The sequence below is a fragment of the Strix uralensis genome, chromosome 15 (assembly GCF_047716275.1).
Source record: "Strix uralensis isolate ZFMK-TIS-50842 chromosome 15, bStrUra1, whole genome shotgun sequence".
In the NCBI taxonomy this organism is placed as follows: Eukaryota; Metazoa; Chordata; class Aves; order Strigiformes; family Strigidae; genus Strix; species Strix uralensis.
The window spans coordinates 6630130-6774308 of NC_133986.1; the positions used below are offsets into that span (position 1 = coordinate 6630130).

At 41.0% G+C, this 144179-nt stretch overlaps 2 protein-coding genes across 5 annotated transcripts; both read right to left on the reverse strand.

The window, feature by feature from the left end:
- Positions 1 to 56261: 56261 nt before the first annotated feature.
- Positions 56262 to 105778, reverse strand: BBOX1 (gamma-butyrobetaine hydroxylase 1). 3 transcript variants are annotated; one of them, XM_074884727.1, is made up of 9 exons: positions 105485 to 105778; positions 105175 to 105243; positions 92397 to 92830; positions 90622 to 90736; positions 71345 to 71543; positions 63180 to 63285; positions 60620 to 60816; positions 59841 to 60007; positions 56262 to 58260 (listed from the first exon to the last, which is right to left on the reverse strand). In XM_074884727.1, the coding sequence occupies exons 3-9, from the start codon at positions 92778 to 92780 to the stop codon at positions 58100 to 58102; spliced, it is 1329 nt and encodes a 442-aa protein (XP_074740828.1). In that variant the 5' UTR covers positions 92781 to 92830; positions 105175 to 105243; positions 105485 to 105778; the 3' UTR covers positions 56262 to 58099. The 3 variants fall into 3 exon arrangements, with proteins under 3 accessions (XP_074740828.1, XP_074740827.1, XP_074740830.1); XM_074884726.1 differs by lacking the exons at positions 105175 to 105243; positions 105485 to 105778 and adding an exon at positions 99075 to 99270; XM_074884729.1 differs by lacking the exons at positions 105175 to 105243; positions 105485 to 105778 and adding an exon at positions 99071 to 99090.
- A 334-nt stretch (positions 105779 to 106112) lies between these two features.
- On the reverse strand, positions 106113 to 109524 carry FIBIN (fin bud initiation factor homolog). 2 transcript variants are annotated; one of them, XM_074884731.1, is made up of 2 exons: positions 109324 to 109524; positions 106113 to 109236 (listed from the first exon to the last, which is right to left on the reverse strand). In XM_074884731.1, exons 1-2 carry the CDS (start codon positions 109495 to 109497, stop codon positions 108871 to 108873), a joined length of 540 nt encoding a protein of 179 aa, XP_074740832.1. In that variant the 5' UTR covers positions 109498 to 109524; the 3' UTR covers positions 106113 to 108870. The 2 variants fall into 2 exon arrangements, with proteins under 2 accessions (XP_074740832.1, XP_074740831.1); XM_074884730.1 differs by having other exon boundaries at positions 106113 to 109524.
- Between the last annotated feature and the right edge of the window lie 34655 nt (positions 109525 to 144179).

The following is a 144179-nucleotide window of genomic DNA, read 5'->3' on the forward strand; positions in this document are numbered from 1 at the left end:
AAGCAAAGCTGCTCTCTCCAGCCATTCTGTTCTTCTGCATATGCTTAGTCTGTGGACATTTTTCCCTCCAAATTTCCAACTCCTTTTGTGGTAAGGAAAAATGTTTGAGTTCTTAAATGCCGACAGGTTAGGAAAACTGTTTCCCTTGCTGCTCCCCCAGTAACTGTGCGGCCCTTGTTCGAGGGCTGATAGTGCCGGGACCGCAGCCAGGGCCCAGCGATTCGGGGGGGCTCTGGCCCGCAGCAGCGCTGACAAAGGAGCTGCTCTGAGATGCCTTTGTTTTACTGTCATCAATGTCCCATTGTTTGCCAGGATAATTGCCCAGTTAATCCTAACTGGTAGGATAATTATATAAAGCTCATGTCCAGTGTAAACAGGAAACAATATACTTCCCTTATCTTTGCTAGGCATGAAGTTCCCTTGGCTCCTATCAGCCTTCCAGGACTGGCACTTAATTGTTTACTGCCAGGCAATATGGGGTGACAAATTAATATCAGGGACATGGGATCAAAGCCTAATCTCCCTTATTATTCAGGTGAAGTCCCTGGTTTTAGGGCTTAATTTTACTGGATCTAAGGATTACTACTAGTTAGATTGTATACTATATCTATAGCCATCTATCTGGTTTTTCTAACTTTGAAACAAATAGTTCCAAAAGTTCATGCTTTAATGAGCCTTTTCTCAGTTTTGATAGTAGTTCTGCTAGTGCGAAAAGGTAAAGTGTAATTTTTTTATACCCACAGTAAAGAGGACAGTTACTGAGTCGTAATACAGTTCACTGTATAAAAATCTTACTATGGCAAATTCTGGAACACTTAGTTTAATAATGATTTTAAAACCAATCACTTAACTGATTACGAGAACTAGTTCTAAAAGTGTCTCATAGTAACTGAAAAATCATGTTTAGGTTTTCTTCTATTTTAACAGTTGAGATTTAGGAACAGGTTTTGCTTTTCATTCTCACATTGAATATTGGTGCCTTACAGCATGAGTGGGGGCTGTTCGCTTCAGTGGGACTGTTTGCACTGGTGAGCATATCAGCATTTGGCTCATAATAACTGTTTCAACAGTTACTGTGTGCAAACTGGTAAAATATTGGTGAAAAATTGGACTGGGAAGACAAAAAAGTCTCACTTCTGATCTCAAAGTCATGAGTAGCACAGAACCCTGTGCATACATATTGTATGGTCAGGTATTGGCCTAAATCTTAGGAGCAAAGGGGATGTGGTGAATGCTGCCTGTGTACCTTTCCTGCTGCCAGTTGCTTTGCTCAATAAAATCTCTTGTATTTCCTAGGCTTGCTAACCTCCAGGGAACCATGCTGGAAGTACTAGTGATAAATCAGGCTCTGAATAACATTTCACCACTGGGCTCTCTAGCCGTGAGCAGCAGACCCTTGCACATTCTGGTTTAGATGTTTGTAGTGTGCACAAAGTCACTGATACTTTCTTCACTCCAGGTGTCCCACTACAGGTTTTGTGGTGGGTGGAGTTGAGCCAATGGTGGAAGTGACAGGAACATTGCCTATGATAGCTCGAGGGGACTATTTTCACTTGCCTGCATTTCCCACTTACGCTAATGGAAAAGGCATGTCAAAAATTGCTGAAGAAAAGGCATTTTAAAGGGTTATGTAAAACTTCCTAAATGACCTGGTGTGTTAGGAAAGACTTTTTCAAGTATCCTTTTGTCCTCAAACACCCTTTCCTTTCCCTTCCAGACAGCATCTTGTAGGGCCACAGAGAGTACTCCCCTATTTTAACATTTAGTAGTTTTGATTTCTGTTAACTATGTTATCCCCTGTTCCATCTGAATTTCTAGCTGGAAGCTCTGTATGATGCTTCATACAGTGCAGCTTGTTTGTCCCTGTAAACCTTTCTGCCACCTTTTAATCATCAAAATTTTGATTTCTCAAGTCACTTTGCAAAATTCCGGAAGTGCATCCAGGAGAATCAGTGAATACACGTTCCTCTCATCCATCTTTTTGAGGATTTTGCTTCACATGACAAACAGCTTTTGAAATCTGTAGTACTGGGCAGATCAACAAATCAGATCAACACCTGTTGTCATTCGGCTCATTCCCAATCACTGTTGAGAAAATGAGTGTGGACTGCTACCTGTTTGGTAACTTTCTGGAATAAGATGGATTTTGGAAGAAATGAAGGGTTTTTTTAACCAGCAGCACAACTCCAGTGAAACACCACCTGTCAAGCAGGTTTCTAATGGACTCTGGCCTCACTCTCTATCTGGCCAGCTTCTCCATCACCAGGACACTCTGAGCGGTGACCTTCCCCAAGCTGTTAGAAGATGCATCTCCAGGGATTTCCAGGAGACAAGGAGCTTAAAAGCCCATGGCCTGTGCTGGGGCAAGGGTCCCAGCTGAAGCAGTAAGGGAATGGGGGGGTCCAGAAACCTCTAACAGCCACTGAACAGCTCTGAAATGCCATTTTGTTAAAGCATCTGGGTTCCTAGGCCAGCAGACAACAAAGCTGCATGTGTAGTAACAATTTTGTTTCCGAAAAAAAAATGGTATTTCACCATATGTATGTACTTTATCAGGTTTCTGGAAAATTTTAAAAAAAGTGTTGTAAATTGAAAGTCTTGAATTTCAGAGACAGGCAGTAATAACTAAGTGGTGAAAAATAGTACAAGTTGCAGTTTAACTTAAATTTCTGAAGCAGAATTTGCTATGCTAGTTTACGGTTAATACTAGGATTTGTTGTATTAGTCAGCCCACATTTTTGTATTCAAACCTGTGAATAAATGAAATTAAATGTTTCACTACCATAATGTCTGAGAAGCATACACAGTAAATTAAGGCTATCAATATCACAATATCTGCTGCTATCACTTTCCTTGCTTTTCCCTTTCTGCTCTTTGTCTTTTCTGTTACTGTGCTTGTTCTGTGAACTGGCAACCTGCTCTGTACAAGCTCAACGTCACTCAAAAGACATTAGCTCTGACAATGTTATATCTGCAAACCTTCCCCCAGATGAATGCAACTGTCGTGGTGCTCTGGAGAAGAACAAGTAATTTCTGAAGACCTTATTTAGGGCTCCTCAAGGAAAACAAAGATACTACAGCGAACAGGCAACCAGTAGAGATATTGAACATTAGCCTGAACTATGTCCAGCTCTTCCTGCCAGTAGGGATAGGTCTGAATTTGCATCCCTTGGCACTGTGGTCACGCCTACACAGCACAATGATACAGCAGGAAAACAAGCTTTTTTTGCCTCATGGCTTTCAAACTTGGCTCAGAAAGTTGCCTCCTAGAACATGCAGTGTGGAGCCTTATAAATAGAGTTAGGCTGCGTCTGAATGCAGTCACTGGTGGAACAACTGCTCTCTCCTGATCTGCAGGCGTAGTCGGAATTTTCGACTGCTGATTGCTGATGGAGTTGCTTTATCAATGTGACTGTTGAAGGCTTGTTTTCCATCCTGATGGTCTTGGGTTCAAGCCTTCAGCTAGAAGTCAAACAACAAATGTTTGAGAGGAAGGAAGGACCTGTTGTGCTAGTGCTGTAATTGCATGCAGAAGATGTAGGTTCAAATTCTGGCTTTGCTACAGATTTCCTATGTGACCCTGCACAAACATCCCGGCGCATCTGTTGCCATAGCAAAACAGAGATATCGTTTCCTTCCTTCCACTGCCTGTCTCCCATAGAAGCTTTTGAGGACAAACATTTTTACTTATGATTTTACAGAACAACACTCGATGCAGTGCAGCCCTGACTTTTGGCTGGAGCCACTAGCTGCCTCCATGTTACCAGTAATAAATAAAAACAAAGCAGCCTTGTTCTGCAACAATGACAGCCCTGGACTGCTGTCCAGGCAAGCCTGATCAGAAGCATGTGTACTGTCTAAAAAGTATTTTATCTTTTACTACCAATTCCCTGGTTCGTCTAGCCTTCCAGTTATTCTTGTGTAAAGAAACAGCCAGTGCCAAAAGTCAACGAGTGAAGTTGTAGATTCCTCCCTTCACTTCTTGAATGGGACATGGAGAAGTAGCAGCTGCTCCTCACATTCTGGCATCACATTAATGCCTAAGTCCCCCTGGTGAGAGCGGTCCCCAAGGGATGGAAGTGGGACCAGCAGCCAGATTAGTGTCTTCCTTCAGCATGTGCTAACAGACCTGACAGGAGGTTCATCCTGACCTGTGTCTTTGGTGGAGGATGCATGGAATCAGCCACGTGCTGGGCGGTCATCTGTGAGGCAGGGACTAGGAACGGGATCATCTCTTGTGGCGTTGCCCTGAATGCTGCTTTGGGGGTCAGCTGCGAGTGCGTTTCCCATGAGGTAGGTGTCAGACTCTGTAATGTTTTAAACTGCTACAGAAAAACAGCCTTAAAAATATGATCACACATTGATCCAGAAAAGAGCTTTAAAAAAAGGGTATTGGGTAAGTCTTTCCAGCCACCAGCCTCTAAGAGTGGAAAATGTCAACTGACTGCTTAGTCCACATAAGCAGCTCTGGCCTGTAGGTGGATGAAAGTGCCCTGCACTCTGAGGAACCTATGCAGGAAAAACCTGGCTTAAGGAACATGTTAGCTATACTGGGCAAGGGTGCTCTTGTTAAACTGCTCACTTCTATGGAAGATTGCAGGGGTCTCTGTGACTTTGGTGGTGCATAATGCAAAGCTGTGACAGATTTATAGTAGTTGGGGAGTAGAAAGGGAGTAGTTATGTTGGCGTGGTGATGCCTTAGCAAATATGCTTTGTTGTAAACAAGGCCTAGGACAGCTACCGCTAGTATCTGAGTGGTGTCTCCTAATGGCATGGTGGGATGCTAACAGAACAGTAATTCACAGGGAGGAGTGCCCTTTACAAAATTACAATGTCTCCCTTTCAAGCTCCTGGTATGTTGCTGGAGGTTTTCATCAGCCAAACACTGGCACAACATTGTTTATCCTAACTGAGGAGACCACAGCTTGAAGTGATTGTAGGCCATTAGAGTTATAGCAAAGGGGGAAATATTTTAGGCACATTTGGGGACTTTGAGATATTGACTAAGGAGACAACACTTTGTTCAGGTTCCAAGAAGAGCATATAAAAAAACCTTTTTGATTAAAATGAATTTCAATTCTGCAGTAAGGTGAGAGAGGGAGGGAAAAATGCTTGCTAAAGTAATTCCTGTCAAATACCTCTGCTTCCTTTCTGACCTGCCCATTTCCTTGTGTTTTCCAATGGGTAAAAGATCTCTTGTCCCTGCTGCCTGCCTGTGAACTCATCACACCAGTGACATTCCCTCTCAACCTTCATCCATTTTACTCCATTTTCAGTCCTTGTCCTCCTTTTTCTTTCTGGTTGCTCTGTTTCTTGTCCCTTCCTGCCTCACCCTCTGTATCTGTCATCACATTGTTTATTTTTAATTCTCCCTCCCCAAATGCAGGGGAAATCTTTCCACTTTGGTCATTTTGAATCTACCTATGAGTACTCTCACAAAAGAGTAGCATTTTGAAGTGTTTGGTGTGCTGTCACTGTTCCTGTTAATTAGAGTTTCTGTAAAGGTTGTTGAAGGATCAGTTCAGGTACTTGAACATTTGTGACTTAAGTACAAAAGGTTCTCAATTGGTCAAGCTCATATGACTCTAAAAATCATGTTGTTAAAGGTCTTTGTAGGATCTGTGTGGACTCCATGCCAAAGATACACTTGCCACAGTCAGATCCTTTAGCTCTTAGTGCTGTGGTTGTCAAAATTGTCAAAGAGCGAGTGCTCAAGGCCAGATTTCTCAAGGTCTATTTAGTTGACTAACTGTCTCTGAACTGTGAACTTGCCCTCGGTGCTTGATGAGTTTGGTTACTTGGTTTTTCCAAGCTCTATTGAGAATCTCTGCTTCTGTGTTTGTTGTGAAATCCAAGCTTCACTATGTATTAATGTGGAGGTCAGAAACTGTAGGAAAAACAGATAAGTATGTAGTCACATGATAGCAAAGAAGAAAGGCAGTATATGCAACTTGCTTCTTAGCTGATCTTGACAATCAGCCAAACACATAGGTTTTCTGTGGCTATTCCTTCATCTTTCATAAGCAGAAGCTAAGTTTGTGTTTAAATGTTGGATAAATACTTACAGGAGAGTATGTGTATCTGTCTGTGTTGACAAATATTAACCAGCTTCCTGGGGAAGAGTTCTTACTACCAAACACACACCAAGGACAACTTTCCTTATTCCCAAAAAGAGACATTTAACAATAAATTAATATTTACAAGATAGGAATCACTCTGAAGTGAGAAGAATTAAATTTGTTGCCCATCCATGGGAGGATATTTTTCAACTTCTATTGTGTTTTGCTATAAGATAAAATATATGACTTTTTTATAAGGAAAATTGTCGGTTAACAGTGGATCACTGGTAATTTTATTAGCCTCAGAACCATCCAGTGTTATTTGGAAGAATCTGCTTCGTTTTGTATCTGCACATCTGCGTAGCAGCTGCAGGCACATACTTCCCAGGGGCTCAGTCTAATTTGTAGAATTATAGGGGTTGTGCCTGGCTATAGAAAAGGTCTATTAGTGTTGCTCATGTTGAAAATTTAGGCTTGATGCCTTCCACATGTTTTTTTGTTTTGTTTTGTTAGTCTTTTTCCGTGTCTGTAATTAACCCTTTGGAGAAATTTGTCTTAAAGCAAGGTAACTATTGTGTTGTCTAATTCCTGATTAACTGTTTTCAGAAGGCCACAGTTTCATACCGCGTCCTCTCCAAGTTTCTAACAACAGTGTCAGATGAACCGTGAACTCAGTTGGATTCTTTTCTCTCTCCCTCTTTCTCTCTCTTTTAATTGCATACAGAAATCAATTTCTCCATTTCTGGAAAGCAGCCACTCTCACAGAAATAGCAGTTGACAGAAGTGTGTATGATGCACAGAGAGATGAATATATCAGCCAAATTAAACCCTGAAAATACTTTTGGATGGCAGAGTGACGTTGACCAGATTTAAATCTGGTCAAAACACCAAACACAAAGCTTCACTACAATATTTACCAGCCTCCAGCAGCAGCCTGCACCTCCTGCTGCAGCGAGGCACAAGGCTCTATTCTTTGACCACGGTAAATCAGTAGTGGCAGGGTCAGTCCTGCAGGCAGCTCCGTGCAGATGGACTCCTTGCCTCTCTATTTTAGTCCGACTGAAATCTACCATATGTTTATGTTCTGAAAGTGAAAAGCATCAGAAAAAAAAAAACCCAACATTTTTCCATTTCTGAACCTTTGGACAATATATCCGTTGTCTGGGGTCTGACTGACCAGGGCTTCTTGCCAAACTGGAACCTCATAGAGAAAAGTGCCACCTACTGAATAACCACTACCACATCCTGCCCTCTTCCCTTTCTGTCTGCTGTCTAAACACGGTGAAAGCTCGGCTCTTCCACTCCAACAAAAGCTGACAGCTTCATGTCAGACCCGTTCTGTGTTTGGAGGAGCCCTAAAGCTGAATTTTCAAGTGGGAAAAACATTGCCCTTTTGTGTGAGCTGGGGGGTATTGCTCTGTCATCTTGTGGAAAGTGAAATGAGGTGTTTTTAAAACTATTTGCTGAAGTTTTGGATTTGCTACTGGAAAAAAAATTGCAGCTGAGAAGAAAACACTTAATTTTTGTCAGGCTAGCTCTAAAAACATCAGTTCATAAACCTAAGCCAATTCTTTCTCTTTTAGATCTGCTTCTTATTAATCTGTGTTCATCTCTGTTGTTATGATACCTTCACAGTGCCTTATTTCACTCCTGCTGCAGGGCCTGGGTTCACTGGAAGAGCCACGTCTTTCATACCAGATTATGGCCACACAACACATTCTGCATTGCAGAAATCCTATCACAGTGGAAAGTGTAGTCAGCGGAGAAGTTTGGTACAAATGACAGAAATGGGATTCAGGTGGACTTCATGAGATGCTGAGAAAGCTCAACGGAAAATAGTCCAAAGAAGAGATTTTAACATTTCCCAGTATTCTGGGTGGTAAATGTCTTTGAGAGGAATAAACCTCAGTATTTTAATTGTTGCTCCTTTATTTGAAAAGTTAAAAGAATATACATTATTTATCCATGAGGTCAGATTTATAGCTTCTGAAGACCATCTTTATGGACAGGTTTTTGAATGGAGCCTTGTAAGGAGACTATTTAAAGAGAAAGTACATTGTCTGTAGGTGTTATGCTGTTGAAGGGAAAGGTGTTAAGATACTATCTGTAGGATCAGCAGCTATGCATCATTGAACTTCTTATTATATCCAGACCTTCTGTGACCATTCCCCGTATAGAATCACTTCCTGTGAGGAATATAGAGAATTTTGTATTTTGTAGTTAAAAGGGGCTTCATAATCTTTATACCTCTCTAACCTGACTATTGCACCATATTTTCGTAACCTCTGTATTACTTTCTGTTCCATTCTTGAACCATATATATAAAAGAATTAACATTTTTATTTTTATTTCATTGATATTGTGGTAACAATTTGAAGAGATAACCACTCAATCACAGCAACTGGTTTCTGGAATGGTCATCAAAACTTTTAATGAAAAAGGAGCAAATTATTTTATTTGTTTTCATCACAAAATTCATTATTATTCAGTTAGCTTTCTGCTCAGTGTGCTAGAGCTAGTGAATTGTTCAAGAGATTATTAAGAAGGTGTTTTACCTACTTTTTTATGGGAACAGGGTTTATAATTTGATAATCTAAGCAATTTGGTAATTAATTTCAAGTACAAAGGCAGTTTCAAGAAAATATTGTTCATTAACTGTATGTGGACTAATGATACCTGACATTCATCTGAAGTTTGTTGCACAAGATCCAAGTGCACTTTAGCTATGATTGCCATACTGATCCTGCTGAAATAATTGATTAAACTTCCATAATCTTCAGTGAAGCCAAGAATTCATCCTCACTTGAGGTCTTGAAGCCCTCTTGCTCTTTCTCTCCTTAACATCTGCCCTCTGCCTTTCTCTCTCTCACCCTAAATTCCCCAATCTATGTTTATGGGCTTACTACATCTATCATTAAAATGCAGCTATTCCTGTTCAGCAGCTTGCAGCAGTGTTACATAAACAAATGAAGAGAAACATAGGAATGGGGTATCAAATATCATAGATGGCCTTAAAACTTTGGTTTTAACATTTAAAATATTATTAAACTGTATTTTGACATTTAAAATTACACCACCTTGTCTTTGCATGCGCTCTTTCTTCAAACCCATAGTTTTATTTCTGACAAACTGAGCTAATTCTGTAAGAATTGCTCAAGTACTTGAAAGCACATGTTGGCAGGTGCAGCTAGAAGCTTGCCACAACATAAGCAGGCACATACAATGGATTCAAGACTCTTTCACCTACAGTTAAGGGTAGTTTTATCATTGATTTAGGTAACAAAAATATCAGGCCCAGTGAAATAAATTAAAGATGACTAATCACATTTTCCTCTTCATTGTTTACTTTTCATTCATCATCTGCTCTTTAACTATGAGCTCATTAATTTATATTCCTTCAGCTGAATTTGTGCAAAAGAAATACATTCTCACATGCTGTGTAACCATCTGTTTGCTCTGGCAACTTATATAGTTTTGCCTTTCAGGAGGCTGCCATGATATTATGCAAACATGTCTGTTCATTTGCTACACCGTCTTGGTTACCACTTCAGCCATGTTCTCTGTTCCAGCTTTCACATCTGTATTTCTAACTGTGTTATGTCCAGACTTAAGCCAACTCCATCGCTATTTGGAGAACTTCAAAAAGAAAGGAAAAGATTAATGGTCATTTAATAACCTGTGAGCAAAACTCTCTGCTTTGGTTGTCTTCATTGTTTAACATTAGTTGATGTATGTGCAAAAGAAAAAATGAAGTAATGGGAACAAACTCAACTAAGTCAGGAGATATTTGGAAGTCAGATGCATTTTTGGTTTAGTGAGAGCCTGAAAAAGTAGCAGATCTGTGGGAAACATGAAAATATGTGCATTAAAGCAAAGGGAGTCTCCATTGGTCAGCTTTACTAAAATACACTGGTAGATCGTGCAGTACTACTTTTGTGGTCTGAAAAACAAATAAACATTGGGTCACATTCTTAGTACATGTCTGTAAGTATAGGCCCTTGAAATCAGTGAGGTTACGCCAATAAATTTTAGCTAAAATCTGTCCCTGTATACAAATAAAAATGGTGATGATAGGCCATTTTTTATGACTGCATGGGTCAAATTCAGGTTTCTGAAAAGCTCTGCTGTCACTAGTAAATACCTACTGGCATTCAACAGAATGAATAAAGGCATACAGGTTCCATATATTACTATGCTATGGATCTTTTTTTCCTACCATCAGACTGATAGTAATATTGCTTGGCTTTTACTTTCCTTTTGTTCCCCCCCCCCCCCCTTTTTTTTTTTTTCTGCTAACAGTAAACTACATAAATGGATGGCTTCTGCTAAGCTCACACTCCTGCAAAACTCAGCTCCTGGAATGGACTACCCCGAACCCTGTGCTGAGTGTGAGAACTGTTTGGAAGCTCTCCAGTGATGGGTGCCTGTAAAATTGTTGGCTAGGAAAAGTGATACCGCTCTTAGGCACACAGCAGAAATAGAAGAAAAGTTTGCTGTTTGGCTTTGTGCCAAGCCAGCGCTAAGTACTGTAGTGCTTCAAGACATTTTTTAAGGAAGTACCTTTTTCTAGGTGATTTTGAAAATGGAAGACTTGAAGGAGCTTAAGGCTTGTTGGGGCACATTTTGATATTGGCCGCATGGTACAGTGTAAATCAGGAATAACTTGACTGAGGAAAATAAGGCTATAGTAGGAGGTACCTTGTGTTTTGTTTTTGCAGTATTGTATTTACTAGTATAAAACACATACTTAAAAATAAATTTTACAGTAGTTTTATTTCCATTAAGAAGTATTGGAACATGAATTTTCTGGGTTTTATTTTTTGGTTTTGGGTACTTCACCGTGGGACACTCCATAAAATTTCTCAAAGTGAAAAAGCACTCAGGGAATCCTAACAAGCCCCACTGGATAGTTACAGCAGTGTGCTGGGGAAGGGGTAAGAAGCATTTGCATTCAAGGTAAACATTTATGACATCAGGAAACATTAGTTGAAAATTTAGTCAAATATTTAAGCTACTAATATTTAATATACTAATATTTAATACTACTACAAGTAGTTCAAGAAATGAAAAGTTTAGGACTAAATAGGAGAATATTCTGGGGAAAATACTGATATGCATTTGGCTTGTTCTAATATTGGATCGAGAGATTCCCTTTTTTTCTTGTCACTGCTGAGTCCAGATCTGGAATGCTGTTGTCACATCAGTGGGCTTCAGAAAAATGCGAGTAATTTGAAGGAAATACAGGCAGAAGCAGTACATTTTATTTAGAGGCAGGGAAGGTCCTACTTTTTAAATGCAATAGAAAGTCTGGATTCATAATTTGGCTAAAACACAGTTAATACTTTCCAGGTATCTGTGCACACAAATATATTTCAAGGAGTGACTGTTTTGGTCTTGTAGGTAATTATTTCCCTTTATGCTCTCCCAGACAGAGGACAATTTTTGCAAACTCTCAAGAAATGAATATTAAAATTTCTTTCTTACCATGATCTTTCTCTCCAAGGAGTTAGCTGTGGTCAGCCTTGTGCTCCTTGCAGTTGTACTGAGACAGTTGTTAGGCAAGTGTTGCCCTCCACTGGGAGAGAGATACATGACTTCAGCAAAAGGCCCTGAAGTTCTCTGCTCCGCGTGTCCTAAAGCAGTTCCTCTCTTCCAAGGAATTTTTGGGAAGCAAATGGCTCTTTACACCCCTCAGAGGACATCTCCAAGTTGTCCCTGGGAGGTTTTGTCCTCATTAGGTACAAAAGGGACCATGGGTCTGCTCCTAAAAACAAAGCAGCCTCTCAATTGCTGCGTGCCACATGTTGGCAAATTGCTATGCCACCAGGACAAATTTGCTGGAATCAGCGTGCGAATGTCCATGGCAAATCTCCAGACTTACTGAAACTTTCCTTCTCATGTAATTCACAGCAATTCTTGAAAGCTTCCCAACTTTTTCCTATGTTACTATTTTTATTTTGAATGGGAAAGGGGGAAAGAGCATATGTACAGTACCAGATGTAGACACCTTTTATGTAAAATTATACCCTGCTCTTCTAATAGCAGCCAGAGATGAATTCATGATATGCGTTGGCACTGATCTATGGTCTTCATTCACAAGCACGTTGCGAAATTGATTCCAAACCAAACATTGGTATTTTATCTGGGAGAAAATGCCTTGGTTAGCTGCCTATGTACAGACTACACTTTTAGAATAATGATGGCAATGCCTTGCCTGCCATCTTCACTTCCAAAAACGAAGATCTTCACTTCCAATTTTTCCTAAGCCTATTTTGAGAAATAGCAGTTCTTGGCTCTACAAGAATTCGCGCTAGCAAGGAACTTAATTGGCTCATTAGAAAGACTAATTTGGCAAATCAAATCGTAATTTTTTTATCCAAGCTTTATAGTTTAATTTAATTTTGAGTAATTTTCAAGACATGTGGGAAGCCAGCTGCAATCAAGGATGTTGTGAACAGCAGCTCCAGATGAGCTGGGGAGCTGGCTGCGCCACAAGCAGGGGTTTAGGGATGGTACCTCCCCAACGGAACAGCAAGTGGGGTCCAGAGCATAATCCCCAGCCCTCTCCGGTGCTGCTGGATAAGTCCTTTTCTAGAGAAAGACCCCTAAATGGCAAAAAACATATGGCAACTCCTTTGTGATATCTGGATACAAGGGCTCTCCAAATAGAACAGTAACACTTGAAACGAAGGCAATTTCTTGATTGTTTGTCTGTTGACAACAAATGCTTTCCTTTCCCTTTGACAGCTTACTCTGAGTTGAGAGTGGGTGTTTTGTAATGCAAATTGCAGCTATTTATTGACCATAACCACACCATATTTTGAGAACTGTGCAGTGAACCCAATTGTTTCAGACATTTACAACTATCAGTTTCTAAATTGCTTAAAATCACTTGATTGGGACTTCAGCATTTTTAACAGAGAGTGGAGTTGAGTTTAATGAATATGTCTGTTTTGAGTGGTTTCCAAATATGCCGTTTAGCTTATATATCACTGTATTCATCACTTCTTACCACTTTCTTAGATTTTAACTACCTTTGCACCTGTTACATTTGCACACACACATATACACACTGGGTGAGCAATTCTCTGGAGGGGATATTTTTGCGTAAGTCAAGAGCTTGCATGTTTCTATCTGTTTGAGACTCTTATGAGTCTAAAGACCTTTTTAGTTAAAAGATAGATAGAAATTCTTGGCTCTCAGGAACTATGAGTCTTTCTCTCTCCCTGCATTTTCTAGGAGGGATATTTCTACATGACCTGCGGTGTTGGCCTGTGAGTGCTCCAATGATTTAAATGATCTGGAAAATCTGTTTCAAGGTAAATCCGTTATAGTTTAGTTAATATTGGAGTTTTAGTAACAGGCAAGCTAATGAAAGAATGGTAGTCACACAGAGCAAAAGAAGTAATGATTTTTTATTTTTTTTTTTTCCCTTGAGGAAGAAGTTCCTAAACCAAAGCTGGCAGCTTAAGAGCAGGGGTTGCAAAGCACACATACCAGCTCCAGAAGACTATGCTGTGAATACTTGTTTCCATCTGGGGATGATCGGAGGAGGAAGACACACTCCACGTCAGCTTTACAAGACACAGGAACACATGATGTAGGTGTGTGTCATTTTTCCATTCCCGATTTCTCACTTGATGGTGACAGTGCTATGCTACTATGGCCTCAAGACTTTTGCTGTATTTGCAAAGTGTGAGGAGTCATTTCCAAGACTAGACTGATATTTTAATTAGAAGAAATATGTCCACATACACATGGCTTTTCAGCTAATTCCTGCTCAGTCATGCAGTTCTTAAGAGCTTTTCTTCACTTACTATCTAATATCTCCTATGTGAGCAAGCTCAGTCAGGCATGGTACAACATGGTATCGCAGTGACCCTGTTATATTGTCAAAACCAAACATAGGCATTGGCAATTATATTGCCACTGAATGAACAAAGGAGCTAGGCATACACAAACACATCATTCAGCTTTATGAGGAGCAGAGTCAGACAAGGGGAACATAGCAGACTCCGTGTAGTACCTGGCCATTATAATGCATCTAGCTCCTGATTGCACAAACTGTACAACATGACTTATTTGCTCTTATCAGCATAGGATTTTGTGGGAGTATAGGTCTACATGCATTCAAGGCATTCAGCATTCTTCTGTAAGCCAGATAACATGGCTGATGGGAGGGCTGCAGCAATAAAAAGCTATTTGAGATGCAGGGTCACTCAGATGGAGTGAGATGGAGTGCAGGCACTACAGAGCTCTGGGCAAGTTTCATCAATCAGAAGAGTTTACATCAACACGCAGAAGGAGACATTCACTCCTGAAGATCTTCAGGCCATGCATTAGAAAGAACAACGTAGTAAGATCTAACTGAGGAAAATGGTGAGTGTTTTCCCTGAACATGGCAAGTTCATGGCCTGATACTGATTCCCGCCTAAGGTCAATATTTAATCAGATGAATGGAACATTTGTATAAAGGCAGCTTCTTGAGCATCCCAAATGCTACATCTATTTCTAAAGTACTGGCAAAAGGTATTTAAAGTACTTACAATTATTTAGTAATACAAGTCCCTGCAAATAAGTTATTTGCATCTACAATTACCATGTGGAGTTGAACCAAAGACTGAGCAAGGCTTTCCATGCCTGTAAAGGCTTATGATTGTACTTCTTTCTTATTTTAACAGAATTTTATATAGTAGATGATGTGTGCACTGTGTATTTTGGGAAATGAAAACAATTACTGCTTTAATAAACATTTAGCAGAATGTGATTACTTCAGCCCACCCGCAGGTGACTTTTTTAATCCATAATGCAAGCAGTTGCAAAGATACTCTAATCACCTGCAGGAAAAGCAAACCAAACAAAAACGCAGCAGGAAAAGCCTATTTCTGATTAAGCCCATGGAACTGAGACTAGCCAAAGCAAGCTGTGTGACATAACAGGAATGGAAAGACCCGATGCTAGGTTAGCCTCAGGAAAATTACTGAAGTTTGCAAGTTAATTTTGATCCAATATGCTCTTTGTTAACAACCCCTTTCAGGATTCTCAGAGCTAAGAAAAGTAACCTCCTAATTACAGATGGGATTAGATGCCATGCTATCTGTTTTATTAACCCTGACTTGAGTGGAGCCAGGATTTCATCCTTTTAACAACTTGCAGCTCCCAGAAGTTTAGCCATTTCGATCTCACTGGTTCTTGCCTTACCTTCATTTTTTCTTTTCATAGGATTGCAACTTTGAAACTTATGTGAGTCTCTAAAGTAATGGGTTGTGCAGCACCCTTTGAAATAGGTAACTGTATGGCCTCATACAAATTGAGAAACTTTGCGATTTAGCTGTTCTGTAGCATTTTCTGGGCTAAAGAAGGAACACCACAAATATTCTGTCTGGGAAGGTAGTCTGTATTGTTTTTGCTAGTCTACATGTTTCTTCAGAATTTACATTTGCATCTCACTACCTAGGTCTACAATGGTACCCACCATACTGCTAACGGTGGTATTTACATTTGGGACTATGTGATTAACTTGCGTCATAAAATAGTATTGCTAGGACAACCTGAGTCATACTTGTAGCTAACAAAAGCCTTATTTTACTCCTCCTTTGTGGTTTTGTTTCTTCTTTAAATCATATGTTGCAATTCCTGTATCTTTCATTGCGATGTCAAAGTTTAGAATAGGTATTTATGCACTGATTTAGTTTGTTCTCACAAAAGGTCTGCAATGTATTTTGATTCAGCATTTGTTAAATTTTATGCAGGCTATTGTCTAAACACCACTTAAAGTTTAAATAATTTTAAATTAAAAAAGAATTTTCCAGAACATGCTCAGTTTGTACAAAATAAGAGCTAGGTATGATTCACCTTTTCTTATTAAAAAAAAACCTAGTTTGAATATGATTTTAAGTCATAAAACAAAGTTTATTAATCACATTCTGAATGGTAGTTGCCTACCCAAACAGTGTCTGTGCTTGCTTGTAGTCAGTAGTCTCTCACCTGGAAACATAGGTTGCAGTCTCACTCACGATTATAGAGAGCAACTCCTCAAGCTTTATGACCTAACTAGCAGTGTTGCCATATTTTTCTTAGAGTGTTTGTGCTGTTTTGTTGTTCTGTTAAACATGTGGGAAGCTGTCATGCTTCTTCCTTTCCAGACTGCCCAGACATGCTGCGATGCAACCTTCCTTGCTGTAGCAGCAGCTCAGAGGTTCAGAAGACCTATGTATTTACATATTTCTACCCTGTTATTGTATATTAGGAACTACAATGTTCCTACATGGTTTTGAATGATTTTATGAGAAAAGATTGCAGCCCTTTTATCAGTGTTGTGAGGTGGGTTAATTCATGCTGCCTTTACTTCTCATATCTCTTGGAGACTAATTGAACTGGAAGCCACCTTTGTATATCTCCATGCAGGGAGAGAATCTTCCCTTCCTATGCAGGTAAAGCAGCCAGTGTTGGAGAGCAGTGCTGTTCAGGTGTTAAGGCAGGCACAGACCCAAACAGTCCTGAGTGACAGAAGGCCCAATGACAGGCTCAGATGTTGTCAGTCCAAAAACTTGGTTTTCCTGTTTTCTCTCACATTACTTGCAAAATCCACTGAGTCAGCATGTCCCATTCAAAAATCGAAGTGCCAAGCCGCTGCTCTCTAGAAGGCAATATCACTTAGCACCTCTGTTCTAGCCACAGGCACAAAATTAAGACCCCTGGTAGATCCCAGTACCTAATCACCTGAATCTGTGAGCTGCCAAACAATATGTAGCATCTGTGTAATTCATCAAACTTTTTTTCCATGTCTCTCAGTGCCTCACACACCACAGAAAATTCACTGATCACTTTATCCTTAAAGCAAGGGTTGTAGCAAAAGACAGGAAGCCATAACTCTAAAGTGTCACAAGAAGAGTGCAGGAGAGACTGAAAAGCATGTTTTTTCTGAAACCGAGAGCATCTTATTTGGGTATTTGTTTGGCAGGTCTGACAGTGGGAGTTGGAGCTTGCCTCATGCCCTCTCTGATATAGAGGAAAAATTTTACGTGAGCCCAGATTTGGTGCTCAGTAAAGCTTTGCACTGTTCAGTAAAACACACTAACCATTTAAGTGCTTCAGGACAATACTGGTTGTGTGTGTTTTAAGCAAAGAAAATTTACTGAGCTTAGTTAACAAGCAAGAAGGGGTTAAAACTTAGTAGCACACATTCTTTGGAAAAAGAAAAAAAATGTAGGGAGGAGGGTTGTGGTACCTGATTTGTTTATTTTTGCAGCTGAGGTTTTTTCCTCTTAGGACGCCAACTTGCCGGAGCAGTGCTCCGTATACAGAAGGTTCATTTACAGTGGCAGGCAGGCAGCTGTGCTCTGAGCTCTATTTAGTTTATGCTGTGATGGATGACTTGAGTGGGAGACGTGAAGAGTGAATTAACAGCTTTAGTAAAAACACATTGTTTGTCTTCCCATTGACTTCCCACCCTGTGTTACCTTGCTGTCTTACCTCCCTCGGGTCGCCATTCTTGTCTGTCTTGCTCTTTCCTTGTGTCTCCTGTCTTTCAGGACTGCTTTCCTGCCTTGTTTTTGTTGCTGGGTTTCTTTTTTTTTTTTTTTGTCCCTCAAGCTAGTTCTCTGAAGAAATTAGAAATTGTTTCTTCTGCTGCTTGTGGTCTGGGTGGAGGCCCGCTTCCCGGCCAGGACACTGTTCTCAGCGTGAAGACCTCAAGAATCCAGTAATGCCCCTGCTGGTGAAAAATTCCTGTCAGGAGGGAAAGGTGCCTTCAAACACCTTTTCCAGCTCTGTTTGTCCTAAAAGGTGACTGAAGGAGATTGCCAATACTTTCTGCATTCTTCCCCATGATAACTGGGTTAGCTCATGTCCCACAGAAATAGTTTAGGTTGCCTGTTAGCAAGCCCCACTCCGGCTTACAGCCAGCCACTGAAATATGCCGATGGAGTCAAAGCAAGCCAGACCTATCTCTGTAGAAGATAGTTCTGGAGGAGAATTGAGGTAGGGCATATTCGAAGGGTAGTCAAGCTGTTAGGATTTTCACTAGGAATTTGGGAGGCTGATGTGCAGACTTTTTATTCTTCTGTAGGCTTTTTGTGGTGCCTTACCACTGAAACAGAAAAATGTCACTGTTCTGCAGAGAAATGTCCTATTGGTTTTTGTTTCTTCTTTTTTATTTCCTTGTAGAACCCAGACATGCACTATACAAGATGACTAACTCTGAGTAATGAAAAAGTGAATTATGTCACCCCTAATTTGAGATCTACAAAACTGAAAGTTTTGAGGAGCTCTTGTCTTTATTTTTTTTTGTTTGTTTGTTTAAATGTTGAATGCCACAAAAACATTAGGGCTAAATGGGACCTTGACAGATCCTGTAATTTCTTCCCCAGCGTAAGGCCAGACAGCCCATATTTATGAGAGTCTTCACAGATGTTCTCCTGCTTATTAGACATCTGCAATGATGAACACACTGTAGTCTGATGCATTCTTGACTTCTACTATCCCAAATATGAGAATTTTTTTCTTAATTTTCATTATTTTTAAGTCTTCTGTGATGAAATGTAATCCCCATTACTTTCATTCATCACACATCTTGAAAATAGATTCTCTTTCCTTTCTGCAACATCCTTTTATTTAGTATTCTACCTACCTCCAGTACTCTCACCTCCAGGCTAAATAGTCCAAGTTACATCCTGGTTTTCATCCAACTTTCATTCAGTTCCAATAGCTCCTCTTCTTTCCTGAAATGCAGCACCCTGAAATTAGGCATTGAGCTCTGTCTAAGTAGGCTGGAAGTGACACTTCCCACCTGAGCCCAACAGATTGTATGCTGGCTATACATCCCAGTGTGACATCTGCCTATTCCAGGGGATGACCTGCTCACTCAGGCTGACAACATTACTGCATCCCTTTACCCAAAACTGCCATCCAGCCTGTAGTTCCCCGACTGGTATTCATAAGGCTGTTAATTCCTGTGTACTTGTAGCACCTTGCATTTGTCCTTACAGAACAGCATCCTCTTCTTTACAGGCCGTTACTCATATTTGTATGGAATCAAGTCTGGCCTCCAACTTCCTGGTTGTCCCCCTTATCTTCATGTCATTCATCGATTAATAACCTCATTCTTCCCCTCCTGACTACTGGCTATCTACTCCTGGTCATATAGTTGTAGTAAAAATCCTGTGGCAATCCATGGCAGAATCCTAGCTTCCATTTGCATTAAACATTGATAAGTAATCTCTTTTCCTACCAGTTTTGTACCTGACCTATTACATCTTAATCTAGGACATGGTTGGTGTGATTAAAAGAAAATAGGAAAAGCTTTTCTAGAGTAAAACTATGTGATATATTCGCTTCTGCATACCCATGAGACCTGATACCATATCATAGATGGAAACTAGAATAGTTTGACATTATTTGCCCTTAGCATAGGTTCACACTGACTGCCACTTATGGAACTCATTTCTTTTCAGTGCTTACAAATAGATTGTTTAATTATGTCTGCCAGTATTTTTTGATAAATGAAGTATGCTGTCAGGCCTGCAAATTCCCAGCTGTTGTGTTTTTTACTCCTTTGTAAGAATAATCACCATTTTCACTCTTCTGCAGTTTTCTGGTATGTTATTAATCCTCCATAGATTTCCACAGATAAGCAGTTGCCAGGAGGCTCTAAGATTTCACCAGTCTTCCTCGGGTTTTTGTATATCTTAGCCTGAATTGAAAGTATTTAACTTACCTAAGTACTCTCTATCCGTTCTTGCCTCTTGGTATTATCTAAGATTGCTACTTAATTGTGATTTACCTTCTGAATTTTAGCGTATAAAAAAGCTTTAAATACTTTGGTCTTTTCAACGCTATCTGTCAATGGATCCTTATTGGCTTAGTGGACAAGCCTTTTCCTTATAATTTCTCAGATTGCTACTGTACTTAATACAACATGAGATGTTGTTTTATAGGTACTCCTTTGCAACTTTTAGGGTGGGAAAAATATTATTTTTTCTTCATGAAAGCTGAACTAATAATGTATTTAGGAGCCAAGCCTTAAAATATCAAATGTATCAATATTCATGGAAAAAAAAAGAGAGAATTTGTAAAATTTTCTGTGTAATGTAGGAAAGTAGCTAAATACATGTAGACTAACTTAATATCTGGGAAACCATTGTGTAGCTGGCACCCTATTTGCTTACTGTTCTTCATCCAGTGATGGTGGATCACTGTGTCAAATCGCATTACTTAGAAAATCTGTCTGGTATGTCAATTTTGAGATCTGATGGGATTCAATTCCCCTAAGTCAGATTTACACTGAAGCAGAGGTGGGCTCTGATATTTTTAATTCATTGAGTAGACATCGACATGCAGTGCAGAATCCTAAAAGATGAGAATTGAAGTGAATCACATCCTTTGCTGCCAGGCATAAGGGTTTATCTGAGACTACAACAAATAAAACATTGATTAAATTTTACTGTTGCCTAGTGGGGCTTTGGTGTCAATTTAATAATGAATGACTAAACTAAATAGAAACTACTGGTAATATCTGTGAGGGCAAAGTAGTACAGCCATTGAATTTTTCCATTAGCAACATGACTTCTCTTCTGGTTTATTGAATCATTTTTCCTTCAGTTAGGGGGTGTGCTTCTACATGCACATGAAGTTAGGCTGGAAAGACAGCAAACACAGCATTAACAGACCTGAACAGAGAAGATAACTTCTGGCAGTAGCTTATGAAGTGACCAATTCTGATGACAGCATCACCTGCATATATAAGATGAGTCTAAATAGTAGTTGAAATATATCTGTATTAGGAATGAACTGTTTTTCTGTTCATTTTTTTTATGATAAATCTCATGTTATACAGCAGTCAACTGAATTCAGAGTTACAGTCCTACCATTTTCAAATTAAATGAGGTTAAGGCAGAAAGATATTCAAAGACAAACTTTTGGGTCTTGCCTTTTTTTAGTCTTTAAGAAACAGAATAGATAGTTTAGATTTATTTTTTGTTTTTCCTCTTACAGCACAGGAAAACCTGTGAAAATGAAGAAGTCCCTATCTGCAAAGCAGTAGTGATCTCTCTTTCCACTATCAGTGAAAGCTGTATGAATGGATTTTGTAAATATGACATTGAAAAATAAACAGATGCTCCTAACAGAGAGTCTAGTTCAGTTGAGAAATGGGTGAACTGGTCTTTTTTTGAAATTGAAGTTATAGTTTGGATAATATATATGTGGCATTAACCTGTGTGTTTTGAAATACAATGATGATAAAACTAGTTATAGTTACTAATTACTTTTTGTCTTTCAGGAAGAAATGGCTCTGATGGGCAAGGTGCTCTACAAACATGGCATTTGCACGGATATTATACAGAACCGCAGGCTGAATGGATTTTGAAAGATCAGAGTTTTTCATGCTGCCCCAAGGCAAGATTAACTATCCCTGTGTTATGCCTGAAAGATGTTTGTCTAACTTGTTCTTGAAGGCCTCCAAGGATGGACACTCCACAGCTTCCCAAGGGTGGAGTACTTTAGGGGGTGGAGTGCTTCACTACCCTTCCTGTTAGAGAACATCTTTCCATCGTGATTAACATAAATTTCTCTTATTGCAGTTTAAGGTCTTTATTTCTTTTCCGAGCCACCACAAATATTGGAAAAGAGATTATTTGCTCTGTCTTGCAGCAGCCTTGAACACTGTTATTTCAGCCCTCCCTTCTTCAGTCTCCTTTTTCTTTTTGGCTAGATGAGAGCAAATAGTTTAGGCTCTTCTTGTGTCTCAGCACTCTGGGCCTCTGGTCTCCCTCTCTTGTCTTTCTCAGAAGTCTGGCTAGTGGTTTGCCTTCCCTAAGGCACACTCAAAGCGGGATGCTGTTCTTCAGCTGGGGCACTACCAGCAGGTGAAGGCCTCCTGCATGACCCGTAGGCTCCTCTCCTGTTTGCATCCCAGTGAGGTGTTTGCTTTTTTCATAACAGATTACATGGTTGATTCGTGCTCAGCTGGTGATCCATTACAACCTCCAAGACCTGTTATGAAAAATAACAGGTCTAACCCTGGCTAATCACTCCCTATTTTGAATTTGTGTAGCTGATTAATCCTACCTAAGTGCAGTACTTTTGTTTTGCCAAGAGAGACTGAGGGTGCATTTTCCAGCTAGACAGAGGGTTGAGGTAGGGAAGAATAAACTCGCTTAGACAAGATCACACAGGGAGTTTGGGGAAGAGCCAGGAATCGTTTCTGACTGACCTCCGAAGCCCTCATCTACAGTCTCCTCCCTGCCTTTAGTGGAAAATCATTGAATTGAACACTGAAAATATGGCAAGCTCTAATACATTTTCAATCTGAGTAATTTTCACTCATTGCTGTTTTTATGGCCTTCACTAATGAGACCCAACAAGATGAGTCTTTGCCAGCTGTCTATCAGAATTTCCTGCATGTTTGCTCTACACATGGCATTATTTATAACTGCATACTAAAAGTAAAAATTGTTAACATTGCAACACATAAATGTTGTATGAATTAGTAGCTTTTGCAGGCAGACAGACCGCCAGCCTGGCGGACAGCAGCAACTTTGTATGTCATGTTCTCCTGAGATTAACAGCCGCGCGACTCTGTTTTTCGTAATGAGAAAAACAGATGGGCATGGTAGAGCCAGCCACTGGTACTCATCATGCTCCTCTCCAGCTATATACTGAAGAAAAGAGAAGAAGGGTGGGAATACCATGAAATTGCTAAACTGCCTCTTCTTTAAGAAGAAGGTTAGGTACAGAGTTGTCGGATTGAATTTCCCCAAATGATATTTCAGAGGGAGTTATTTGGTGTTAAACACTGCAGAGTAATTGGCTGTTTCACTGAGTTCTCTAACGGGAATAGAATCCTTTAGGAAATCTGAGCACTTATCTAAATATGAGTTGCTGAGTGATTTTAAAAATATAAAGTTTACAATAAAAGTTCCAAACAAGCTAAAGGGGCTGGTAACAAGTAAGAAAATTGGTGTGACAATGGATGAGGTGGGCATAAAGCAATAATACAGTCTGCTGGGTAGGACACATCAGCATGTGCAGTTTTATTGTCTTTGGTGGTGTGGTTTGAAATGTTTAGCTTGAATCTGATGCTGGTGATTAGAAACATGCTGTTTGTTATGAAAAGATCCAAATGTACTCTATTGTATTCTATTCTGGTTTTTAAACTGCACCCATCATTGTGGTCACCAGATTTTTAAACATTTAGATATTTTTTCCAGCACAATATTTTTCTAAGTATTTTCTAGCTTAATCTGAACAGTTACAAGTGGTTCAAGTTATACCTTCCGTCAAGTTGCTGCTGTCTTCTTCCAGAATACACGGATACTGGGTTTACAAGGTTTTATTTTGTTTCTGGTCTGGAAAAGAGCTTCCCTTGCAAGTAAACCGTTATTTTAAATGCTGTCAGGGTTGCGTATGGCCTTTGGGGTAGGTGTACTTGCTCAGTTCAGCTCCAGGCGAAGGTCTGTCTTGGAGTGCAAGTGGAAATTGCCACGCAGGCACTTTGTAGTTTCATTTCTTCTGTGTTTAGATGAGGCTTAGCCTTGGCTCTTGTTATGAATTCATGTTTGCGTTTGGGATGCTAAAAAAAGTCCCTGGTGTATTACATGCAGTTGGGTAAAGGAGAAGATCTGTCCCAGAATTAGAAGGATGAATCTTGATATTGTTTCATTCTTCCAATAAAAAAATAATATATGTTTGTGCTGTATTTATCCTCACTGACCATCAAAATTATTACTAGGCATTATTGCCTCCATACGTACTCAGATAGAAGCCTGGCCAGTGTAAATTTATCACTGATGTTTTAGCTGTAGCACTTCCATTACTATGGCTGTCCCAGCTACGGGTATTGCTTCTGTCCCCTTGGACTAGGCAGCTTCCACAGTGCTCTTTAAACAAGCAAAAGGAAGGAGTAAAGGGAAATCCATTTAAATGATTTGTGTGCTACTTAATGATGCTTGCAGTATTACTGCATTCTGCACTTGTGTATATTAATTAATACCCCAATGTGCTTATGTGATTTACCCTTGAAATCAATGAGAAAAATCCCCTCGATTTTAGCAATCTCAAAATATAGCTCACTGGGTAACAAAAGCAGTTCTTGATGTTCCTGATTCACAGTATGACTGTAAAACTTGCATAAAAAAGAACCAGAACCTCTAACCACAACATGCCCTTCTAATTAACTATTTTCAGATTCTATTTAATTCCTTCCCGGCTGAGCACTAGACAATAATCTCAGTACCAGAAAATAATTTTAGCACTATAAAATAATCTTTTTTTTTTCAATTAGAGGTCCCATTTAGGAAAAAAGAACTACCCTACAATTTTGTACTTGCAATCTGCTTGAGGGTGCAAATAAGAGAATTTAGATTTCTTTATACTTGACGATGCACTCATACTCTCCTTTTGATAACTCAAGATTTACTGCTAAAATAACTGTGAAGATAATGAGAGGCATGGTTTGGTGCCAGTTCTTTTGCCTGTTAATGAGGGGGGAATTAAGCTTTTTGTCAGTTTGCAATTTTCTAGTTTGTCTTTGGCCTTGGCAATTGGCATATGTGAAGCAGATAAACCCTCAGCATTCCCTGTGCTGCCGTGCCTCCAGGCTGGGCACACCATGCACCCTTGGAGCTCCTCGATCCCTCTTTTATCCTTGTGTGCTCCCTCCACAGTTCGCACATCTACCACAGTCCAGAGGACCGGCGTGACGTTTATTTTGTTCTCCCCTATTCTCTTTTTCTTCGTTCTCCCTTCTTTCTCCTCATGAATACCAAACCATGAACCTTCATTTTCCACCTCACCTTGACTTCACCTCCTCTTCTCCATATGAACCTCTGGCTGTTCTTCCTTTCCCACATTAGTGCCTGCTGTAGCCTTCTCTAAAAGGCATCTGTGTGAACCTACTCCTCCCTCCTTTGGTCACCTCAGTATTTCTTGCTCTCTGCAAAACATGTCACTCAGTGTGTCATCAGGTTACTCTTGTGTTATAAGGACAGGAAGAGCACACATGGTATATGAGTCTAAGGTGGAAGTCATCAGTGGCTGACAGTTTTTTGATCCACTGGACAGTTAATATAGAGCTAGTTGAAAGTATTGGAGGTATACTTGTTTGGATACACTGAGGTCATTTTCTCCTTAGTGTTTTCTGAATTTCCTCTGAACCCATACCTTCTTCCTGATTGTGAGCACATCCTGACGTTTTGACAGGGATTGTATGCCATGTTCAAAAACAAAGACCAGATTGCTGACTACGAGGCTATCTACATTGCTGTTTGTAGAGACTGGGCTGGTAGGTGCACAGTCATTAGCGGACTGCTGAACTGCTATGGAAATCTAGCTTTATAGTGTAATTTAACCCAAGTCAAGTCTTCTGTACATTTAGTCCTAGAACATTCCCTGTTTTTTTCAGTTTGGTATTTTTAAGAGAGACAATGAAAGAGAGAAATTTAAACTGTTGCCTTGCTTGACCAGTTTCTAAACTGTAGAGAAAACAAGCACCCGACTTTCAGAATAATAATTTTTTGAAAAAGAAAGTAAAAAAACCCCAATAAACCAAAACCCCGCAGTCTTTTCAATGCAAGATAATCCTATGTTCTCTATAGAAACACATATAAACTTCTGACCTCTCTAATCTTTTTTTTCCTCCACCACACACTCACTGTTTGCCAAGTTTCCAAATATGATCGAAACTTCTAAAGTAGTTTTGTTGCAAGAATACTCACACTTGGCTCTAAAAGAGTCAAAGCTTAAAATAAATGTTAAAGGTTGATCCGCTGGAAATCAGTAAAACCCTTACATGTGTTTGCACTTATGTGTTGAAGGCATTAGTGTGTGTCTTATTGATGGGTATATCTTTCGTCGTGCTGATAACAAAAGAAGGTATACAATATAGCAAGATGTCATTGTGCGAATAAGCACTTGAAAACAGCTTAACAGGGTTATGAGGTCTGTAAACAGGAAAGGGGTTGTCTAAATGAGCACTCTGCAGCTGACCTGGTCTCATGAGGAGGCCAGGATTTGACCCTCGAGGCTGCAGCAAGTGGTTTGCAAGACCCTGAGACTTTGGACCTCCTCCTGGTGCCCCCTCTTTCACAGGGAGCAGAAGCACAGCAGCTCTGCTGGGGAAAGCAAGCTGTGGTGCTCTCCGAGTCATGGAGAGAAGATGAGAGTTTCTAATTCCCTGCTACTTTACTCCTAAAGCTGAGAGACTCTCCAGGTAACCTTGCCCACTTTTGTGGGGGGAAAGGCAGAGGAGGTTAGAGGTGAGGCTGCTCAGATGGGATGGGGCACTGCTTAGTGCTGCAGATGCTTTATGTCCTGAGTGAGGGTACTGGAACTGACTGTTTCACTAGTGCTTGAGTGTCTTGCACACTTGGTATTACAGTCATACTGTAATGTCATCATGCTGCCCATTGAGTGTTTGTTTGTGTGTGTGTGTGTAAAGGGTAAAGAGAAAATTATTTAGAAACATGTTAGTGTTAGGGAGCTTCCCAGATTCAGATCTGAGCTGCTGCTGTCAGATTCTGCAGTTAGAAGTGTGGAAACTAACTAAATCTGCTAAAAATTCTGCTATCTTCACTACAAGTCCAGTGAGACCACCTAATCTTGAGAGCCTGCCATCACCCTGTGATTATATCTTACATACTTGGCTGCTCCCACATGGAAGAAATGCCTGCTCTTAGATTTGGGTTCGGTTCAGATGCCAGTTCTCACGAGGGCTAAATATACTTTCGGGTTTGAACATGCATGCAGTGGGACAGAAACCCCACCCATCCTTAATGCTTTTGCTCTACACGGTGTGACGAGGACAGGACTCTCTTTCCACTTCCTCCTGCTTTTAGTTCCCCGGCTGCTCACTCCTTTCTGTACAGGCATTTTGTGCATCCTTGGTTTTCACTGTGTGGCTTGCAGTCAGGTCTCATCCAGAATGACTGTACAGCTCGGCCAAGCTCTTTAAAGGCTGATAACAAAGCAGCCACAGAAATCAGCTGTAGTAATGCTATCGTGTTGTACATGCAGTTTTCCAACATGTAAGCACTACCAAATATTTCTGCCAGTGTTGTTCCTCAAGCAGCAACACAGAGAGCACTGATTCAAAAGTGGGCTACAAATCGCATATAGTAAGGGCTTTGAGATCCCTCACAGCCAGCAAGTAGAAAGGATAAAAGGATAGCAATAAGGAAAAAAATACTAATAAAAGAATAAAGCAAGCCCTTTCTGCCCTGGAATATAGTTGATTATAACGAAGACAAAGTGATACCGGTGAGAAGATCATTTGCACCTCCTGGTGGCAAAAAAAAAAAAAAAAAAAAAAAATCTTAACACATCCAGCTCAGACATTCATACATTTACTGTGTTATAATAAGTCTGGTCAGAATAACCTGTAATGAGATAGCAGCAAGTTCCTGAAATCTATGTCTCAGAGGAAAGAAAAATAGGTACAACAAAAGCAACATATTCAAGACTTAGAGCTCTGCATATCACTTCTGAATCAAAAATAGAGCCATAAGAAGTGGGATATTCTTTTTAAAAGCCAGATTTCCAATTAAGCTATCTGAATACTCATATTTTCAATGCATATATTGCAAAGGAACACACTGATCCAAAGCAAAACCAGGAAAGTGCCTGTATAAATGTGCAACACAATGGTCAGTATATATTGTCCACCATTTCACCCGTGCTGAGGCCGTATACCTGCACATATAGGACAGCAGGAAAATGCTGGTTGCACTAGGAAAGACTATTGCCCAGCAGCCTTGACAGCCAGACTCCAGGGATGGTGTTTTGCTCTCTGATTAGCTGCAGGCTTCCTATGTGTCTCTGGCTCCTGTGACTCAGTTTGTCATTTGTAATATTTTACCAGACCCTATTTGAAGCTGCAAGATGCCATTGTAATAAGTATCAAATAAGGTAATAAGTACCTGTGGAGGATGAATATCTCTAGGGACTCATAGGAGTGTTTATTCATAGCCCACTTGCTGTGGGTGGTCCGAATACTCACACGAAAGGACTTCTCTAATTTTGAAGTAATCAATCAGATAAAAATGAAGTACAGGACTTTCATTTTTTTCAGACTTTGCAATCATTTTAATAGCTGGACTTTTGAAACTCCCCCTGATGATGGTTCTACTGAAAAATGTTGTTTGTTTGTTTGTTTGTTTTAAAATCCCCTGCCAAATTGCTTTGATCTTAAACTTTTACAGGTCTCCAAGAAGTCAGAAGTGGCCGGCAACTGTGATTTGGAATGTGACTTGGAAAATGCTCAATGTTCAATCCTAATTGTATAAAGTTAGGGCAGAGTGGAAAGGAATAGACATTAGTTTTTCAATTGAATTGTAACTCATCAGTCAACTCAGTAGTGACCTTGCAAGCTTGGTAAGAAACTCTTTTAGGGGATGCAAGCCTTTGTTAATGTTTGTTAATGTAAATGAGGCGAATGACTGTGTAGATTTCTCTCTGGATTTCTCAGCTTGGGCTCACAATTGACCTGATCAACACTGAAATGTTATCTGAATTATGCTAGTCATGGGGTACGATTCTTGGGATGTTGTAACTATGCTTGTAAACATGGTTACATTGTTAAGAAAAAAAGGTTTTCTTATTATAAGTTTATTTTGGGTGCTGGTCTAAGCTCCATCTCATGTACAGTATTGTTTTATAGGTATATCTTTCAAGTAGAGACAAGGTCTTAAAGTCACTAACAATGAAACAGGGTGAGGTGGTTGACTCATGCAGGCAAAATCTTGCATCTTATCTAATCCTGCCTGGAGAGTGTTGCTAAGGACTCCAGCAGTGCCACACACATAATGCTGGGCAGGGGCCTGGGAGTGTCTCTAAGTGCTCGGTAAAAGCCTGCTTAACTTTTGAGTGTTGGAGGGACAACTGAGCTGAAATTGCAGTTTAGCGCAAGGTGGAATTTAATGAAAAGTAGTAGGTGAACAAATGCAGTGGCTCAGAACTGACTGGAGCATACGGTTTGTTTTAAGCTTGATAACAAGCCTTGGTTTGTGGAAGTTAAGTACAGCTTCTGCAACTGGACACTCAGATGCTCAGAGGATATTCTCATAGAGAGGGAACATGCACACGTTAGGAAAAAGAAAAGGTTCATGGTCCTCCACTCTGTTGCTTAAGTCTATCACAACAGCTAGGATGGCGACATCACTTGCTAGAATGACTTGCAGCAAGGCAATGGTTGACAGTATAAATTTCCACTCATCTATGTAGTTACTGAATGTTTCACAGGGTACTGAGTGGCACCATCCTTGCAGGGGTGTAGGATGGTTAGCATGAAGCCTGGTGCATGGAAAGAAGGGAGCTGTCTCTAGCAATCTGGGTTCAAAGCCTCTGTGCCTGGTCCCCCTGTCCCCAGTGCAGCTGCCCTGAGTGCTCACTGCAATGCCACAATGCCACCGTCCCCGGGGTCGTTGCACACCAAGCGCCACGTGTCCCGGCAGGCAGAGCTTCCAGGCAATGCAGGAAGGCTATGCTAGTCCAACTGCACCCCAGTTAGCACTATTCATCATGTTGATATTGGCAAACTTCAAATGCAAAATAGGAAGACCTGCAGCGAGGTTTTGGAGTCTCCCTGGACCTTTGCTTGGTGCTTTGTGTGCTCAGGACAACCCCTGCAGCAGGCAGCTGGTGTCTGTGGGGTCAGGCGTGTTTGGGCTCTGCTGGTTTCTCACGGGCAGTAGTACTGTGTGCCCTAACTCCCAGGGATGCTTAAGTCCAGCTTCTCTTGGTTTCCTGGTGACCTAGGTGTCAGAATGCTTTCAAAATGTCAGTCTGTGATCGTGTGGTAAATGCACACTGGGAATATCCACGAGGAAATTAATAATGTTATTCATGCATGATTTGTATTTTGTGCAGTATAAAAATTGAATGAAAAAAACCAGCTCCAGAAATGTCCACTGTGAAATGGACAGAGGTGTGCAGAAAAAATGAGTGATTACTTTTATTATGTGTGAGCACAAGGACACTTTCTCCCGTCTTCCCAGACAGACTTCTCACAGTTTATAGTTTCTGAGTGCCTGATTTTATAACATTTATATTGCTTTAGAGTAGGTTTTGGGAATGCACTGCATTTAGAAAGTAAAAAACTTTTACATGTCTATAGAGCTGTATACACGAGGAATATATACAGAAATTCAGATGTTATGTTCAGATAACTGAAACTGCTGAACATCTAATAGCGCCCATTGCCGTTGTAACAAGTTAGCCAGTTTTGAACCGGTCAGGATATTGATACTAACACACAACCTGCATGTCCCAGGTTCGCAGCCTTACGAAGGGCTGCACTCTCTGCACCCTGCTATTCACTGTAAATACAGGATTTGCTTGGATTGTACCAGCCACTGCAAGCACAATTACTGGTAATGTGAATGGCAGTCTTACACATAGCATATGCTGAAAACCTATCTCTTTGCAGAATATTTAGCAGGAGAATTTCATTGCAAGTTTTCTTCAGGTAAAAATCAGTTGCTGTGTTTACAGCTGATAATCAGATTTTCCAATTAAGAGCAATACTACTCATATAATTAATGTGTTTAACATCATGCTAATTTCTCAAATAGTTGACGTGATCTTCTCTGAAACCTTATAAACCAATCATGCTTGTAACAAACAACAGAGATTGGCTGATGTTTTATATAGTCTATTTCAGGTCATTGTTATGCTCTGATGGTTTGTTTTGTTTTTTAAAACAAATAACAGGGGCTGGAAGGAAACGTAGGGGCTCATTTCTAGAATTGCTGACCGTTCTGTTCAACAGCATCGCACTGGCAGATAAGCAAGCTCTATAGGAGCAAAATGTGCTTTAAATAATCAGTCAATTGGAAGTTGCTAATTGGTATCTGAAGTAAGAGAACCTGTCAAAGAAAAACTGCCTTTTGAGGTGGACAGCTGGGATAAGTGGGACATAAAAAGGAGGGAGGGAACTCAGTAAGCTGGGAAAGGTTTTCTTCTGGGAGTTGAATGAGTCAACAAAGTCATACTCTTATGAAAAAGATGGAGTGCAATGCTGAATACCAAAATGCATGAGGAAGGATGTAGCCTGCTTGATACATACAACAATCTTTCTGCTATTCTCAGCATTGGAAAAACCTCAGCTGAACTTCTCTAGTGTTGCAGTTCAAGAGGATGTGGACAAGTTGGAATGAGCCCAGAGAAGAGCATTGAGCGTAATTAGAGGTCTCGGACATGATCAAGGAGGTAAGAGCTAATCAAGTTACGTGGCTCAGCTTTCAGAAGAGAAGACTGGGCAATGCAGGGATAATCCTCAAGTATGCAGGAGGTAAAATCAAGCTGTAAAAAGGACAGAAATAGTCTTTCCTAAAAGTCCAGGTTTTATTTGATAGGAAGTTTTGACCTTATACTACAGGAAGCAAGATGTAGGTTAAACAATAGGGAAAAGCTCTCTAACAGTGAGGATAATAAAATATTGGAATTTCTGTCTTCAGAGGTCTTTAAAAACACATTAGACACACATCTGTCAAATGATATAGGTATAGATGATCCTGCCTGGGGCAGGGGAATAAACCAGATGACTTCATAAGGTATTTCTTTCCGTTTTTCTGTGATTCCATATTGAGGCTATGCTCATTATGCATGTTTGGATTTGATCCATTAGTCTAGTCTGAGTGTCACATTCCAAGATAGGATTTTAAAAAGAACTTTGAAAAAATTTAGTGTGATTTGGGTGCCTACCTCCCTTTTTATCCTTTTGAGAATCCTAGCCTGTAAAAGTATTCTTCATACAGATAAAGCCAGATAATTTTCTGTATGTTGATAATTAAATCTTCTGGCTAAATCTGTGTTTCCCTGAAATGTTTCTGCCTGCTCCAACATGCCCTTGTATGTTAAATTACTATTTTTCTGGATGAATCATGCTGAGAACATTCAACATATCAAGCTGGGTATAAAAATGTGCAGTCAGAATGTGAACTAATCAACAGCAGCTTTTGTATTTCTTCTTTACATGCAATATGGACCATTTCCAGATCTCTTTGCTGGCTCTGGGTAACGCAAATATCTGAGTGAACAATAAACTGACCCAACCAGCAGACAGCCCCATGGGAAGCAGAGGTTTGGCAAAGACTGACTGATCTAGCATGAAAACAGAACAGAACATATTTTAAATGAATAAACAACATTATGAAATTCTATTGACTCTTTCTTATAAGCTGTGCATACCATCTGCCCTTTTTACTTCATCCATGCTCTCTATCATCTACATCTTTGGACCTCCCTGTTGGCTACTGCAATTGTTTTCCTGGTGCCCTTTTATGTCCCATCATTACTTTTCTTGTGCCCTGATTTCTCCAAAGAGTCTTTTCCATCACCCTTCTTGTTTTACATCAAGAATGAGGAGCAAGTTATATTGGGGTTAAGAAGTCAAGAAACTACACTTGCATGTGAGCCAAAAAACTTCACAACCGAAATGTGCCTGTCCTCTGCATAACAACCAAGGAGTAGGGCATTAATCCAGGAGCCTGGTGTGTTACTTCTTAGACTAAGGGGCTTAAATTCACATTACTCAGAAGTGTACTTTCTACACAAGAAAAGAAAGAAAGAGGGAGTAAAGTTGTTCCTCAACCCTTCTCAAACTGGGTCACACTTTAGAGAGGACATGCCTAGAGCCAGAGAAGAAACAGGTACAAGCATGAGTCTGTTGCCCTGCGAGAAAAGGATGTTAAGGGAGGAGAGTGCCTGCTTGCAACTTGGCCATTGAAGTACTTGCCAGGGAGCAGGGTTGAACCACAGAGGACCCGTAACTTTGGTTTTCCACAACCTGAAGGAATATGAGAACCATCAGCCCATCATATGAACCACATTTTAAAAGACAAACAAAAATTAATCAGTCAACTACATGGGCATTTCAGTGCAGAAAGCCGCTCTGAGCTTGTGATGATCTGGGTCTCACACCTAGATGACTTACGGCTTTCAGTCTGGGAAAGATGATTTCAGAAACATTTTCCTCTTCTGCATTTCCTGCTTGCTAGTTTAGTGCCCTCCACATGCCTGTCTTGCCCTGTTTCAAGAGAATTTAATTGCAGTTATCTCTCTGCATTTACTGGATAAGGGAAATTTGGGGAATGCCTTAAGACCGTGTAGCCCTGGGAGTAGGTGTACTTTGTTAAGATCCATCCTGCAGAAGATCCTCTGCAAATTGGTGCTCAAACTGTCACTTTCAGTGCTCTGCGCTTCTATAAGGCTCATTTGCTTGCTTTTAACCTATGCTTTGCAGACGTCCCTGTGCTATAAATGCTTCCCTTTCCTCTTTTATCATGCTATACTGCTTGCTTGCAACAGCTTCCTGCTTCCTTATCAGTTGTTATTCTTTTTCCTGTTTGTTGCTTATATATTCCCCTGTGGGGTGTTCTGGCAAAAGATGTTTTGAAGCTCAGAGATGCACTTATCAGTGCCCATGTGGTGTTCAGGCACCCTGCACCTCCCTTAGCCTTCACATCTAGAGAGCATGGGGCAGTGCCTCTCTTGCTCTTTCAGGGCTTGGGACGAGTCATTCCTCCATCCCTTGCCCACCGCTTCCTCCAGACTGGCCAGCCTCGCACATGCATCCTTGCTTTTTGCCCACCTGTTTTTTTCTTAAGCCTCTGCACTCTCGGGGCCGTATGTCAGCGTTGTTGGTATCTGTGACTAAGCGTCAGGCCCCGTTTGATCACGGTGAGGCAAGCAGATATAACTAGCTGCCTAACCACAGCTGGTCTGCCCAAACACAAGGGCTGAGCTGGGAGCCTGGCCGGCTGCCCATGGATGACTGACCAGAACCCCACCAGCTGCTTGGGGCTGTTGGGTGGTGCTTTGAACCCTGACTGTGGAGGACTGCCCAGGCCCTGCTTCCTGATGGTTCTTGCTCCAGCTTGTCCTATGCATATAGCACAGGATCCCTGGCTTCAGACAGCACTCCTGTCTTCCATCAGCTTCCTGTCCTTCCTCCAGCCCTAGCCTGCTCTAACCTTAACATAGTTAGATTCTGGACACAGATGACACCCAACTACCTACAGCATGGTTAAGCTCTCTTGACGTTCAGCACAGAGACATCAGTTTAAAGAGTGAATGTTCTTGGCACTGTGACATGCCAGAAAACACTCTGGTGTGTGCTCCTCCTCTGCCAGCAATGCAGAAACAAAGCCCCTTGGGAGCTGTGACTGTCTTCATCTTTGCAGCACTCAGTATCGACATCAGCGGCATGACCTATGCTAAAGCTGGCATGAAAAATGTTTGTCTTTTCAAATTAAGTGGCTTTGGCCTGTTTTCCATTACAGCAGCAGTGTGTGGCATTGGCACAGACAATCCTGCTGCTCCCCTGTGGGAGTGGAGCCTTTGCCGGCACCCCAAAAGCAGCCACCACACTGCCAGTGCTCCCATCCATGTGGTCTCCAGAGCCCAACTGAGGGACCTCCAGGCTCTGCAAGGTTGTCTGCACTCCCCAGGACAGTCTTTTGGTAGCTGGTGTCTAGATGAGGGCACCTGTGACGGTAGCACCTCCACAAGGTGACATTTCCAAGCCTTGAAGCCAAGGTCACTGTTTGGTCCCTGGGTAGTACTGGACTGCTACACTTAAAGACAGATCCTGGAGACACCAATCTCATCCCTTAGCCTCAGGTGTCATGAATGAAACGTCTGTTTAACCTGCTACTAGATATTTCACTATCTTGTCAGTGTTATTTTTCCTCTTTAAATAACTCTCCATTTTTAAACTTAAATTCATTCAAAACTGCATTTTCAGAATGAAATGTCCTAATGTTTCAAGACAAAATGTTGTGACTTCCGTGGGGAAATTGTTTCTCAAAAATGGTGTATTCATGAAGGATTTTCCTCACTCAAAACTTGTTGTTAAATATCTTTCTTTCTGAACACTTCTCCCTCTATACTGCTGGGCACACAAACTAGACAAGGTCAGGCTTTAAGTCTGGGTGGATTCTGGTGTCTTCACTTTTGCGGATGTTTGCCTAAATCAGGCTGTAAGCAATTCAAGAAAAGCAGCTGTCTTTGTGAAGCACAGTGTGTCTTCATCTGTTTCTTGACCCACAGTCTTTCAGAATATAGCTCCTTTCTCATATTTCTTTGGGTGTCTTCCAGCCCTACTGTATTTTCCATTTCATCTCCTTCAGCAGTGTGACTAAGCACCTCTTGAGGGTTAGTCTATGACATGGTCAGTTCATTTGAGTTGATAATTTCTGGGAGTTATACAGCTGGACTCATGTTTTTAAGTTTCCCTTTACCCCATAATTTTTCCCTTGGAATGGCTCAAGGAAATGCACACAAACTAAAATCTGCATGTGGTTTTACTTGGAAGACTTAGCAAGAGATGTTGATCTATGTGTTTCTAGTCTGTTTCTACAAAAAGAAAAATATTCTGATTTCTGTACAGAACTTCCCTTACATATGCAAAAGTGAAGATATTAGGCAATTGCTATTTCAGCTAGAAGGGAGTATGATCTGAGCAGTTCTGAAACATCACATTTATGAACTTTCCTCTTTCTGCCATCCAGATTCTCTTTTAATGAAGGAATGACCTTGGTGGTCATCCTTCCCTAAGGTGCATTTTCTCCCGGAAGCTACCCCCGTATTCTGTTCCAGGCTTTCAAAGCACATTAAAAAACATCCATTGCTGCATAGGCTGATGCAGCTGTTATGATTTTTGCCATGATTAAACTTGTTAAGATTGACGTACTGGATTTAAGGGAAAGTGTCTGGGTTAAAGTCCAGGCCAGACTACTAGTAAAAAGAAAAAAAAGGAGTGAAGGCAGGTTGACTGCTGGACATTTAGTCCTCTGCTGCCTCAACTTGGGCTGGACAGTTCAGGCAAGTCTAACTTTGATCTTGGACTCTCATGGTTGCTAAGCTTTACTCACATACTGATGTCAATAGGATTATGTGTGAGGTTAAATTAGATTAGTAAGTGTTTGCTAAATTGTAGCTTTGGACTATACACACTGCTGGAGAGCACATGAACAACATTGTTGTGGGTAGCTGAAGTCACAACTCTGAGTCACACCACTCGATGAAATAGAAGGAGCATCTGTTAATAGAAGGTGCTCTAATGTGGAATAAAATAAACACAAAAGTCTAGTTTCTCATCTCTTCAGTGTATCCAGGCCCATTTGCTTCTAATTAAACCTATTTTTCTTCACACAGCTGCAATTTCCAATCACAGTTCCCTGGGGCACCTGGGTGCTAACACCCCTCATGTGTGCTGGCGTCTCCCTGACAAAGCTCAGGGCAGCGGTGTGGTTGTTTGCTAACTCTCAGTTCTGTGGCCAGGGAAATCACAGCCTTCCTTTCATCAGAAAGTAAGTGTACTTTCCTTATCTATAAATCTGAGAACTTTAAGTAGTGGCTCCATGTGTTTCTTAATTGATCAAGTTTGTGCTGTGCTGTGAATCTGAACAAAAATTTGCCAACTGCTTTTGTTTTTTGGTCTGCCAACAAAGACATTCAGAGAGCTTGGCTACTCCTGTCATAGTTAATGGAGAAAGATCCTGCCTATTTAAAGTCGGCATTAAATGCTTGTTGGCTTCAGTGAATCAAGCAAGTTTGTGTATTAAAGGATTTTCCAGGTTGTTCAGGGCCTCCAGAAGCTTTGGTTATAGTATGTAACAGAGTTGGCTTTTAATATAGGCTGCTGTGAGATGAAGGAGAAGATTGAGCAATGGGTGAAATGTGGTTTATTTGTTCTCCCAGAAAGGACTCAAAATAGTCATTTGTGGTTTGGATGTGAAGTGTGAAGAGGTTATCTGGCTGACCTGGGGTCACACGGGGTATCTGCAGTGGGACCAGGAAACAGTCCTCTATCTTCCAGTGCAATGCTGCCTCTAGTGATGCATGAAACAGCAATGAACCTTTAAGTGACCTTTATTACAAAACCAAATTCTTATGTACTTTTCTCCTTTTCCTGAGTTTTTGTAGTTTGTGTACTGTCACCATATTCAGGGGTTATTTACTGCCTCTTAAACTGTGATTTATTAAGGTGGTATTAAGTAATTCAAGAACTACAGAGAATTCTGCTCAAACTAGCAAATGCTTTTCTTTTGTTTTGAGTGCAAGTTAATGGAAGTTGTGAGAGACTATGGTAACAATCTGAGGGTCTATGGCTTAACCATGTAAGTGTTGTACTGTCTCCTCCTAGGTTTGGTCATTTCTTATTGCTTGAAGGACTGGTAGGAAGCTGAATTTCTAAAATGAATTGAAATGGTAGGATTGGATAATTGTTATGCACAGAGCTGAATGTGACCCATAGGCAATGTCATTTTGTAATGGATGAGAAGCAAAGCTGGTGGAAAGGAAACTGTAGGACAGGTGCGAGAAAGTGGATAATCTTCAGCTGAGCTGAAGAACTGTGTGTCTGTGATAGCAAGTCAAATTGCTTCCCTCTTTCAAGTGAACTTTTAGCATAACATGGTCTGAGAAACTTGGCTAAAGGTTCTGTAATGCACTGTATTGGTTGTCTTGCCTTTGTAGTGCTTTTTTTTTTTCAGCTGGGAGGTATAGCACCCTGAAATATGATCTCCACGTGGTAGGACAGAACTTAGTGGTAAAAAACAAGTTTTCAGGTGATTTGCACTGATTTTCTTTATAAGAGTTCATACACTCAAAATATGATGCATTTAATATTGAATGCTTATTAATGCAAAAAGCAGACTTTTGAATCTCTGGTATAAAAGGTATCAAAGTGAGTATATTCAACAAGATCTTTGCCACCTTTTTGCTCAGTATGCTTTCAAAATAGCCTAAAACCAAAAGAGAGGCCCCTGTAACTTCCCTACAGTAGTCTCATGAGGATGCAGCCACAGCAGGGACCGACTGAGGTGTGAGCCCTGAGATCATCTGTAATACAGTTATCAGGTTCTGTTTTTCTTCATTAACCTTTGACCTCCAAATACCTGGGTTGAAAGTCCCACTGAGACATGGCAACGTTGTTTGATAATGGAAGAAAGCACAAGGGAAGTTAAAACTGCACTCTCGGTTGTCACCACCTTGTTTGCCAAAGGTGTGTGGTGATGGTCAAGGGACAGGCGTTGAAAACACTGTAAGGATTTTTTCCAAGGAAAAGCTGAGCATGAGAATAAGGGGGATGTGTCTGAAGATCGATTTTGGTTTGCATATATTAACAGTGTTTTAGAGAGGATGGAAGTTGGAAATGAGACTCTTTGGCTGTCTAGATATCTGAGGAAATAGAAGATATACTATTTTTTTGACCTATGCTTTTGGTAAGGCGTTTTTGTGGGGGAAAATTCAGACCTTTTTTTGTTGTTAGTGAATGCAATGTTAAAATAAACACAAAACTGCTGTTATGATAAGCCAGCAAAATAGCAGTACCTCCATCAGGAATCTCAGTTCTTCAATAGTGGTATCGTTGTAGCTTTCTCTCTTCCCCCTCCACCTTCCCCCCTTCCCCTTTGTGTTTGGGGATGTGGTTACCCCTCACCTCTGCATTACCAGTTTTAGCCTGCTGCACTGGGGCAGCTGGATGGGGCAATTCAACTGACTTTACCAGCACAACTATCTCAGGTCAAGGGATCCCCAGGCAGGATGGAACTAACGTGGCAGCTCTGTGCTCTATGATCTTGGTCACTTATTTTGGACAATGGGGACATGTCCAGTGCTCCACTTATTTTGGATAATTGTAGAGTCCCCTTGGGCCCTATGACATGTGGTATAGAGTAGATTGATCTGTGGACTGGCCTTTTTCATGCTGGCTGCTGGATCCGTGCCTGAAAGCAACCAAGACTGGGAATCCTGGTTGAAATCCAATATTTGGGTCATTGGGCGATACTGTCTTCTGATTTTTATAAGCTTTGTTTAATAATTTGCATCCCTCCAATTTGAGTGAAGTGAGAACATGGATCTGGGTAATCTATTTCCCAGGATTTTTCTTAAGTAGTCAGAACTGAAGTAATACTCTCCAGAAAGCGTCAATACTCTGTAGTGGCTGTTTTGGAGAGGATGTGTCAAGCAGAAATCTTCAGAACTTCTTTCATGTTACTACTCTTTCATCAAACCTTCTCATTATCCTACTATTCAGATTAACATGCCATCGACCTAATTTTCTTCTGTCTTTTTAAATGCTGTTGCATTTTATCCTGGAATTAATGCACAGTGTCACCAAAACTCTTTTAATTTGTATTCTGTTTGACAGAGAAGCCCTGATTTTGGGTGAAGATGTTCTTGCAGTTATGTCAAGCTCTGTAAATAGTTCATAGCAATCACAAAAGCAGTGAGATGTGAGAGACCAGATTAAACCCCAGAAGCTGCAGTTAAAACTCATTGAAGTTAAGGGGAGGGTTGCTGGTAACCCATTAATCTCTGCATCTGCCCCAGAGTACGTGGGAGTTTGGGGTTTGCAGGATGGTGCGTGCACTATGTCAGGAATGAAGAGCATGCGGTCTTTACAATGCGTTTAACCTCCACATGCAGGAATGAGAGCCATAGTACCTTGTCCCCTATCTTATGTGTTTGTTCCTTACTTGTCACTGTGTCAATTGTCAGCACTGCTAGTCTGGCTCATGTTTTAGATGGCCTCTTGACCTTTGACTGTTTACTTGACATATCTGCAAATACGATGCTTTTGGTAGAGTTTCTCATACTTGGGATTTGAAACAGAAGGAAAACTTGGGGACTGAATGCAAGGCATTGAAATTAGTTTCAATTTTTTTCTTAAATGTTCTTTTTATAATATATGAAAATGAATAAAAATATATATTTAAGCTTTAGCTCTTGGACAAACCTGCCCAAGAAACGTGTAATAAAGATTCCATGAGAATAAGTTGATGAAATTGTGTTCTTTTGATCTTTCTTTAGGACTGAACTAATTTCTAGATTTTTGTTTGTCTGGGTGGGGATTGATAATTCCCTTTATTTAGAGGTGAGTGTGTAACATTGCCTTTCAAGTGTAACCACATCTGCAGCTCTGAGGTAGCATGTTCTCCTCCAAGTCACAAGGAATGAGTTGTTTAACAGCTGCTGGTTCTTCATTTACTAACTGGAATATCATAGATGAAGATCTTCAATATTTTGTCCTGGATTGCTTAGCCAAATTCTTGTACTTGGTCAAGTTCCTGTACTGAAGTGGACTGTGTTCCATTCAGCATGGCAGTTTCTAGGACAGTGTTAGAAAAGAAAAAACTTTAAAGATATTTCTAACTTTTTTGAGGCATACAACATTCAGGTCTGTTGAGGGTATTTTAGCATTGACAGTTGTCTTTCAGGGCTATAAAACATTTTAAAAGTTTTTATTTGGTACTATGTACAGTAACTGATGTGCATTTAGAAGGCAGGAGGAGGGAATAAGCTTGTTATGCTCTTATTGGGGACAGACAAAATACAAGCTTTTGCTCTTCCTTGGATGCACTGAAGCATTTGGGGTTAAAATGTTCTAGGCACCTGCTAGAGAAGCTTTCTTCACCATGGCCCACCACTCTATGTATATATGAGCCCAACTAAAAAGCTGGTTATTCATAATAGGCAGTCAGTCTCTTAAATATTTCCCTTTTAATCAAGATCAGAAAGTATTTATTATATTCACACATACCCAGGTCTCCTCACTGTTACATCTAACTCTTTGAAATGAAGGACCATTTATGCTATTGCATGGTGAGATGGGAAATAGTCATGTTTTGGAATGATACAGGCCAGATGGGACATCAGCAAGGTATATTTGATTTTAAAGGATGATTTAAAAAACAGTTTCTCAGTGATAGTTGTAGGGGATAACTTCCCCCTGGGCATGATGTAATCCAATGTGCCAAAGCTCTTCTGCTTTTCTTGTTTGAAAATGGACATTAAAAAGCATAGTATGGCTGAATTTCTCTTTGTACTGTGTTGTGAAACGTGGCAAGGATATTGATAACTAAGTTCAATTGTCTGAAAATGCATTTCACTTTTTTAAAAAAACCCCCAACGTTCTAACATTGAGAAAGAAAATAGCACAAGACATTTCAGACAGAAACCTGCATGCTAACTGCAGTTGAAAACTTCTGAGGACCTCCTTTGACACTGTTTCTCCTCTCTCCAAATACCAAGACATAGCAGTTCACGCTATCATTGTGCCAGACACGTGAAAAGTAACATCTGTGCCAGCAAAAGCCTTCAATGTATGTGATCTCATTTTGAAGGCAAAGCCCCATTAAATGTGGTTGTTTTGTTTAGTTTGTTTGTTTTTTATTATTGCATGATTTCACCTGTTAGAATTACCCATTTAGAGAAAAAAAAAAATCTCAGAAAATACAACTTAAAGCAACTCTTTAAATGAGCCAATTTCAGTGCTGAGAAAGAGACTCTTGAAATACTTAATCTTCTTGAAAATCAAGAAGAAAAAACCCTACATCCTTGAATCTAGAGACTGATACTATTTAAAAAAATTTTTTTTTTTTTCAAGCTAAAGCACTCCTTTCCTCCAGATACCCCAAAAATGCTTCATGGGAGAGCCAGTTAGTTATTAATGCGTCAGGGAACTTTAAGTAAAAACACTGAGGCTGTTTTAATGATCTTATTGCTGAAAATATGTGATTCTATTGTCTGTATTTTGCATACTAAGTCCCAAGGAAGTTTTTGACTTGTGAAGAACAAGGTTATTACAACTAACGTAATTGGAATTCTGCTTTATTATGGCAGTTGTTTGAAACTGTGTTTAGCCAACCAGGAACCATCATAAATTTTAATAAAGTTTAATTAAACTCAGTTCTGTTTGTTGCTTCTTGGTGTATTTAATTTTCCAACAGATAAGATAGATAAAGATATGTATGCTGTATCTATATATAGATATGAAGATATATCTTCACACATAATTTAAATTTACGGAAGACTTCTAATAAGTAATTAACACATGAAAGTTGCAGTATACAATTATTACCACCCAGGTAAAAACATGATAAATGTTACTGAAAGGTACTGGACAGGTCATTCTACACTGTAGTAACCTCCCAAGTACAGTTTTGTACTCTGATGACAGAGAGGTATCATATATGTAATACATATCTGTGCCCATACTGCTGACTACTATCTGTTTTTCTGATGATAAAATTACCTAAAGATAGCAATGGTTGCAGAGATCCAAATGGCACCTCTGGTTTAGGCTCCGAGTCATGTTTCTGGATGGACAATTTAGCTGCAGGTCTGTGGTGGGAATCAAGCAAATGGTATAACTGTATCTTCCTCTTCATAGTTTCTGCCTACAAACAAGATGGTAAGAGCTGAAGAAAATCTTTCTAGTGAATAAGTAACATGATTAACTTTTATACAATTCACAGTCAGTTTGCAGAGTGATCAAAGATGGGGAATGGGACCTAAAAGTAAGAGAAAGCATAAGCCACACTCTGCCGTCTGTTGAGCTTCTTGCCTTCCAGGTTAGCCCAGTGTTTTGCAAGCTGCAGCCCTTAGCTTTTCTGGTGACTAGAACTGAACTAATGTAACATCTGGAGCTCTACATTCCTGAGCCCTCCTCATCTACACCCAGAATTTGAGGATAACACAAATCGTTTGTCATCTCTCAGCCTGACTACTGATTAAAGGCTGTCTTCTACATTTTCTTGTGTTGCTCTGAAATGAAGGGAAAAAGAGTTTGCACTTGAGTTCAAGTACAGTTTTTTAAATTTATTTATCAGTTGAAAGAATGAATGATTATGGTTTGTGAACCTATTTAATCCTTGACTAGTTTAAAAAAAAAAAACCATTATGCAATATATCAAGCAGGTAAGTCCATTTCAAGAAAACACAATAATAAAAGAGCTTCCCAGGGGGATGAGGACTGTTATAGAGGGCTGTCATTCGATGCCAACCTGATTTTCCAGTGATCTTGAGTACAGGGAGTGAGGGAACATTGAGCAGTAGACTGTCTCAACAAGCACTCATGACATATGCTTTTTCCTCTCCTGCCCAGTCAAAAGCTCATACTATTCACACACCCTTAGGGCAATTGCTTGAAAAGATATTTAGCTCCCCACTTAATCCTCATCAGCGCATCTTTCTGTAGCTGAGGTGCTTGTGGGCAGGATGCAGCAAGGCTGAGAGTAAGTGAGTTTCTTAAAATTTCCCAGCCACTTAGGATGGGCAGAGCGATGGCAGAACAATGTACAGCAGTCGTACACAGCAGCCAATGTGACAAGAGGCACAGGCTGCTAATAGACATGAAACTCAGCGCAGTGATGTGGAGCTGTTCCGCTCATTTCACACGTCCTCGCTCTCACACCTAGCTGCAGAAAGTCCAGGCCTGCCTGAGGTGCCAACACACCAGTTTTATATCTTCAAATGATATGCAAGTGTCTTCCTTCTATATATACACGGGGTGAAACCAGCTAGGTTTATTTATAGTTGACTTCCTTCCTCCCCCTGCCCCCCCCAGCCCCCCTCCATTTTTATCCTTACCAAACTTTCACCTTTTCAAGACTTCCATGAATCTTGTGTGCAAACAAAAAACTGCTTAAGAAAGCAAAAGCTTTGCCCTGCAACTCATAGTGTTACTGTTAAGTGTACTTGGTTTGGCGAGATCCTTGGAGCAGGGACAGTCTCAATTCTTGACATTGCCACTAGTGTTTATATCATGCTAAATGTAATCCTGGTATATTAAAGGACCCGCTTCTCTGCTTTGAGCCTGAAAAAAATTTCTAATAATAAATAAGTCCTCAGAGAGGTGACACTGGCCTGAGTAACTCGTAGAGAAATCCAGTTTCTGCTGCTCCTTTAAATGTGGGAGCCCTGGTGTTCAGCCACCTTGGTGATGTGAGCTGTACAGAGGCTTATCTGAACTTTCCCCAGTGGAAAAAATGCATTACTTTCCTCCTGCTAAATAAAATGTATGATGTGAGATGTTCAACAGCACTATTAACTTGGGTTGCATCTAAGGGAATAAAACTGCATTCGAGTGGTACGATTGTGCAGCTGCTGGGCCAGAGCTTCAGAAACACAAGTGCCAAAGGACTGACCCCGTCTCCCCCCCGGACAGGGGCCGAATGCTGCTCCCCAGTTGCACTTGGCCCTGTTCTTCTTGAGCCAATGTCTAGTTTTAAGCTGTTGAATAAGCCTCCTGACTTCAGCAAGGTTTTTCTGAGCACGCAGGTGAAATGCATACTCAAATACCTGGATGCAGAAGGGTCCTGATTTCCTTGGGACCTCCCGTGGGGAAAATGCCCAAGAGCACATGGATGTGTGTGTTAGCATTGCATGGGGTAAGACAGACCAACACAGACCCCCTGTGCACTTTTCTGCAGCAACTCTGCTGCTTGCAAACTGCAACAGGGAAGTTTTGTAAGGGCAATGAATGCCCTCCAGTGGCAGAAAATAGGGAAATAGATTGGTTCAGTTTGTTTTCCATACTTGTGATGGAATTGGTATATATAGTCCAATTTCAAATTATAGATGTGTCCACTTGCAGTGTAGCAGTGCAGTGTTAGTGGGCATCCTTGTCTCTGGTCTTGCAGTTCACAACAGCATGCACCAAAAAGCTAAACCTCGGTTGAAATCTTTGGCAATAGTTACTTTTATATAAGGCAATGGACCTTTGGGTACTCTTACTAATAAACCTGTGTGGGTGAAGGTCTCGTAATTGGAGTGTCCAGCGTCATGAGCTATCTGTTGATACAGTTGTGCTTGCTGGAGCATGTAACAGAAGCCGGGGGGGGGAGGCGGCATCCAGCATGCTGCAGCTGCCAGGTAGAGATGGGGAGAATGGGAAATGTGGGGTCTGAATGTGTGAATCTCATGCACAGCGAGGTTTTATGCAAGTGGTGGGGGTTTTTCTGTGTTGTTCCTGTTTGTGTGTTTGCTTTTTAAACAACGCTGTCATCGTGTGTCCAGGTGTATTTGTGGGTGAGAGAGATTAAGGTATTTCTTACTGGTTTATAATGTGAAAACATCCTTTAGAGGGCACTAAATATGCTGTAGCATATTTCCATGTTTGTCATGGAGTAATCCTCTCATAATAAAGAGGCAATATGGGATGGAAATGTGCTTGATCACTCTACTTTCAAAATTCAGAACAGGTTTATAAGCAAACAAGAAGCTTTTATAACCATAAGCCAAAACCCCAAGAAGGGCTTGAATACCATCACAGTGCTGACCCCGATGCACCTGTTCGCTGCAGTGCCTTCCCCAGCCTGCAGATACCTCTGGGGTCCCAGCACTGTGAAACTGCAGGGCACGTGCAGCAGGCCCAAGCAGTCAGATTTATGTCAAAATGTCCATAACACTTCAGTGCTCTCTTAGGACAAACCATTATCTATAGGTTCATTAGAGAAAGCGAACCTATAATCTGTTAGCTCTGTTGTTCTTGTGTCCTGTGTTCATGTATGGGAACATATCAATCTGATCACACTGCTTTTGGTGGTGTCTTTTTCTTGTTCGAATTTTTAGCTTGTTTTTATAGCCAGGCATCTGGTGCACAGCCTACTCCCCGTATAGGCCAATAGCCTGGAAGCAGAAAATGGGCCTTGAGGACTGAGTCCTGCCCAGCATATTTTCACTCTGAGTTGCCCCAGAATTTAAACATCTGGAAATCGCGTTACCATGAGCATCTTTAAAAACAGAATTAAGCAGTGTGTTTTTTGGTGTGTAGTTTGGTTTTTTTTTTCCTCTCTGTGAAGTGCAGTCCTTGTAACTATTCTGGAAATATTCACTTCAGAAAGGGCTGATGCTAATGTGTCTTTTCTCTCTGGTTGCCCTCTGCCATGCCCGGTCTGCCCCCATGCTTGATTGCTCTGTGGTGGGAAGACAGTGGTCTTGACCAAGGCCTTTTCAGTTGTTTTTGATAATTTTGTTATTTGCAACACTTAAAGTAAGTCTTCACTCAAAACAAAAAGATGATACCCTGAGCTCTAAAGTAATATTTTTGGGTGATACAGTGGCTGCCCTTTTGGAAAAGAGATTAAGCTGCACTGTGTGTACTATGTGAATATCGACACAGGTAAAAGAAGTAATTTGTACTCTAAATGACCCTCTATGTTGTTTTTGGAAATACTGCTTTTCCAGAAAGAATTTTCTGGATTCATCATCATTTGGTGATGGCCCAGGAAAGAGTGAGATCAGAAACTGATGCAAGCATTTATTGCAAGACACATGAGTCTGTTGTAAACTGTGGCTGGCTTGCTATACAAGCTTAGTACATGTTATTTAGTGTTTCCCACATCTCCTGGGGTTCCTCCGTACAACTAGCTACGTAGGGGTTTACTATTTAACCATGCATCGCTCATGAGGATTACACTTAAAATATCTATAGGAAAGTGACTAATAGGGTTTGTATTATTTATGTTAGCTCTCCAGTGCGCTAAGTTGTCTGCTTTCCTTCCTGATTTTGGCAGATCATTGATTTTACACTTCTTCGTATATTTTGCTCAGTTCAACAAGCAAATATAAAAAAGCATTTTTTTATTCTAGGAAATGCACTAATTTATTAGATTAAATAAAAGAATTACTAGAGATATTAATTAAAAGCACTGGTTATCCTTCTTTTGATTTAAATGACAGCAAAGTTGATAAAGATACTAAGAGCTGTATAGACTTAATCAGAGAAAGAAGATTCTTTTGTTTTTCTAAAATAATATATTACTCTTTTTTTCCTTTGAGACTAGTATTATGAACACTTATAACACACACATAAATGTATATGAAGACAAATAATATTACTAGCAGTTCAAGAGCAGAAGAGATCCTCAGTTAAAGAAAAACATATTTTTCTGCTTTCTTCAGATTGGTTTCCAAAGGCAATTTCTACCTTGATCCAAATTATATTTGTCTGCTGTTGAAGGCTGTCAGATTAGAAGTCATAAGCAATAATGTTCTTCACAGGATGCTCTGACGGAGCCAATTTCATGCTTATAGGTTTCAGCTGAATGTTAAGTTTCCAGTTTTCAAACTCAAGTTATAACAGCATGTTCATTCTGCACAACTCAAATAATACAAGTGTCCAAGAAGTAATTTCTGTTGACTTTCCTGTTGAAAACTCATGTTCTCAAACTTCATCAGTCAATATTGCCTTGTGTGCTTGTGCACGTTTGTGTGTATTGACAGGGTGTCGGGCTAAGGGGAAAACGTGAGCTTGTGTTGACACAGTGTTACTTGGAGGAAAAGGTACGTATCTGCTGGGAGAGTCATGTTTAACAAGAGAAGTGGTGTTCAACAGCATTACTCATTTGAAATCAAGCACTGCAGTTAATTTGTTCAAACAGCAGATCCACAGCCTCATGTGAAGTCTTGCTGAGTCATCAACGCTGATCTGGCTTGGGTGAGGTAGTAAAAGTAGTAAAACCAGGAATCTTTGCCTTGTTTGGCCCCAGTAACCCTGCCCAGGGCCTGGCTCTGGCAGAGACATGGTGCAAAGCTTTCAGGCAGTGGCATCCCTGGACATTACTTTGTTTTGCCTAGGGAGTGTTTGCACTGCTGCCTCTGCTCCTTGCAGCCCGAGAGGGAGGATGTGGGCTGAGGATGTGGGCTCTGAGCATCAGCTGGACCAAGAGCTGACCACCCTTTGGCTTTAACCCTGCTGAGCCCCAGCTTCCTGAGCTAAGGGCTCCTCCTCTAGCACCAACCTCCTGGTGAGAGGGGTGTTCTCTCACAGATACACCTATTGCTCAGACAGCAACACAGACTTGCTGCAGCTGCCTCTGGCCACAAATATACTGTACGTTTGTGTTTCCTGCAATGGTGGTCACTGGGATTAGTAAAGTCTAAGCAATAAGTCTGAGCACTTATCTGCATATCTAGCCAGCTTCAGGGTCGTGCTAGTACCCTGTTGCCAAAGGTTATGTTGACCCAGAAAGGAACTGGAGTACATCCAGACTCCTCTGTGCTCAGCTCACTGATGTATTCAAATTAACAGGGCCTGTGAAGGAAAGGAATCCATGAGCTTATGTCACTTCTATATTCAACAACATCTTTGAGAGTGCACTTTTCCCCTTCCAGAAGGAGCAGTGAGGGATGTGTTTATGAGTGAAGATGGTCGTGCATGACAGCAGAAAATCTGAGCTCATCCTGTCTCTCCTTTCCTAAACAAGAGCCTAAAAATATTGCCAAAATCGCTCGCTGCAAAACACAGAATATAGCTCCTTGGCCACATAAAAGCTGACTGGAGCTATGCCTCTGTTCAAAACGCTTTCAGATTTATAGGCCGTGTGGACTAAATGAAAATACTTGGAAGGAAAAAGGAGGCTTTCAGGGATTATTGATTCTTTGCCTTATTTTGGACAAATAAACCTACGGGTAAAAGGAGAATAGAAATGTGTTTACTCAGATGAGACATTTGATCTGATAGGGAGAGGCAGTTGCAGAGCCAAACTCGCCCTACATACTGTCTAATCTCCAGGAGATTTGGGCCTCAGGTCAGACCCATTACTCAGTCCACAACTTCAGTGAAACCTCCTCTAAAAGGTAAAAATGTTAGAGGACACTGTAGCAACACTTACTAATCCTTAGCCTGTGCTATGGTGATTTTTTCAAGTTGGGTCCATGACTTAGAAACCCTTTTTCGAACCTATGTAAGTCAATGCTAGTACATACCAGGTCACCAGCATCTTCAGCAGCTCTGGGCTTTTGTGTGCCCTGCAGCGGAGATGGGAGCTCTGCATGGCTGAAAGGCACCAAGAGCAGAGCAACGGCGAGATGGATGACAGAGCTCCCCCCACTTTTAATAAGAGACAGTGCCTAACATGGGTTTCTTCTCTCTGCTGGGGAGGGAGCAGCAGGCGTGGATGGCACTTTGTGCTAATGCAGCAGGTATGACCAAAACAGACACAAAGAGCTTGGCTCTGCAACAGAAACTGCACCCTTCATCATGATGGGATTTGGTTGACTCCTTCCAACTATGGGTTTCTTAAAACATTAATGGCTGAGATTGCCTGCAGTGGGGTAATGGAGTAAAGGAGTTTCTCAACTCAAACACATCTTGGCTGCTGAGGCTGGGGGCTTTCCCTGGAGCTGCTAGATGGAGGTCCCATCTTGTCAACTGCAGGTGAAACTGAGGAGACCACCTCAGCACAAGGGAAACGAAACAAAACAGGTACCCTGTCTTTGGCACGTGATCCAAAGAGTACATAATTGTCATGGTGTAACTCCAACCAGTAACTAAGCCCCATGCAGCTGCTCTCTCACTCCCACCCTTCCCCCCTGCAAGTTCGATGGGGAAGAGAATTGGAAGAGTAAAGGTGAGAAAACTCATGGGTTGAGACAAAGACAGTTTAATAGGTAAAGCAAAACCCACGTGCACAGGCAAAACAAAACCAGGAATTCATTCGCCACTTCCCATGGGCAGGCTCAGCCATCTCCAGGACAGCAGGGCTCTATCACACGTATCGATTACTTGGGAAGACGAACGCCATCACTCTGAACATCCCCCCCTTCCTTCTTCTACCCCCAGCTTTATATGCTGAAAATGACACCCTATGGTCTGAGATATCCCTGGGGTCAGCTGTCCTGGCTGTGTCCCCTCCCAACTCCTTGTGCACCCCTGACCTCCTCATTGGTGGGGTGGGGTGAGAGGCAGAAAAGGCCTTGACTCTGTGTAAGCACTACTCAGCAATATCAAAAACATCTCTGCATTATCAACCCTGTTTTCAACACAAATCCAAAACACACCCACACACTAGCTACGATGAAGAAAAATAACTCTATCCCAGCCAAAACCAGCACAATAATAATAATGAGTCTTGCCCACTGGCACTGGTGGCGTTGGGTTTGGCCCCATGCAGAGGAAGTCCAAGGGCACTGGTTGCGCCTTCATTTTTTTTTTGTCTAATGTGCTGGTCCCAGGAGGTCTTCAAATGCCTGCTCTGGTGAAACAGCTTTCAGTGCTGTGGATAGTCCTTCCTATCAGCCAAAATAGGCCACTCCACTGCATTTTTTCAGGAAAAACAACAAAGTCAAAGCTACTGCAAGCATGTATATTTCTGAGTGGCTATAGACTTTTCATTTTTCTCTATTTTTAAGCATTTTTCCCATGAGGTCATCAATAGCGCTTCTTATTCATGATTCCTACAGTAGGTACTAGAGGCTTCTTCTGGGCTGAGCAGCCCCGGTTTCCCGGTGGGATAAGGGGGTGCTCCCACTGCAGGGAGAAGCTGCTGGGAGCCACAACCTTTTGCCTGTCATCCCTGTCAGCAAGTGATCCCATGAAGAGCTGTTGGTGCTAATTTGATTAAATATCATAGTGCGATGATTAAATCAATCTGTATCCTTTCCTAACCTGGATCTCTGTGTTTCTGGGCTCCCTCTGCTGCTGCAGTAGACCAGACATTGGGAAGATCCTAAACCAGAAACCCATCTGACTGCAAGGAGAGATGTGCGGGACAACCTGCTCCTAAGGTGCAGCTCCCTGGGAATGCTCTGGTCATTAGTTATCCCAAAGTAATTTTGCAGTTTCTCAGGCTTAAACTTGTCCTTGCGATGGCAGCTGATGCTGGGAGACTCACTCGTCTGCAGAAGGCAGGATCCTGTGAGCACCTCGGGAGCTGCGTTGCTGCCCACATGCCTGGTCAGCTGCCTGGACAACCCCTCACCCCACGTGGTGCTCGTCTCTGAGGCTCTGCAGAGGATACGTACGTTGGCAGCCAGGATAAGCCATCCCTTCCCCAGTGATACAGCCATAAATGGAAAAACCTGAAGGGAACACAACAAATCTGTCCTAAATTTTGCTTGGTGTTCTGGCCCCCTGAGACATCCTGGGTCTGTCTGTGAGCATACTGCTGGCAAGGCAGGGGGTGGTGAAGGTTTTCCCCCACTCCATGAATGCTTTGAACAGTAACCTAGAAAATGTCAGGGAGGATCACCCAGCTGGGATCGGTAGTATTAAGTGGAAAACTTTCAGGGGGCTTTTCAGCTCCTTGACACAATTATGTGATAAATCATCCGTAAACTGCTTTTCCAGCAGATGTGGCTGTGCAATGTGCAATGCATCTGACAGCAAACATCTGTCCAGGCTGCAGGAACAACGTGGTCTGTTTTTCCTATCGTATTGGTTTACCTTACTTATCTAATGGAGGTGAAATTCCCCTGAACCTTGCTTCCCCTTGGCTGCTGTCCTTCCCAGCTGAGCACACTCCATCCTGTTCAGCACAGCAGGGATGGTGAGCAGACTGAGGGTCACTGCGACCGGGTCGCTGGTCTGCTGCTGAAAGAGCTGCTGGCCCCAGCTGGCACATGACTTGCAGCTCGGGGGGATTTGAAGATTAAACCTTAGTTATGAGAATTTAACTTGGCTTGATCTGAACTGGGTTGTAGGTTGCATCCCTACCAGCCATACCTATTCTCGCTGGACCTTAGTGGACCTCTCACAAGAGGCTGATCTCATTATATTTCCACAAATTTCATCTGAATTCCCATAAAAGTGACTGAACACCTGATACCCAAGGCCCCAGTTTAACCATGAGCATAGTCCTGCATATTAGCTTTGGTCTTTGCTTAGTTCCCACACAAAGAAAATGGCTTTGTGTTTCAGCTTATGTTTATATCGCTGCTGCTATGAGGTTGCAAACGCTGAGTCCAGGGAAAGAAATTCAACCAATCAAGTGGAAATCTTCTAGGCTGGTTAAATCCCACAGAATGGGAAAGGAGCTCTTCCTGCAGCAGGTGTAGCTAGAAGCAGATTCTCAAATACGTGGGACTCCCCCTCTGCTGCATCTTCTTACTCAAAAAGAATTAATCTGACTGAAAAAAAAAGTCAGAAGTAAATCCTTAACTCTGGAGATGAATGAAGTGCACTAGAGGAGCCCCCTGACACCAATGGTTCCTTTGATAGCTACTGATTATGAAAAAACAATTAAATTATGATTTTTGAATTAATAACAATGGAAATAATGGCAAAGGATAAAAAGTAAGTAGTACATAAAGCATATAACTTATAAATAACAATATCCAGGTTAAAGAATCTAGCTGATTGCATGGCTCTGGGCAAAGGGATGGTGTTGTGAGGGCAGGGGAGTGATGAAGTCAAGGAGCAGCTGCAAATATAACGCACAAAACTGCTTCCATTTCCTTGCGGGGTGTGCCTGTAAGAGAACTGCTGCCACGTGGCATTGGGGAAATGCAAAAGGATGAGGAAAGGCTCTTTCTAAACCTTTGCAGTTGCCAAAAAAAATCACATGATCTGGCTGTGTCATGTTTGTTTTTCTTGGCAATCTTGTAGAGGAGCCAAGAAAATGAATGGGTAGGGTTTTCCTTCTACCTACCCCAGACTTGTGTGTTTGCTTGTCAAAGGGAAAACAAAGTTGCGAGGGAGCAGCGTGGGAAAACTTAATTGTGAACACGGTATTGAAGGCAGCAAAGAACTGGAGAGAGCTATGGACTTGGGTGGTTCGAAGGGAGAGTTGTGTCCTGCTGATTTTCAGACGTGCTGTAGGGAGTTAACCAGCTCCTCCTCACAAGCAGCGTTTCAAAGGTATGCTACTGCAGAGCTCACTGCAGCAGCCTGCTCCTCACCCGCTTCCTTTCAAGGGCATTATATGGCCCTTAGCACATTTTCATAACAACATTCCTGTTTGATTAAAGAAAAAAAGCAGGCCAAGATTTCAGAAATTGAGTATGACATACTTTGAAAATTGCTGTATCTTCTCTGTGTCCATTGCTCTGTGATCTTTGCTGCTTTGAATGCTGCCGAAAATAACTTGAAAGAGATGCATAGCTTGATTATTGCCAACACAAGTAGTTATTGATCTAAATGACTGCTTGGAGAGAAAGGACGATAGAGAAACCATGCTCTGCTATCCACATGTTTAGACCTTCTGCCTTATTTTGCTTGAGCTAATGGGGAATGAAATGTATCGTGGCGTGGCATGGCAACAAAGAAAATCCTCTGCCTGCTTTAAAGTTATTGGGCACTTTTACATATTAAAAAAAAGCAATTAAAATACATAAACATTTGACTATGAACATCTTTTGCCAACTAAACCAGCTCATATCCTACAAAACACCCCAAAAGCAGCTCCTAAAACTTTGGTTGACCAGATGCTCTTGACACAACGTGGAGCAGCCTTGGGGCCACTCTGAATTGCTGTGGCTCTGCTGAAGATCCTTTTAAGTAGCTGGGGAAAACAGTAGCTCGCTTGTTACTCCAGCTGCTTTTCCCGTTCCCCAGCGCTGTCCTGCAGGATACATTGCAGGAGACTGGGAGATACACCTCTGCCCTCTCTCGTGCCCCCAGGAGGAGCAGTACCATCCTCTGCCCACACCTTGGTCCTCACAGCACCGAAAGGGTGGCAGCGAAATGCCCTCGCTCTCTTCTCTTAGACCTCATCCCATGTCCAACAATGAGATTTGTTTCAGCCAGAAACATCCCGTACAGCTGTCACACCTATGCTTTTGTTAAAGTTTGATACTATGGCTGTTTTCTAGAGGTGATGTAGCTAGTTCCCTGGTTCTGACCAGATGTTGTGTAGAAAAATAGGTTTCTCATGAGCAGTTGCAATTTATTTTTCTTTTTGTTTTGGTGTGGGGTGGATTTTTTTGTTTGATTGGGGTTTTTTGGTTTTTAAAGGGGATTTTTGTTCTCTTTTTGCATCTCAGTCTTTACCATCTTTTTTTGTGCTACTGGACTGGCATAACAGGGTGGGGGGATCTTTTGCTATAAGTTTAAAATGGGTATATAAAATATATTTATTATGTTAGCTTTTACCAAAACTGATTTCAGGTTTCCAACGTGAAACTTTCAAATATGAACTTGCTCTAACTGAGAGTTAGCTTTATGAATGTGTACATTAGAATAAAAACTCATTTGCTGTAGGGAGAATTTGTGACAAGATCGCTAAGTACTTTCTCTGATTTGTGTCAGAGAAAAACACAGTACAGAATAAATAAATATTTTCCAGGAGTAATATATTGCACAGGTGATGAAAGGCTGCATTTAATTTGCCGTGAATTTACAGAAATGAGAATTTTAAGCAGCAGTATGTGTTCTATACTCTGTCAACTTGTACAAATAACTTAGAAACTGAAGGTATTTCAGAGCAAGGAAGAACCAGTTACAAAGTGATCGCTATTTTAGTCAGTATAACTATCACTCCAATTTATAGCAAAAATGAATACAGCAAATAAACCTGGAAGTACCAATGGATTTTGAGCCTAATTGCTAAATGTCTTTTTGCATAGAAATACCTGAAGAGCATTAAGGAGCAGCTAGTGCCTGTATTTCCCACTGCTGTGGAACCATCTGTTGGCTATAAGGTTTTCTCACCTTTTACCCCACCATCAAGTCAGTGGGAACTCTGCTTAAAAGATGCTGCCATGATGTAATCCCGTGACAGCTGCCACGTCTGTTCCAGGCCTTCCCGGCTGAGATGTGCAAGGCGGACGCCCTGCGGTGTGTTAGACAAGACCTGTATAACAAGAGTAAGCTGTTCGGAGCGAGCCTTCTTGACCTTATCATAGCCAGTACAGACCAAATGTGAAACAGGACTGCATCTGCCTTTCTACCTCTGGGTAACATGACTTTCTGTGTGTGCATATGCGTGAAAATAACATTTTAGATATATCAGAACATATATACAGGAATATATTTAAACTTATAAAGCTGGGCAGCTAATCCAGCTTTCTTCCCACAATAAGCATTTGGAAATCTCTCCGGACTCGGGTTTACTGTTCACCCAGCCAAAAGAAGTTGGCACGTGCTGCAGGTTGCTCAGCAGTGGCTAAAGCCGAGCAGTGCTGAAGTGATACACAGAGATGTGAGTGTACTGATATGCCCAGGATGCTATTTGCTTTCAGCAAGCTTTAAAAATTAGCTGGAAATCTGATATATAAAAAATATTTTAAAGATTGTCCATGAAAACAATTCCATGGGATTGGATCCAACATCCACTGCTACAAAAAGCAATGGGAGGAGGATAAAGCCAGGGCAAAAGCGAAAAGGTATTTGCAAATAATAAAATGGATAGATATTTTTCCTGTTTCTCCACCTGTGCTGTGAGCCCACTAGATGCAGCCAGTTGCTGACCACAGGCTGGATAGCTGATGTATCGTGAACAGCACAAACGTAACATGGTGTTACAGTTCTGGACTACAACCAGCTAAGTGAAATCACATCCATTAGCACCCGCTGGATACAGCCCAAAGCTGCTTCAGAGTTGTCCAGCAAACACCTATTACCAGCTAATTTTTCTTGCTGCTATAAGACAGTAGAGACAGTTGGGCCTGGAAGTCTACGAAGGCTGGGGTACCTGTGCTGAGTGACCTGCATGTGTCAGTATTGCAGGCAGATCAGAAGTTAGTTAGGCCTATCTGAAAGCTTCACAATGTCACTCTTCAGTGTGGATTTGGAGGTGAAGGGGAAATAAATCCATCTTGGGCTTCCTCCATTTCTTAGCCTGACCAAGTACCAGTACCAGTCAGCAGGAGATCTACTTTGTAGCTAGTTTTAGAAATACTCCCTTCTACCAGTATGACTACAGTAATATGCAAACATGTTTAAAATTAAAATTGGTGATATAGATAGTAGCTGGATCCTAGAAGTTGAGCAGAGGGTTGGCAGCCAGAAACAGCAGTTTTGTCTGTGCATCAGGTTTGGTGGGTAGCCTGACCCTTTCTCCATTAAATTGGATATCGTGCCATAGCTCACAGAGGTGTTGCAGGGATTAGATTTTGTTTGTGCAGGACTTCACTGATGAACAGTTTTCATCATTATTTGTACTCTGTTCTGCATGAAATACTTTGTTGAATATATAGTAGCTTGGATTACATTTATATATAAATACTAAAGGATTTATATGCTGCACATTGCATGCAGGCAGAGTGATTGTGCTGCTGGGAACCTGGAGTCACAGCACTCCTACACCTGCCCATCTTGCCTGTGTATGTGGCATACAGCAGCGATATGCAAAGCTGCCTTTAAAAAAAAATATTTATTTAACATTGACACTATATATTTTGGAGAAATGTGGACAGTTCAAGGAGGTGTGGGTGCATAAAGAATGAACTTCAGGGATCTGTTGTGTGTTTTTCATAGGGCATCCTTCACTGAAAAAATCCCAGCAGTCTAAAATTAGATCCATCGACAGCCTCGATTAATTTGTGGTTTGTTTTTTTTTTTTAATGTTTTAGGTTTTCCCACCGCTGTTCAAAGCTATGGGTTTAGTTGTATTTTAACTATATATTAAGTATATGGGACAAACCTGAATGGATCCAGGTCTAATCATATTTACATTTGTAAATAACAATAATGGCTTCATATCTATGTGCAAGATGCTATGTGTGAGATTAGATATAAGCCCAAAACAGTAATCAGTTCCATAACAGCTTTTAATAAACAGAAATTTGAATAAAACAGTTTTTAGAAAAGTACAGAATAAAAGCGGAAAATATCTCTTCCTTATTAACCATTGATATAAATACCAATATGTTTTGTTTATACTATTACATGGAAAATATCACAGTTAAAGCACAGTACTGCTGGTGTCTTGCAGAATACAGGTATTAATGTTTCCTCATCTTTTTCCCCTTTTATAGCAAAGGCAAAAAATACTTTCATGTTTCCAAAATTAATTATTAAAGGAGGCATTGAGAAATCAAACTACTGCTAAAACCCAGTTTTGTTATGCTATGTCTTAATGTCAAAACTTTGATAAAAACTTTTCATTGCTTACTAAAGAGGAATGGATTCGAACCACACTATGCTAGGTCATGACCAAATCCTAATTTATTTTTCTTTGATTATTCAGCTGAGATATCTGTTGACTGTAAATGATGAGTAGAAGCTATAGAAGTATTTGCAAGCTTATGTTAGGGTCTCACTTATGGGTTTTTTTTTGTGTCAACAAATTTAATTCTATAGTTATTTAATTCTGTAGCTGTAGTTCTACTGTTTTAGCCTACTAGGAAGAGACTAGGATTTATGTGACTTTCAAGGAATAGTTTGAAAACAAACAGTTGAACAGAACATATCCAAGGGTGGAGGTGTGGTTATTTTGCCAGGCTTGTGGCACAGGTGAGAGGGCGTCCTGTGAACTCTGCAGCTGTAAGGACAGTGAAAAGTAAACTCATTGGACGTGTTGGTGGGTATAAAACCAAGTATCTTAAAATTCTTTCTCTTTCAATTTGGCATCTGAATATAGGAAAAAACCCACTACTTTGGCTGCAGTAATTTTTACATAGCATAATCTCTATTCAGAATGCAACCCAGAGGAATCCATCCTGCAGACCAAGTCTGTCGGAGGTATGCTCTTGGGTTTGGTGTAACAAAAATGGACCTGAGTTCTGTCACCACTTCTCTGGTGCGGAGTCCATAACCACCTCTTGTGCTTTGTGGTTTCTAGCCACCAAGCAGCATCAGCATTCCTTCTCCTGGCTTTACTCAAAAGTCTGTCTGCTCTGCAGATCTTAATTACATCTGTGCACAGCATCTGATGAGATTTCTGACCTTATCTGCAACCTCTACACTGAGATCTATTTCTCTTCCTAATATAGAGGAAAATTAATATGATGCATTGTCTGGTAGCTCTACTGTTTCTGAGCTTATGGACTTAGAAATGTAGGAAAAATATTTGTGGCTGTGATAATCATCACATGTACAGCAGGACATATAGAATACAGCATCTGTTGAAGGAGATCTTTCATTAAAGTGGAGTTCTACCTAGAAAGGTGTGTCTTTAAAAATAACTCCACAGCAATGCTTGTTTGTTTTGGTAATAAATTTTAGTTATGATTTATGCAATAACGCATGCCTCTCAGAAAATAGAGGAAGGTGCTGTTTATAACAAACTTTAAGTAAGTAATACTTTAAGCTCTGTTTTGATGCTGCCTTACGAGTTTTCTAGGGAGGGCAGATATATTTGTAGAGGCAAAGGAAGGCATTGTGAATACCCAGTTAGCCCAGTAAAGTAATAATCTTTCAAGACATTTGGCACACTGATTTTAAACTTACAGAGGTAGCAATGCATTTTATACATTCAGAGACCAGGGCACAGATAAATCTTAAATTGTTATGAACAACAGGTTTCTTAGCTTATAGAACTCAAAAATATACTTGTGATGTTAGTTTCTCGAAAGAAAACACAATTTTTTATTAATTTGTTGTTGAGGTTAGACAATCTAGGTTTTGCTCATTCTAGTTATAACAAATCTCAGTCCCTGTTCAGGACCCTTTTCCTGAGGAGCCGGAGCCTTGACATGACCACATCCCAGTCTGCATAGGCACCTTCCAGGTGACGAGTCACTTCTGATCCCGACTGGTAGCTTTGGCGACCATGAAGCACGCGCCAGTTATCAAACGTCACTATGTCTCCTATAAAGAGATTGCACAAAGTTTAATAATTGATATGTTACAGTTGATTCCTTCAAACAGAAAACATGGAGGTAGATTTATATCAACGGTTAGGGAGCAATAATTTCAAGTAGCTCGGCTGGAGATACACAGCAATGACACAGTAATTTGAATTCAGCTAGTGATTCTCAAGCAGAGAGGGCAGGTCCCTTTTGACCTCTGCTTCTTTCCTTGTGTAACCAGGAGTTCAAAAGTGGAGTGGTAGGGGAGTCCACACTGAGCAAAGCAGGCCTTGAGGGGAAAGGCCACTACAGCAAATCCACAGGAAGGATAAAAAGGGTGAAAGCCACTAGGATGATTTTTATTTGATCAGTCTGGTACTATTTGTACCATAACCATCCTGCATTACTATCCCTGTTAAGAGAATTTTATGAGAACAAAAGTCATTGAAAGTTAGGAAATCACGTAATAAAAGCTAGCATGCCATTTATTTTTTTCTCCCCTGTGTGCCACCATTACGATAAATCTCTAATTAAATAACCTTGTAGTCTTTCTTTCCTCCTCTCTCTCCCCTCTGCCACCATTTTGGTGCATTAAATGATGGGATGGATGGTACTAATGTAATGTGAGGTACTTTGTTTTACCATCTATTATGTGATCTTATAAATTATTTTATTGCATGTTCACAATAGAGAGAGATTTATTTCCTCATAGACATTTTAAAGACACTAACATCATAGTACTTTGATGAGGCAGTCAGATACACTAATGAATTTACTTTTGTAACAACTCTTGAGAGATGAGGGACTATTCATATCTTTATTTTATAGCTGGAGAATGAAAGAACAGAGATTAGGGCCAAACTAGTTAAACATATGCACAGACTAGCTTTTAAAGAGTAAAGGGCATTTTTGAAGCATGTTTTATGTTCAAAACACAGAGCTGTACAACTCTGGCTGAAGTTTAGAGCACCTAGTGCTTCTGCAAATCTGCCTCCAGAAGTCTTGCGTAGGCCACCCAGAAAAAGCAGCGCAGCAGCAGTGGCCCTCAGTAATTCATCCAGCATTCTGCTGGCATTCGGTGTCTGAGCAAAGATGATAACTGAATTCCCCATGGTGCTGCTCAGCTTCCTTCAGCGTTATGCACATTATGCATCTGTATCACCTTCTAGATGTTCTGCAACTCCTGCAGACATTGGGAAGGTGCCCCATTAATATTGGTATATAGCCCAAAGCATCAAATGAAGCAGAGGGAAAAACGTATGTGATCGTGCATCAGTGAATGAACAGACACTGAACTGGGACGGCACAGCAGTCTTACATGTAGCATATCTCAACTGTAGTGCTATTGATATGACAAGTTACAATTTCCTCTGTGGTATGGGCTTTTGATGTAATATAAAAATACTTGACTCTATTCCTCCTCCTTTTTGTTTTTTTCTTTATAGTATAACAATAGCAAAAGAAATCTATGCAGTATAAAATAAAATAGGTGATAGAAGGGCTGAAATTTCCTCTCAGTACCAGTGCTAACAATGTTCAAGTGTTTTGACTGTTAGGAAAAACATGAAAAATAATTGCAAGGAGGAACGACGTACTGACCTGGTTTAAGCTTATAAGTAAACTTATGTTCTGTGCTGTTTAATAAATCATTAAATTCCTTTAGAGCTGCATAAAACGGCCTCACTTTTTCAGCTGGTATGTCAAAAACCGTGTCTCTTGTTGCATTATTATAATTGATGCGAACTGCTTGGCCTCTGGAATCCACGCTATGAAACAGAGAAGGAAAGGAAATGGAATGTATTATGTTGTTACTGAAATATTTTAAGATGGTTAAAGAGCAACTGACCTCTCCTGCTGGCATGTCAGTACATTTCTACAGTGGAATTCAGATTGCTATTAGGTTGGATTTTGATAATTAAGCCTAACTAGGAAAAGGGAAAATGAGGAGAAAGTGTAGATACTTTACTTGCTCAAAAATCTATATTCTATACTCTAATTGTAGAATCATAAATTTCTTAAATTCAAAAGAGATTATGAACACTTGCATTTGATCTTTTTATAGTATATAGTTCTTAATCTATATGACCTGTCTTTGGCACAATACAGATGTACATTGGCTGGAATTTAGTAACAGACTCAGGTGCTGTTAACCTGTGTCTGTGCCTACGAGTTGCTCTAATTACCACCACTTCTTGCTACAGAACAAGTCATACACTGGCAAAAAAAAACCCCAAACAACCCCCCCAAAAACCTCAGAATAACTACAGACCGAGTTAAACCAGTGTTTCCCCACAAGGTGGCAGGAGAACCTTTTCCTACCACCATGTAATCCACTATACAACAGGATTTTATTTTTCAGTGTTGTTGAAACTACTCACTCTATAATCCTTTGTTTACATTGCACAGCAAAATCACAGTAGTCCACCCCAATATCTGTATAGTCTACAGCAGTAGAGGACAGGATCTGATACGCCTGAGGATTTTGTTCCTTCAGCTTGTTTGATACGTGAAATCCATCTACAACTTCACTTTCGCCTCCTACAGCTGTTTGCTTTATACAGTGGAGAAACTGAACCTGGAATGAATTAACATCTCATTACAAAAAGAATTAGCTTGCTTATTTAGCAAGTTCAGTAGTATCAGTTCCCTCATATCTGTGGCTGTTTTTTTGGTTGGTTTCTTTTTCAGCAAAAGACTGAGTTCCCATTACTGCAGCTTCACAGCACTCTGCCACCACTATCACAAAGGCAGAAAATTAAAGTAGCATGTGCATAAATGCATCCCGTTGGGGATATCTTCTAATGTCTGCAACCTCCGAGTCAGCTGCAAAGCTCTGGTCTCGCTTCTTTCCTTTGAGTCCCTCTTTGTGGCAGTCGATATAATTTTAAACGCATTGCAGTCTTATCTCAACAAGGAGGATTAGCTTTCTCTTGCAGAAACAAAACCTGCTGTGAATTATCTGCTCACAGAGGGGAAAAGGTGGCTGTCATAGAAGGCAATCACCTGAGTGTCTCTATGATAAAGTAGGATTAAGACAGTTTCATTTTGCTTCGCAGTGAAATTGCCAAGGTGTAAGATGGAGCAGAAAGCCTAAACTGGGCTCTCAGTCACACCAGCGTAAATCTGAGCTACTGACAGAGGCAGTAAAACTCCCCTTGGCATTAGAGAGCCCAGCATCACACAAAGCGTAACCCTTCATCTTGGCCAAACGACACAAAATACATCTGTCATACCAACAGTAACAGCATTCACCTTTTCCTTCCATGATGGTGAATTGTTTCTGAGACCACTAGGAGAAAAAACAAACAAACAAACAAAACCCAGGAGGAGAAAGAGGAGCAGAGAATAGGGTTTGTCAGAATCTCCTCACCAGCCGGACCCACAGACCTTGATGATGGTGATGAGGGGAGAAACTGAAATTACCGACAGTGCAGAAGGGGGACCTGTTTGGAAAGGATGTAAGCTAGTTTATTCATGTGATAAAGCAGCTTCCAGCCCTCCTGCATGGTCCTTTTGGCCAACAAGCTGTGGGGAGGAGTCAGGGCTCCCACTGAAGGGGAGTACAAGGCAACAAGGTCTCTTCTTTCGTGGCTACAGCCGGCCTTGCATAGGGTAAGCACAGCATGGCACTGCTAAGGAGGGCTGCAGTAATGTACTTCATGGTAAATGATTCTGAAAAAGTTCAAAGGGAGAATTTAGTTCAAATGAGAATTTAGCTTTGCGTTCTAGAGAGCTAATGTTTCTGCTAGATGTAATCATCAGTTGGTTGTTGTTTTTTTCAAACAGGATATCTCCTGGAAAAATAGTTGTCAGATCAAAACCTAGGAAATCCTAAAACTATTTTTATGGGATAGTTCTGAAACTAATCATCATCCATTTAAAAATATGTATTCAAATATTTGTTATAAATATGTCTTAAGAATTCAGATACTGTGTAATAAATAGAGAAAGAAAACTGCACATTCAGGACAACGTTAAAAAATAATTCAATGTACTTTAATACTTTTATTTCTTACAAGCGCGTTTGAATGAAAAAGGTTATGCTCTTTTTCTAATGTTTCATAGCAGAGTGTGAGCTTTGGCACAGACAAGACAGTGAGCTAATTCACATCTGCTCTCTATTAATGAAGCCCTATTTCATTCTTACTCCACATTAATGAACAGTACCTAAATGGTTTTAAAAGATGATGTTGGTGTGAAGTGTCTGGTACTTACTTGAAGATAAAGCACGCTGGCTTTTTGTTTAATTATATAAACAACTGATACAAAGTACTCCACAACATTAGAAGGGGAAGCTTTATAGATGCAAACTTTTCCAGGGTTATCTTTGTTCCTTTGTACCTGTTCCTACTACCTGCCAGTTCTCTGGCAAATTATGTGTATTAGACTTTGATATGACAGGGGCTAGGTGAAAACGTATTTTCTATGGTTGTCCATCTTTACTGAATGTCCTATTTTTTGTCTATTATGAAAGGGCAAGTAAGTGTCTAACTTCATCAATTCACAGAAAACAAAATATAACATCTTAATCATATTTATTCTAATATGTTCTCCTCCTGAGGTGAACAGATGAGTCCTAAAATGTCACAACTTGATTATAGCATTTAGACACCTAATTTTTTTAATATAATGAAGACAGTATCAAAAGCACATAGAGAACCCTAATGTTTTCTCATATGGTAATATTGTCAATACTTTGTAAATTTAATTTAAAAATTATGGGATACATAATGGGCTTGTTATGCAGAACTTAGATCATAATATAGATATTGTATACCCATGTATATAGATTGTTATATGCAGATTAATATATCATTATTTTTATATTGCTCTTTTAAGACAAAATTCAGAGTCACTTGACACTAACCATATTTCATTCTATAGGAACATTTCCCTTTCCCCTTTTGTGTTGTGAAAAAGTCAGTAGATTCACCTTACCCCAGGTGGATGCTGCAGAACAGGGTAATCAGTGTGAAAACATAGTTTCCCAGTTGTATAAGCCACATTGTTAGCATCTGCTTTGTCTTGCACTTGCCAAGTTGGTCTTTATAATGAAAGGGAGAAGAGAAAACATGTTAAAAGAGCCAGCCAGCATGCCAGACAGTACACATTGAAACGGAAATCCCAGTACAAAAGAGTCATTCCATCTTTGAACATGAAAATAGTGTAAAATTATAAGAAAGTAATGGTGTAGCAGTGTCCCCCCACTCCAGCAACAAGGCTTATTTCAGCAGTCCTAAATTCAAGCTAGAAACTTAAGTGTTCTGAGGGACATCTGGCCCCAGGGTAGTATCTAGAAGAATGATACCTTTCCCGTGGTGGTACTTTGCCGAATGCAAAGATTAATTGAAGACACTAATCAAGAGGTATCTGCTAAGATAAATCACCTTATTACTGAGGCTTCAGAAAAAAGAGAGTGGAAGTTGGCCCATTTCTTTTTATTAACCTTCTACTTTTACCTGCCAGATAGAGCACATTATCAATGAAATATGAAATTGTTAGAGGCTATGCAACTTCACCCCAAAATTATATTTAAAGCCGCATGATCTTAGAAAATATAGAGTATCCTCTGCAGGGGGGGTCTTGCCTGTAACTTGAAGACTTGCTGCTAATAGAAAATGTCTTGATGAAAGACTCTGTAACTTCTTCCCTTTCTATGACTTCTGAGAACTGAGTTTCTGAGAACTACCCCCATTTATTTTGTTACATAGTTTCTATCTTGAAATTTGACAAAATTCAGTAAGAAAGTTTACTGACAACTGCAGGGAAAAAATAAAGTCTTTGTCATATGACTAAGACATGAATACATCATGTTGCAGCACAATCAAAATCTGTTGTGAGTGACACACCATGCAGGAGAATTTAAGACCAAGAGCCACACGTTTTGCTTGTACAGAGTTCACATGATTGAAGACAGTCCTCAGCAGATGCATGTTATAGATCCAGACATTTGTCTGGAAAAGTGTAAGTCACCATACGCTGTCCATGTAATCACAGGAGCATAAGTGATTTAAAAGAAAATATGAAACTCATTTTCCTTTATGAAATACTGTAGACCAAATATATTATGTTTCAGATGGTGTGTGTCTAGCATTACTCTTAATAATAGTTTAAAAAGAATACAGGCTAAAGAACATGCAGACCAAAATGATTTATATATAGCATGCAAACACTTCTGTTTTAGGAGTGGTATTTAGTATAGCAAATATGCAAAATGCTAAATCTAAAGTTCTGAAATTGTCAGGGGGAAAACCCCTTTGAATATTTGCAAATGTTTTTAACTGCCTGGGAGAAATAATTTTTATTATTTGGTACAGCACATATTCATCAGTGCATGACTTCAGTACTCAAGTATGATAATTTCAGCCACACTTCTGTAGTTCCGAATTTTACATCCAAAAAATAGCCTGTTATATCATCCCTGTCATTAGTGTTGAAGGTAGCTATGTTCACTATATCTTTAATTGAAAAGGCTCCAGTGTCACTTGATGGTTCTAAAACAATTTAATACATTTTAATTGTCTCATTTATACTCAATATATCCAATTGCTGGAATGGTAGTACTTTATAAAATCATTGTAAGGTTTTACAAAAGCAGTCAGTGCTTTTGTGCTGTTACACTTTGTGGGGGAAGCTGGTGCCTGGGAGCTTTCTTTCCACATGAGAAGCTTTGGTCAAAGCTCAAGTTACTGACTTGAAGTCAGTGATGCTAATAGGGAGCTTACCACTTAATGTGAAAAAATCAACCTTACTTTGTCAAAGTCTCAACTGAGCTGCAGTATCAACTCAGTCATGGGGAGAGTGAATGAGAAGTAAAGGAAGAAAATGTGGGTAATGTCAGAGGACTTTCTGGCCTTAGGGAGAACAAAGCGGGGTGGAATGGTTTACAGCTTAGTAATTAGGGTCAGATCTCAATAGCGTAGGTTGTTTGACAGAGGAGGAAATTTGGCACCAGGCAGGTGTAGCAATTGTTTGCATTCCGTGGCAATGTGGCTGTCTCCCTGAGCAGAAAACTAGTCTATCTGTTACATCCTTAGTCTTGCAAAACTGCTGCACTAGGAACTGAACCCATGCTTGAATCATCTGGTCTTGCACTTTATTAAAAATTTGAGTCTCATAAGAGATTTGGGATCCATATCATTCTCTTGCAGCTGAAGCCCTCTGGGGGGTGCAGATGGTTTGGCTATTTCAGTGGGAGGGCAGGGGTGCCAGAGAAAGCCCTTCGTGCCACCCCAAGCCATGGACAAGGCTTCAAAACAAAGGAGAGGCACAAAGTCTAGCGCATGAGAAACTGGAGAAATCCATTGTGGTATGACTGGAGAGCTCCTTAATGGAGTTGTACCTCTAACATAAAGAAAAAGGTTCATTTAAAAAGGTTGAACTCCTTGATGTTTTCATAGGGCTGATACAGAGAATGTTTCCACTTTTTACAGTAACGACATTTTAGGTAGCATGTACCAAGCAGACATCTAGACAAGAAAAAAGGCTTTTCTTTTTCCAAGCTTCAGGGTTATATTCATTGCGGTTACATTTCAGTTTAAAATTGATGGCCCTGTTAAGGTAATGTTTTATTTGGCAAGCTTGCCAATTCCAAATTTATCCTTTTATTTATAATATTTGGTAGGCCTTGTATTTGGTTGCTAGTGAAACAGCAAGGGAATTACCCAAAGTTATTATTTTATTACAGTCATAAAAGCCACCTCAGAATTTGATGCCAGTAAGAAATGAACTTCTGTTTCAAAGGTAAAGAGGTAGACTGTAAAATGCTGCTCTACATCTGTTGTTAAGACTGAAAACTCAATGGAATTTCTGCTACTGTGAGAAACATGTAAGAGGAACAAGACCAGGCACTACAATAACTATGGCTGAAAATGAAACAGGTTAAATTAGGAGAAAAGATACTATAGGGAAAGAAGTCCTTTCTTCTCTGTAATATTTCTAGGCTGGGTTCCAGCTCTACATCTTAAAAAACCAAATTTGTTCCCTATAAAACACTTAACCCCACCCCTCTCCCCCCAAATATCCAAAAATAAGCCAAAACCATTGAAGTAGTTTTCAAGACTTCATGTGGTGAGTTACACATTTACACATTTAACTACACTGAGTTATTAAACTGTTTGAATACAGTTCTCTATTTTCTGGTAAGTTTAGCATGTTATCATTTCATACACATATGTATTAAAACATTTGAAAGTAGTTTTGTGACTTAATTTTTTAAAAATACTTTACGGATAATTTCTTAAGCCACTACACTTAACAACACAAAATTTGTTCATGATTCTGATTGTATTTTCTAGTACTTTAGGATTTCTTCACACACACACCCGCCCCCCAGCTTTTAAGGAAAAAAACGTGGTCTAAAGAGGCATTTAAAAAAAAATAATTCAAAATAGTCATCATTAACATCACCAGTATGGCAATGAGAGCAGCTAAACATTGCTGAAGATGTCAGGCTGCAACATACGTGCCTCTACATGTGTGCATGTGCCCAGCAAGGAAGGAGATTTAGTTGATAGCTGTGCAGCAAAATGGAGAAAAATGCTTTTGAAAAGGTGTAACATTTTGCAACCCAACTTTCTATATACAGCCTTTGTAATTAGAGAAGCTCCTCTTAAACAGAGATAACAGATAAACCAACAACAACTCACAATGCATTGAGAAGTCAATGCTCAGCAGCAGTGGAGTTCTGCCTGCAAACCATAGACACGCAAACAGATGATACTTGTGTTTGTAAAATGTTTCCCATAGACTTCATCCAATGTCAGAAGAACTCAGTGGCAGGGGCAGGCAATATCCTCCTAATGACTCAAGTAAGCTTTGGGTTAAGCTTCACCTATTTAGGTAACAAACTCATCTTGTACACCTCCTTGGCAGGGTAACTGCTGTACGGTTCTGGCAGCCTTTGTGTTACTGTGAGCATCATGTTTGAATAGGTATGCTTTTACTGTATAGCCTTAACAAAGGCATCCTTACAGTGCATCCTGGAGCCAGCTAAACAGTGTCTGATCTCTGAACTGGAGAAACGAAAACCAAGATGTAAGGAACAGCACACTTGCCCCACATCAGCTCATTGAGTCTGGCGCTGAACTCCAGAGCAGGCTGCCTTTGTGAGTACAATTCTGTTCTCTCCTTGCAAGTTGGCAACACATTCTGAAAAAGAAAGTGTGTTCAACAGTTTTGGTTCTCCCCCTGAAAGTCCTGGCTCTGCCAATACGCACACTGTATCATACACATCCTATCCCCTTTATAACTGTGCCTTTCCTTTAGCACTGGAGCATACATTCTTTTTTTCCAGAGCTGGACATTGGTCTGGACGTAGCTTATTGACTTCACCCTCTGGCAAAGCTGGTTTTTGTTGCTTGAAATCCAGACTCATCTGCAAAACTGGTCTTTGGATGTCAGGCTCTCTTTGACATTATGCTCCTCTGATTTTAATTTAATAATGCAAAATCAATGTAATCATACACAGAAACACAGTCAGTAACTATCAAATGACCTCAAGTAAATCTAACCATAGTGGCTGAACTGGGATAATATAAACCAGACTTCAAGATTTTCAAATACTACAGCTGTGTTTTAAAAGAAAAAAAAAACCAAAAAACCCTCACCTAAACTAAATATTCTAAGTATGTTTTCTTTTAAATGCAGAATTCATAATCAGTTGGAAAACTTCCGTAACACTGTAACCCTCTTTCTGCAGCCTAATAAATACATGAATCAGCAAATAGGTTTTGAAAAAGCAAGGAGACTTACAGCCCTTCATCATTCCTTTATTGTGAACCCTGATACTTAAGGAAGCATAAAAATAAGGTTTAATCAACACCCATAGTAAATCTGATTAAAACAGCAAAAGGAGCTCTAACCATTACTTGCTCAAATGGTGTGGACCAAGGTCAACCTTGATCTTGTATGGAACATTAATGGTCACGAAGTTGGTTGTAGGATGTATTAAAACACTTTAAAAAAATATATATATTTATCTATCTCAAACTCAGAACTGATCCTGACAAGTTTTATTGAACTATCTTTAAAGAGATTAAACATTAACTCTAGCCAACTTTAAACAAGATGAAGAATTTAATAATCGTTCCCTAATAATCATATTAGGGCAGAGTCCATGAGGGGCAAGACTAACTTTTTTTAATTGGAAGAAACCCATTCTAATGACACAACTGATAAACTGGCAAGTCTCCCTAGGGCAGATGAATCTCTTCTTAGCTGAATTTAGACAATGAAAGTATATACTAACAGTTAATGCACATTTATACAGTAAGGGTCTTTTCAGTCTCTCCTAAACACAGCAGAGTTATCACAAGCTGGATGTTGCAGACAGTTGGCAGTAATTTTAAACAGTAAGGATGATTAAGAGCTGGGGCAGAGTACCAGACAGAATGGTAGATTTTATCTTACAATGCTGTTGAGTTAAATATCAAAAACTTTTGATTACCTTAGTGAAAAACTTGTTACAGGGCTCAGTAGGTGAAACACAGTGGGCTGCCATGTCAAGAACACTAGTCTAGAAGATTTAAAGATAATTTCCAGTTTTAGGATCTAGGAACTTCTTCTAGATCCAGTTCCTCATCCCTGAAACTTAAGAAAGCAACTCGAGGTTCTGTTGTAACCCAAGCACAAATCCATGGTATATGTTGAAGGGGTTGTATGGGGGGAGGGGTGGTGTTTGTGGTTGTTTTGGGGGTTTTGTGTGGTTTGTCTTTTTTTTCTCCTCTCCCCTGAGTTATTTTGGAGATACTATATATTTTCTTTTAGTGATATACTTCAACAAAGAACCAACATTTTTTGTTGTTATCTAGGGTTTACTATATTAGTTCTTAACTCAAAATGCTTGTGCAGCTGTTGGGATACAAACAGAACAAATGTTTCATCACTCAGATACTGAGGAAAGCTGTGAAACACCCTCAGATATGATCAGGGTTGGATACCCCTAAGAACCTCCTCATATCTGTTATTAGGATCACATCAAAACAGAAATAGAAAGCAGCAGTATTTTCATAACGATGCAAGTTTGAAATCGAGGCCATAGTAGAAAGTCAAATATCCAAGTGCTTGACAGTAGGAATGCTTTTAATGGCAGAAAATGTTTCACAGCACTGGACAAGGTTTCCAAGTCAAGCAGCAGGTTCTGCTCCCATTTCTTTCAGTAGGATTAACCTGACTGAATCCCAGTTAGCTTGGAAAACCACTTTTCCTTCTGGCACAGTAAGTAGAAAGAGGAAACCACACCTTAAACATTATCTTAATTGCTCTAGTACATTTATACATTACTCCCTTTAAAGCTTTACAAATATTTATCAAGGCTGCTGGAACTGACAAAAATCTTCAGAACAGTCATGGTATTTAAAAACAGTCATTCTCTCCAGCCCCTGTTTCTGGTAGACAACAGAAAAAATCAGATTTTAAAATGCCATTCTCACAGGCTGTTCTGTGTGCCATGAGTTCAGTTTCTGCCAGGGTCTAGAAGATTTCTTGAGACAACTTTTCTGATTTGAAATGTGGGGGGAAATTCTGCACAAACTAGTTGATTTTCAACATAAATGGAACAAAAATGAAGAACGGAGATTGGGTCAGAAGCAATTTATACAATGCTAGAAGTTGCTAGTGTATCACAATAGCTGTTTCTCTGCCTCTTAGAAATTGTTTGCTAAAAGCCGACAGCATCAATGACATCTTTTTCCATAGCTGATGATGGACTGATACTTGCAAAATGAAGATGTAACAATAAATCTTAATAAGCATCATAGCTTGAAGAAGGGACCTTTTGTTCACCTTCCTCCCCTTCACCTCACAATTAACATTCTGAGTTGATGCATTTTTGCTGGTATCACAGAGCTGCTTTTACCAACCTCACCTGCATTGCATATTCCAGCAGGGCTCACATGTGCCTTTACACCAAGTGGTAAGGGGCAGATAATCTTTCCTTCTCCCTTGCAGTCTTGAGGTAATGTGGTCTTCCTGGCCAAGGCTGAAATTTATTCCCCACTTCTATTTATTTTAGCTTTTTTTTTTTTAAACAAAGGAGACAACGCTGGTTATTGCCCACATGTTACATTTGTGTATTCTCTGAACTAGAGGTAAATCCAAATGAAGGAGAACTCTTCTCATAATTTTTGTTATCTTTTATTCTATTATGGGGGACACAGGACCTTTTCAGATGGGAAACCCTGAATGTTCTGGTTTTGGTGGCTAGTAAGGCACCAAGAAATCACAATTATTTTTAAATGTTACTATCTATTTTTGTCAATTATTTTTTCTTAATAATAAGCACACATCGAAGTAAGAATTTTTTACAATGCATGTAAAAAACCTATACCAACAGCTGGGGGTGAGGGACAGGGCAATATGTTAACTAATAATGCTGCTCCTTTACTTAGCTAGCTGGAGGTCACTGACTCAGCTCAGCAAGATGTGAGCTACCATCGTCATTTGTTTACTCGCCTAGTAGGTGCTTGAGGAGTTAGAGGTTCAGTTTACCACCTCTTGGCATCAAAACAATGATTTGAAAGTTCCTCCTCACACTCCTGCAGGCTGAGCTCTTCCCTTTGCAAAAAAACCGCAGTCTTAAAATAATGCTTGCTGGGACTGGTTGTGGCTTTCCAGAGCAGACTCAGCTGAAAACAGGGAAATGGGTACTCTGCTCATCTTCTTGGTGGCATGAGACACAATAATATCGTCTAAGTCTTACCTATTTCCATGACTCAAAATCAGGCTAAGAAAAAGTTTCAGTACAGATAACTTGTTCTATTCAGAAGGGGACTGGATTAGGGATTTTCTGTTTTGTTCCATAGTATAGATAAGTATGGCTATCTTACAGTTATCCTTTATTTGACATCTGTTTTCAGGCATTTTTCCTTCTCTCGGCAGTTAATGTTATTGCTGCTCTTCTTTAAATACCCTGCCTGAAACAGCAAAGCAACCCTCTCGTACAGAGTACTCACTGACACCACATTTTCTAACATGAAGAAAAAAGAAACACTTCACCTTGTTTTAATAAATTAATCCACAAAATAGGTCCAGCAACCTGAAGTGAAGTACATCAGAGGTGATTACACAGCTGGCAAAGCAGGCATATTAAAAAACAAACTCACCCATAAAAAGTGAGACGCAGGAACCCAATCCTGTGGCCAAGTTTAACCAACTCTCCCTGCCTAGCAGCAGCTCCTGTTAGTAGCACAATTCCTACTTTCTTTAGGGTGCGCAGCCATTTGTATGCACTTTCATCATTGTACATGATTTCTTCAAAAGGTATTTTGGGAAGTTGCAGGTCTGAGCCCCAGTACTGGCGTTCTGAAAGGGCAGAAACAAAGAAACAAGTGCTTAGCTGTTTTAGCATCAAAACTCAGGACATAATCAAAGTATGAAGTTAGTGGGATTTCTATGCATTTGTAAACATGCCCTCAATCCTGCTGTCATCCACCTGAAACTGGGCCCACAAGTTTGCATGGATAACAAACAACCTTTATGATGAAATTCAGAAAAACATTGTAGTAAAAAAATTTAAATGACTTTTAACTTATAAGTTGAATGAAAGACCATTTGAAAGGGATATTTTTTGTTAACAGCACATCAGAAATGTGCATATTCATTTTTGTCTGTACTGGTGAACCACAAGGGTGAAAATTTGAAATTAAGACTCCTTCAAGAGTTTCTTGTCTAGGGTAAAATAGCGTGGAGTACCCGAGATCTCCCTCAGAGGTAGTGTTGTATGGATATATAATAATGAAAAGATTATATTCTTGATGAAGGAATAGGAGAAGACACACATTAATATAACAGCTTAGAAGCAGAGTAACTATATCAATTGCATAAATGACCAATCAATTTTCTTTAAGATTTGTCTTCATGAAATCATATCCAGTTATATTAAATTCTGCAGGACGGTGTCATTCCTTGTCTTTCCCTCTGCAGATTATTTGTGAGGGTTTATCTTATTTCAGGAAGATGCAAATGAGTGTCCAAGACGCTAACAAATCGAAGCACTACTAGAAGGTAAAGAAAATGGTGGAAAGATCTGAGTGATGAGCAAGTTATATCATGCCCATTCTCAAACAAAATTGATTATAAGAGCATATGACATATGCTCTATACCATAACCAGACATTTGCTTCCTGAATAGACCTTGATATGAAAGGTGGAAACCTGCAGCCATTTGTTAGAGGCAGGTATAGACTTGCAGGCAGAACAGAAAGGGCTTTTGAGCCTGTATTTCCTTCAGAACTTTTGCTGCTCCCTTCTTTATTTTTGTCCCCTCAAACCAGCAGCAGCGGCATGGCACATCACCCAAAACTATAAGAGTAGTGAAAATTTATGCAGCTTTAAAATTAAGTGCTGCTTAGTCTCATCCTTTCATGTACTTACAGCTGCCCAAATACTGCTAAATATGTAACTTTCTCTAATGGTACAACCATACCTGTATCTATATATATGGATTTTTAACATGTGTCCAATTCTTAGTACTTATATTCTAGTATCACAGTTCTATAACTGTTATCTGCTTTCATTTAATAATGTTTTTTTAAAATCTCATAACCTATTCTAAAGTGATCACATTCTGGTTGAGTTGGAGAGTTCCCAAATAGGTAAGTCACCTAATACAGAGAGAGGAAATAAAGTTATGACTGGGTGATAACTAGGAAAGAGACACCCAATTACTTTCTCTAGACTGTATTATTTTCTGAGGAAGAGTGCACTCTGGTGTCAGAAAACATGGCCTTATATACATTTGTAAAGATTCTCTACAGAAAAGACAAGCATAACCATTCAGTGCCAAAATAAATAATTAGGTATGATCATGAGATGTAGCCCTTCATAAGCCTACATGATCCAAATCTCATCTTCCACCATGAATAAGTTGTAAAAATTATGCCTACAGTACTTTCCATTCAACAAGACTGTACCCACTTAAATTTATGATCTGGATTACAGTGCTGGAGGCTGCACCTGGAAAAGGAAAGGCTTGTTACATGTCTAGCCAGGTAGATGGACACTAAGCCCCCAGGCACGTGGGGGGAGGCACAGTGACTGCTCACACTGTTAGTCCCACTCTGTCTACTTGAAGTGCCAGGATACATCCCCTCACCTGATTAGGCTTCCCCGGGGGAGAATACACAGCTCCTCTAGTGTTGATCTTGGCATCTGGCCACTGAAGGCGAGGTGATGATTTAGCCACAACTTCAGCTATGGTAGTCAAGGTCTTAGGGCAAAGCCCGTGGTTGTTCCCTTTGTCTCCAGGAGCAGAGGCTGCCTCTAACTCCTGGTGCGTCACTGCAGGTCACTTGGGTGTGCACTGGCAGCCAAATCCACCATCCTCTAAACTGCTGCACTAGATGTGAAGAGGATGGCTCCCACCAGGTACAGGGAGAGAAACTTGGGAACTCAGGCTAGCCGTCTTCCCACCAGGTATTTTTGCTCTGCTTGGCTAAAAGCCCTGTGTCCGGGCATTAAGGCATGAGTGCACCTGGATTCTGGGTGCCCCTAATCAGATTCTGGGCTGTGCAATTGTTTATTATCTCTTGCTTTTATTTTTCTTCTTGATTTGGTGTCCTCTTTCCCATGCATTTCCTTCCTTCTCCCTGATGCAACCTTAGATTTTGAGACCTTGACTTGAGTAGAGATGTCAAGAGTGGGATTTTCCTCTCTCTCTTAAGATCTTGAATACAAAGGTAAGAAGGAATTCCTACCAGCAGGTCTAATGAAGAGTGGACTGCCTTAGCCCTTGTTGGAGGCACTCTCAATTCCAGAGAGAGAGGAATGGCCCAAGTGTTTACAGAGCTAGGCACTTCCTTCACATGCACCTAAAAAGTTTTTCCTTTCCTGCCTCCTTTCTGTCCCCAAACATAAGTCCCACTCCTTCCACTTCATTCTTCCCAATTTCAGGCAACATTCACCTTCACAGAATCACAGTCATCTAGGTTGGAAAAGACCTTGAAGATCATCTAGACCTTTCTCCAGGTGAGGTACAGACACACAGACAGGAAGGATTTAATACTTGTCTCTCACTGTTCTTCATTTTCAGGACTTTGGATGGCTCACGGCAAACAGTGAGGGCATGTGTCACACTCACCCAAGGGTGATCCAAGTCTCAAGACTCCCCTTTGAAGTTAAGAAGTGCAGCCAGGAGAGAAGAGCAGGCAATCTCTTTCCCCAGCCCGGGCCTCACCAGCTCCTGTGACACTTGCAGAGGCATTTGGGCTCTGGCCTTCAGGAGAGCAGCCCTCCAGGTCCCTGGAGCAGCTGGAGCCCACCTTTTAGAGATGATTCAGGAAAGGAAAAGAGCTGCTCTCCACTCCTTGTGGTCCACAACAGCAGAAGGCAGCTAATGAGGGAAAACCTATCCAGTTAATCCTGTCTGAGGGCATACATAACAGACGCAAGTCTTGGGAACTTGCTTAGGGAAAGCCTCTCCAGTTACTAGTGTCTGAGGTACATATCTACAGTAAGTCATGGCAGCCACCCCAAGAGGATTTTTTTTCTTGAATGTTTTCTCTCAAGTAAACATCTAGTCCTTCAAGAGGACTCCAACAAGGATATCACAGACATAGGCACACTAAGATAATGTAGTCAAGGACTGCATATAAGCATTTTACAGCATGGTATCACTTCTAATTGCAAAACCAGCAATTGGCATTTACAGAAATACTTAAGAAAAAACATGCCCAGAATAAGTAAGCACAAAGGTGAAGACAACAGAACATGTGAAACATAGGAAACAAGTACAAGAAGTAAAGTGTGAAAGACAAACTCCACATGTACAGCAGGTGGAGAAGATAATTGGTAAAACCAAAGTGACCCTACAGGACAACAGGAAACATGCTGGAAAGAAAAACCACAAAGCAAGCCCTGGTTGCAAAAATAAAACAACTCAGTCAAGAGGAGGCATGCTGTTTTTTAGCTTTTCAAAGCAAAAAGAAGAAAAAATGCCAGTAAACAATGAGGAAAAAAAAAAAGAAAAAACAAAGGTCTCCTACATCAGGTCTGGCTTCACCAAAAATATTTTTCCACCCTCACCTTAAAAGCTCTTCAAACACCAACTCCAAGGCACAACTACTAAACCCAGCTCGCTGGTCTTTTATACTTGCGGCTAATTTAGGACAAGCTTGTTAAGGACTAATTGTTTACCTGTGTGTTGATGCTAGTTAAGGACTAGTCCTCAGTGTTGTGTGGTGTTAATGAATGTCAATCCAGCAGAGTGTTGTTTTGATGTTTCAAACTGTGATGATGTGTCTTAAACATATCACCAAATCTGTAACTGCTATATGTAAAAATAAAGGTGTGTGTGGACAGACATGGAGACGCAGTCATACTAGACAGAAAAGGCAGAGCTTGAGATCTTTTATCTTTCTGCTCCAAATGCAGTAGCACTCTCATCTTGCTCAAATAAAACCAAATGGGTGAGGTGCTGGTGGGGGCTGGAGAGCAGAGCTCCTGTGGATGCAGGCTCAGAGGTGCTGGCAGAGTGGGATGTGGGTAGAACCAGGTCTGCTGGGGGGGAGGGTGAGGGCCAGGCAGCAGCAGGGGCTGAAGGAGCCCCCCATGGACAACCAACGGTGGATCTGGAAATCCAAACCCACACAGCGTCCAGGGTGGGAGTTACACTGCAACCTGGCCCGAACACACAAAACCAAAGGTACTGAAGACGCGACAGACCAAACACATCAACAGGCTCCTTGATATGATAAACAAAAGAGAAGAAAAAGACATTAGAGCTAAAGATAGACAGTTTCAATATATGGGGACAATGCTGGGGTTACCTGAGGTCAACCAATTAGCCCATGGGGTTACTTGAGGTCAAACTGGGGCCTTGAGACCACGCTGGGGTTACCTGAGGTCAACCAATTAGCCCATGGGGTTACTTGAGGTCAAACTGGGGTCTTGAGACCACGGTGGGGTTACCTGAGGTCAACCAATTAGCCCATGGGGTTACTTGAGGTCAAAATTGGGCTTTGGGACCACACTGGGGTTACCTGAGGTCAACCAATTAGCCCATGGGGTTACTTGAGGTCAAACTCGGGCTTTGGGACCACACTGGGGTTACCTGAGGTCAACCAATTAGCCCATGGGGTTACTTGAGGTCAAACTCGGGCTTTTTGACCATGCTGGGGTTACCTGAGGTCAACCAATTAGCCCATGGGGTTACTTGAGGTCAAACTCGGGCTTTGGGACCACGCTGGGGTTACCTGAGGTCAACCAATTAGCCCATGGGGTTACTTGAGGTCAAAATTGGGCTTTGGGACCACACTGGGGTTACCTGAGGTCAACCAATTAGCCCATGGGGTTACTTGAGGTCAAACTCGGGCTTTGGGACCACACTGGGGTTACCTGAGGTCAACCAATTAGCCCATGGGGTTACTTGAGGTCAAACTCGGGCTTTTTGACCATGCTGGGGTTACCTGAGGTCAACCAATTAGCCCATGGGGTTACTTGAGGTCAAACTCGGACTTTGGGACCACACTGGGGTTACCTGAGGTCAACCAATTAGCCCATGGGGTTACTTGAGGTCAAACTTGGCCTTTTTGACCATGCTGGGGTTACCTGAGGTCAACCAATTAGCCCATGGGGTTACTTGAGGTCAAACTTGGCCTTTTTGACCACACTGGGGTTACCTGAGGTCAACCAATTAGCCCATGGGGTTACTTGAGGTCAAACTTGGCCTTTTTGACCACGCTGGGGTTACCTGAGGTCAACCAATTAGCCCATGGGGTTACTTGAGGTCAAACTGGGGCCTTGAGACCATGCTGGGGTTACCTGAGGTCAACCAATTAGCCCATGGGGTTACTTGAGGTCAAACTGGGGCCTTGAGACCACGCTGGGGTTACCTGAGGTCAACCAATTAGCCCATGGGGTTACTTGAGGTCAAACTTGGCCTTTTTGACCACACTGGGGTTACCTGAGGTCAACCAATTAGCCCATGGGGTTACTTGAGGTCAAACTTGGGCTTTGGGACCACACTGGGATTACCTGAGGTCAACCAATTAGCCCATGGGGTTACTTGAGGTCAAACTTGGCCTTTTTGACCACGCTGGGGTTACCTGAGGTCAACCAATTAGCCCATGGGGTTACTTGAGGTCAAACTCGGGCTTTGGGACCACGCTGGGGTTACCTGAGGTCAACCAATTAGCCCATGGGGTTACTTGAGGTCAAACTCGGGCTTTGGGACCACACTGGGGTTACCTGAGGTCAACCACTTAGCCCATGGGGTTACTTGAGGTCAAACTTGGCCTTTTTGACCACACTGGGGTTACCTGAGGTCAACCAATTAACCCATGGGGTTACTTGAGGTCAAACTGAGGCCTTGAAACCATGCTGGGGTTACCTGAGGTCAACCAATTGTCTAATTATCTGCCCTTTCCGGCCCATGTCATGGGGGGGGTTACTGTACCCACTTGCTCGTGCCCAGGTTATTTTACCAGCACCAGCTTTTCCAACACACTCGCTAAGGATCTGTATGAATTCAGATGGTTTCACAGGGCCAATTCAGTGCTGCCCTCCCTGCCTGCTCTATGTTGTTTTTTGATGCCTTCTCCCTAGGAATGCTGTTATTATTTATGCTGAATTTCTTATAATTTAGTATTTCCATTCCTTTTATTGCAAGTAAATAATGCTTCTTCTCTCTGTGGAGCTTTCATCCAGCCATTCAAAACCGTCAGCCTTTCAGCTACAAGGTGTAGGATTTGTGATCTACATACACTGTTTGACTTTTAGACTTTCCCCCACAGCTCCCAGAACTACATTGTTGAACATGACCAGCATCATCCCATGTAAAAACGAGCCATGTTGGTGAAAAACAGATCCGTGCCAAGAACATTAAAAAATTTTTCTATGTAGTATTATGAAGAATAGAGGAGCCAGTTTTAAAATAATTTTCAGCAAATGCTGTGAATTATGTGAAACTTTTTCCCTGCTGAAATTGATTTTTTACTCTTACCAAAAAGTTGCCACATCTGAAATCAAGACTATTTTATTTTAGTTGCCAAAGAAAGATGTATACAGAGATGCACAAAGGTTATGGATCTCTCCATGGCTGATGGTGCCAAAGGGTTATCTCAGAGACTGCAACTGGAGATATCCAGGACTTCCTAGGTGGACAACTATGGATTTTTCTGCTGCCATCTTTCCATAGCAAGATCCTGTGTCTTACCCACATGGCTCACAACTGTGCATCAAATGTACGGAATACGTTAGAGGAAAATGTACGATTAAAACTTCCAGCAGAGCTCGATGAAGAAGCTTGCTCAATAACCTGAGGGCAGTGGTTTCAGTTTCCTTTGTCCATGTCCATGAAACATTTTTCATCCCCAAGCACAGCTGGAGGAGCTCTCTACTGCTGGAGCCACCTCGCAGCTCTCCCTCTAGGAGTGTTTCACTTGCTTGTAACTTTGGTAACCCTTAACTGTTTGGGCTGAGGTTTTCCATGGTAGTATCTGCTGAAAATAATTTTGAGACAGCTTCAACAATGACGACAACGGATCAAAAGCCTAGACCAGTGAAAAATGAGTAGTATAGCCAAGTCAAAATTTCTATATTGGCTTAGTGGAGAAGTTTTAATGCTTTCATTCATCAAGTGTCAAGTTTGGCAAATAAGTTGTTCACGTGCTTGGAATGTACATTTGCCATTCCTGTGAAACTCGTCAAGTTTGGCCAGTGCTTACAGCTTTGGAAAATATCACCTTGCAGATGCTCCACAGACCCTTTTTTTTTCAGTTTGGCAGCAAAATTGTCCAAATATTCCTTTCACACTGAGTATGCTCCAGAGCTTGGGTGAGGGATATAGCAGGAACATTGCAAAACACAGATGATGAAAGTAATTTTCATGTAAAATTAGCAGACTCACAGGAAACAAGGCCAAATATAGAACCACCTGTGTGCTTCAAAAATTGTGTAATTCTCATCTCTAACATCCGTTCCCCTAGGACTTCTCTTGCCTGTGGACTTCAGAATACTCTGAAGTTTGAGAAGATATAATAAGAATATGATTGTTCTTCCCCAAGTGATAGGATGTGCCACTGACTCCCAAGACTGATGCAGAACTGAGCGTCGGCTCAATATTCATACTTTCCATCAGTCCACACATAATTTTGCGCAAACTCAGATCATGTTCATATCATACCTGTAGCATATAAGAGATTTAGAAAAAAAATACTGATAAAAGTCATTTGTCCATGTGGAGAAGCCAGGGCAAATTGGGACGCTGCAGGAAGAACCTCTTTGTTAACCATCTGTTTACAACTACTCCAGACAGTATATTTTAAGGTTTTCAGAGACATTTTAATTTCCTTCAATAAAAGGCAATGCTGTAGCCATTCATTAGTGCAGGCAAACCCACATAATAATAACTAAACCCCATGATTCTTTATTTTGGCCTCAATATTCATAGGCCAAGATCACTTTGCTAAAATAATCAAGATCCCACCCCCCATTTTTTCCCCCAGACTAATCCTGTCAGGACCAATTTTGCTAGACAACACTGAAACAAATATCACCTAAGTTTTAATGGCTCCAGTGCATCCAGTCAAGAACTCAAGGGATCAGTAATGTAGACAGAAAGCGAAAAGGCAGGAAATTAATCATGGAGGCCAAAGCACAGCTTCTCACCAGGACACCTTCTGGAGTCTGTCAGTTGTTAATGCAGTTAACTTTAATTTAATTTGTATGTGCTACTAGCAGAGGACACTGGAATCCACAGTTGTGGGTCACATTTGCTACTTTACAACTAATAGTGATTTTTTTCTGCAGCTGAAAGAATTCCAAAGAAGAATGTCCTAAAATACTGCACGGTATCCCTGGACCCATCCTGGTCTTTTGGTTATTTGTTTACTTATAGGGAGCTATAAATAGTACAGGGAGTTTAAAATAGCACAGCATTTCAAGTCAAATGACATGGTTGCCCATGCCTGCGAAAGCATGCTGCTACAGAGACTTGGAAGTGATTTTATTGTTACAAATTGCATTTGTAAGCATTGTTAGTACATTAAAACTGAAACAACTACAGGTTTACTAGTATAAATGAATCTTAGGTCAAGATATAACTTTTACTAAGCTGCCTTGCTAGAAAGCATCATTGGTAATTGTTCTCTCCCTTGCATTTGCACTACTGCTTACCCATGTATATTTATGATAGCAAATACACCACACATACCAGTAGCTGTAACATTGAAACAGTTGTTAATAATAAGTGGTACTAAGATTTCCTCAGAAACCATTTTTTTCTATTGTAAAACTCTGGTTTTAATGCTTATAATCTTCAGCAAAATACAATCTTTTGGGCTGACCTTTTTTTATGCTGAAGGTTCCCTTTTATTGAATTTATGAGGTCAGTCAAAAGGATCAGCTGTGTCTTAGCACAAAACTGAACATGGAGTACACTTTTTGCTCATTTGAAAAAATTCCAGCAAAGGCTCTAATTCCTCTGATTTTGGTGACTGAGGCAATGTCAGAAATACATTTTGGTGAATCCCTCCCTCCCCTCAAGCTTGTGGAGGTACAAGTCCACGAGGAGACTCGGTAACAGACCTTCCTACAGCTTCACAGCTGAAAGCGTCCCAGCGCTGTGCTGCCCAGGCAGCCGACCACCACCTGTGGATGCAGCGAGCTGGGAGAGACGAGAAGGGAAGATGAGCTGAGCCGTTCCCGTGCTCTCTGTTAAGAGTCTATCCCGGGCTCCAGAGGAGGAAAGACATGAACTGAAGGGTAGAAGCAGCTGCCAGGGAGGAGAAAGAGATGCATTACCTCAGGAAAAACTCAGGGAAACTGAAGTGGGAACTCGGTGGTAGAAAGAGGTGGGTCTGGAGACTGAATAAAAACTGCTGCTGGCTGCAGAGGAATCTGGGGCCAAGTAAGGGGAGCTGGGGTCCCCGCTTAGCAACAAGAGTTAATAGTTCAGTGATAACAGCCTGCCACTGGCAGCTGAAAGCAAAGTGAGAGAGCTCCAGAAAACACTAAGGCTCTTCTAACTATCAGACAACAGACACTTTTTTTCCCATTTTGTACAAATGGCCAGAAACTGCCAACAGGTGCCTTGCACTGAGACGTGATCAGTGACCCTTCTCATGTAATTTCTGGGGTGAAAACACTCTGCCCAGGGAGTGGTGTAATTTATTTCCTGAGGGGTGTCCAGAGTCGAAGGTGCTGAGGGGTGGGATGGCCCAGCCCTGAGAGCCACCAGCTGCCCAGCTCCTGGGCTCTGCACCGCTGTACCCCTGTGCCGGCTGCTTGATGGACCTCTGCCCTGCTCCCACCTCCCACACCGCCTGCTACCACCCGAAATGTTCACACAGGGTATTCAACTCTAATTCACCGGAAAAAATCATTTTATCACTGAACAGAGAGCATGCAAGCCTTTATAACCCCCCACCACGACAGCACTCTGTCCCCTCCACTGATTTCAGCTGGGCTGGCTGCGGTCCCACGAAGAGGCAGCATGCAACCACCCACCTCAGAGCTGCCAACTGCTGTGGCTCGGCTGATACCAGAAGCAAGATTACCCTGGTGATTGCAATTCCCCAGGCTCCTTGGTAGAAGCTTTGGGTCTTACATATTTGAGACTTTTTGTGGGGTACCAATGTTAACTTACAGAACGAGGCAATGAGGTGTCATCTGCTGACTTGACCTGAAAAACAGTGCTGGTGGCAGATACAAAAGACCATTTGGAGAGATACACCTGCCCCTCAAAATTATTGTAATGCACAGGAATAGATGTGGGGTAAGTCCTTTCTCTCCTGTATGAAAGACCTATTTCAGATTAATACCCCCAAATACAACACTGCCTGCCTCCTTGCTCTCTTCTCACAAATTTCCACTTGTAAAATCTCATTTACTGGTTGGTATGCACAGATAAACAGGTACACATGTTCAAACCAAAGACATTGCACAGTAATGGGTAAACAGGACAAAGATGCTATTTTTTTTTTTGTATAATTTTTGCATTGATTCTAATTTTTTGCAAAACTCAAAACATTAGCGTTTTAAGTCAAGCCTTCTCTTAAACGCTGAATCAGGGCTCTTATTCTTACAATGAAGACATAATTGATTTCCGTTGCTTTTATGCATTTAGTCTGAAGTGGCTTATTCTTATGAGACTGCACAGTAAAGCGTGAAAAGATTTTATCTATTTCACAGAACAACTGTTTGTTTAAATCACATCTAGCTTACTTGGTATTTTAGCTAATATTCAGTAAACTTCTCCAATCATCAGAGAGATTACATACTAGCAATGAGACCATAAACATTTAAAAAATGCAGATGGCATCATTGATATAACCCCTATACCTCTCTTTATTCCAACATCCCTCCAACAGACAGGACCAATAAAAACTATTACATATTCCAAGCAGCTTTCAGAACGGGAGCTCTAGGGGATTTCAGCTGGTGACTGAGGGACATGCTGCACTTCGAAGAGATGTAAAGGGCCAGGTTTAGAGGGGGTTTTTCCTCTCTCTAGATACAGATAGCAATTACAAAATGCAGTGTGCTCATAAAAAAATCGAACCCAGACACTACATAGTTACAACATTTTTCGACAGTTGCAAAGTCTGCAAATTTCCAACCACTAATACTTCTCTCCCCTTTGGCTAAGGATAGTTAGAGACTGTCCAAGAAACACAACGCACATACCCAAATATAAGCTATCCACATAGACCATCTTTTATACTCTACCCTGTGTTTCAAAGAAGCTGTAGTATGATTGACAAGCTGCTGAATTTCACAACATGTTCACAAAATGAAAAAAGCACAATCCTTGAGGAGAGATATAATCTCACCTCATTAAATTCCTTTTTGAGACCACTCCATGGCCTGCTACTCACTGCTCCAGTGTGTTTAACTCAATAAACATCCCTTCACACACTTGAAAGATGGGGAAAAAATAAATTTTGAATGTTTTCCTTTTTCTCTGTTAAAAGTTATGAAATTAAAATAGCTTTATGTATGCTGCATGAACTGCCAAGAATATCCTTTAAAAGACAGATTTAAGCTTCAGTGTTGGTGCAGGTAAATGACCATGTGAAAACTAATGGAATGCTTTATGTTTCAACTTTTCCTTCCTAGTCTTTCTTGCTGTACTGCTAATAAATATTTTCCTCATCTTCCTTATATAAAACAAAGAGTAGAGGAATATTAGTATTTCAAGGAATATACCAATATATTTTTCCCCACTTTGGGAAATAATTATATGCACCTGGAATTTAACTGCAGCTTCACAAGCCGCAATCTTCCCAAAGTACATGGACTGTAGAGTCCTCTTGTTGCCGATTCCTACCGTGCTAATACAGGATGCCCCTTCCGCAGCCAGTGGCCATGGACTGTGGTGTTGGGTTTTGGGGTGGTTTTGGCTTTTGTTGCAAACACCTGTTTTGCCACAGCACTATAAAACAGTGCATGCTCAGCATACCTGGCTGGGACTGTCCTCGATTTCAGTATAACAAATCTGCCAACCCTTATAGCTGACCTGTGGAGAACATTCAAGGAACAACCACCCATTTGGTTTTACTCTCAACCAGACCCCCTGCAGTGGAGGCCATCAGCTGGCCTCATGTCTCCAACTCTACGGAACCAAGGGAGACAAAAGCTGAATTCAAAATGTTTCTTTAAGTAAGCTGCAAGTACAATCTTTTCCCTGTGTGAAAACTATCAATCATGTGAATCCCACTACGGTACTGGAAATTTATCCTTTCCCAGACTCTGCAGTGTATTCAGGAGTCAACACTGCCTACTGACTGAAGAGATGTTTAACCTTTACAGTACCACTGTGATGTGGAAATTGCAAAATTCCAAGGAAACCAAACTGTTCACTGATACTCTCCAGGCAGCTACTAAAACTGAGAAATGGTTCAAGTAAAGCAGCTTCTTAGGCTTTATTTTTTGATGTTTAGCTACTTTGTATTAAAAAAAAACCAACCAACCAAACAACCAAAGACAGAAAGTGGTAAATAGAGTTAAATCCTGCCTGGCAAGAGCATAAACTCAAAGTTCCAGTTCTCTCACATAAATTCACTTCCAGTGACAAGTGCAGCCAGCATCCTCAGTGGTTTGGGTTTGTTTTTCTTTTTAAAGGTGCAGGCTGGTACACAAACGCTTATAAATCCTACCTCATGTTTCAGAGAAGAAAGGCTCCAACTTCGCAGCCCTTCAACAACGTCTTGATTCAGCCAAGAGCTTAGTCTTTGAGCTACTGCAGAAGCAACCTTTCCCCCTTGACATTTGCCAATACACTCTGTAATGACACAGTGGTAAATGTGCCAAAAGTTGAAAACGCATTGTGTACAGCTCCAAGTATTACTAATCTTGGGAAACGTATGGAACGCAGCAGCAGTTGGTATCTGGGAGGAAAAAAAAAAAAATCCAGTGCAGCTTGTAAACTTATTGCTATTAAAAACATGCCCTCGTTTGGTGTCTTAAAATGTTCCTTTTAATTTGAAAATTTATATAGTTTGTCTGAGCTCAAATTTTTACCTATTTTGAACAGCATTAAGAAAATCTGTTCACATAGGTACACATGCATTTGTATAGTCATGTATCTACCATGAACATGGAAAACAAACTGTTCCTTCTCTCTCTCCCCCCATGCTGTGGCTTGATTTATTTGATGTTTCTAGACCACTAATCATGTACAGTGCTTTACAATTGGCCCTTTGTAGTCTTTCTCGATGTATGGTGCCCAAAACTGATACACACTGCGGAAGCCTTACTCCATCAAATGGACAAGGACTGCTTCACCTCTTCTGCAGGTTAGACTTCTCTTTGGACTCAGTTGAAAGCAATGTTTGCCTGCCAGCACAGGCTCACATTCAGCCTGTGTGCAGCACCAACCCACCCAACTGGCATGGTTACCAAACAGCTGCCGAGCTGCAGGATCCTACAGGAAACCCTGATGCAATGACTGTGGATGCTGAAGCAACATGAAGGAAAGGGACTGCAGAGAGACACTTGGCTCATGTGCTTTTACTACACTGCTGCTGGAGACTGAGCATTAGGCTAGATGAACTAGTCACCCAACCCATTAAAGCACTTTTAATGCTTTTACCATTTCTTCTATTTGTCAAGGTCATTAAGAATTGTAACCCTCGTCCTTCAACACATTTCCAGTTGACCCCTAGGTGATGTCATCAGCAAATTTAATATGGCTATTGCTTTCCATCACAGTCATGGATAAAAATAAGGAATGGTGCTGCATTAAAGCACAGACCTTCCCAAAACCTATCTTGATATATCATTCTGTCTTGATGGTAAAGCATTACAGCTACCCTTTGACTATTTTTTAATTATGATGCATTTCCTCAGCATATTCATGAAAACTTCATGTGCAACAGGGTCAAATGCTTTATGCTAAGAATGTGAATGTGACCGCTTTGTTTAATACTAAATATGCCAAAGAAAATGATGAAAAACTATCAAAGAACAAAGTTGGATACTTAGAGCACAAGCCAAACCACTGCCTTTACTGCACTGTATAAACCTTCCAAAATATTAGAAAGGCATCATCTCCATAAACAAAAAGAAGCAGAAAAAAATTTTAGAGGCGTGACTAAAATAAAGTGCTTCATTTGTAGCAATAAACCCATACAAAATGGGAAGGAACTCACAGCATTTACATACCAGCTCAAGGCTGTATGCATAATACATGTTTTCACTATTAGTGAAGAAGAAATTGGTTGACACCGTACTGCCTTTCTGCAGCTGACTATCAGATGGTTACTTACATCAGGTGCATATAGTAAACTGCAGAGAGTAGTTTCTAGCACAGAATTTCCTAAGGCCTTTTAAATCTTTATGCTTTACATATTAGTAATTGTGGGGTTTATTTCAGAAAGACCTCAGAGCTTACTTCAAATATATTGGTGCCAGTATTAATCCTTTTAGTAGCTGCAATAGATCTGAGGTCTAATTTGTAACACTTATGTCTGACATACACATGAACTACTTTTAAACAACTCACATTTGTATGAAAAGCAGTGAAGGACGACCACTCCTGACTAGTCCCAGAGACCATCACAGCCAGGTAAGTACAACAGTAGTAGGAGAGAGACAAGTAACAGGTCTACACTAAAATAAGCAGTATTTATAAAGATTTCCTTCTCCTCAGCCCCAGATGAAAATGTTATATGCTGTCCAATGTTTACAATTTGACAAATTATCAGGTCCATAATTCTTTGGAAAAGGGACAGGAAAGCATACATCATAAAAAAGATCCTGTGATGTGAAGATATTTAAGTTCTTCCACTTAACAATATTTTTTAAAAAGTCTATATCAAAGTCTTAGAAAATTGTGTGTCCCACAGGGCATGTTATTCTCCCATATACTGAACAACGGGAACTTTATTCCTGTTTTTATCTGCAAAATCCCTTCAGCCTGAAAATCTATCAAGAAGCTGCACTGAACAGGGACTGTACTCTTTGCCAGTATTTCCTGGTAGTAATGGATCCCACTCATGTTCTTCATAATTTTATCATGTCAGCATAGCACATTTCTTCCCACTGTGTAACCACCGTTAATATAGTTTCCACTGTACTACAGTAGAAATCTAAGAACATACGCTCTGAAAGCTGAAGGGGTAAGAAAGGCAGGAATGAGCCACTGGTGCCTGGACAGCCTTGGGTCTCGCACAGCACAGTTGCAATTGCCAAATTAAAAATCTTTATGTTTACAAACGTAGCTGAACAATTCATAAGGGATAAAAACAAAGGTCTTGTAGACTTACTTTGTGTCTTTACTGATCATTTACATTATGACTAATAAAACCCCAGATCTATGTGCTTTTCAAAATGGGAAGAATGAAATACTTTTGAAAGAATTAATGAGCCACTGCCTCTTCTAATTTCAGAACAATAATTTGGGGGGGGGGGGGGGGAGAGAGAGAAAAAAAAGAATCCCATTTCTTGATCATACCAGATTAGTCAAAAAAAGCCATCTATATTAGAGTTTGCACAAAATGAGAAGATGGCCTTTGCCCAGTTCCTGCAGGTGGTGTGCATGCATCAACAAACACTTGGAAATATTCAGCATTTACTATGCAAGCTGGGACAGTGCTGGTCAAAACCTATACTGGAGTCATGTGGGAAAGAAAGTCTAGACATCATAGATTAACTCACTTCATCTAAAATTATTTTGTCTACAATGAGTGTTTTAATGTTTGTTCAAGGCCCAGTGTATTTTTGCTGTATTGTGAATTATGTATATGGCAGTCTAACTCATGGGGGCTGTTCTTATTAATTATTACTACCGGATAAATTCAAACGACCAAACCCTTAGTTAAAAATAACTTTTAACTTCTTCCCCTTAAAATTATCATCTCTCGGGACCTAGTAGAAAAACTGAAAGCACCACTGATGCTGTTAACATCCCGCTTCAAACTTTGGTGGAGCTGGATATATATCCAATATCATATTATCACATTTTAAAGAACAATCATCATCTACAACCTTTCACCTTGGGTTAAAAGCTTAACCTAACCTAAGGTTAAAAATATAAAATAGCACCAGATACTACCTCTGCTGAGTCTTCCTCTGCTCCACCCAATAGGAAAACATCATTGTGATATTATTTAATTTCCCCCCCCACACACATCCTATTGCTGGGATGTCAGCGTCTTGGAAAATCAGCCTCAGCAAATGCAATGCAATGCAGCGAGAGGCTGGAAAGCACCTGATGTACTCAGTGTCTCCCACAAGCTTCCTCTACGACACACAAAATCTGAGTTACAGAGAGACTGTACGAGGTGTTAAATCACTCCTGTGATGTTTGTTGGGGAGAACACAAGTAAACAGGAGGGAAAAAAAGAGTATCTTGGAGACATCGGAGCTGGAGAAGTAGCAGATGGCTCTTTGGCTGCTCTTTTGGAAATATCTTGTAAACCGGACTGAAACAAGTCTTGATACACACAAATAGTGGACTTTGAATACTACACGGATAGGATCTGCCAGGGTTTCTAAAAGGGGAATGTTGACATATTGCCACAGAGCTATTTATAGTCACTTCCATCAAGCAGAGAAAAATCTGACCTACTCTTCTTTTCGGGTTTGACACATACATGACATCTAGTTTTTTGAATCAGAAATTATGATGAAAAAACATCATAAAAGCAACATGAAAAGCAAATAAGAACTTGAAAAAAAAAAGAAAGGGAAAAAAAAGAAAGAAAAAAAAAAAAGAGCCACAGCTGTGATAATGTCAGCAGTGAAGGTTAACCTCTAACTACAGCAGTCTGGTCAGCTTGCTCTTTTATTTGTTGAACCAGCATGCAAGGCTGGCATTCCATATCATCGTCGGTAATACTATACTGCTGGGATATGATTAGCTACTTAAGGGCATGTAATTTGTAGTGTGTAACTCCACTGACCAGAAAGAAGCAAATTCTAAACTTACCCCGATACACAAGGAGAAACAGGTCTTAAACAGCCAGCAAGCAAACTCACATGCTTCGTAACTGCAGCCCTTTTTGCAGCTGAAACCTGAGAAAAGCTGGGAGAAGCTGCCCATCACCATGAGCCAGGTCTTCTCTGGGAACACGGGGAAGAGCAGAAGGACACTACTAAACAAAGTCAAAGTTAATGCAAGCCCTTATTTAGCGTGACTTATATAAACATATTTCTTCAGATCCACCATAAAAAAAAGAATTTGCAAAAGCATTGCCCAAAGAATAAAACATATCTTTGGTGTATATTTTACGTTGATGAAGAGCGGTAGCAGAGGGAAGAACTGGCCTCCAAAACAAGCATTGTATTTAGATGCTGAGAGTAAGCACTGTGTAAATGTGTGCATACAAAGGCAAATCAGCCAGTTAGACTTCATAATGGGGGAAAAAGTAGCATTACCTCTGAAATATTGAATTCTTAGTTATTGATACCTTTACATAACCAGAGATCTAGACTAATTTGCCTAGGCATTAATTAAAGCAATGCTTGATTTCTATTGATCAAAGGCTACAAAGCATCTTGCTAGCTTCCACAGCATCTTCATTTTCCCAAATAAAAATTTTTACTACCTGAGAAATCAAGTCTAGTTTCCCTGAATGAGGTTTGCATCTTCACCATGTTCATTCTGGGAACATGCCCAACCTTTCAAAATAGTAAACAGTGTAGTTTATTCTTGCCAAAGCTAAGCAGACACGAACTTTTATATCACTAAAGGGAAAACAGTTCCATTCTGAACTACAAAGAGTCTGTTACATGATCCACTGAAATGAATGGAAATATTACTCATCACTTAATTTTTAAGCCAGATATAAAAAGCTGAATCTTAAGAACTGGCTTTTGTTTAGGAGAATGGGTGCTAGAAGCTAAGGAATATCTGACCTGCAGAAACTGGGAAAGATAACTGGCCCCTTCAGTTGTCCCTAAGTGCCAAACAAAGCTCAGATGCAGGAGATACCTAGGGCCATATATTTTCCCATTTCTCATCTTTCAGGGAAAAAAACCAACAACGAAACAAACTTTCTTTTCTTTGTTAGAGTAAAAAACACCGTAAAAATGGCATAAAACCAATCACGGATTTGCCTTTTGCTGAGCTCTGACGAAACTGATACCTGGATCTGAGTTTCACACCATCAACCTGACTCTAGTTTCTTTTTTCTAAAGTAATAATACTGTTTTAATGGATACTGCCTTAACTCTGAACACAGATTCACAACTTTCTGCAACAGCAGATCTCACAGGAACACAGTCAAGAGCAACAGCAGAAGTCTTGCAAGTTTTCACACTTTTCATGCTTACAATCTGAAAGACTGCCAAAGAAATGATGTGCATCATGACAAACCTAGTGGGTTTATAATTACTCACTCAAAAGGGTGAGTGATTTGTACTGGGTAAATGTTACACTGCTGGTTGCACAAAATACTTCATGACCAAAAAACAGTCAACTACAGCAATAAGTATGGGACGCAGAGCAAACACAACCTGAACTTTAGCACTAGACACTGCTAGGCTACACAGTTACTTTTTAACAAAAGGCCATGGAAAGGGAAAATTTTTTATTTCAGTTATAACTCCCTTACAATTCTAAACATTCTCTCTAAAAATAAAAATTTAAATCATTTTAACAGCACACACACACTTGCGTTGTTACATAGACCACTGCTGGTCCACGAGGCTCATTTTTGAGACCTACTAACACTTTCTGGAAAGAAAAGGCTTTTATGAAAGTAAATGCAGCCCAACCAGTTGAAGTCTTCTCATATCCAGAGGTTAGAAGAGGGAAAGGGTAACCATGGGTTCCTGTCGTGCATACACAGCCTGGCCCTGAGCACCAGGAGTGACTGCCACTGCTCCAGCTCTCGGTGGAGGACCTGGTCCTCACACAGGGACCTCTCCTCGGGACTACCAGGGTCACACCTCTTGCATTTGAAACAAGCATGACAGATGTGGTTTTAATTCCTACCTGGTAAAAACAAATCTTCTCGCATTTCTGCTCTGGCTTCTTCAGAGAAGCATCGTTTTTTCAACCACTCGGCTTCATATTCACTTGCGTGTTCATCGGGCCATGTAATAGAGATCTTCCAACATAAAACAAAAGATAATTTTAGTACAAAAAACTCCAAAAACCACCACCTAGAAAAAAAAACCCTTAGAAATTGCACAAATTTTAATATTTAGATCAATAATATCACAGTTAAGCTTTCCCCGGAGCATGATGGCAAACAAATGCAAACCCAACCTGAACATCATCCAAATTCTGACACCTTTTATAAATGGTTATTTTCACATGAACCCATGACCTAATTTGCTGTTTTGTGTGGGCTGCTTTCACAGTGGGAGCTGTGCTTAGCAGAAAGAGGAGAATCACAGAAGCTGGCACGTATTACCAGGCAGAGCACTTCACCACAACTCAGAAGAGAGCAAAAATATCTTCTAAAACACTGACAGCTTGTTAAAAAAGAAGAAGGACAAGACAGACAGGCAAAAAAGAAATGCTAGGAGAGAAATCCCTCTCCTACCTTTGAAGTCTTCCCTCTTTCATATAGATTTTAATAAGGTGCTTTTTTTAATTTCTGAAAAAAACATTGAAGGAAAGCTTATGGCTTTGCTTGTCATGAACTGAAAGAGCTCAGTGCAGCACACACCCTCAGCTGAATTCTCACGGCTGTTGAGTAGGTATCAATTCCCATTTCACATAATTCTGCTCGTTCACATGACATGGCCAGTATCAGTTTAGGATTAGTGCTGTGCTTTCATCAGTTCCTGAGTGTAAGTGGAAGCAGACAATCCCTCTACTATCATAATACATTTGCCTATTCAAAGCATGAATTTACAAGGCATTAATTTTGGTAACAATCAACTGGGGGGCCTGGAATTCCTCCAGGGACCATGAGCCAGGCTCCCACACGGGTCAGCCTCTGCAAACTCACCCTGCAGCGAGGCTGCCCCAGCTGCTACACGGTTAACTGCTGCATCTTCAACATGTTTAAAACGTCTTTAAGTGTACAAGGAAAGAAATGAGTTTGCATATCAAAAGGACCCATGTACTGTTTTCAATAAACCCTATAAAATCTAAATGATATATTAGGTTTTTATATGGCAGGAAAGATTGAAATCCATAGGTAGGGCAGCTCCTGTCCTCTCTTGTCCAATACCCTCCTCTTTTTCACGAACAAATGTTAATGTAGATAGGTAGATTCGGATACAGACACAGACACTAGGCCAACTCTGAATATTGGGTTCAACATTGGTTTGAGTGCTTGCTCTAAGATGCTCTTTTGCACATTGGAAATCAGCTAATAAACTGATATTTTTGTTATGGATTAAGGCCATCATCACTTTGCTGTTTGCTTTTCTGATTTTCAAGCCATTTACTTATAGAATAAAGAGGAAAAAGAAGCATAAGTGTAATTAAATGTGTGGGGAATGCCTATATTTTATTTTCAACATCTGGTCACGAAGAAACATACAGCAGAATTTTAAAAAGCACAATTATATTCTAAAAACCAAAGCCTGGGTTTCTGCGTAACATCTATAAAGTGAAGTTTCATATAAAGGTGGGAAGATCCCAGTTCCCCAAATTGTGATTATTTCTAAACGCTTTGCAAATACACAGTAGGGTTTGCAGATAAACAAATTGCGATTACAGTATAACCCAGGATTGCCTCTACTTTACAGATTAACAAGCTTTTCTAGACAAGTTTCACAAGAAGGAGAATGACGGTTAGCTTCAAATACCTTTTTTCTATCTGCCAGAGCGACTTCCTTCACCACGATGTTCACATCCAGGTCGTCGAAGACCAGCCTGCGCGCCCCGGCCGAGCGCAGGAAGCAGCGGGGACACTGGCAGTTGTCCCTCAGCCAGACGCAGGGGTAGCGGCTCTCGCTCCCGTCCTCCCACTCCACGCGGACGAAATGACCCATGTCCAGAGCTTCCACCTTCTGTATCCCAGGGCTCATGCTGAGCGGCCGGCTGGTACACAGCCCCAGAGCAGTGCCCCGCCAGCGATGCTGAGTGCTCCCAGAGAGCAGGCTCCTGCCCTTCTGCGCCGGCGGCAGGCAGCACGCCCTGCCTCCAGGGACTTTGGCCCTCAGCAGGGCGTTAGCCACAGCCTTCCACATTTCGGGTTCTTTAATGAAATTGTCGGAGGGAGAACGCCTTTGTGGAGTTCCTAAAACACCATGAGGAGCAGTTTATTGCTGAAGGAGTCAGTATAGCAAAAGACCATTTTAAGATGATTTTTCCCTTCCTTCCTGCTACCTAGACCTTTAGGGACATTCATTATTTGTTGCTTACATTTTTTGAGGCGCAGAGGGTGTACCCAGACCCATCTATTCAAAAATCCCTTAGTTTAGCAGGGCTTCAATTTGATTCATCATCTTGGTCGTCTTGTGTTCCTGCAGTCTGTTCAATATGTATTGAACAAATACTCTTTTAAAAAGACACCTCATGATGAGTTCCACAAATCAAAAGTAGGCGCTACTACCAACCACGTTCAAAAGCTAAAGCTTTAAAGTACACATACCTTAACTCCTGCTGTGGATACCATGAAAAAGAGAACACAGAATCCACCTCCCTGCAGGAAAAGCCTTGTAAACATGACTTTAGCTACAGCAACAGAGTTCTGCAAGAGCTCCTTTCTCCTTACACAGCCAGACTGCTTTCTATAGATAGGTTCTTTTATTTAAAGATAGCTGCATACTGTACTGCACAACGATGATGCATCCAAATCTTAAATTAGAAAAGAAGGTCTGGTCTAACGTTTTTCTTATTCTGAAAAAATACTTGGCCTCCCCCTGAATCACTAAGACATTACATGTATTTTTAATAGACCGTTTAACCATTCCAAATATTGCATATTTATTCAGTATCTTTTTCTGTTGGTTTTGTTCCTAAGGTCACAGGAAAAAACAGTGATGCCTTGCCAGGACCAGGGTCTACCCAGTTGTACTGGTTTCAGCATAGTTCTCTGCTCAAGGCAGTGGATTACCTGATGATAATAGGTCCAGATCCACAAATACACTGAAGCAACCAAAATATAGTTTAGATGGAATTAGGACAGTTAAGATGCAGGAGCGCAAGCCACAAAACCATTGCCTAATTGCTTAGGCCACTCAGAGGCTGTTGATGCTTGCCCTTCTGCATGCAGTTATCTGAACCCCTTAACTGCTAATGCTACCCATATCCAGCACGATGCAGACAGAATGGAGTATCCTCACATGTACTCCTTATCCAGTTTACCTGAGATTGCTGAACAGATAGCTGCACACCAGAAAACCTTGTGAGGCATGATAGAGTAAGCAAGATCAGAAAATGCCTGACAGCTGGACAAATCCAGCCTGAAGCATGGCACTCGTAACCACTTGAATTTAAGAACACCACTAGCGAGCATATGTGCAACATGAACGGTCGGTCAATTTATTTCACCTGTCTTTCAGTGTATAAGGCACTCAAGCACAGACCACTCTTCCCAGAATCAACTACCCAGCTCCTTTGGGGATACAGATGCTTTTCTCTGTTTGCTAATTATAAGTAGATACTCCTGTAGGTATCTGCTTAGGACAAGACCATGAGAACTAGAATATGTTTCTGAAGTTTAAGGCCACCAGGAAGCTCCTCTGGTTTACTACAGGGGATCAGGGAAAATTCTGAGAAATGGATATACCTAGGTAGTCCATTACAATGTTTGTCCGTAACGTATCTCATACATTCATTACATCTATCTAGCCAGTAGTTGACATACTGGTTTTGTACGCAATCTTCTCATCTTACTTAAGTGGCTTGCCAAATAATTTAAGTATTATCCATGTGCTTAGCATTTAACATAAGCAAAGGCTCTTTAACTTTAGCGTGGAGGTTATAACTACCTGGATATTGTATACGAACTTATTATGAACATTTTTCTTCAAAATGGCAAAACAAGGGACAGGAAAAAATATTTAACCCTTTACTTTCTGAATGTCTCTCAGGGAAGATTCATCACTAATTTAAAGCCCTATGTGAAGCTTGCCAGATTGAAAGGGCTTCTAGTGTCTCCTATTTTACCATTCAACTAAGAAATCTGAACTTGCTTGGAAGAGATTACTCATAGCACCGGTGGTAATAGAAAGCTGCATCAGATTTTTTTTTTAATGGCAGAAAACTGAGGTGTGTTTATTGTCTTCCTATCACATATGTCGCTTAACTGGTATTTGTTCACCTGGTAATGGATAACTCAGTCACACAAAATGCATGTCAAGCAGAATCTCTTCTAAATCCATGACAATAAGTTTCGTAAATGCTTTGGAACAAAAGGACAACCTAGAAAACCCAGATGCAACCAATCCTGCCAGACAATTTCTAGAAAAAAACAAACCAAACCAAACCAAAACCCCAAACAAAACAACTTCTGGGAGTTACATGTAATTTATGTTACAACGGGGAAGGTTGTAAGCCAAATGGGAACTTTCACCTTTGCAGGGATGTGAGAAGCTTGTACGGCAGGGTTCACCTTGCCTAACTTCAGACAGGTACCATAGTGACCTACACTGGAACATCATAGGCACCATCCCCAACACTCCTAACTAACAGGCACATCTGGATCACAGTTCAGCTGACCTTTTCAGAAACCTGCTTTAGGACGAGACGAACTGAACTCTTTCTTCTCTCCACTGACTACAAAAAGAGCCTCAGTGACTAGCTCCAACATGGATGTTAAACTGTCAGTGTTTACACTCAGCAAGACTAATTTTCATGGCATTAATTTTATGATTAACTGATGCTTTTGTTTACAGACAACCGTTGCTATGTACAAGTCACTAAACACCACACTGCTGGGAGAATCGTGGAAGGTGGCAGTCCTAAACTGTACTGCCACACAGAGAAAGCCTACACTGCTGTCAGTGGTACCCCTGTTTCACAGACTGCAGCTTTTGGTGTCATCAGTTAAACCTATTGTTAACCACAAAGTACTCTCTTGAAATACTGCCAGTCCTAATAGCCAGAATCTGAAAGAGCCACTGCATCCTGCAGAGAGAAGGGAGCATCTCCTTCACAGGCTGCAGCAGGACCCTTCGATATGTTCAGGATAAGAAACGATTCCACTGGACACTTTGCAATATTAACAAAGATCCTTATATGTGGCTTTTTTACTATGCAAATCTACTTTGTCTACTGTTACTCTGCCCCAAGACATATTCAGCTCTTTCATTTATGTCTATTTATTGAAGTCAATGAACTTATACCTGCATACCACCACTGTTAATTAGAAGAGAATCAGGCCCTCCAGCTCCAGTATTATTCAGTTTGCTGGTTATGCAAGAGGAAGCCGTGAAAATTACTATAGCAAAAAGATTTCCCTTGTGGGGAAGTTAAGCATTTACTATTTAAATACACCACAGTGTTTGCATTAAACTTCTGCTTCTGTCTTTGCTGTAAAGCAATTGTTTGGGTTAGCCACCTACTGAGAGAAATCTTGTAACAATAAAAAGGCTGTTTATTGTTTTCCTTGAGTTAGTCATATCATAGTGTCATTATTAAAATGAAAACCCAGATGACAATGGTTAAAAATATCTACTACAGCATGCCTTCTATATGTTTTTTTTCTTAGATACACAAATTAAATAGCTCTCCAAGTCTAGTGTTTGTCCCATACACACAGCATCATAGCAGAAACTTCTCCCTCCCGCAGGATTTTTTCCAATTTCCATCAGTGGGGTAGTAGAGTATTCTGGGTCAAGTTCTCCACAGAGGCCACCCAGCATGTCTTCACTGGACTACTCCAACAAGGCATTTCATACCAACTGGGGATTTCTCACTATCTACTATGGTGCTCAACCTTTCCAGCTGGGACCTGTGTGCCAGGTGAGTGTCAGGCACATCAAGCCCCCTCTTTCTCACCTGCACCATGTAAAACCTGGACAGCCAGATTAACCAGTTGCAGGTCGTGGATGCAGCAAACAGCTTCTGTGACCATCCCAGGGACCACCAGCCTCCAGCACTCCAAACCAGCAAGGGTAACCAACAGCTCCTGCTGGAATGACAAAGGCAGCCTGGTGCTGGCATTCCTCCTTCCTGATGCAATGGATGACAGAATGCATAGAGCTGGGATGGAATATTCCTCAAGTAGCACTAGCAAGCCCCTAGCTGCTACATGAAGAAGAAAGCCCTGTCTGATGGCTCTGCCCGTTTCCAGCATGCTGTAAGGAAAGGAAAGATGTCCCTGGACTGGGTGGATTTGTCTGGAAGCTGTGTGTTATTCCTGATTTCTAATTAAGTGATTTTTCTTTATATTGGACATGTATAGGATATTAAGGTGAGTCGCAGTGAAGAACTCGAACTCTTCCAGAGAATCCTGAAATTGCACGTTTAAAAGTACTGCACAGAAGCTCACTACTACCTTCCTACTTGATGATGAAAAAAACATTCTTCCCCCTTTACTAGTAAGTGTATCTATAAATGGTGTAAATGGGCAAAATGACCACTTCCATTCCTGATCATTTTCACAACTATAACTACTGCTTATACATCTTATACCGCTGTTTTCCCAAAACCTTTACGTTAGGACACAATACTAAATGCTAGAGAAATACAACTTTATGTCTCAAAACGCCCAGATTCCAAGACAGCTGAGCTGCTCTTAAAGAAAAACAAATTCAAGTGCCTGGTGTTGATGGTGCCAGGCCACTGCAGATAACATGTGTCCTGTTCTAGGAGTCTACTGAAGATGCTTAACGGAATCCATCACACAACATGGATTTTCTTATTGCGTTCAGGAGTTTTTCAATTCTTGACAGTTGTTCAGCGGTTTGCCTTGCTATTTCTGGTGGGTTGTTTTGTTCTGTTTTGTTTTGTTTTCATTTTTACATAAAAGTAGAATGGTAATCTCAAATTAAGAGGCTAAATTACCAGCAAGAGTTCCAGGAGTTTTTATCCCCCTGCTCCCTCAAAAATTTCAGGCAGACACTTATCCCTGTGCTGCTATTTTACACTTGAAATTTCATTCTGTACTAAACTACAAGCAGAACTCACTGGTTCACCTAAAGTTAGCATGCTCATAACCACAGTCAAATCAAAGAGCAACTGATAATGCAAAGCAGATTCTCTGCATCACAGCTCTTCACGTTTCTTGTCTCTGAACTGGATGCATGAACATGGAAGACACCATATGTAACTCTGCTCTCAGTTATCAGATCTCAGATTTGCATAGTTTAAAACAAATACTACCAATAGCTCCTATGAGTCACACCATCCCATCTGAACACTGTCCCAGGCTCAGGTTCATGGATTTTGTGTCAACGTTGTCATTATTCACTCATAACCCTCAGCAACATGAGGAAGGTCAGCCTGGATGCTGACAGATAATTATGATTTAAGGTGATCCCCATCACCTGTAAGCTATGCTTTCAGCCTTCCCCAGCTCTCCAGTTAAAAGATAGTGCTCACTATTCTCTCTATCAAAAATCTGTCTCCTTCAGTTTCCTCAAACCTCACCCCTTCAGACCTCATCCAGACTCCCCTGTTTGCTGTATGTTTGTCAGCTTCACCTGCACAGCTGCTTAAAAGTTAATTCTGGCTCATGGCACTTTAAGACAGCTGAGCTACTTTGAATAACATGTTCTCTTCACACAAGGTTAAGAAGCTGCAGAGAAATGAAAGGTATAATTAATGTATCATAACCAAGTCTCAGCCATGCCTTAAAACCAGTTTGCTGCATCAGAAGCTGGTCAATGTAACCAGCTCCACATAGGATGTAGCAGAATTTAACACAGATCCATAAAAACTGCAGGAGGAGCCTGCACTGGCCTCCCTTTGAACTGTTTTATAACTTCTAAGTATGGCCGAGTCAAAAATTAATGCAAACTTCAGAAAAAGAATAACCCTAAAGTAAATACAGTGTGTGTAGTGCCTTTACTTGCACGGCAGCATTACACCATCTTGTGTACAAGGACACCAAAAAGCCTCTGCAGGAAAACATCTGCCTGATGCTGTTCTCTCAGACTGCAGGCAAGTAGGTACCATAAAGGGAAGAAACCCCGCACGTTTATGTTACTTCTCGACTGCCTGGGACCGCGTACGAAGCCCCCGAAGAGACCCTGTCTGAAGGATTCCTGCAGGTAGTCCCGCGGCAGCCCCGCTCCAGCCGTCCATCTTCTAAATTAGCCTAATTAAACGACAAGGAAGCTCATTTACGCAGGCGGCTGCCGCCGAAGAGCCAGGCTGCGAGCGCCACACGAGGCGCTTTCCTCGGAGAAGCGCGAGGGACGCGGGGCCCGCGCTCCCGCGGCGGGGGCCGGGAGGGACGGTACGGCCGAGGGCGCTGCCGGCCACGGCGGCTCCGCGCCCGCCCTGCGCCCCCGCTGTCCCCCCCAGCACCGGCCCAGGGCCGCGGAGGCCGCGCTCCCGCCCCCGGCCCGGCCCGGGCCTCCCTCACCTACCTGCCCGCCCGCCGCCGCGGGGCGCCCGGTCACCCCGGCCCGGCCCAGCTCGGCCCGGCCCGGCCCCGGGGAGGCCCTCCCGCGGCGGGCAGCGCTGGGTAACGCCGCTGGCAGCGGCCCACCCCCGCGGGGTGTGTCCCAGGGAATTCGGCTCGGGGATCTCCTTCAGGCTTAAGCGGGGCCTTTCCTAAATTTAGTCCCCTGAAAACACCCGAGAGCACTGGGCTCGGCTGGCGCCTGCCTGCCGCCGCATGACCTCGCTTGCGCTTGACTGAGGGACGGGTTTAAAAAAGGCATTTGGCCTTGATTTGGAGATGAAGGGGTGGAAAAGAAGAAGGGCTGGAAAAAGCCATCGTTTCCCGTGGCTACTTCTCCCCACGTGTAACAAACACTTGCCAGCCCCTTCAGGCTCCCAGTTTTTGGTGGGGAGAGACATCAGGCAAAGAACCCTCCTCGGACCACGAGACCAAAGCAAGGAGCTGGGAAAAAATATACCAGAGTGTCTGGGCTCTCCCCGCTGGGTGTGATGAGCCACATGCCCTTACAACAGAAGAGAAAAAAAATGAAAGAAAGAAAACAAACTAACATTTTTACATGCCAGATGTAGCCTACGGTAAACATCACTGTACACAAAAGATGGCCTTTACATGCAAGATTTAGTGGAACTATGGCCAAACAGAGCCTGTGCTGTGGCATAAAACATCCCTGCTGTTTCAGATGGCACCACCCTTGTCTGTACCCTCCGGGTTAATGGTGCAGATTTGTATCAGAACTAGTGTGGCCAGCAGGACTAGGGAAGTGATCTTGCCCTTGTACTCAGCCCTGCTGAGGCCGCACCTCGAATACTGTGCTCGGTTTTGGGCCCCTCACTACAACAAAGACACTGAGGTGCTGGAGCATGTCCAGAGAAGAGCAACAAAGCTGGTGAAGTGTCTAAAGAACAAGTTTTAGGAGGAGCCACTGAGGCAACTGGGGTTGTTTAGTCTGGAGAAGAGGAGACTGAGGACTTCATTGCTCTCTACAACTACCCGAAAGGAGGTTGTGGCGAGGTGAGTGTTGATCTCTTCTCTCAAGTAGCAAGTGATAGGATGAGAGGAAAAAGCCTCAAGTTGCACCAGGGAAGGTTTAGATTGTATATTAGGAAAAATTTCTTCACTGAAAAGGTTATCAAGCACTGGAACAGGCTGCCCAGGGAAGTGGTGGAGTCACCATCCCTGGAGGTATCTAAAAAACGTGCAGACGTGGTGCTTAGGGACATGGTTTAGTGGTGGGCTTGGCAGTGTTACGTTAACAGTTGGACTCGATGATCTTAAAGGTCTTTTCCAACCTAAATGATTCTATGAGATGATTTTACTGTCAGGCAAATTTTGTGAGCAGTAAGCTTCAGGCAGATGAACTTCTTGGGTATAAATTTAAAACCAGCATTAACATACCCTCATTATTTAGTGCCCAATACCTTCTGGCTGGCAAATATGTTAATGCTGCATTTATTTGAACAGTGTGTCTCATGGTAGAAGGAAGGGAAGTTCTAACAGACAGAAATATGGCTGGTGTAGTTGAAGGCAATGGTGGGACATAGCACCTACCAGTTTTCGGCTGGACTGGCCCATGTTGGTCTTCAAGTTTTCAGCTTGTACCGGACCAGAATCCCCACCTTCTTCACTATGCATAAGCTGGTGGCATGACTGACATGAAAGAGAAGAGCTGAACTAAAAAGGAAGAGGAAAACCTTTATTTTCCTCCCGATGGGAAGATTTTTCCCAGCTGTGCAAGAGGCACCTGCTCCACTGGACACTCGGTGTCCAGGCTGTGGTGCACAAAGTACCCAGAAAAGTCCCGGTGCCTCAGTATATAACCAATAAAGGGAAAACCTTCAACATAAATGTTGCCTAAGCAGCACTTTTCACAGACAGTAAAGCATTCACAAAGATGAAAAGTTGGCTAGTTGGATGGAAACAAGCACATGCAGAAGTGAAAATATTCAATGACTGTTTAGAGACTGTCTAAGTATTTTGGCAGTTAAAAAGGGCTAAGACTGGTTCTGCGACTTATAGGAAATTAAATATTTTTGTTGGTAGTTATCATTCAACATCTTCAATAAAAAACAATCTTCACATGCCAAAGCAGTGCTGTAATGCATGGAGTTGGATGCATTACTTTCTTTTAAAGGAAAGAGTGGTAGGAATTAGTTGCTTTCAAATTAGGTCCCAAAATAATTTTCCACCTTTCTTTCCCATTCTTGCCTTGTTTTGGTTTTTTTTTTTGGTTTTTTTTTTTTTTCATTTTCTCTATGGAATACACATATTCTTGATTGTCATGGCTGTCTTCCTAGTTTTTTTATTTTTCAAAAGTAACTAATGTATACCTCCCTCCCACCTTATTTGAAACTGGGAACTTGGAAATTCTAAATTATTTTCAAGGTTTGATAGATTGGATGTCTGGCAGATAATTGGGTTCCTTTTATATCTACTGTTTACAAATTGCTTTATTTATTTATTCCAGAGTTTTAATTACTCTTCACTACAAAAAACCCAAACAAATAATTCTGTACCTGCAGATATTTTATAAAGAGTACATAACTTATTCCTTGTGTCAATCGCTAATCTCAGGTGGTAGCTCTTAAGAAATGTCAGTGTGAACATTGTGCCTATGCTGAATGTAGATTGTTGCTTGAGAAGCCACAGGTTTTAATTTTCTGACTCTTACGCTGTTGGCTTTGCAACCTATTACATTAACAATAGGTTTCTCAAGTATTTTCTCTTCTTTGTTCTCTTTTAGAACCAGGGCATACCTTATTAAATTCATACTGGCTGAAACAAAACATTTTATATTGTATATATTTATAATTAATTTTTTAGTTTTACTAATCAAAGGGAGAATCAAGTGAATCAATTTGTTTCAAGTTTGGAGAAACAAACCAAGTAAGTTGCATCTAAATAATATATTTAGAGCTTTTTAGTGAGTGAAATCTGTTATTAACATTAACTAAGTATATAAGCATACATATAAAACCCCATCAGGCTGAAATAAGAAGAACAAGAAGAAATTTTGTTTAGACCTTAGGAAGAAAAGCTGTACGTAGACCAAGAATGGAGATTTTTTTTCAAGCCAAAAGGGGAACATTGAAGTATTATGAGCATAATAAGGAGGGTGTGAGAATTGAAATGGTCATAAGTCTCATTCGGTAACTGGAGGTGTTTGCAAGACCGGGTCTCTATTTTTATAAGGAGTGTTACATAATACACAAGTGGAAAAGTATCCTATCCAAGTGGAAATAAAAACAAACTGCCTTCAAGATGACATAACTCAGCAAAATATGAATCATTAGTGTTGTTCTTGTATTTGCTGAGTATCTATAAAAGAAAGAATTTTAGAAGAGGTATGTCAGAAGTGCTGTATAATGAAAATCTGGACCTTATTTATTTTACAGTACATTTATGTGCCTTTTTACTGTCACAACATCATTTTGCTGAATCCTGTAGTGCAAGATCAGTTCACTGATTCCTGTTGGGCTTTCCTCTGTCGCTATCATTCATACAGGGAAGTACAATACCATGGGGGCTACGCCGTAGGTTTCTGTGTGACTACTAGTCTACGCAGTAAGTTACTGCCAAATAAATTGAAGGTTGACAGCAATTAGGAAGTAAAGGGCATGGCAAAATTTAAACTCACAGGCTAACATGCAAAGAGCATGAGAAGCAGAACATGCTTAGGAATCAAACTCTGATGTTCATCCAATAAATTGGTTACCCTGACATGACAGTAAAAGGCTATGAACTAGACCAGCATTCCCAGTGCAGTCAGACATACCAACAATAATGGTCTTTTCCTGGTCCTGTGAGCTTCAGATCTGCACACGTGCTGTAAGCAGCATCTCAGAGCAGGCCTGAGACGTCTGCACAGCAGGGCAGACTGAAATGTAGCTTAGAAATGTAGAGGAATTAATATTAAATTCGGTAAGACTATGCAAGCAAATAAATACCATGCACCCTGCATATGGTTGTAGAACCAGACACAATAGAAAGGTGATTAGGATAGAAGCTATAAATCAATATATATGTAGCACAGGGGAATGCCTGGCTTTTTGGAAACCCTAATTGCCGCAGAAATGTAAATCTTAGAAACAAAAGCTTGGCCTGGTTGCAAATTAGCTTCTAGGGTAAATGAGCACAGAGTGAACTTCAGTTCATTCTTGATGCACACAGTCAGATTTATTCCTCTGCACTCAAATCAGGAAAAAAACCCTGGGCGTGGTTGTCGTGATCCAGTGTTGGGGGAGGTAAAGTGGTTTACCTCTTGTTCATTCACTCAATATTTTCTAGGGTCGCTCTTCTGAAATTAGAGGATATGCAAGATATTATTTAAAATTACAAACCTAATAGCATCCTGACTTGTGCGCTGACCCCGTATGAGGTAGCTTGTGTTTTGTTGTGCCTCTGTTAGAATCCAGAGTTAATAAGTACATTACTTTGTAAGAAAGCATCAAAACATAAAAATAATTTGCAAGATATTTAAGATATGCACTCGTATTACTCTGAATTTTAATACAAATCTCAGTTAAATCATATTAAATTAGAAACAAATTCATATTCATAAAAAAAGGTCAAAGCCTGCTATTAAGAAACGTTAACTGCTTTTGATTAACCAAAGAGCTGTCAAGACACAAAGTGTAATGGAAAGAATTCTTTATCATTAACCAGGTAAAGGCATAGCAAGCTCTCAGATAAATTTAAGTAAAATAGCTGAGAACCTAAGACCAAAGGCCCGCTGAACTAATTATCTTGGACCTAGCACTAAACTGAAAATCTTGGTCACGTTATTTTTGAGAAGATAAGTACACAGAAAAAAGCATCTTGCAGTTTGGACGGTCTGTCTATAGTAAAGTCTCTATTATTTACACTAAAACTAATTTATGTTAGTGACTCCTGTTGCAGTGAAATGTTTGCAGCATGGAAAAAGTATGGAAAATACGATCAAGTACATAGCTTTTTTGGTCATCCTGCAGTTGTCAATATCTAGCACTGGATAATGAATCTATCCCTAAGCCAACCTTCTCTATGGACTTTTCTTTCCCCCTCTTAAAGAAAGACATGAACAATTACTATTACACAGGCAGTTTCTAAGCACTTTAAAGAAGTATACATACAGCCCAAGGAAGGTTGTCATCTGAGAAAATATGATACGCTTGGCGTTGTCTTTTCTTATGAAAGAATGCTAATAGCATGTTGGAGACTGTCAGCGATACCTCCCCAAGGTAAGGCAGTTTTCAAGGACGAATGACTCTACAAGCCATGAATGACTCTGTCCAAGCCACATCATTAAAAATATAATGATTATGGAGACCATATGTTTTTCTAGTTACAGAATTAGTCATTAACTTCTACCTTTTCCAGTTGGAAACTGATCTTGTAGGCAGGATGACAACTTTATGAAGAAAATAAAATAAGCACAGAGTTATAGTATTTTTATACATATATATTCTAATAAAAACTTTTAAAAAAAGCACATAGTGGGGTCTATTTTTGCCAGTTTCACATACTTCAGGAATGAAATACGGACCCACAAATTGTTCCATTTTTGCTAATGGCTCGCCAAAAATCAAAGTAATAGAAAATAAATTCCCCAATGCGCTGTAAGTAAAAATACATTTTAAAAGGTAGAAAAATGCCAGATTTTGAACATACAGGATTTACTTCAGGAATAATGGCTGTCAAATACATTTCACTCAACAACATTTCAGTGTTAGCTGAAAACTTCTTTACCAATCACAAAAGCGAAACCCAAGAAGCATGAACAAGAAGCTGGTAAAGTAACATGAAGCCCATCTAAATAAACTGCTACACCAACAGCAACAGATGCACCCAATAGAATTTCTCCACAAAATACATGTTTTTCTAGCTAAGATTATAACCAGAGCTGATGCTTTCTCTATAGCTCGCCAGGTTGTTTCTGTTGACTAAGGCAAGTATATTTTTTGCTTCTGAGGTACCCTTCTTGCAACCAGCATCTGAGCACATGGCAACCTATAGCAGCAACAACTTTGCATCAGACAATTCATACACCCGGCTTGGCACACGCATAGGATTTGTGAGAGACTTACCAGGTTTTTGAAAGCTTCCCTCAACTTCTCTGTTTCTCAGGATGGTCCTGGATCGGTCAATCTGTGAAACTTTGAAAGTTGCCATTTAGAAGGCCACAATTTGCACCACTCCACCCCAGCCCCCCCATAAATTCCTAGCCATTGACACGTCACAAGGCAAGCACAGCCTTTTCTTCCCCAAGCTTTTATCAGTGCTGATGTGAGACAGAACAGTTTGCTCTGTGTTCACACTCTGAGCTTCTCCCTCCATGTGCGCATCAGTAAACGTGAGAATGTCCACAGCAGAGCACTGCCTGCAAAAATAAGTTACCTGAAGAGGTGTGGAGGTGTGTCTCTTAATGCCTTACTTGGATTCTTCATGAGTTAACTCACAGGCTGAGTGGCAAAGAAAATTTAAGTAAGCTCTCTATGACTGTTCCAGCTGCATTACTTATTTTTTTCAGAAAACATTGTCATCTGCTCTTCAGTACCATCATCTCTTTAATAAATTCAGAAAACAATATATATTTTGAGAATCTCCAGAACACCACAAAAAAAAGACCAAGTCAGCTTAAACTTAGGGCTAATTTCTGCATTAAAAAAAAAAAGAAAAAACCAACAAAGGAAAAAAGACCCCCCTAGGGATGCAATATTTAAACACAACAGGAGAAGCTATTGGATCAAAAGAGCTGCTACTCATCCTTTTAAAGCTCTCAGCTTAAAACTCCTGAGTTTTCAACAATAAAAAGGCCTTTACTATTTGAAATAGACTGTATAAACCCAAAGAATCTTCATCTCTTCTAATTAAATAAGTTTTATGTGATAAAAAAGGAAAAGCAGAAAAAAAGATAAGATTGCAAAGAGGATTGCAATACAGTTTTCATCGTTTTTAAAGAACTATTTTGAATGTAAAACTTTAAACTGCTGGATAACACTAAACACTGAGTTCTTGCAGGCACTGGAGGTTTATAAAAGCCATTTAATGTATCAGCTCTGACTCAAAATTGATACATTTAACAGATACATTTAATATATACATTTGCTTAAACCAGCCAAAATGATGTACATCAAATTCTAGACTTAAATGTCCTAAAAGACTTTTGTACTGGCCTCACCAAACCTACTAAAGATTGACCATTTTACTAAACATGTGAACTTACACATAGACCAGACTCAGATGTACACATTTTCTTTTTGAAAAAGAACATTTAAAACCTTTTATAATCAATGTTACAGAGCAAAATTCTGAATTTATTTCAATTTCAAATATAAAAATGTTTGTATTTTGCTGAAACAAATCAGTGCAGATATTTATCAAAATATTCATATTTATCATATGAAATTTTAGTGCGTATTTTAAAGAACCGTGGTCATGTTGCATTAGGTGACAACTTACAGAAGGGGGTATCAAGCGGAATGAGTTACACTGTAAATCTCCACAGGTCACATAACCTGCTTTGAAAAATAAGCGCTCTGCAAACACTTACTCTCTTGGTGTCCTGCATACGTTGGGATAGCTTGAGCTTGACTAAAAGTTTGCTACTGCAAATAGAATAGCCAAGCTGCTTAAAGCATATTCGAGAAGCTGTGTTTTACACTACTACTACTACTACTACTATTTTTCTATTAGGACTTGAATACTGCTCTCATATAGCAAAAAAACTAGCATGGCCTGCCATTTTAGTTTATTTACTGATGTTTACACTTCATGTTATAACCAATGACTCAGAAAGTGGGTAAGCAGAGACTAAAACTCCTTTTAAGAAGCATCTGGGCACAAATGGAACCGTGTGACATCTTTGGCACCTCCTTCTAAATGGGTGAGATTCAGAGAGAAAGGAGAGACTGGACGTGAATGAAACCCTCAGGCACTTCTAGAGCTTGGTCCATCCCAGAAATGCTCTATGGTTTGCTGTGACAGTGGGCAGACAGGACTCGGTGACTCACATATGGCCCTTTTCGCTCTTGTGTTGCTCTATCTAACTCTAGTGGCAAGGAAAGTATCACGAAGAAATTTATTTTTAAGAGCCACAACCTGTCATACATTCTAACTTGACAACGTACTTGAAAATAACACCAAGTAGTTCCACTGAAGTTAATCAATGTTTCATTTTTTTCAGGCAGATCTTCAAAGATACTGGGGATCTAAAGGTGCAAACTGACATCTAAAGTATCCTGCTAGGAGCTACACCTCGCTGCCTTTAGCAAAAGCGAGCTGCCTGGATGGTCCAGAGGTTCTGTAAACACATACCTTCACCAGACGTTTCCCCGGTGCTTCCAGCGCTCTCATCCCAGGTGACTTATTGTTGACCCACCGCATCACTGAGTAACTTACCGACTGGATGGTTTGCAGATAAAAGTACAACTGAACGCGAGTAGGGTTCAGACCTCAAATGTACATCAAACAGCTTCTCCTCCAGTGCCATGACTTTCTTAAAAGGGCTTACAAACTCAAAAAAATCCACCCTACACGCTCTTCTGTATCATCACTTTTAATGAAACTTGCTTACCTCTTGAGTCTGTAAATTTTTATTTGTTTTAACTAAAAAGCACGTTATTTCATTTGGCAGGATCTACATACTTGCAATTTTTTGCTGAAAAGACAAATTACAACAACATGTTTTAAATCCAGAGCATCTCAAGCAGAACAATAAAAGAAAAAAATATGCTTTAACATTGTTTTCAAATATTTATTAAAACAACATATGAACTTTTTTCACCCCAACAGTGATTCTGCCTGCAGTATCTGTAACCCAGTAGCCATATTACCCCCAACTGACAATTAAATAGTAGTGAGTCTAAAAACCCAAACAGTCCTCCTCCTCCTTCCCACTAGGCACTTTTGCTATTGTCTAGGAGCACAAATAACTTTATTAATAGCTTTGCTAGCAAAAGTACTAAGGCACCGACAAGAAATGTCACTGTGCTGGCACAGACACAACCTTTTTGTCTGCTTTAGAAACGCGCTCTACAAAAACCTGGCTCTCAAATTTGGGATCTGAAACTACAACCGCCACTAGGGCTCCTTCTTCTTACTACAAAAATCCGCATCAGCATTTTCAGAATCTGACATAAGCCTTTTTGGCTGGCTCTTGGGGTTACGATAGCTTAAGAGTCACAGATAAGCAAGCCTGGAGGAGTACAAATCCTGCCGGAACAGTTCCCGTCTTTCAAAACGCAAACGGAAATCACAGCCTTGAGTTACGTAGTAGAACAATGTTTAACGTGCATAGAATACATACCGTTACAAAAGGTTAAGGAAGTTAACAGAGGGCCAGAGGTTTCACCCTGAAGGGCAGTACCAACAAAAGCAATTGAAGCATCTGCTGCACGCGAGTCCGGCCGCGGCTGGCGAGCACCGCGGGCACCCCGGCTGCGGCAGGTGAGCCGCGGGAGAACCGGCGGCCGTAACCCGACGGCGGGGCATCGGAGGCGAGAAAGCGTGCTCCGCTTGGACCCGAAGACGAACGGCGTACCGCGGGCTGTTTTTTTTAAATATGGGATATTAACTTAAACATACCTCCCGGCTTACAGAAGCGCGCTATCTGTTTAGGAAGTCACGTGTAATAAATAAGTTTTTCCAGGGTGAAGGAAGTGTTTGCGCCAGGAGGTGCCTCCTCCAGGCAGAGCCCGGTGCCGCGTCCTCCGGGGGGCCTGGGGGGGGGGGGGGGCGGGGTCGCCGCTGGCCCTCGCCGCCGGCGGGCGGTGGGTCCCGGCTCAGGCACGGAGATAGTCGTTCTTGAGGCGGCTGAGGCGGGCGCCGTGGCTGCGGACGGTGAGGGCCAGGAGGTCGTGCTTGTCCCGCAGCCCGCTGGAGATGTGGCGCGTCTCCCGGAGCAGGGCGCGGGCGTGCAGCAGCAGCCCCAGGAAGCTGTCGCCCAGGCGAGCCTCCTCCCGGCCCCCCTGCTCCTGCCCCTGGCGGAACTTGCCCTCTAGCTCGCTCAGAGACCGGTCCGAGCTGGAGTAGGCGTCGCTGATCTGGGCGGACTCGCGGCGCAGGTAGGTGCTGTAGCTCTCCTCCCCGTCCAGGTCGTAGGAGATGCTCTTGCCGATGCCCTCCAGCACCCGGCCCGCGTCCTCCACCTGCCGGCCCAGCACCGTCAGCTCCTCCCGCAGGCTCAGCCCCCCGCCGCCCGCCGCCGCCGCGCCGCACCGCCGCTGCTCGCTCACCCTGAAGAGCAGCTGGCAGCGCTCGGGGTCGTCGTTCTCCTCGTAGTCCCCGTCGGGGACGAAGTAGTGGTGCAGGGTGCCGTTGGACATCTCGGGGTACAGCGGGCCCTCGAAGTACCCGCGGCAGAGGCTGCAGAGCCAGCCCAGCCACAGCAGGCGCAGCGCGGCCGGCATGCTGCGGGCAGCCTAGGGCCGGGCGGCGCCGCGCTGCCGCTGCCCCCGCCCCATCGGGCTCCCCCGGACCCCCCCGACGCTGTCGCTGCCGCCCGCGGGCACGGCCGCCTCCGCGCCGAGACGGGACGGGCGGGCGGGCGGCGCTCTGGGGGCGGCGGTGGTGGCCGCAGCGCCTTTAAAAGCCGGGCTGCCCCGCCGAAGAGGAAGCGGCCCCCGCGCCGGGACGGGCCGCCCCCCGCCCCGGGCACCGGGCCCCGGCGGGCACCGCCCCCGGGCATCGCCCCCTCGGGGTGGGAGGGAGGGGGGGGGGAGACACGGACACCTTTCTCCCCTTAATAGACCACCCCCCCCAACCCGGGATTGCTCCGCTTGTCTGGTTTTCCCCTAGGAAGGACCGCTTTGCGAATACTCTGATTTTCGCCCCAAACGCGGGGCAGAGGGAGTTCGCAAAGCTGCACACGCGCTCAGGCGCTCGGGCCGCGCGGTTTGTCACCGAGGAAAAACTTGAAAAAAGAGGCAAGTTCCCGCATATCTGCGATATCTGTAATATATGTAGTATATGAAATGCAATATACCTTGTAATGCAAGAAACCTTGGCAGGGTAAAGCTGGGGAAACGAAACACAAAATCTGTTCTCAAATAAAACGTCAGATGCATTTGAGGAAAATCCAAATCGAGTTCATCCTACAGGGCTGGCTGTGTAAAATTTTAAGCGTTTCTCTTTCATGAAAGAATATTCTGCGAATCCAGTAGCTAGATTACAGCCGGCTTGAACCCTGCACTCAGCTAGTATAAATCCAACCTTACTGTGTTTGAGTTGTTAAATCAAGGTGAGATCACAAAAAGAAAGGGTCTTTAAAGTTACCAGCTCCTTTCACATCATCTTTCCTCTTTCATGGAAAAAATCACCAGCTAGCAGATTATACCAAATCCTGCAGTCATCCAGAGTTAAAACTCACACTGCTGTTCTTGAGGGCTTTGCACGCAAAAACGTTTGTATCACTTCTTTAATGTAAGTATTTTAGCTATCATCCTGATACTTTCTGCCTGTTGTAAATAATTATGATGCTTACAGTTAACTTTCTTGGGAAATAGGCCAGATGTTTATGCTGTATCTCTGCTTTTTTTCACTATTATGCTGGGCATGGTAGGTTAGAGCCTTTATGGGGCTCTACCGTTTTTGCTACCTTGACTTTAGACACCTGCATTTCAAATGCAGAGTCTTGAGCCCCTTCCCTCACAGTGGCTTCATTCTGTAATCATAAGCTATCCTGCCTCTAGCAAATAGCTAGGAAGCAAATAGCTGCTGTAGAGCCCAGCTGTTTTTCTCAAGCTCAAGTGTGCTGAGCTCCACAAGCTGCTCCTTTCTTTGCTTGCAGTTCCTTGAGAGGCTCCAGCGAGGCCCCTAGCTCCACAGGTCTAGTTTCGGTGGCCGGCTGCTGATTGTGTTCCCAGGTGACCCCGCTACCAACAGGTAGGTCAATAGGTTCCTGGGAGCTCAATGATGGGCTTAAACCTACGCGGCCAGGCCCTTTAAGGTACGACACAGCAGCCCCGTATGCAAGTTCTCACTGTCAGTGTGGCCTTCAATACTTAACGATAACCTGTGCTATCACCGTTCCCAAGTATTGACTTTAGAGCCTACTGAAGCGCTTTACGTAAGCGCAGGAGGTCATAAGACTAGCAACACCAAGAAACAAGAGCAAAAAATAACCCAACCACTCAGCCAACCAACAAAAGCCTAACCCAGAGACAGCAAGGATAATAGATGAACCCTTCACTTACAATGGCTTTAAGTAGACTTTCCAAGCCCCAGAGTCAGTTAAGACCATGCACACATGCACCTCAAGGTGAGCAATGTTTGCAGAGTCCAGGCAACTTCTTTTGCACTGAGAACCCAGGCCAGACAAGCTATCCAAACAGAAACACTCCACACATTTGGAAACACTTTAAATTTGTAATTAAGTTCAGAAAACACTCATAGAAATAGGTTGGATTAAGCTAAGCTTTTGTGCTTCAGCTTTCTATAAAAGGTTTAAAGCTTATTCAACTGAGCCTGCTTGGCATTTGTCCTTGGTCTGTGTTTGCCAACAAGGGCTCTTTCAAACAATTTTATTCCCAGGACGCTCCTCTTTCACCTAATATTTTATTTGGTTCGCAATTCTTTGCCAGCCATAGTACTTTATCTGCATAAGTTTCCACCCCAGCTGGTGTTACTGCCAGTTGACTGGTTTGGCTGATACTTGGGTTGTGGTGGACTCCACTTTTGAGGTCTCTTCATGGAAGTACTCCGCTGTAAATCACTCCACTAGGGCTTTGTCAGCATGGTTATGCTTTCACCAGTGCCACAGTGGGTAAAAAATTCAGCCTTAGTAAATAATTTTTCTCTGTCTCTTGATACATTAAGAGGTGTCTGTTGCTCCCTGCCGCAGCTGTCCACTCCCAGTCACTGCTGTTTTCAATCCAACATGCATTATCCAAGTTTTAGTTAAATTTTACATCAAAATAGTCTCTCCCCAAGTAACCCACTTGCAATGTCTGCTTCTGAAGGAAGTCTGCAATACGGGATTCGCAATCTTGGTGACTCAGTGGGCACAGCTTTGGTAAAAGCTGGAACTTGCTGAAAGATACACAACAGCCTGATCTGAGGCACTACCTCTTATGGTTCAGGATTACAATGCAACAGAATCCTAAATTTTAACTGCAAAGCATCAAACAATGGAAAAGATGTAGGCTCACACCGACAGAACAACATTGTGCATGAGTAGCCATTATTCGTTCCAAAATCACATCCAAAAGACAAAAGTCTTAAGACAGCAGATAATCTAATACGAATACCCTTAAACTGTCCATAAAACCATGTGCGTACAAATGAAAATCAGATTTATTTTTTTTTTTGAAAGACACACACTGAAAGTAACAATTACCTTTATCCATCAAGACCTGGGTTGAAGGGTCAGACGTTTCCATCACAGTTAGCAGCAGCAGGAACACCAAAGCAATGGCTGAAATAACAACATAAAAATCAGTGTCAGTTTTCAAAAGTAATTTCTGGCATTATCTGGAAGGCACAGAGGGCAATAAAACTGAAGGAGGACAGAAGGGATTTTCTCAGGAATACCAAAAACGCAGGGTGGGGAGAACCAGGGAGGAGAGCAAACCGTTTTCTGCTGAACGTTGCATTTTCTGCTGGGAACCCATAGGGGTAGTTGTATGAGATCAGATATCTGGGGAGCTTTTGGGATGCATCCAAGAAACAGCTGCTCCTTGTGGCATGCTCCCATGAAGGCCCTCATTGAAATCCTGGCATTGTCAAAAGGCCCATTGATTTCAGCATGACAGTATTTTATGCTCTGTGCCTGCTCAAGCATTTAAAAATTCCTTTTGCATAAAACGAGGAAAAACTACTGGAAACAAAAATAAAGCAGCATACTGATACTGTCTTTTTTACAAATACTTGGCACGATATACTCTGCTGTGGTAAAGCCATTGTTTTTCCATTGAACAGCATTAGGTTTATAGTACTATAAAGAACTGCAGAATTTACTCTGTATAACCTCTGTGCAACAGCACCAAAACCAGCCTAAGAACAGAAATTGCCTATGAACTGATGGCAAATACGCAGCTCAGCACTGGATTTCAGGTGATGCTTTGCATAATCTTCCTCTGCAAGCAGTGCTTCATCTTTGGTTCTTGGCTCGCACGTGCTTGCTATTTCTGTCACAGATGATGGTAAACTCTGCAGCATCAGAATGTTTCAGATGTGAATGGCCATTAATTTGGAGAACAGATATATGTTATATGGTCCTAAAGGCCCCACAGGCTTTAGGGTATAAATGTTTTTTTTCTGACTACTGGCTTCTGTTTCCCTGCTGTGAACTGTTCTATAGCTTGACATAAAGATACCTTGTTTAAACATGAGACTAACAAGTATGTGTGTGTAATTTCTAATTGTAGGGTGTAGTACTAAATGCTCAAATGGCATCAAGTTAGGTGGGCATGAAATAGCCCAGGAAAGAATAATGCCATTTTTTTGTAGGAAAATTGCCATAAGAATATACCAGAAATTCTTCAGAAAAAAAAAAAAAGATTTGTCAAATGAAACTTTTATAAAGCACTTAATATTCATTCAGTATAACTTTAGGATACAGCAGACATTAGGAATGAATATGCTGAAGGACGAACTGTACTGAATGTTCCAGGGACCAGCATGCTTATCTGTGATTACACTGAAATTTTGAATTTCTCAGAAAGGCGAGCTTAATTCAAGAACAAGAGATTTCTCAAATACAAATTTGTAGAGAAAACAACATTGTTGTTAGCTTATGTTTAAAGCTGGTGGATTCTGATAAACCTTTTCTTGACAGATTTCAGGCTGAAACCACAGCTGTGTCTGGGCATGAAGTCCTCCGAGTCCTTTAGCACTGGCCCTTCTTGGATGAGCAATACAGAAAACTGAATTCAAAAAACATGAGTACCTGTAGGAAGTATTGCGTATAAAGCTTAATGAGAATGCAACTAATAGAGTCTTCCGGCTGGTTATCTCGGAGGAATATGCAATTAGTATTGAATCTACTTCAGCTTTTAGCCAACACCAAAATGAGCTCAACCTTGGCAGAGAAATACAGAAAAAGATTTTACCACAGCCCCTCTCTGTTGTGGGTGCTGGTTTACTTTATGTAAATATAATCCCCTAAAGCAGAAAATTGAGGATGTGCTCAGGTTATTTTTGAAAAGAGAAGGGATGTATCTGGATGCTTCCTAAGTAGGAAATAACTTAAAAAAAGAGATGAAGAGGGATGAATATTTACTAGTATTATACTAGTGCAGTTCCTGTCTGTCGATGAAAAACCTCGAACCCCAAAAGGGATATCACTAGTATGCCTTCAGCAAGGTTCCTGAAGTGGAAATAATAACGCTTCCTCGGTGGAAATGAAAACACTTTAAAGAGCGTCACCATTGGCCAGCACATGGAGAAGTTTTCCCATTACTGTAAATGTGGTTTGTTACAGAGACAGCATATCATGCTGTTAAAATGTTGGTTTGATTTTCAGTCCTTTCTGTGTTATAAGGCTGTATGTGAAAACTTCTACTTTGCAGATGTTACAGAAACATAGTTCACTAATTATTAATGATAACACATTCTCCTTGCCTCTATAACCCGTTAGGAGTAAAATAAGATGTATTGTAGGATTTTGAAAAAATCCACAACTTCTCTTTCCTTCTCTGCCTCTCTTACAAAATAGAAAAAGCTTAAAACCTGACATGTTCTGCTCACGCAGGGTTGGAAAAGAATTTGAATAAAGAAGAAATCTGGTGGGGAAACGCTGATGTCATTTCCGATGGGATTAATCCATTCATACAATTGCTCAGGATTTGCAGTCCTGTGATCTAATATATTCATTTAAGGCAGGGTCTTGAAAACATCTACATTTTCTGAAAGGTGAATTTCACCAGGCCTATTTTCTAGGCTGGTTCCGCTACAATTTAAGCAGATTTTACACTGTAAAATTTCCAGTTTTGCCACCTTTGTAAGGATGGTGTTTTCTGACTTACACACATAATCTTAGGGGTGTGTAGATCAGGGGTGAATTCCTGAATAAAAGCTAGATCTTGACACATTTTATATGGATTAGTCATCAAATTTCCTCTTCTCACCAGTCCTTTAAAGTCACTGCTCATGAATTTAGAGTGGGAGCCTACATGTTCAGGCTAACCATCTGCATGCAGTTTTATTAAACATGTCTCCGCAGTGGTTTAGCCTTTCTATTCTCTGCCTCAGATAAAACTGAAATATTTATAATACTATCCTTTGTGCAGATAAAAGTGAGAGAAGATGGAAAATGACACAAAAAATATTCCTAGCATTTAACTGGTTTAATCTCCTCGCACCCATACCTTTTCCAATGTAGCAAATAAGGAATAAAACAAAACATGCTTCTATAATAAAATTCACTTGTATTCCCAGATCAGTTTTTTAGGAGTTGGAAAACATCCTTTTTATATCCTAACACATTCACTTGGATTTTTATTTAGGTGTTTTTAACAGTGTCTTAAATTTAAAACTAGACTGACTTTGTATTTGAGCAATGTAAGACCAAGCATATGGTTTCAATTGAAATATACCAAAATCTCCCTGTTAAAAAAAAAAAATCATTCCCCTTAACAAACATTCTTATAAAATTCTACTTGAAGAAGCAGGTGAAGGGGTACTATTTACAGTCAGCTCTGTATTTATTTTTGTGCAGTCATGGTTGACTGTTCCCCAGGTTTTTAATGACTCGGTGCACACAGAGCACTCATTCAGCAGCCCTAACACTGCGTTATTCTCCCATGTCTGAGGTTGGTGCAGAATATCGATAGGGGATTTATTCCTTCTGCTACAATTTATGACTTTTACTCAGAATGGCACGGCTTAGGCACTGGCATTTGAGATGACTCGATTGTGACTCTGCAGGCCCTTCTGCAGAGGATGTGATGGGCACTGGTAGAACTCGCCTACGCAGCTTGACCTGGAGCCCCACTGCACTCGTTTGCGACAACTGACTTTGAACCAAAGCACACGGGGTGCTCTGCAGAGCTGCAGGAACACTGCCTGCCTGTTTCCACATTTACGGTCAAGAAGCAAAGACGTCTGATTGGCTTTAATGGAAAGAAGCTGGATTGAATAAAATTTGCGGGCTCATTTAGGCTTCAGAAATACTACAGCTCTTCCAGCTTGGTTGCCTTGGATGAGAAAGCCCCAGCCCTGCTGCTGGCATTCAGGGCCTCTGAACACCATGTTTGGTCTCACAAATCGGTTCATTCTGGTGCTTTAATCCCTCTGGGAGTTACGCTCCCAGAGCCCGTGCAAGCTGATCAACCTGCGTTTCCCTAGGGAACGTCTTGCTGAGGTGCTGGAAAGCCGGAGACAGCGGCATGGTAGTGCTGTGGCAGACTGGGAGGATTTCCTCCAGGGTTAGACAGGTGATGTCCAGGTGTAAATGTGCTGAAGGATCTCAGCGCCCAAACCCACAGAAGCACAAAGAAGAGCAGCTTCCCTCTGGTAACAGAATAAATGCTTCTGTTTCACAGTAGGCAGCTTGGGAGGCATTCAAAACACTTTGCTATTCGGAGTCTGAAGAAGGTTCAACCAAACCAAAGCAATGCTGTGACAACTGTTTGAAATGAGAATTAAGAGGGTACATTCAAACCCGAGAAGTGTCTGGGAGGCAGGGCTGGACAACCCATCCTCTCTGCAAGAGTAACCCACAGGCAGAACACCTCTGTGGGTTAAATGGCTGCAGCGGGTGGTTTATTTGATGCAGAGGGAGCATGTCTACAGCTACGGGGTTGCATCTCCTTCCCCTCCTGCTTTTCTCCCAAGGAAGAGACTGCGTAATCAAGTTTCCAGTATTAAATCTGCAGGTGGCAGCACAGTGGCTGAACAGAAAGGAATAGCAGGACCGTGTGGCCTCTTTCACCCCATTTACTAAATAGTTTAGGGCAGACACATTCAGAGACATAAATATTGCTTTGAAAAGAAGGGCAATGAATATTCCCCTTTCTGTCTCCCCTGTAGCACAGTGTGATATACTAGCAATAACCTCCGGGTAAGACCTGGCCCCTGGCACTGTGCCATACCTTTGCTGGGAGGTGGGATTTCACCCCTGTTTTCAAACGTGCTAAATCACTACTTTGTTGGCTTGTAATATATTTTGCAGGTTATGCTTCTGGAGTGGTATGGCATTGGACTTCAAAATCACTCTCTTTTTGTAGAAACTCTGCACATAGAACGATGGCAAGGGGTGACATATCCTGTGTTTTCTTAACCTCTTGTTGCACTGGAGTCATTTGCACGTCAATTTGATGAAGGAGTAGCTTACCACAAATAAAAACGCGGGAAAGAGCAGCAAAGAGTTTGGGTAATGAAACCATACAGGTTCTCCCTTACCTCCCAAAGCACCTTGTGCACAGTACAATTTTGAGATGTGCTTGACCTTCACTGCCCCAGGAAACGGTGCTTTCAGAGGGGCTGCTGGGTCAGGCTGCTGTCCAGGCACGGTTCTGAGGATTTGCCGCTCATGCTGCAAGCAAGAGGCATTGCCATTAAACGTACTTGTATGTTTTTATGTATTTATCTTTAAAGAACTACATTTTGCTCATTTTCTCCTATTGCTGATTTTTAAAAATACATCAAACATTTGAACTGATCCAACCCACAAAATATTGGGCCAAGCTCTCTAACATTACTCTGAATAATCATGGATGGTAGTTGGTTAATCTTTTGATTACATGTAAAACTGAGTAATTTGAACTAACAAGGAGTCGCTGAGATGGATGCACTAACCAAAACATACTCAGACATCTATTAAAACTAACCTACCTTTCTTCTGAAGGAGTCCAGCTGGGATTGTATAGAACTATGGCCTGCAAACTCAAGCTTGTTTTGTGGTGGTTTCTCGCGTTCCTGAAAATGTATGCACAGGATTTTCGAAAGTGTTAAAGTGAGCAATGAGCATTATACTACAGCTTTTGGGAAGACTTGCAAGTTAAAAATCACAGCTAGGACCACTAATTCTGTGGCAATAATTTGAATAGTATTATTTTCACATTTTAAAATCTTTTGTTTGTCTTATTCCATTTATCAATATTATTTTCACCCCTTTTCTTCTAAAAGGGATTGGTTTGCTCTTAATTCACTGTCAAAAGTGTGAGCACACCACTGAGAAGGGTTTCTGGCCACTTCTTGGTGTTTCTTCTGCTGCAGTGACAAAAAGGGAGTCCAAAGCTGCTTCAGCAAAAACGGAGAAAATAACTACCTTAGTAACTAAGATACTCAAAGAGACATTGAGGAATGCATTGTCTAAACAAGTTTTCTCTAACTCTTGCTGAAAGTGATGGGGACACTACCCATGCCTTTGGCAGGGAAGAGTCAAAGATGAATCTTGGAAATATTTTGCTCTATACTGTAACTGGCCTGCTTGCACTTGGCTTGCTTGCAAATTACTTGCAGACAGTAGCCTTTTCTCTTTTCTTTTTTTTTTGAGCTGCGAGTCATCTGGGAATCAGCACAATGAATAACACAGGAACCATTAGTTGTTTCTGGAAACATAAGTTTCCAGAAATGTTAGGCATTTCCAGATATGAGTAGTAATTCCTAGATTGTTCATTGTAAATCATCTGGAATTAACACAAAAAAGAATTTACTATTGTTAATCAAATTATGGCCAACATAATGCTTTCTAACAGTTCTCCTTGACCACCAACTGCTTGGTACTAGTTATTGATACATGATGACTAGCCTTGGGACAAAGTTGTTGCATGAGAAAAATCATCACGGGAAAGAATACTTCTGGTCCAAATTTTCAGCAGAGGTTCATTTCTGCTGAGGTGTGCAAAAGAGTTGGCATTTACATATGGTTTTGGTTATCAAACATTTTCAAACAATTAGCTGGATGATATGATTAGGAACAGCCGAGTGATTAAAAAATTTTCTTAACTAATGCAAATAAAAAACTTCATTGCCTCACATGTACAACCATAATGATAAAAAAAGTAAATTAAATCTAATTTGGAGACTAAACTATCTGCACTGGGGCTCTTGTATTCTGTTGCTTTCCCATTAAAAATTCCATTTTCATCTCTTCATCACATATATAAACCTGGGACTCTTAACTGGATATATAGTCACACATAGTAATGCAAGAGCAATCCCCTCCAGACATCGTGACTTTACCAAGTTACTTCACTGGTTACCAAAAATCTTTTTTGTCCAGATGTTACAGCAGTAAATATGTTGGAAGCGGAATGCATTAGCAAATAAAAACGTGTCTGATCTCTGGAATGGCACAGAATATTCTCTTTCATCATATTCCCCATGTCTATTAGAAGCAGAAGGGTTTGTAGGTGAAGTAAGACTGTATGAAGAAAACCATATCCCACTTGTTGAAGATAATACATAACAGTTACTAAACAGGATCTACTAATGTGTGGAATGCGGATACCAGTTCTGATGTAAGCAGACAGGACTTTTAAACCTTGAAATAATGCCCCTAGAAACATCTAAATTTTAGCAGTTCTCAGTGGTTTCCCCAAATTCACACTTCTGGGCACTACTATCAGCATCAGCAGCTGTGGGATCTGTGAGAGACAGCACAGGCATACCTTTCCAGTCCTACCTCCCCTCCTCTCTTGGACCAGATGTTGACAGGAAGCTCCACTGCCAAGTCCAAGACTCTGGATGTTGAAGATGACTCTTTGGAGAGAGCTGGTCCATGCTAGGGTTTGGGGGGGATTTGAAAGCAGGCAGCCTTAGCCAACAGATCTTCCAAGAGCCGCCAGTACAGGTTTCTGTGATGCTGTAACAAATCCAAAACAAGAGTTCCTCAGTACTCATCACCTGTAAATCAGCCATGGCAGTGAAAACCAGCAAAAGACAGCTGGACCTCTGAAAAAAGAGGACAGCAAAGAAAAGCTGGACAGACAACGTGAGGGTGGAGCTGTGCCTTGCCCAGCCAGGCAAATGTGTCTCTCTGCTTAGGAAGCAACATTCTGGGCAGCGTGTGATTTTGAGAGGAACATGTAGGGCATGGTGAGAACCATGGTAATAGTCTTTTTGAAGGACTCTATGGGAATTCTGATTTTTTTTTTTTTTTGCAAAAGAATAAGCAATGTCTATCTAGTGACAATACTAGAAATATTTAAGGTTAAATCTTGGTCACATTGACATTAAAGAGAAAGCTTGAACTGACTTTGGAAAGGCCAGCATTGCACCTGTGCAGATTGCCATGTGAGAAAACCTTTTCAGTTACCTCTCGGCAGCTCCCCAACTCACACGGTCAGGACTCAGGACACATTCCCAGTCTCAAGGGGCTCTTCTAAAGCTGTGCTCACTACCTTCCATTTGTTGCTTATGTATTTTATGTGCCTGGTTAAAACCACATAGATCCCCACATACCGTGAGGTGATGGAGCACACAATGATGTGATAATTCCTATAGATTCATAAGGAGAAAAGAATGGACCTGCTTTTCCATCTGTACTTTTGGACAAATTAAGGCTGAAGGGCACATTTCTGTCTATACTTACCTGTATGCCCGTACACAGTCCTACCAAACTCGGCAGGGCTAGTTATATTCAGAAAGCGAAGCATATGCTGAGTGCTCACAAAACAAGGGTCTGAGAAAGCAGATGATTTCTGTACAGCCATCTGCACCAGTGGGTCACCCAGGTGAGCCAGCAAGTTTCAGACAACATGGGTGATCTCCTGAGAGGAAGTCTGGAAAATGGGTTGACCATATGTCCCTTCCAGACTTTTCAGCCCTTTCTCCCTTTCCCACGAATTGCTTTATATTTTTGAAGCCGTATCGGTCAATTTAAGGGTAACCCACAGTATAATCATAGAAATTTTGCTTTACCACCATGTCTTTTCTGTTTAAACCACATGTAATACTAGAAGCTTACCATATCAGAACAAAACATAAACAAGTATAAGCCAGAAAACAGTGAAAATAGCATTTTCTTACAATGACTATGAAGATGATAAAGACACGTATGGACAGAGATGCTTGCAAATTAGCAAAGATCAAAAAGAATGAATGTATGTCAGGAAAGTGTATTTTTTTCATTGATTTAATAGTGAGCGTTAACGAAATATTTTCTTTCAGGAAAAAAATCCATGTAAAAGATTAGCAGTTCAAATTGTTTAACAACTCCTGAGGCTGACAGCTGTTTAATATAATCAAAACATTGCCTTTCAGTAATGTAATCTACTAACAAACCACTCTCCAGGGTTGCTGCTACTTGCACCACTGAAAGAGAAAGTGTCAGATCTTTCCTGAAAGCTTTGCTGGATCCCAAGGCCCACTTGGATGCAAGCTTGGATGCTCCTGTGCTGGCATAGGTCGGAAATGGAGCTTTGTCCAGCTGCTTGCTAGATTTGTTCTTGCTGTACTTAGGACAACTATAAAAAGCTTAAAGGCCTGTACAAACACACGGAGTCAAAAGTAGGTGTAAGTAGGAGTGGTAATACCTCTTTTCTCTTCTTCCACACTTCTCATCGCTGCCGCTGTGTCAGATCCCAGGCAGTGCTGCCCTCAGCGAAGTAACACACATAGCCTCTGTTTGGCACCCGGGGAGGTGAGGGAGAGGGGCAGCCCTGGCAGCCTGTCTCACTGCAGGGCATTTGAGCACTTGATCTGGGTTTAAATCCAGTTTTAAAACAGTTTCTTTGATCAGACTGAGTGCGATTCCTGCAATATATTATACTCTGGAATCATCTTTTGTTTTGCCATTAATACCTAACCTGATCTGGTATGCAGTTTGGGATATTTACCACAGAATCTTGGTGTGCCCTTAGTGTGTATGAGGCTGGTTACCTCCTTGAGAAAATATCATGACATCCAGGGAAGCAGTGGAAGTAGCAATTCATAGTTTTGGGGGCTTCAAGGCTATCTTATAAGTAGTCAGTGACACATTCTCTCTTGTTTGGCTCATTCCCTTGTAGAACACAGATAACAGTATATATGTTTTACCCTACCGGATTTTGCAAGGATTAGTTAGTGGTTTTTTTTATGCGTACACTTTGACTTTTGTGGACCGTATTTGGCAGTGATATCATGGCAGCATAATTCCTTGTAACCACAGGGGAACTGTGACTTCTGCACCAAAGTTGCGTGGAGATGTATGCTGTGTGTTACAGCGCATACAGAGACCCAGCTGCTCCGTGCAGCACACCACTTAGAGGCATAGCAGTAGCTGTACAGCTGAAATATTTTCTTACCCTTTTCATAAAGTTTAAACCAGAAAAAAAAATAGGACTTAACTTCCTGCCATGACATCACTATGGAATATTTAAACCATACACATCTCCTCATTTTAAAGCCAACTTTCTCCTGCAGTTTGAACGCAATCCCTTTTATTTTGCTATAATATCTGAGGACAAGCAAATGTTCAGACAGCGCTTGCTACTAATCCATTCCTTGTGCTAATTCTTAGGCATGCACACAGCTAGAAACACTCTATAGCAGAAACTCTGTGTGTATATATATATATTTCCAGGCTGATAGTGCCAGTTCAGAGGTTGTCAACTTGAGTGCCTTGCAGCTCAGTAGGTAGCTGCCCCAGGCCTCCATTTCACCATAGTTTCTTATTTTAACCACAGCCTTTTTTCCCCACCAGCAGACTCTCGTGCCTCTGTGCCAGCCTGGCAGCCCGGCTGTTGCCACCTGCATGCCACGGGGCTGGCAGGGCTGCCTGGGTTCTCCCGCTCCAGTCCAAAGCCATCACTCCAGCTGTGCAACGGCCAGGCACCGGTGCAGGAGGAAGCCTTCAGCAGGCCCGTTTGCATTTGCAGCTCCAGCAGCTGTTCCTTGTCTCCTCCAGAAAGGCAGTGGGCCAGATCTGCCTGTGGTCAAGGCAGCTGGTTGGACCATGCTGACCTAAACCTCAAATGCCTTCACAGACCAGCCAAATCCTTAGCAGCCACATCCTGCTCTTAAACAGGACAAAGAACATGGAGAATGGTTGCAAACCCCATTCTGAGTTACTCTGCAGGAGAGGTGTTTCAGCAGGGTAGGAGTTCAGAGGGCCTTTAAAGATACACAGCACAGAGAGGAGCAGTTTTGTTCCTATTAATGCAAATTATAACACTTAGTTCACTGCTTTACTGAAGAAATTGAGGCCTGTATGAATTATCTTAGCCAGTCAGTTCCAGAGCTACTCAGAGAAGAGTCCATTTTAGAAAAAACACAAACAAAACTATAAACCTCAGCAGTAGTATCCATACTGTCACAGCAACTCTCCATGACAGGCTTGTGGCAAGGTCTGTGGAATTTAAATCATAATTATAATATTCATCCTTATACTATAAGGATGAAATTCAGGTTTGTCCCATAGCTACAACCGAGGTGTAGCTGGGTGTCAGGGCAGTGCGTGTGCATACGCCCAGCACGCTTCAGGCATCAGCTGCTGGGGTGGTCCAGGATCTCCCCAGATCTCCACCCGTCTGCACAGAGGAGCCATTGGGCTGAGCTGGGGCAGGGAGTCAGCCCACAGCCCAGCACTCCACACACTGCTGCGGGACCTCTCCAGGGGCAAGTCTAGGAAGGGCCAGAAATCCTCCTGAGCAGCTCCTGCTGTGCAGAGCCCAGCTGACAGGCACCAGTTGCATGCTCCAGCATGCAGAGTAACAGCCCAGGTGGAGACCCGAGAAGTCCCAGCAGCTGCCTGGAGCCCTTTTCTTCCTGCAGAATTGACCAAACCATGCACAGAGAATTACAAATACTCAGTAGAAGCTGCTCCGACAGATGCTCTCATAGGACAGTCTTTTATACATAGCTAATATAGTCAGATGATACTTAGCTTGTGCTTTAAGATAATACATAGAAACAGCTCATGTGTTTGCCAGAGTGGTCCCATAGGACCACAGCCCAGCTGGATATAAACGTGCAGCAGAACAGCATCCTGGCGAGTCTCACCCGATCCAGCTGAAGATGCTGTTGCAAGGACTCTTGCAGTGGAGAATCCCACCACCATCCAGATGGCGACCAGCCATCCTCTTCATTTCCCCACGCCAGTGTCACCTGTGCAAGAGATCCTAATGAGTTCCTAACAAAAGCTCTTTCCACGAATGTCTGTGTAATGGGCAGAAAATAGCGGTGCTGAAAGTTTGCAGTTTCAGGAATTAACATAGGCATCAAAATGCAGCCCAGAAAGCCCATTCCTTCATGCCTGTTCCACAGCAGGTGGGGTTCAGGGCTCCAATCCTTCTCAGCACTGTGTCAACACTCACGAAGATAAGGTTTAGTGCTACAGGTCACGGAGAAATAAGCTGAACAGTTCTTCTTTGCCTTTTCCCCTTTGCATTTATCCAAGAAAAAACCACAGTGGTCTCCAATCAAGAGTGGGGTGAGATTCACTGTTTTTTACCATCTTATAATTTCTCCTCTGAATTGCTAGGTGCTTTTCTCCCTGCACTACCTTTAGCACATGTGGCACAGATGTTGCTTCAGAGTGGAAATCCACTTGCTTATCTTCCTTAAATGATTATTTTGTGATTCTTCTTAACAACGTATCTGTTCCAGGACAGTTAGCATATGCCTCTAGAAGAAGAAAGGACCTCAGTTTGTTTGGTCTCATCATTATTTAGGTGCAGCTGCATGCTGCACATCAACGATGTGATTCTTCTAAGATAGGAGCTAACAAAGATCAAGTTGTACTCTTCTTGCTGTATTTTTCTTGGACACTTGCTCTTCCTAGATAGCAGTGGGAAGCTGTCTTGAAATTGCTTACATATTCTGCAAATATGGCAGATTTCTCTGTGATCCTGAGCCCTGCCTGAAATGAAACATATAATTGAATTTTGAAATGATGGACGTAGTGGCATGAATCCAGTGATTTATGAGAACTGGAAGGGCGTCAGGGAAGAAACCCATCAGTTTAAAGAAAAAAACAACCTGCCACCAAGAGTTCAGCTGGACATGCACTTCCACCTATTTGCTTGCTGAAGGTACAAATCCTAGTCCTCAGGAGAGTTATCAGAATGATAACCTTGGAGACTGAAAGCCATTAGCTGATAAATCAGAGATTTGGACTCCTTGCTGGGGAAATCCATGGGATTACTGCTGTCTTTGCCAGCAGTCATAATGTACTGGGTTGCCATGTACAAGCACAGCTTCTAGACTTGTGTTATCTTGAGTACTGATAGCAGCTATTTGCAGCCAGATCTCAGCCCAAGATAAATGTCAGGGTATTTACCTAACTTCACGCATGACACTGGAGATTGCAGTGAGTTCTGGACTGCAAAGCTACACTGCCAGCAAATAGTTACTGAACTGGCTGGTTCACAGCTAGCTCCTGCATCTGCACCAGATGCCACAGTGATGTTTATATTAATACAACTAGAAACACTGTTTCAAACTTGAAGCAAAGTTCTGTCCCAATATGGAGCAAAAAAGTATAAAGCTAGCCTGGAATTGGTGAAAGCATCCTCCCTGGAAATACCCTGTGGGATGGTAACAAGGGCAAGGTTAAGCATTTTGTCTTGCATGTGTTCGTTTTTTTTTTTTTTTTTTTTTTTTTTTTTTATTTAAATGACAGCCACTATGTAAGGAAAAATATCTGAACAGTTTGTATCACAGGGGAGCAGGGGAACTTTAGCCTACATGGAGATTTCCTTTATCGACAGCTGTTATCAGTGAACCAGAAGCAATGATGAGGTGATAAAAACCCAAGGCAGCCTTTATGGAGAGCACACACAGAGGAACCAGGCAGACTAAAAAAACCCAGCCTGTTACATTTAAACCATTTATAGAATGTTACCAAGGAACCCAGAGGAAAATTAAATCCCTGCATAACTCACTGAGCCAGAATCATGCTACTGAAAACCTGAAACCCCCCTAAAACCCAGCACTTGTTGGAACTGAACTAGTTGGAACCCCAGCACTTCTGACTTTTAAGCCCTTTAAAATAAAATACCTGAGAGGAACAAGGCAATTGTTAACAACAGCTCTAGCAGGTAACGACTGAAAAAAACATCCATCCCTTTGCTTCCAACTGGCTGAGACTACTTCTGAAAACATGTGTGCTTTTTCCAATATACCTCAGAAGAGACTGAACAAGATTATTTCTCTGGTACTTGTATGTATGTAGGGAAAATGGGCAGAAAATTATTAAGCATTACAAATACAGTAGTTTAAGAGGTCTTCATTTAGCGTAGTCCTGTGCATTGGAGTAAGGTGACTCATTCACAGTGGATTTGCTGGATTTGAAAAGAATGGTGTCTGGGAAATCCGTAAATGTAACTCACTAGGATTTATTTTAATTAGGAGCTAGCCATTTCTGCTTTACCTATGCTGCTTGTCTTTCCACTGAGCTTCTGATATTGCAGCCATCTAATAACTGGGTGCGACATCCCCTCTCATCATGGATTTTGTGTTGGCATAACCACAGCCTTACCAAGCCCAAAAGAGAGCATGAAGTACAAACCAGTTTAAACCCTGCGTACACTGAAGTGCTGGGAACGTGAAATGTGAGAAAACAGACTGATGTAACAGGTGGGCTGTTGATTACAATTCTTACTATCTCCTGATTTCTTATTTACTTTTTACCATCAAGTTCTGCTTATGAATAATACCTTGCAGCAGTAAGTTCTGGACAAACAATAAAAAACAACAGTCTCTGCCAGGAAGAACATATATACTAAATAAGAAACTCTAAACGAGCTCTCTGTTTAGATATGACTTCAGACATCTTTACTTCTTTGTCTCAAGACTAAAAAGTGAACTGACTTCAGTTTATTTCCCTAATAAGAAACTTTCTGCTTCTTGTTTTTTTCTACTGTGTTTGGTTTGTTTTGTTGTTTGTGGGGGTTTTTCGTGTGTGTGTAGAAAATGACTACTTAATCTTGTTTAACTGTTTAGTCTAAAATATTATATTTCTTCAAATGAGTCTTCCTTCCATTTCTTGCCTCTGACCAATATTTTGAATTACTGTACTGTGGCTTCAAGCTCATGTGACCACAAAATAAAGCTGAAGAGCTCTGGTTGTATAATATAATTCACTATAGGCTCACAAGTTTACTGTAACAGTAGCATCTTCCTGTAACAGCCTAGTCTCCTTTCTGTCTTGCAGTTACTGTCATATCTATATTTGTCCAATTCTCAGTAGCTGCTTCGCAGTTCCTCCTGGGATAGGAAGCAGGGATAAACTGAAGGAATAAAGACTAGACTATTTGCCATACGCTTCATATCAGGGAAAAAAAAAATCTAGGCAACATAATCCTGTGTTTAAAGCATTGGCTAGGAAGAACAAAGCTTCAGTAAACATCGAGCACAAAAAAAAAAAAAAAAAAAAGAGAACGAAAAATATCAGGTTGAGATCATATCATTCTTCTCATAGCAATGAGAAACACTCATGTGCAGTTTTCCCAGCATGTCTCTCTGATTCAGTTGTGGCAGCTTTGACTAGTCAGGGACTGCAAAGCATTTTCGCTTTAAAGGTCAGCTGTTTCAGGGGCTTGAACTCAGTTTGCCCTGAAATTTGGTATGCATTGTTTGGTATGCTGGGGGTAGGGTGAGTCTGCCCAATATCAGACATTTGGCTAAAAGAGCCTTCAAAGATACATATACCCAAACTCTTATTTTTTTCTTAAGCTTGACAAATTATAGAAATTTTGGTGCTATGAATTTGCTCAGTGATCTTGTTCAGGCCTGCAAAGGGCATCCCCATCTCCTGCAGAGCTCTCGCTCTCTGGGCAGGGCAGGGCTGCAACACTGCAACTGATACTCACAAAGGGCTTTGTAGCTGCGAGTCTCAGAGCAAAACACTAGCATTATATGGGTATAGCTGGGGAGATGGGAGTCAAAAACTTCATCAGTTCACACCTGAATACCTGTCATCTTTATACAACACAGCATAAAATTGGCTGCAGGCAAACACCTTTACTCAGAAACTTCTAGTCTTGGTGAAATTTTTATGTTTTGACATGTGCAGACATACAATAAAATATGTCTTTTCATCAACAAGATAACTCTGCTCTTGCTACTTTGTAGTCACTGCCTTATTTTGCAGGAAACGTTTGGTCTGTTTGCATCTGTTTATGGAAAGAGAACAAGCATTTCAAGGGAAAGAGAAAAAAGAACAGCAAACTGGGAAAATGCTTTCTCTGTCAGCACTACAATATTAATAGCGCTTGCTGTTTCGTTCAGCAATAAATAACAAGCCATTCCTTCCCTAAAAAAAAGCAGCAAGAACACACCCTTAGCCAAAACCATCCCAAGCAGAAAGGCCAAGTTTCCATAAGTGCAAGACTACATTAATTATATGTCTAAACAGTCCACAGTGTTTGCAGAAAGCAACCAATATCCTTCAGAACTGTTACGTTTAAAATGTATTTTCAGTGCTCGGCAGAGTTGATCAGCAAAACAACCGCTGTTCCTAAGCAGGTCTCTTTTCGTTGGGGCTGGGAATGCTGAAATGGGAGAGCAGGGCAGAGGCAGGTCCCATGCACCCAGCCATGGGGCAACCGAGGCACCCAGCTCAAGTTCAGTTTCCTCTCGAATAAAACAATTCCGCCTTGAATCTCTGGTCACACTAATTCATAGAAAGAAGCTCAATTAAGTTCTTACTAATTCAGAGCTGAAAAATATTACTATTGAAATCTCCCATGGCTTAAGTTTCTTTTTTAATCCATATATAGTTACAGAATGCCTGTCTAGCAAACTTGCTGATCTAGCCTAGCTCTTTCCTTTGGAAAGTCTGACATGTGAGGCAGCTCCGTAAAAAGTTAAAGAGGCAGTATCAAATGTACTTGCAAAATATTTTTTTTTTTTTATATTTGTGTTTACCATCTGTTGCTAAAGGAATAGAATTTCAGGAGCCTGTCAATGATCTCTTTCTTTACGGATCTGGTCCACCTTTCAGCAAGTCGGTTACCTGAAGGTTTAACTCCAAGAATGTGTTCTAAGTTAAGCACAAACTTCTTGATATTATGAAATGAAGAGCAACTGAGTTGCTATTATTTTTTCTCATTTTTTTTCTTTTTGTGTGTGTGTACTGCACAAACGTGTCAATTTATTTTCCAAAATAAGAAAATCCTTTTTAATTTCTAATTTTTCTACAAAAGTATATTAAAAATTACCATACGAGAGTAATACATGCTTGTGCAATCACACCTGAATTGTGCCAAAGTTCATAACATTTTTTCTGTTCTTCCTCAGAGAGAGCATGAGATTTGCTCGTTTGCCTCAGCCAGAAGATCTTGATTTCCTTTTCAGACTGTAGCAATCAACCAGTGTAAGCAGCTTCTTCTGAAGCAAATTAAATTTAATCACAGAGCCTGAACTAAATTGCATTCATTGTATTTCTAACATGCCATGGCTAAGCTTTTTGCTTGATGAAAAATCAGAGAGACAGAAAACATCTCGAAGATGACAATAGCTTTTAATGTAGATAAGTGATTCTGTGGCAGCCCTTCAGGTTGTGAAAGCATTGCCTGCATCACACTAGCCTTGGGCAGTTCTGATCCAGAACAGTTTCCACATCATCAAAAGGCCCAGCAGCTGATGGAGTTTTATCAAATTATTACACTAATTGCTATATACTATTAATAACTGAAGTTACAATGGCATTTTCATCTTTGCATTCACTGCTGCAGTGAACTGATATTGAAGGAGAAATAGAGCAGAGGTAGTGTTCTGAAATCAAGATAACTCAATGCTGAGAAAACTATGCAGCCTAGTTCCTGACCTTTATGCATGTGCTTAGCTTGAACGTAGGTCTGCCTACATACCTACTGCTCAGGAAGACACTTACAATCCTGCAAGTTAAAAAGAATTGGAAAATCATGGTATTATCTCTTCTACCCATACCACCTGCCCTGCTGGGTTCACTGAGCATCACATGCACAAAGGCTGTACTGCTGAGCCACCTCCTCCTCCTCTGAAACAAGAACGTGGTTAATCAACTCTGGTGTCATTAGACTAACTGCCTTGGCTGAGAGCCCAGGGCAGAAGGGACGCTGGCCGCTGCTCTCCTTTGTGCTGTGGCATGAGGCTGTGCCCAGTGCTGCTGCTGAGAGCCCACGCCAGCAGCACTGGGACCAGGGGGCAGCAGCTCTGCAACGCCCCGGGAGCAAAGACGGACTGGGGGCCAACATCTCTCTTATGACCCTGAACAGTCACATAGATCACTGTGTCATGTGCCACAAGAAACACACTTGTACACAGCAGCCAAATTGTATTAAGAAAAAAAAAGAAAAAAAGAAAAAAGAAAGAAAAAAAGAAAGAATAAAAGAAAAAATTGCTAACAGATGCAATTTTTATTAGATTTTTTTTGGTGTTACTTTGTATTAGTCCTAGATTAGATTACAGTGAAGTATTTCCCCAGATTACAGTCATGTGCATTAGTTTTCCCCCCTACTTGCAAATAGATGGTTGTCTTCCTTATTTCAGGAATGAAAATCTTGTATTCCCATAGTTCTGTGTGTCTCTGTACTGCCACTAATACATACCAGTTTTGGTGTTGAAAGACTATTCTTTTTCTCAGACTAGCAAAATGTACTGCATAGGACAATCAGTTGTTTATCTTCCTTGCTACCTATATGAACTCATAATTTACTGAGTGGCTGTCTCCCTCACTTGACTTCGCAGGCATTTGCAGATGGAAAACTTTGAGAACCTGTTCTACCTACTCAGGGCAAGTGGTGGCAACAGCATGAGTTCCAAATCCCTCACTCTTCCCTAATTGGACATTTTCCTGGATCTGCTATTGATTTGCCCTATACCCATGTACAAGCCACTTCATTTTGTGTAGTATTTATATTTTGAGAGCTCATGGGCGCCTCTTAGCACCTTATAGGACAAGTCTTTGTAGGAACACAGCTTATCTCATCCTCTTAGAACTCACACCCTAATGTAAAAATCCAGATTATGAATATCAAGGCATGAGAAGACCATATGTGATGAAATACATCTTGATCAGATACTACAGGGGTCTTACCTTATGGAGTCCAGTTTCTGGGACAGAGACCATCTCTAGTGCTGTCTTAGCTCATGGACATAGTTGATTCTTCTGGATGTAACTGGAATTCAAATAAAGAATAATAGTTAAAACATTATGCTATACTAGCCATAGGGTAATTCAGATGGGAATTCAAACACAAATGGGAACACAGAAACAGAATCAGACAAAAATCTTTAATAAAAGACTGAAATGCTTTGTTGGAGTGTCTCAGTTTCAGCACATTTTCACTGAAAACAAGACAGGGGTTTGTGGGTCCCCAGAAGAGCTGTTCCCCAGTACTATGGCAGTTAATGTCTAGTTGAGATGTAGACATTACAAACATTTCTCATTAGCAACAAAATCGTATGACTACTCCACTGAGCAGCTGGAAGAGCTGATCTGCAAAAAATGAATTGAATTTGTTTTGATTTAGCTCAAACTAAACTTTGAGGAAAACATAATTTCCTGCAGGCTTGAAACCTGGCTTCTCAGGGAGCTCTGAAAGGGAATTTTGGATCCCTGAGGCTGGCCCTTGGCTCCTGGAGGGGCCGAGGCATGTAATCCTTTCCATAACCTGACTGTACTCCTTCTTTTGTAGGATACCGCTATCAAAAGTCAACACCTCAAGATATCTTATGAACAATTTTACGGAGATCAGATTTTATTAAATTATCACACATAGTAAGAAACAATCTAGGTATACTAAAGGATCACCCTTCAAAGGCAACCTGGTTTTGGTCAGTTCCCAGAATTAAAGTAACTTCCACATGTTGGCTCTGCTCCTGCTGCCCAGACCTCTCCCTGGGTATCTGAGGACTGGGCACCAATTAAATTTCCATTTCAAAGGCCAAAATGGCACTTAAGTCTTGCCTAACTCTTAGGCTGGTCTTCTTTGTAGGGCAAATTTCATCCTAAAAATCCAGTAGTTTCTTGAATATCAGATTATACCCATACATAATGGTAAAATCCCTTGGATTAGAGGCAATGATATCATCAGTTAACACAGTGTTAGGATTAGAGCGGAACTAAATCTACATGCATCTCAGTTGCACTGGTTTTCCATTTCCAATATTTCCAACCTGAGGAGAACTAGGCCTTGTTTAGGGCTTTTGTGATATTCCATAGAATACTGGGAAAATTCTTATGAAATTCTGATGGTTCCAATTCCTGACTGGGCCATTTTGTTTGTTATTTTTCTTCATACAGTGCAGGTAAAAAAAAAAAAAAAAATTAAAACCCCCTCTATTATCTTACAAACAAATGAAAATTAAACTCAGTGTCACCTTAAACTGATGAATACAGCAGCCAGATCAATTTACTCAACTGTCAAGTATTTCTACATCTCTACAGTAAGACAGCTACACTATATTTCATTCTTTAGTAACAGCTGTTATAATAGCCATCTAGAACACTAAAAATGAGTTAGAGAAACTATAATACGAAGATCTTGTGGTTTACAAATGCATCTTTTGGTGCCAGTAATGACTATTCCATAAGCCCAAATGTGTTACATGAAAGCAATGTACAGAAATCAGTAAATGCTAGCTTGTATATACACCTTTGAACTTACACAACACAGTTCATGCAAATGTTTATCTAATAGTAATTTGCCAGAAAACAAAATCATAACCAAGATTTGAATGGTAAATTGGAATGAAATGGATTGCTAAGGAGAGCTCATCATTCAGAAACAGATGGAAATGTAGCTTACATATTATTGTATTCTTTGAAAGTAGACATAACATTTCAGATTTGAGCTGATCTTTATTGACCCATTTAGCTAGACTGACATATGTCTTCAATATTCTAAAGTAAATTAATAATTTTATGATAAAAACTAAAGCACCTCTTATTTTTTTGTGATTTATTCATTGCCTATAAACATAAAACTTATATCACTGACATGCTTCATCCACTAAAAAGGCAGCCTACTCCCTTGTAAGATGATGCAGATCAGTTTTTGCAAAGTTCCCTGCTGGGACTCCTTCATTTCAGTGGATGGTAGCATCACCACTAACTTATTAAATGTGTGAAGAAAGACATGTCAAAACTCTTTCTTTTACTGTGCATTTCAGTTCACAATGAAAAGGGGAAAGAGATGAGCAGACTTTCACTGTCAGACAAGCAGCTGAAATTCTCATGAATTCATTCTCCTTAAATCTTAAACTAAGTCAAAAGTTTCTCAACTGACCTGAAAACTGAAATTCAAAGCCAATGAAATTATCAAAAGACTGTAATTTTTCATGATCCATGACAACCTTTTGCACGCACTAAACAGAGTTAGAAAACTGGAAAAATTTTGAGATTCATGATGAAAAGATTAAGTATTGCAGGATCTAAACAAAATTACAAGGATGTCAGATTTCAACTACAAATAACATTTTGTTGATGACTGATGTTCTTCGTGGTTTGTTTATGTCTCCACCCTGTCTCAACTATCTCAAAAAAGCCCACATTGTGTTGTTAGGAGTATGTTATTGTAAGGAAATGCTTATTTATGATTTTAGGGGTAAAATCTTACCCCTAAAGTCAACAGCAAACCTTATATAACTTAGGGTAAGTCTCTCTTTCCAGAAATACTTAAGTATTGCTAAGGGGCAGTAGCAGGTTCACAATTGCTTGTATTGTAATAAAATAAGAATATCTGACTTGAAGAAGATAACTTATCAAGCTCTTTCAGAAGTTGGAACTAACATCATTCAGTATTTTCATTAGTGATTTTGGCACAAAGACCTAGAGGATATTAAAAAAATATGATGGTGCCCTAGAACTAGGAAACATAATCAATATGTTCCCTAGTTTTATGAGGATAAAGAAGAATTTATAACGTGCACATAGAAATAGAAACGGGATGAAATTTGTCAAAAACATGTACTCTGGAACCAAGAGAAAGAATTTCTGCCTTGAGCTTGGAACTCTGCAAATTAAATGGCAGAAGAGAAAAATCTTTGGATATTCGTTGATCACAGGATAGGTAAGCTACTCTAATGCAGCTATGGAAGAATCTGAGTGGAGCCTAGTGTATTTCAGCCAAGATATTTTAGACAGACATAAATAAACATTAGTGTGATTGTTAAAGTATTAGTTGGATTGTATCTTGAAGTGAGTGAACAGAAATTTCCTGTTAAAGCAAGATTATTTCAAATGAAAAAAAAGCATAAGAACATAAAAATCTGTCTTGTGACAGCGACTTGTAGACACTAACTGCATTAAGTCTACTAAAATGAAGCCTGAGAAGCAATATAGCTGCTTTCCATAAATACACCATGAACTAAACATGAGGAACATATGAGAACCATTTAAGCGAAATGACTATATATGCACACATACGTACAGCAAATTGACATAAACTGCATGGAAATAAGCCATCAAAGAAGAAAAGTTCTTGAACATCCTCCCAGTAAAACACCACAGGCCAAGGATTGAAACAGTTCAGAAACAAGGTTTGGGCAACTCCTGAAAAGAATTACATGGCATGGTTATCCCTTGTAATAGGTTTCTGCAAGCCAGAGGGCTGTTGGACAGTGTGGTCCAGGTTCTTGCTGAGTTCATCCAGCTCATTTTGATGAGTGGAGGAAAAGCCCAGGAACCAACCAGAACAACGCAACGACTGTAGATGGCTCGTGGGGGACGCTCATCAGAGGAGCAGTTGCCAACAGGGCATATGAAAATTTCAGTGCGGCACAGGGGATGAACAATGATGGTTAATGCTGCTGAATACCCTAATACTGCTGGGGGGGAACAGTGCCGTACTGACTGGTACCTGCAGGGGGGACAGGAGGAGCCTGGAAGGAGAGGCAAGTTACAGCTAGTCAGAAAACCAGCTGAAAAATGATGTCTGTCACCTGTCTGTTTCTTATTTTCCAACTGCTTCACTTGAAAACCTGGACTCCATCTTGAAAATACATGCACTTGAAAAATCAGATCTAACTTTTCTCACACTGGACACTTCGAGATAACTTCCTGTTAGTTAGGTCCTCATATATCATTCAATTGCATTAAACTGTAAACACTCATCGCCTTCTACAAAAAACCCTCTTACAAATGTTTAATTTTCAGTTGAGCAACTGAACATGCATTAACAACCTGAACACTAAAGCTTCACAACATTTGAACTATTTCCCCAGTAAAACAATCCCTGTATCCTTAAGCGTATTTTTTCCTAGGCTGATTTTGCAGGAAACATACTGAGCCTCAGCATACATTATCACAGCTGAAGTATCTATACCACAAGCATACAATGTCTAATATAACTGATGGCAGTAATGGTCTGTTATTCTTACTTGCATGGTCCATGTAGTGAGATAAGTCACTTCTCTTCAGAAAAATCCTAGATATTTTTTTTTTGTTTTTGTTGTGGTTTGTTTTGTTTGGGTTTTTTTTAATATATATAGAAAAATACCGGAAGAATCTGTTTCTCTGCTGCCTTCTGAAAGACCATGTATATACATACCTCCTTCCCTTTTCTACATTTTTTCCTCTTATGTTCATTTGCCACCCAAGACAGGCATTACTGCAGTTCTCTTCCAAATGTTTGGTCAAAATTTGCTACATCCATTATGACTACTAGTAAAACCTCTCAATTAAAAAAGTAACGTTAGTCTAGACATGTAAACAGAGTCATATTTGTATTGGTGGAGGCCACATTAGCTGGAAACTGGTCAAAAAGAGCTTGGCAAACACTTTCCCCACCATAGTTTAAGGTGAAAGAAATTATTTTTCAGGTAGCATGTTGTTTTTTGACAGTTAAATGTGTACCTGAGAGAAATTTTGTGTTTGCAGTGCAACAGGAGCGGAGTCCAGGGCTGGGCATAGTCTGCATCAACTTGATCCAGGCCATGTCCAGTCCCTCAGGTTCAGTGTGTCCTGTGACAGCTGCCAGTGCCGGGGGAACCAGGGGAGATGGCTTGACCCAGAAGGAAGCAAACAGATGGTACCTGGAAAAGTTGTAATCTTCCTAAATAACTGCCTAACAGCTAATGCTGGCACAGCTCCCATCTACAGTACTTCCATGCTGGCAGCTCACCAAGCCATTGCAGCCTTGTTGTCCGTACGTGGTTCTCTGACAATGTCCAAATGCAAGCCAGTTTCTGACTGTCCAGGTAGGTCTTTTCCTGGGCCCACACAAAGCACAGACAGACCTGCAGGAGTTTTGAGCAGATTTGGGAGTTCTCACTCTGTTCTCCCTGTACTCTCTATGTTGCTTGAACAGCTTTTTTCTTTGGCAATGTCTTTAGACCCTTTGAAATCTCCACTTGGGACTGAGCATGTAGGTCTAAAAGGGCAATCATGACCTGACTGTCTGCAATGGGCATGGACATTGCATGCCCTCACAGACTATCCACAAACACAAAGAGAGGCACAGCTAAGAAAGTTTAACTCCAAACATCTAGATAATATATTAGGCATTTATATAACATATAATATATAAAACCCATCCCACAATCAGATCTCCAATTTTTCCTGCCTTCCACAAATGACTGTAGCTCCATACTCCCTATCTTTCCCAAGAGTGACCAAATAATCCTGCATTACTGCTTTCCCACCCTGTCTTTGTCTCTGCAGCAAAAAAGCCTATGTCCTTGGTTAAAATTGTTAAATAAAAGTATTTTGATTTGGCCTTGCATGCCAATCATTAGGAATTTGGATTCTTGTTAAAGTTTGTTTGCAGCTATGAAAATGTAGGACTGTAACAATTTACACTTGATAGCAAGCTTCTGTACTAAAATGTAGACTGCTTTTGTCTGTCTGGTTGGCTTAATTCATTGGTTGCTTAAAAATCTATAACTATAATTAAACTATATATAAGCTTTACCACAACCTTTTGGTTGTTCCCTATTTGAACATGAATGCAACTGGTAACAAAATTCTGTATGTGTACTTGTGCAGATGTGGTTTTAGGCAATTTCTAGATTGCATGATTTTAGATGAAGTTAATTAATCTATGATGTCTAGACTTTCTTTCCCACATGACTCCAGTATAGAAGGTTTTGACCAGCACTGTCCCAACCTGCATAATTTATACATCTGCACTGTATTTTCACTGTACACAGGCCAAGTTCCTGTGTAGACTAATCTCTGCCAAAGAACTTTTCCAGTCGTTCTTGTTTGATCAGTCAAGCCATGATTCTAACACTGATTCCCTTATTACTACAAAACAACAGGAACAAAGCACAAATTTGCTAGACAATGTTTTGTCCATTGAAATTACAACAAAATCATCTGATATTTCTTTTTATTGTTTTTGTTTCTGCAAAGAAAATGGTTTTGTTTGGTTTTTAAATTTGCAGTTAAATGTAATTTAATTGTCAAGCTACTTCTTGGTGCTAGAAGAACAAATCTGTTTCATTTCTCAGTAGTTCTTTACCTCCTTTTTTGGTTTCTTGCAAAGAGATTCCTGGTTGTTGAGATAATACAATTACACCTAAATACATGGAACGTAAGATGAATCTTTGGTTCAGGTATTTCTGCATAGACAGTCTTAAATGTACTGCCAAAAATAACTAGGCTTAAAAAATACTTACAAAAACTATTTTAAAATAAAATATCGATGATAATGCAAAACTAATCTTTAATGTCATCTCACCTGCAGATTTTGCCCTCAACTGGAGAAAAAAATATAAAGTTATGAATGGTTGGACTAGATGATCTTCAAGGTCTTTTCCAACCTTCATGACTCTGTGATTCTGTGAAAATGTTTTATTCAGTATTAAACTGATTGGCCTTATGTAAAGGAACAGAACTACTACCCTGGATTTGCTTTAGCCTGCAACTTTGTGTGCTTTGATTTCACATTGGTTACTACAGCCTCCTGGACCCACTTCAACAGCACGAGGACAATACTTCATGACCAAAATACACAAAGGATTTTATAAAAAATATGGCTGAAAAAGACATCAACTTACTTTAGTCTTAGGGCTTCATCTTAACGCATTACTTAGCAGTTTGTTCAGATGGATGTATTGCATTTAATTGGCTGGGCTGCAAACTTTGAAAACAGGATGTAAGTCCTGTTGGTGTCTATATTTATTTAGGATTCTCCTGTAGCTCATGTAGCTAGGACTTTTTGGAAAACAGTGGTTCACATTGAAGTTCATTAGTGTGGGTTGTAACATTTCTTGTTATTAGAGTAATCTGAACAACCAACCTTTAATTTGTGACTGCATGTTTCATTAGCAAGAAAAGGAGAAAGGCAGCTAACCCTCAAGATACTGACATTTTCCAGAGTAGTGAATACTCACTGAGGCATTATGCAAAGAGAGAGAGGTGAAGTATATCTGAAAAAATGATATATCTGCTTTCTGATTCCTTCCCCCATCTACAGGGCCAAGCACTGCATTCCAGTCCTTACGTGCCTGGCTGCATCCTATCTACCTTTTCTGCCAAATCTCTGAAGCTCCTCTGGGGTTTCTCTAACAGCTTGAGATGATGAGATACAGCAGATGTCTTTCCTGTGAGATTTCTGGTGTCTTTTCATAGACTCAGGAGGTCTGGGTCCCACTAGCCCATTTTTGCTAACCTGAGAAAGGACCATGTCCCAAATCCCAAAGCAGCCCTCCTGCAGCACACAAGAGTCAGTTACGCTTACAAATAAATATTTCCTACTTCACGATCCTCCTGACACCAATGTCAGCAGTGCTGAGTGCTCCTGGAACAGGCTTTTCCAGGAAAATGGGATCAGCCTCGTTAGCAGCCCTCTGGGCTCATTTGGGTTCCAGAGTGACATGTGGAAAATCCATGAAATCATACCTGTCACTAAGAATGCTACAGAGCTGTTGCTGTGGTTTAGACAAACTCTCATGACTATTTTTTTACTAACTGATTGTACTGCTGGTGCAGTTTTCCGGCCTTACAAAGCCTACGTACCAATCATCTCCTCCTCAAATCTGCTTGCCTTCAGGATATACAGCAGGCTCTGGGGATTCAGAAAGAGGCACCTGCATCCTGCTGTCTGAGAACGCTATGTACATATATGCACATATATATACATGCACATATACACACACATTTATATATGTAATGTAAAATATAATCTTGTTACCATCCCTAAACAGAAGATATTCTGATAGCTCCCATTTACTTCATTTTTTAAAAATAAAAACTGATGTAATTAAGTAATTTGTGTTTATAATCACAAACATCTTGCTTCACAGCAGTTACAAGCCACATTTTTCATGATATAGCACACCGAGAATGAGCCATATGTCTGCAAAACGAGGCACGTAAGTCATTATGTAGAAGCAGTATCTTTAATTTTAAACATAATTCACAAGAACTCTTGGGTACTTAATCATTCCTATGTCTTTTCTACTTGGAAGCAAAATACACTGGGGTCAGATTCAGTCACAGCCCAAGATAATGTAACTCAGATTAGTTCACTGTGATTACATTGGTGTGAATGCTTTTCAAAATCTCAAGACAAAAGCTTATAAAGCTTATACTACAGATTGTTTCAAACCATAAACCCCATGATTCCAATGTGTGACACACAGGAACACGTGGCTCTTTTTCTGCTTCAGCCACAGCCATCCACCCTCCAGCATATTCTCCCTCACTAGAGAGATCCCTAGCAATTTCCCCCTTCGGGTGAAAGCTTATTCCTCCAGGCTTAGCCATAAAACCTTCAGCCTTTGGGGCAGTGAAGGTAGTTCAAAACAAAAGAGTCCTTTATTTTCCTTGGTTTCAGTGATAACGTATTCCTTTGGCACAAGGTGAAGGCAGTTTCGCCATGGCCCCTCTAGCACACAGCTCGTCCTGCTGTCCGCATACAGCGACAGAGGGAGATTTCTCCCCTCTTGCTGGAGCTCCAACTAAACACAAGTGCTACACTATTAGCAAATTTCTCTTTTCCATGGTTCCTCTCTTATTTTAAGTCCTCCCTGTGGTCTTATCTAGGGTGATGCTGGAGTTACCAACTTTTCAGTAGAAAAGATAAAAATTACATATATAGAATTAACAGATATGTATATCAACACAGACTGACAGATACCTTTGTCACAGAAACTGGAGTTCCTTCCTTCCTTGGCCTGCCTTCAAACTTGAAGAGTTTCCAGGAATAAGAAAGTTTCTGTTGATTCTACTAACTTGTAAGATACAGCCACTTAAGTAAAACAAAGAAAAACTCTCCTACAGAAAATGCAAGTTAATATTTTTAAAATGTTGCTGTCTTCGTTAACAATAATGGATGACAGATTTAGAATTGGTCATCTAAAATCCACACAGTATAAAGCATCGCCTGCATATACTGAGCAGTAAGGTTCACCTACACTGGGATGCCAAGGGATGCCCATGAAAATCATGCGCTGAGAAGTAAACCCAAGTTTCAACGGAAGGCAGAGGGGAGGGCAGTGGTGCTCAGGGACTGCTCGTCCTCTCAGGCTACGAATATTCACCAGGGCCTAAATTTCTCTGATTCCTCACTTTCTATGTTCTCTTCACTCTTTTGCATCAGCAGCTGTGTTTGCTTCAAAGGCTCTGAGGAAAAGGTTGTCCCTGTAACCTCTGGTCTTGCAACGAGACCTACAGCATTGCTAACACCCCACAGAGTCCCAGTATGGTCTCACCTGTGGATGGTTTTATTTGTGGTTGAATATCTTGGGTTAAATTAAGCAACAGGCACTTCAGTTGATGCTTATCTAATGGGTTTTATCTAAGTCCATGGTAGCTATATGGGTAAAAACTTTGTAGTAACAGTAGTCAGTTACAACCTTTTGGCTCTACAGTTAAAGTTGCCAAGGATACTCTTTATTCTCACTTTATTTCATGATCCCTCCAGAGCTTTTTATAGTGGCTGCAAGGAAGATTGAATTTGTTTTCACGGATCCTACTTTCTTTGCCCTACTTATTGCTCTCCTGATATTAGTTAGAAGACAGAATTTGGTGCAATGTTTCCTCTCTGCTGTTCCTTTTCAGCTATGGTAATGTGTTGGATAGCCTTTGGTTTTTATTCATGTAAAAAAACCCAACCCCAAATCCAAAGAACAGCTCTGTTTATATTTTAAAGTTATTAACCTTTATCGCAGGATAGTTAGGAAGTTAAACTTCTTTGTATCGACATTTCTAAATGGTGTCAGTTGTGGTAGTCAGGTGCAGAAATAGGTGTGAAATACCAGCATGCTTGAAGGCCTTCTCTATGCAATTGTAGTTTAGTATTAGCTGCCAAAGCTAAATTCTTACCTAAAATAACTTACCTCAACCTACAAGAGCTTTAGAAGACTGTGACTAGCAGTGAGAGCAATGATATTTCACAGTTTGAATTGGATGGAAAAGCTTTAATTTTTTTTTTTTTTTTTTTTTTTTTTGTTCCTCTCAAACAGGCTTCAATCTTAAGAGATTGTTTCCTTCTGTTGCACAACTCTGCAGTATTTGGAGAAGATCAAATGCCTGGTGTGAGGTGTGTTGCCTTCTTTACATATCTAACTAGATAAGGATACAGACCAATGTAACACTTTGCTTAAATTTTATGTGGACCTGGGTCCTCCATTCCTTATAAAATAATCAAAATAATAACGTGTATGTATGTCAAGGCAAGGTTCCAAAACATCAGGTTTTTATCCTAAAAACACAAGTGCAGCTATATGGCTTGTTTTCTCGTGCAGTTACAGATTGAGTGCTTCATGTATAAAGCCCTGACAACCCCCCTGGTTCTATAGCTATCAATATTGGGTTGACGGGTATTTGCTTTCTATTAAAGCCAAGGACAAGTACAATTTAAAAACTGGCTCTAGCACTTCTCTCTGTTTTGAATATTAGAAGAAATATGCCAGCAGAGCCCCGAATTTGCTGTTAGCCTTTAGAGATAATTTATTCCTCATGACGACGGAACAGCCTCAGAGCCTGGGTGCACAGAAATCTCAATGCCTGTTGCATGTTTACCTCCCATTAAAATCAGTTTCACTTGAGACTTCTTTTTTCTGAAACAAGTTAATTACACGTGAATTATGAAAACTTGCAGCTCAAGGCAAAATGGAAATGTTGAGTACCAAAATGCTTGTTCACCTGTTTGAATTGCACTCAGGGAGCCACTGATCCAGTTTAGCAATCAGCCAGAAGCAAAGAAATGTGAGTTTATTCCTGGTCTCAGCCCATTGTCCTTCAGTGGACAGATCAGTGCCAGAAAAGAAGTATCTGGCAGAAAAAAGTGCCAGATCAGCTGGCACTGAAGTGATGCCAGCTCTGGACTCTGGGACAGGGCTGTGTCCTCTGCAGCTGTTTCCAGGGGAGGGGGAGAACCGCTCCTCCTCAACAGCTGAGTGCCTCAAATCTGTCCCTTCCTTCTCTCAAGAAAGAACAGGTACCAGAAGCAACAACCATTGGCGTATTTCTATTACAAGCCTGCAGAATACAATAATATAGGAGCGATGCTACTTGAGGTGCATTAAAAAATGAACAAGGGTTTACAGAGCGTGTTTTGCAAGCTTCTAGGAGTGCCCAGATCCAAATCCTAGCTCCTGATTTGGAGCGCAATACCTGCTGCTTTAACAAGTGACAGGACTAACAAAAGAAACCATACACAAATAATGGGAATCAGTTACAAACTTCTACCCATCCACTGGGATGGTAAAGCTGCATAGCAGATCATAGCATATTAGTGGTTTTGTGATTTAAGCCTCAGCCTTATAATAGTCTTACCACAGACTGGAATCCCAACAGCATCAACTCTCCCTTCTGGAAAGAGAAAAGGAGTATTATGCAGTTGGTTTTGCATGCTTATTTCAAACAAGATAGAGCTTGAAAAATAAAGGGTATGATTATGTGTCTGATTCCAAAACACTTTCTTTAAAAGGGAGGGAGATTACTTTTATTTTCCCCTTTCCTCCTTGTTCTGCAAAGTGATCCCAATAAGTAATTGTGGAACATGTAGTAATCCCTCAAATTATATATATATATGTACATGTATAAACACATATATGTGCACACATGATACTGTATTAACACTCCATGAGAATAATGTATCTTTCCCAATATTATAGAGAATATAATGTGGTTTCAACACCCTTGCAGATTAGACAGCGATTAGTTTGGGGTTAAGTACATCGGAGCACAGAAGGTGGTGCAGGTACTGCATGTACCGTGTCGCAATCCTGGGCAGGACGTGGGTCGAGCAGACGCTCGGGCATTGCATGCTTCTCCCTGGGTACCAGCTGCACTCTCCGTATTCCATTTCCCATTAACGGGCCCTTCGACAAGGTCCAGCCGCAGCTCTTAGCTAAGCACAGGCAGAAGTGGGAGACGTCAGAAAGTCTGAGCTCAGTTTGGAGGGGCTTATCCATCTGGCAAACAGCCTCACTCCAGTGGTAAGTTGTCTTACACTTGGCCAGCAACCTCAGGGGCCAGATGCCAAAGAGTAGAGGATATTTCCCCAGCAGCAGCTAAGCTGATGACTGCACATGGACCTTACATTGCCAGCTCTTCAGTTGTTTCATGTCTAGGGAGAAGCTCCCACAGCTGCCTTGTCCTCCTAGATGCTTTTGACTGACACTCTATAATATTGCAGGAGAATTTATTACAGTTTCTTTGTACAGAGTTGCTGCTTTTTGTCACTTTAAAGTGAAACACGTGCTTACGTGCCATCCTTTCTTTTTCTTTTATCTTTCAATTTCAAGACAGAGTTGTGTTGCCTAATCAGCTCTGCAGATCCCTTTCTTTTGAATATACCCTTCTTCAAACTTCTCTTGCACCAACAGTGCTTCAAACGGCATCATTTCAGTTTTGTAAGATACAGCATGGGAAAGTTACTGACCTAATTGCTAGATTCCCCTGAACATACAAAACATTACTGTAACATGCAAGCGAAGGAGTTTTCAGTCTGTCATTTACTCTCCTGCTTACATATAAACCTCACTTTTTTAGGGTTGCAAGGCAGAATTCAAAGGGCTGAAACTAATATCAAACCACCGTTTCCCCTTGATATTGCAACTATGCATTATCCGTAATGCATTGAACAAGTAATGACATGAAATTTAATATCACTACAGGGCTGCCATACATTATTCATTAAAGGCTGAAGGTCCTAATAACATAAGCATGTGCACTGCTATCATCTTTCCTAATGAAACCATCCCCCTGAAGCCAGCAGCGCAACTTTACGGGGTAAAATGTCAAATATATTTTCAATTTCAGGGCCTAATTAATTGTACAGATTTCTAAGTTCATTAAAAACAGAGGACGGGAACTCCCAATGACTTTTTATAGACCACA

Coding starts and splice junctions, on each gene's coding strand:
- BBOX1 (XM_074884727.1), bottom strand. CDS start 92,780: ATGTGGAAGGCTGTGGCTAACGCCCTGCTGAGGGCCAAAGTCCCTGGA. Junction 90,737..92,396: donor CTCTGGCAGATAGAAAAAAG/GTATTTGAAGCT, acceptor TTATGTTGGAAG/ATCTCTATTACATGGCCCGA. Junction 58,261..59,840: donor TACTTATAAGCTTAAACCAG/GTCAGTACGTCG, acceptor ATCTCTTTATAG/GAGACATAGTGACGTTTGAT.
- FIBIN (XM_074884730.1), bottom strand. CDS start 109,497: ATGCCGGCCGCGCTGCGCCTGCTGTGGCTGGGCTGGCTCTGCAGCCTC.